We start from the raw sequence: 144,179 nt of genomic DNA, 5'->3' as shown, positions 1-144,179 counted from the left end.
AAGAGAATTCATGTAATTAATGGAGGATAAACTATTGTGGGGGGACATTCTAGCATTGAATCAATACATTGGTATCTGCCATGGTGTGTGAGTATGACTGCTCAGTCGATTTTAAAATGGGATATTACAAAATAGCAGGCACTTTAGAGAAAATTTAGGTGTACAGCTGCAAGAGAAAAAGGATGGTTAGGAGTCAGGGGCCTGACCTGATTGGCACCTCCACTGTCAAAAATTTAGCCAACCTCAAAATTATTTTGAGAGCTTTTTTCAAGGGGAAAAAAAAAAAAAATCAAAGAAAAACCAGTGGCCTCTACAAATGTTCACTTTCGTGATTAGAATGGGCTTCTCCCAGTGCCCTGTGCTGATCCATCTGCAATCCCACATATAACGGTGGCTGTTCAAAGCTTAAACCTTACACCAGAGATTTCTTAAAATCCCCAATCTCAAAAAAAAAAAAACAGACAAAAAGAGGAAAAAATGTAGAAGGCTGAAGCCAAAAGCTGACCTGCACTGAAAAGTTTGAGCTTCTTTTTAAGGTATCTGAAAATGGGTATGGAAAAAATTACAGCAAAAAACTATTTGACTTTTTCATCCGAGTCAAAGATCATATACACACATAGTTGCAAATCTCTCTTGCCTGTGCTGATGGAAATCTTTAGAGAACTTTAATTTAGCTGCTGTTAACAATCCTGCTACAACTGAGTCAAGTGCAAAGTGCCTTGTAAATAATAGAGCTGTTTATAACCTGAAGGGCAAATCCAAATCCTGTTTAATTTCCTTACAGTTACTGGTCATAAAGCAGTCGTTTCAAGAATAGAAGCATGATGTGCAAACATAGCAAACCTCTCGCTTTTATCATCCCGTCAGAGCAAACCCATCCTCTTTTCTAGCTTTGCTACCATGTTTGGAAGAGAGAGAAAATTTCATTTCTAGTGATGCAGATGAGCTCCAGACAATCCAGAGATCCCTGGCCTGAACAACAAGAAGTCTCAGGTTTTACAGCTGATTTGGTTTAGGATTTTTTGGTGTTGAAGCCCCTGAACAGAACCTTTGCTAATAGGAAAGGCATCACAGCAGCACCGGTGGCACCGGAGCTCTGCCGGCACTCGAGAGCAGGAGAACCCAAGGGACAGAAGTCAATGCTTTCTTGACTATTTTTTGCTAAAAATAAGTGGCTTGTACACATTCACAGAGATCCAAGCCTAGCTGTGAATGATTCATGCCCATGGAAAGGGGCCAGGTTTGCAGGATGGATGCGTGAGGTCGTTGCAATGAGCTCATGAGCTGCACTTCTCATATGGAAGGGTGAAAATGTGCTCTGGAAAATGGGTGGAAATACTTTGGTACCATTTTAACTCTGAGAGACCAAGGATGTTTGACAGTATAATCTCACCTCTTGTGGGGCTTTTATAGCCAGGCTTAACACAAGCCTAGAAAACAAGACTGAAGTGGAAAATAGAACAGAATAGACCCTTCTTTACTGAGAATGTATCCTGCAAACAAACTTCAGACAGCTCACAGAAATCTTATTAAAAAAGCTAAAACCAGAGAAAATTTTGGCCAGATTAGGGCTGTGGATGCTCTCTGTATCTAAAATAAATCCATTCACGTCATCTGGCTCTGTCGTTGTTAAGGGTTCTTAAAACACCTCACCCATTTGCCAATTTATGGGTCATCGTTTTGAGAGCCAAACTTGTAACTTTTATTTTAGCTCAAGGAACTGATATTTTTTCTCAGTGGAGATATTGCTGAATTATCTGATCTGTGATTAGATCTGCAACCAGTGAAGGAAAGCAAAACATTGAAATGATGATGAAGGTTTGGTTAAAGATGACAAAGTTAATTTGAAATCCCTTTCATTCCTGAGGTAAACTTTCAGAAGTACTTCTGGAGGGAGGATCATTTTCTTGCACGTTTGTTATGATCTTCGTTTCCTATCTTCCTTCCTTGATCTTCCTTTTTTAAGGCTTAATCCTTAAGCCTAAATGGATTGGATTAAGAACAAATTTTCAGTTTTTGAAAATATTTTAAGTTTGCCATACAGAGAAGCAAACTGGAAAGAAAATTATCTGTAGGAGATAAAATATAATTTTCAGGTCTTGTTTTCCATGCTGCCTGTGACTAAACCATATCCAGGTATCCCATGTGATGCCCCTGCAAGGATGGCTGTGGGGGTTATTTAATCAATGATGGTACTGAAAAATAGAAAGCGTAGCAAGAAAGAAAAACGAGCTGTGAAAAGAAGATGGAATTACCTGCACAAGTATGTACTTCAAAGTTTACCTCAGCAGAAAAGGCTGTTGCTAATTTGTTATTAATAGGGCTTTTGCATGTAGTTCGTGCTTTTACGGTGACGGAAGGTATCCGTCTCCTTCTTGGAAACATGTGTTTTATTTCCAGAACTTCCAAACTGCCTGGACAACAGCACGTGTAGGGGGGAAAATTCATGGAATCACAGAATGGTTTGGGTTGGAAGGGACCTTAGAGGGAGCCAACCAAGTTGTTGCACTTTCTCATTCCTAAATCCTATATACAACCTTTCTCTCCAGGAGGAGGAACTATCAATACAACAGACTAAAATGCCATTGTTGACTAGCACATAATGTTGATTTGAGTGCACGTATTGGCACCTTTGGAGTGATTAGAAAAACTCCAAAGAAACCAGACCACAACAAATTATAGATGAGAATTACACTTAGTACATCCAATACGTGATGCACTTCTTTCTGTGTAATGATCTGCAGATGTCTGCTTGTAATGCAGGTTAAATACAAATTTGGGACATCCTAACTGTTTACTCCTTGCGTTCAAGCTGTTTGCAATTTGTAAATAATGTACAGTACAACTGTGCTGTGTAAAATCCAGACCCCTGCAAGCATGGCTGCTGAACCTCAATAGATGTTCATCACCCAGATCCTGTTAATTCATGAAAGCAGCCTGAAATGTGTTTGAATAAAACCCTGCGCTCTGCAGAGACATTTATATCACCTCAGTCGATGTGAGAAGGATGACAGGACTAGTAGTAGCGAACCCAAACAACATGCATCAGTGTTTGACAGCTCCTCTGTTAGCTCAGGTCACACATGCAGCCCTGGCTCAGGCAGTATTTCAAAGGAATGCTGCTGGAAAGCCATGGCTCCCTTCTGTCCAGACCCATTAGTGGCAGAGACTCCCAGACACGGAGACAGAGCCCCCGGCCAGCCAAGGTGCAGCCGGTGACCCTGGCCGTGCTCAGACCCTGCTCTGTGCCCTCCTCCCGGGCAGGAACAGCAGCAGCTTGCTCTGTGCTCTGGGAAACCCTGGGGACAGAATCACAGAACGGGCTGGCTTGGAAGGAACCTTAAGAATCCTCGAGTTCCAAACCCCCTTCCCGACAAATACCGACACCTTCTGCTAGTCCAGGTTGCTCCAGTCCCCACGGACACTTCCACTGCCCCCACAGTAAAGAATTTCTTAATACCCCCAATCTAAACCTGCTCTCTTTCAGCTTAAAGACATTCCCCCTTGTCCTGTCACCAGGATGCTGCCTGCCTTTTTAAAACATGCAGAGTTCTTTTGTAAGGTACCAGCATCCCTTCAGGATGCCTTAAAGCAGAGTGATTAGAAGGGATAATCACATCACAGAGTTTGCAGAAGAACTGATGTCTTCAACCGAGCTGTGCTGGAGAAACTTAGAAATAGGGCCATAACAATGTTTTATACTGTACTTATTTTTATGATCCCTGCATAACATATTGGAAGCAGCTGTGACATTTTTGAACACAGGGAAAATGTGATGGACCTATTTATTAAAGGGGGTTAAGAGCCCCAGGTGGTCTGGAGATTTAAAGACCAGGAAATACCAGAGACAAATGAGAAAACAGGGTGATCCAAGCCGTACCAGTTGAAACAGATTTTGATGATAAAGCACAGTTATACATCTTACAATCTGGGATGGATATGTCATGGCAGGGACAGCATTACTGAACAGTTTTAAGGATGATAATTACATGGTCCTTTTTCCAGAGATTATGTGCCCTCACAAAACAGATTCACCCAGTCCTACACGCTGCTGGAAAACATGCAATTCTTAAAAATTACAGAAATACCCAGGATTTTTATGCCCCACAGTTATAAAGTCATAATAATTCATAGACTTCATGTGAGAGTGTTTCCTCGCCTGAAATTGAGCCCTGCAGTGTCTCAGCACATTCAGATCAACACAAAAACATGGAGCCAGGTTCTGCCTTCACAAAATGCACGGGTGTTGATGCTCAGAACAGAAAATGAGGCTTTCCTCTTTCTATCAATCATATTCAATGGGAAACACACATAGAAGTGAGAGGCTTTAAAAATGCCTTAGTCCATCCTGCGTCTGTAGCTCATCTTGTTCTGGAAGCTTATGGTCTTTGCCACATTGCTGGACTTTATCCAGCCTGATAACACAGTTCCATCATTTAAACTTATTTCTCAGAGAACTGTCTAGCAAGACAACTGTGAATGCCTGCAGAGAACTTAGAGATAATCTCCACATATTTGGGCTGAAACAAAGCTGGGTGAAAACTGTTGCAAACCCTATAGATATTAAGTGGTTTCAGAGCTCGTTTTGCAGTGCCATGGCACTGCAGCACTGAATTTTATGCTGCTTATTCTCCACTGAGCTCAGTCAAGGGCTGTGGGTCAGTACCAAGAGAAGGACAAACTGAAGGCATTGGGAACTCTGCCACTCGCTCCAATGGGGCCACGATTCCACTGCAAACATCTTCTCTGCCTACACACGCATAATGATGCCTCATTCCCAGGCTGTAGCCTGCCTGGAGGGTAGATCTCCTTGTTTGTTTGCCAACATGCTCAGAGCAGCATCACCTACACAAGTTTTCATTAGGTGGGTCAGCAGTGGGCCATTTTCACTCCCAGGTGCATTAGGTATCAGTGGAAGGTGTCACTTGGACTGTCCAGCTGGTTACTCACATTTGTGCCCTCTGGAGATGGCAATTCCTGGTTTGGAGCTGACAAATGAAGCCTTGTAACAGTGCAGTGAGTGTGCTCAAAATTCAGGACATCCATTTGACCATGAAAACACAGGTTTCATGCCCAAGTCAGGACGAGAAGCAGAATACCTGAAATTGCAAGTCCCTGACTTTGTGAAATCCTGGGAGAAAATCCCTATCTTGCAAACAAAGACAACAGCCCAGTAGTGGTGAGGGAACAACTATAAGAACTATGTGCTTCTGTTAGTCAGACTTGGATATCTTCTCTTGGTCTCAACATAAAAACACAGGTTCCTCTCATTTTTGACCATTCAGTACTATGGAGATAAGATCAATGATACTACAGCCTCTGGCAAGAAAAAAACAACAAACAAGGAAACTTTCCTAATTGCTCCATAGGCTTGTGTAGTATATATCTGCATCATACCTGCTGCAGAAAAATGAGAGATCAGAGCTACAAGAAATATAATTTACAGATCCAAAGTTCTGCCACCAGAGCCTGGGGTAGGCAAGGCCAGTTGTGCAGACTGGGTTGAGTGCTAAGCTAAATTTAAATGTTTCCCAGGAGACTAGAATGACATGTGGAAGGTTCAGTAATATTATCTATTATTTAACAATGTGTTTTCATTCTGGACATCGTTCCTTTGGGATGTGTACTCCTGGCTGGTTACAGAGATTGCAGCTGGACGCTGCCACTTCAAAATATCTGTGCACTTTGAGCCAGTAAAAATGCAATCATCCAAAGAGGCTCTTGTATGATATTAGGAATGTAAGCCATGACTTAGGTTTCCAGGCCAACACAACCAAAAATACCATGTAACAGTCACAGAGGAAAATGATGAACATTCCCAATCGCTTAACTTTATTTGCCTTTAAGGGTTAGGGACATAAACCAGATTAAAACAAAAAGTAAGCAAAGGCCACAGGATGGTTTATTGAAAATATGAAGCAGTATTTTCTAAGAGGGTTTTTTTGTGTTTCAGGAGAGTTATGAGAAGTCAGGGCCCTTTGCCCACTCACAGCTATTTGCATCAGCTGTTAACCAATTCATCTGCAGTTCCCAAATAAACTGCAGCTAAATATGGATCAAAAGTTTTTGTCTGCTTTGAAACAGCCATCCTGGGTGCTTGGTCTCTTACTGAACCTATCAGTTAGAATCCTAATTGTTTTATGCCTTCTGGTTTACGTCTGAAAGTAAACAACCACTGTTTACCTCTAGAAAATTACAAGTTTATAGCGGAAAAATATTATTCTCCCTTACATCTATGAATATCTACATCCTCAAAACTAGTGGTAAACTGAAAGAAAATGATGGCTTTTTCTTTGACCTCCAAGGTCTTGGGTCAGGGCAGGTTTTTGCCTCAGATCCGTTTGACTGTAAATACTTGCACATCCCAACAGCTCACAGGGCAGAAAATACATTTAAGGTAAACTTGCATTCTGGGGCCAGACAACCTGAAAATACTCAGTCTTTTATTTTGTGACTGTCATTGGTAACTGTAGAAGATTCCTACAATAATAGGGTACTGTCCTCTCCTTATAATCTGATAATTTATGGTACAATTGCAATAGTCAGTAATGTGGTGTCTTTCTGTGCAGTTTAACACCTGACAAAACAGCTTCAAGAGCTGCTTTGGATCTAAATCCAAAATAAACAACACAGGCTGCCATTTAATGCTTAGAAACATTTACACCACAAACATTAACAATGAAGTCCTTTCACTCGCCTTTGGACATCGTTAAGAAAAAAAACCAGGACCATTTTGGTGTTCCTGAAAGTGACAGAAATAATATGCAATTTAAGACACCCATTCAAGATTGGTCTTTCTATTCAATGATTTTTTTGAGGGGTCAGTTTTCATGATTATCATCTTCTTTTGGAGCAGCAGTTTGGAACATTGGCTTTTGATCATCTTTCTATAATATTTTCCTTTTAATTACCTCTCCCAGTTTCATTGTCTCAATATCTAGAAATCTATTACAAGCAGGTGAAAAATGCAAAATAATTTGCATTGTAATCTTAATTTTTCTCCAGATTTCTGCTTCTCTACCACAAATTGATTGTCAGTTCTCACAATATCTTCCAAATATTTTCCATTTTCAACTCTTGAACCAGAGTTCCTCCATTAATAGATCATTTCTTCTGCTCAAGCCTCTGAAATATAACTTGTACTAATAGGTAAGAGGGCCCCAAGATATAATTCTCTTTGCTGACTGATTAAATGCCACTCCCAAAATTTTTTCTTGATACAATAAATTATTATGAACCCAATCTTTGTTTCACACAATTATTATGCAGTATTTGCTTTGAAATTCAGCCATTTATCTCCTTAAACTGAGGTGCCAAGGAAAGGGATTCCTACAGGAGAGGGATTCGGGCATAGCCAGAGATGTCTAATCTAAAAGCCAAGCTCATTAAGTATCATTCAGTTCCGACTTTGACAAATTTTAAGCTATTTAGCAGTGGAATTAATTCAACCTCTGAAATACCAACCCTTTTAGAAGTTCACCACCTGTCAGGCTACCTCTGAACAGGGGCTGGAGTGGAAGCAGCACGGGTTAAAGCAGCTTAACCAACAGAAGGGCAAATAATAACCAGCAGGTTTTATTTCTATAAACACAGATTGGTGCCAACCGGTGACTTCACGTCTATGGAAAAGTTTAAATACTCTTGTCTAAGTTAAGCCTTGGAGATTTCATTTGAAGTGATGTTTTCTAAAACACTCAGTAGGGCAACCGGAGCTGTGCCACGAGTGGGGTAAAAAGTGCTGAGTAGAAGCAAGAGGAGAATGCTGACCATCTTGAGCAAGGACAAGGCTGGTCTCTCTGAGCCTGAGGGGTGGTGTGATTTCCCAGTCACCCATGTGGAGAGCCTGGCCTCCTGCCCAGCTGGAGGAGTGCTGGGGGCAGGTGTTTGGGGAGCTCCAGCTAAAAAGCCTGAAATCCCCCCTTTGTGTTGGTATCCTAACTCCAGGTGTCAGTCCAGAGCCTCTGATTTGTTTCAGTGGTTTTATCTATCAGACCAACCCTGGCAGAGACGCTCTCAGCATTATGAATCTCCCACTGCAGATTCCATGGAAATTACAGGTGTGTTAAGGATCTGCTTGGCTCCCTGCCTGCTTCATATAGGCTTGGAGGGCTCAAAATCACAGGATCACAGGAAGGGGAAAGCTGGCAGGAGCCACTGGAGATCATCTAGTCCAAGCTACCTACTCGAGCAGGATCCCCTAGAGCACCCCTGTCACTCAGGACTGTGTCCAGCTGCCTCTGGGATATGTCCAGACAAGGAGACTCCACATTCTGGCCAACCTGCTCCAGTGCTCGGCCACCTGCGCACCAAAGAAATGCTTCCTCATGCTCGGCTGGAACTTCCCATGCATCAGTTTCTGCCCCTTGCCTCTCATCCTGTTGCTCAGCAGCACCAAGAAGAGCCTGGCTCCATCCTCTTGACCTCCTCCCTTCAAATACTTGTACACTTTGAAGACCCACAGCTCCAGGACAGGCAGCAAAACTCCCTTCCCCTAAGGCCCTGCTGCCTTTCATGCAGAATTCCAAAATGTTTGAGTTTTGGTTTGGGTTGGAGCAGCACCAAAATGATCAGACTCGAAATCCCCCACAAAAGAGGATTGTGTTTCCTGGTTCCATCCAAGATCAACAGCTGGGAGTCAGCCGTGGTTGCCTGGGACGTTCGCTGGTGGATTCACCCGGGCCGAGAGCTGATTCTGAGGGACAGCCCCAAGAAAGACAGGCCAGGAATGAAGGTGCCTTTTTAACCTTTTTTTTTTTTTTTTTTCTTCTTTCTTCTTTTTTTAAATAAATTACCCTTCCCAGTAAGAAAAACACATTACTTAAGCAAAAGAGCTCCATATCAGCTCCTGAGTCTGCCCTGCCAATGCAGCCAGAGCGCAAAATTCAAGAACTACAGTTCATTCCCACATACCCTCCCCCAGAACATCCTCCCACAAATCTGAATGCATTCAAACTAGGAATGCAATTCAGGCAAAATAAAATTTCTTGGTATCTGTTCCACTCTCAGTAAGAGAGGTTAATACTCCTTTCCCCCAAGCTATTTTATCCTCTAAGCTTCTTATCACCTTCTGCACCATCCACAATATGAAGACACAGTTTTTGTGCATTTCTAAAGTTTGCCACTGCCAATGCTGTCAGGAGATCACATTATGACAGGGATGAATTTATTTTATTTTTTTTTTTCAAATCCTAAGGTAGGAAGTACTGAAATAATATAGAAAAAGGTGCTGTACAGTCATAGCTACTGTCCCCATTTTTAGAAGAGTTTTATAAAATAATAAAGGAAGCACATTTAAAGACATCTATACTCAAACATTCTTGAGAGTTCTTTTCAGAAGAGAAAATTCAGTTCTCAGGAAACAGTTATGACTTTATTGCATGCAGAAGTAAATGTGAAATTCTCTTCTTTTAGTACTTTTTTTTTTCTCATTATAATATCTTCTCTTTAGCATCCCTTTTAAATTAGACAGAGCTATTGTTCATAATTTGTGTCAAGGAAGGAAGGACTTTTTTGGGGCTTTAAATTTTATTTTTTTTTTAAATAAAAGAAACTGCAAAATGGAGCCCTCAAATGCCCAGAGCCATGCAAGAAGTGCATGACAGCACATGCCCATCCACGATAGCCACGGATTCCTTACACAGATATGCACCAACAGAGCGAGACTCAATTATGCAACAGCTTCTCCTGGCACTGAAGGAGTCAGCCAGACCTGCTTCTTAGAAATCTCAGGCTCACAGCCAGCTTAATGAGACCTGCAGGATGCAAGAGGGAGAAAGGTAGAGCAGTAGGGAAAAGGTAGCCACAGGAAAAAAGGGTAGAGCTCCACTCCAGCTTTAGGAGTAGCAGCAGCATTGGAACCTGCCATGTCCTTTCTCCAAATGATGAAAACCAAACGTTTTTACTTTTGCAGTCCATTTTGTCACTGAAAACTGAAACTGAACAAATCCCTGTCCTTGACTGTAGAATCAGAATTAAGATGTAAATGCAAGGAACAGTTCAAACTGAAGATACTAGTGTGATGTGGAGAAATGTGCTGCCCACACAGTGAATCCAGGTTAAGATTGACAAATTGGAGGCAGATCTGCATATGGGAACCAAACTAAAGCCCTGGATAGAAATTCCTCCAGGGCTGGATATGAAGTAAATTGTGGATGAGGACCTATGTCCTGTGTTTTAGGCCCATGAGAATGTCACTGTTTTCATGAATAGGGTATTAGGCCATCAGTAATTTGCTTTTTCCATGCCTTTCCCCCCAAAAGACCCCTTCCCTCCCTAAGGTAACCCTCCAAGAAGTTGCCTCAGGTGCTTTATGCTCAGCTTCCACCTCTGTACTGGCAAGCAGGGCTCAGAGGCATCCTTCTTGCTGGTATGCACATTTCCTGCTGGCAGCATCACCAGGAGACAGCTCTCCTGTGCCAAGGAACTCTGTGCTGTCACTAAGGTTCACCAGTTTAGTGGCATCCTTTCATGTTCATGGTCTGCATCCACCAGGGAAGAAGCCATGCCACCTTTGCAATCTATCCCTGCCACCTGATCCTGGGCTATGACAAATGCAAACCTGACCTCTTTAGTTTGCTTTTGGGTTGAAAACAAAGGTTATCACAGAAATTAAAGCTGAGAGATGTACTTGCAATATTCTGACAAAGTGAAAATACCCTAATTATCCCTATGATTTATACAAGAATTGGAGGACGTGGTGGGCTGCAGCCTAAAATTCTTGTCCAGTGGAACAAATATTTCTGCAAAAAGAAGGTCATGGCAGTTTCTCCAAATGATGGAGCTCTGTAGATAACTTTCCAGTTTTACTTCTGCACTATAAGAATTGCCTGACACAGACTGAATCAACTTTGGAGGCGGGTTTCGTGATAAGGGCAGTTTTCAGAAGAAATTATCTTCTCTGCTCAGCAAAGCAGCAGACGGGTCAGGTTCCTCCTGAAGCCAGAACAAACAACAAATCCAGCTCCCAGAGTCTGGGAAAATGAATTATCCCTTCTCCGAGGTGGAACTGCTTCCATTGCACTGGCAGCAGATATTTTGTACAACTACAAGGCAATTTTAATGGGAAAAAACGGGATATAAGCTTAGGAATTAGCAGCGTCGCTATTACTTCTCTCTCCCTTGGCATGGAACCTGTCCCAAGTGTGGCCATCCTCCTCGAAGGGGTGGAGGATTGGTCCTGGAAGAGCTCCCTGCTGTCCCTAGGAAAAGCAGCCTGGAGCTGCCAGCTCTCCTTGCCCTGTCCCTCCCTGGGGGGCCCTGGATGGAGCCCGCAGGCGCCTTCTCCAAGGGCGGCTGCTGCGTGTGGCACCGGCTTTACGTGGCGTTTCCTCGGCTGCAGAAGGCTCCGCACTTGGCTGGGGTGAGGCACTGAACCTGACACATCTGGAGAAACGTTTGTTATTTGCCATGGTGATGCAGTTCTGCTGCTGACACTCCAAAAAACCCGCTTAATTTCTATTCCCTCTGTCTGCACCAGTGACAGTGGCCCTGGGCCTCGCCACACAGCCCTACTGTCACTGGCAGGAGTGACAGGCTCCTCCACCCAGGGAAAGGATCTTGGCCAGACTTTCTACATCACAGAAACCCTTTCTATTTTCTGCTTGTACACTCCATAAATTTTTTTAATTTTTTTGCATAAAGGTTTGAAGTCCTGCCCTCATTTATTTTTCAAAGGAACACCTAAACGAGTGTATTTGAAGGACATTTTAGAGCTAGACAGGTAGAAACAAACTACAAATGAAAAATATAAGGTACTGTAAATAAATGTGAAATACATAAATAAATACAGAATGCATTTGTACTTCACTGATCTCAAAAAGGGGAAAAAACATCTCCCATATCTGAAAGACCCCATGTATGAAATGGCACCGTGTCTAATTTGGCTTTCATATATGAAAACATTTGTCATTTCCCATAATAAACCATAATTTCTGAAGTCTTAAAGCTGCCAAGATCACAAAGTGAGAGTACTTACTGGGTATAATTCAGTGTGAGTTAGCAGGATATTTGCTGTGAACATGTTTTCTGAGCTGCAGGTTGTGTATTGCAGTGTTTGCCTTTCAAATGTTGACTTTGAGCTCCTGAAGAAAAGCTACCATTGCTGAGGTATTACAGTCAGACCCTTATTAATCAGTTGGCAATGTTCCCTCTTCCAAAAAACAAGGATCCACTTCATTCCAGGAGTTCAGCCTTCAGATCAATACAACCAGGATGTGAGCAATGAGTGCTAAAGCCTTCCTCCTACTGCACAGGCTGCAAGGGTATACTGAAACACCTATCAGAAGGGGATTGATACAAAAGCATGATGAAAGGTTTCCTCATTTCCACTCAGGAATAACAATCCATAAATAATGGATGTCATTACAACAAATGCAAAGCCATTAGAGGGGTTTATAGTTGTCTTTAGTAGAGATCATTAGCGTGTGATTTTTCAGTCTAGGAAAATGAGAAGTGAAGAACTAAACCTGGGTAATTAAAAATGCTGAGAGACTGAAAATTTGTGCATAAGTTATTCTCTTTCTCTCCATCAGGTGGCTGGGGTTTGCTTATTTGTTTTGACTAACAGGTAATATAAACCACAGAAATGTCAGACTTGCCCGCCCAGTTTTTCCATTCAGAAGATTCCTTCTGCATTTCTGCCTTGCCCCGTGGAAGGCACACCCCAAAAAACAGCACCAAGGAGGGAAAGCCACAGTGTGAAACCTGCCAGACTCCAGGCACTGAAAAGGGAAAATGTTAAACACATTGTGGTTCCAAAGAAGTAACATTCTTAATGCTGAGGAATGATTAAGAAATATAGAATTCCAACAATGGCACTGAAAAAAAAAAAAAGTTAATGGTACAATTTTATGTGCATTAAATTTTTTTGTACATAACATATATATATTATGTAAATGTACAATTTTGTTTTTGATGAAAATACAGGATTTTTTAAAATAAAAATGAAACCTAAGTGTGTTTTGTCCAGTCCCAAGAATACAGCATGTTTGTTGCTTTGATAATTTCCAGATTACTCTGTAAACTTTGAATTCTGCCTGAGAGAATAATTGGCAAAATTCAAAGCTCAGCTGGAGACCAGGCCAAATTCTCTTTTACTCTGAATTCTCAGATGTCCATTTTGCCTATATTGAGACTACAGAGGGTAATGCAGCTATTTGTTGTGAGGTTTTGCAACAAAAAAAACCCAACCAGAAGTCATTTGTCTTCCAGGAATGCAGTCATTTTGCCAGACTCATCACTAAATGTTAAGTTCACCCCTGATCTATCAGGGATAAGGGGTACCACGTTAAAACATGTTAATGGGGATATCTAAGTACAATAGAAATGAAGATCTCTGAAAAAAAATGTCAACAATGTTCAAACATTTTAGTGAGAACACTCAAATTTTTGTCATTATGTTGACCAACCATTTTCACAAGGTCCTGCAGCTGGTTTTAATGCAGCAGAGGAGATTCACTCTGCAGCGTTCACATCTCAATATAACACCGGGTTTGTTGCAGTTCAGTTTGGAATTGAGCCATGGAATAAGACTTTTTTCACCTTCTTAGGCTCTGTCTCAGCTGCAATTACGTCACATTAACACCTTTAAGAGCAGAAGTCACAAATGCTCTTTCTGTCTTGGGAACCAGCTATACGTGGAGCCTGATCTAACAATCTCCTGCCGGGGGTTGGCTGGAGCCTGGATCATGTTCAGACCCATCTGAGCAGGTGTGGGTGGAATCACCAGCACACTGAGAAATTAAGCAATGAATGGTCCTGTTTGCTCTGTGCTGCTCTGTTTTCCACTTGACAAAAGTGCATGCCTGGCCAAACGGGGTGCTCCTAAGAGGAGAAAGTGGCTTTAATTCTGACAATAAAATTCAGTGGTTTTAGGTGGTTGGTGGGCAGAAGGACAGGTTTCTCCTGATTGAAAAATTACTTCAGACCTGTATCTTCCCAAACTTCTGTCTCTCTGCTTCAGACTTATTATATTATGACCATATTCTGGTTATAATAAGTACAATATAAGTAGTTTATCTGAAATTATCACTCCCTGCTGTTACTCTGGATCTGTAAGGGGTCTGCTACTCCTTAAACATAAAAAAGCAGACTATTGGTTAATTTATTTCATGTAAATTATCTGAAATGTGCATGCTATTTCTGCATCAGAAAGTAATTTCAGGCTGCTCAGATGAAGGAAAATCTGTTTGTTATTCACAAACCCTTGCTGCACAGCATAGGAAAATATTTTTTTCAGTGCATAGTCAGTTCCCAAGCTGTTTGCTCCAGATATTCTCCCTTCATGCCACGTGGACACTGATGTTGGGCAGTATTTTTGTGCTTCCTGGCTGAATGCAGAATAACAGCTCAACAAATGGTGGATGGTATTGCTGCCAGTTATTTCTCTTCCAAAACTCCAGTGGTGTAGGCATTCCTAGCAGCAGGCATGTGGTGGAGCTGAACCTCTCCTTGGGCTGAGACGAGGGACCAGGAATACCTGCTTTTGCAGTAATTGACTGGCTCTAAGCTGTTAGGTGTACTTGCACTGTAAGGCAGAAATTATAGCTGAGGAAAGAGTGTCAGGTATTGCTAACTCATCCAGCTATTTTTACCCCATTAGTACCCTTCCTCTGTACTAAACTCTTTTTAAGCCAGCTCTTGACAGCGAGAGTTTTTTGTTTCTTTGATGAGCCGGAGGTTAGACCGGCAGTATTTCTGTTTTCTGCCCCATCAGCACACGTGGAAAGAGCTGCCCTGTGTTTTTTCTCCATACCTCTCCTCCAGGAGCAGGGGCACAGTCTGTGCCTGCTGACACTGACGTTCAAAGATGATCTCTGAAATTTGAACATCTTTGAAATCTTTTGAAATCTTTGAAATCTTTACTGTGGTACAATGCACAAAAATCATAGAATCACCACTGGATGGTTTGGGTTGCAAAGAACCTTCAAGATCACCTAAATGCAAACCCCCTGCCTTCAATTTCTCCTCCCTGGAAGAGGACCCAGTGAGAAAGGGAAGTGCTTGAGAGGCAGAGCTCTGTACATCAGGCTGGCTGAGGGGTTTTAGATGGAGCTGCGTTACTACTGCCACACATCTGCCTTTTCTTGGATCCTGGTGGACATATGGAAAACTGCTGAGAGGATGGAGAGCCTGAGGGGAGCAGAAAACATGGCAGCTTTCACAGTGACCTCACAGTTTGCCACATGAGGAGACAGGGATGAGCAATGGCATTCCTAGGGGATGGACAGGAGTCTTGGATTTGGCTACGGCAACGTGCGAAGCACAGCTCAAGGGCTCAGCACAGAAATGATGTGAGGAGACAGGGAAAGCTTGCCCAGAGCACTGAGGGGAGCTGGAGGAGAGCTCCAGATTAAACCCTTGCCAAAGTAGCAATTAACGCACCGCCATTCATTCTCCTCTAAGCTCGGCAGTGCCATTGGCGGAGGCGTCTGTGTTTTACTGGCCCTGAGCCGCGCTCACCTGTGTCTGGAGCTGCCCCACAAGTGAGGGGCAGCATTTGTAACACCACCCAGAGAGTGCCTGTGAGGCTGCACAGGCACAGTGACTGCCCACGGGTGGTGCAAATCCCCTGCCACTCACCGTGCCAGCCATTCCATCCGAAAAAAACGCAGATAAAGTCTTGGGCCTCTTCCTCAGGCGCATTTCGATCCTCTGCCAAGGAGTTACCTGTAAGTCCTATGCTCTATTATTTTTTAATTACTCTCAGGATAACCTGAGGCCCTGCCTCCTTTCTGACTTTTTTTAATGATTCCCCTTTCCTTGAAGATTGTAACCCTCCAGCTGCCTTAAGTGTTTTGGCCTATTTCTATTCCTTCCTGAATCTGCCATAAAATCCAGCACAGCTCCAAGGCACTCAGGTAGACCCAGCTCTACGAGGCAGCTGCCAAGTGGTATATCCTAAAAATGAACATTAAAAAAATCCCCCAACACAACAAAACAAAAAAAAAACCCACTTTAGACCTCCTTTAGGAATCCAGTTGAACCTTGAAGAATGGGTTCAGTGTCTTGTCTGATTTTCTGCTTCAGGCAAAAATCTGCAGGACCTTCTGTGATGATCAGGGTTAGTGCTGGAGTAAAATTAATTTCCATACGACAAATTGTGGTTAGTTTCTGCTCTGCGTGCGCATGTAGGAGGTTATTTACAATTCTCAAGGCACACTGTTGACTGCATTATATTTTGAGGTTGCTTAGTCCAGACACTCTCGCTGCTGTTACCCCTGTCCTCTATAACTTCTGATAAAAGCAAACACAACGTAAATTCACATGTGCTCGTTGATCACATAGTCTGCTTAGGCTTTTCAGTGTGCATTTTTGCCCTTTAACACAAAAAGAATATGCTGAAGTTTCCAAGCCCAGTTTTTTAATGATACCTGTAATCAGATGAATGCATTTAATGTGAGCCCATATCCTTTCAGAAATAAGAGAGTTTCTGACTTTCTAAAGTTTCTCACCTTGTGACCTCAGAAAACACTTCAGTTTCTCTGACAGGAACCCTAAGTCATAACAGCATATTTCCACAGCACAACACAGTTCCCACTACTGAACTCTCTCAATATTTCCTGGCCAGGAGGGATTAAGAAGCAGTGAAAAAAACCTATTTTTACAGGTTTGGTTGTCTGGCACTTTCACTATTTGCTTAAGCTGGCAATTTATGAGAAAGAAGTCTCCCTCTCTCTCTCACTTACACCGCCTCAAACAGTGTTACTCCCACCATCCCACACTATGAAAAATTCGTGCATTTTTAGGGCAGGAGAACTGTACCCATTTAAAACCCTAAACACAAGTTGATATGGACATCATAATATAACTGCACTGAAACTAAGCCCTTTTTCCTGAGGCACCCCCTTTAAGCCCCTCAGGCCATTGGGAACTCATCAAAGATCGTGAGGAATAATGCCACTCTTCCCAAGTTTTTTCACCCTGGAGAGTCCAGAAACCCTGCTCTGCATCAGGAAGACATCAGCACTTGAGGAAGCAAGTGCTAACCTCTTGTGAGCTCTTACTGCAGCAGAGCTGTGGGTAAGAAGCATGGATGGAGAGAGAAGAAAGCTCCCCAGGACTTTCCATCCCCTTGCGAGCTCTGAAGGGGCTGGTTGGTTTTATATTTGTTTTGTTTCTGCAGGAACAGACTGCAAATATCCATGGAGACAACATCAGAATGCCTGGAAACCCTAACAAAGATGACCATTTTGTCTAGCTCTGAAAAAAACAGATGTTTATTAAAATGTCAGCCAAGTGACTTATGTGTCACTGACTCTGAGGGCAGCACAGCAGTCCTGCAATGTTGAAAAAGCAATAATAATGAAAAATGGTCACTCATCACTATTGAATGGTAACTGGCATCCTTACCAAAATGACCATTTCTGCTGCAGTCCAAGCAGTGTGGAGGTTGCTGGTATGTCCATGGCCTGAGACTCCTATTTATTTCCAGTATTTAGATCCATAGGTCAAACCAGTTATTTGGAAATTGATACAGGCTACTTTATAGTTCTGACATTTCTATTTCTCCAGTGGATTGCATTAAAGGTTATTGACCTCTCTAGGGCTGAGTAAGCCCACAGAGAATGTGTTCTGAGGGACTTCAGCACTAAAAACTGTAATATTTCTTCACTTTAATAACACTTAACAGATAATTCCAATTACTGGTTGCTTTTGGAGTTCCATACAGAGGGAGAAAGGGATTTACATTTACAGCTCAATTCCCAGCATGCTTTACAACATAGGCAATGTCTATTATTTATTATGTGTCCTTCTTTCTCTCCCTGCGCTTGGGTAGATTGATGCTATTTGATCAATTGCAGATCTGCAGCCTGACACCATAAATTTCAACCACTCTGGCTTTGTCCAAATGTCACAGAAGGGCTGGGAGTGCTCCCTGGCCCGTGAAGAATCAATGTTTAAGCCGTAGCTGTGTGATGATGTGTTTACACAAACAAGACTAAACAAGAACACACCAGACAACTCAGTCCCCTGACTTCAAGAGATGCAAACACTCTGCTTCATGAATTATTTCTTGTGGATGAAATGCATGTATATGGTCTGGAGAGCAGATGGGGAGAGCATGTACAGAAGTAGCTTTCTCTGTGGAAATCAGAGAGGAGAAGCAGCAGGTAGGGAGCCCCGCTGCCACAACATCCTGTGGGAGGAGTGTGCCTCATGAGAGAGATTATATCAGTTATAAAAGACTTCAAACTTCCCAGATTTGAGCTGAAGTGGCTGGATTCCCAGCAGTGTATTGGCTGTTAATTCCAGACAGTTTCTCTGAATGGTTCTCATGTTTCATTATAGATGCAATCATAATGATGCAGCTTCCACCTGTAAATTATCTGGAAATCAATACTCCTATTGAGAAAGTTAATACACCTATTTTTAACTGAAACAAAGGGAAAACAATCTCAAAGTGCTTTTGAGAAGTTCCTAAGCACTGCTCCATTAATCCTGCCCTGGACACAGCAATTGGGAAGATCAGTGAATTAAGTGTGGCTTTTCACAGGCAATGAAGTTTATACTTCAGTACTTTACTCCCATGACTCAGTGATGTGAATTTGGTAAGGAACCTCAATAAACAAGAGCACAACAAATATTGTTTTATACTTGGGAGGAGCAGATCAGTGGTTACTGAAAGATAAATATATCCAGATGTGTTTATCAGTTGTTCACTTGAGTATTCAAGCATAAATAACTAACTTGCTTTAAGTTGCACGTCTGACTTGTGCCAGGAATGCCCCTGGCAAACGAAGGAACTTTAACAGTTTTGGAATGGCCATGGGAGATTGCATCTGCTTATGTTGAATGTCCAAATGGATACACAAAATTGTTTTAATTTTGCTTTTGTGTTCTCATCAGTCAGCATCTAAACCCAAGGGAAAACCCTGCCAGACAGGATTCCTTCCTCCCTCCCTCCTGGAATATTGAAGTGGATGCTGAGAGAGGCCATCTCCGTCACAGTGACCAACTGCGGAGAAGGATTCACAGCTGTCATTTCATTTCAGGGTTAAATGCATCTCTTCAGTCTGGAATGAGGTTTCCAAGTGTCTTTGAAAGATGGACTGCAAGCAAAAACTTTCATCTTGGCCTTTCCTGATCAATCTTCTCTCAATTTCCCTCTCAGCTAGCTGACTCTTCCCACGTGTGGTAGGCCGCATGTGGGGACTTACCTACCCCAGGGATGGGCCCTTCTATGTGTTCCTGATATGTTGCATCCCTGAGCCTGATTTATAGACCACGTGAATTTAAAAGCTTCTTTTTTTTGTGTGTGTGAATCGAACCCCCTTTTTTGTGTGTGAATCAAAACTTGTGTCAAAGTTTCTTGGTAAAACCACCAGTGGTAACATAAATGCTGTGTGAATCTGGGCCCGGAGTGCGGCTGCTCAAAGTTTCCGTGTTTTATTTGAGTCACTAAGCTCCTAATACCCTTCATGGGTGTCAAGGCACTATTCCTGCAGCATGTGTTGTTTTCTTTTGGAAAAAACTCAGCGTGAGATCCCTCAGAAATCAATATAAACTTTCTGAGTAGGATGGACAACACCTACCCAGCTAATCTTGATTTAATCTCTACTCAGGGGACAGAACTGCTGCTCCTTCTTGTCTCTGTTTGGCCTGAATTAAGCACATCTGATTCACTCCTAAGCTCCTTCATCAGCTTTAGAATATGGATGAGTAAAACCAAAACATACATTTTTTAAACCCCATTTCAGATTCACATAAATAAGCAAAAGCTTAACCATAGGGAATCATGCTGTGAAAAAAGTGAATCTCAATCTCCTCATTATTTTATGTGATTTAAAATCTAAGAACAACTTCAAAAATTTCTTACAAAAGAGGAGCACTTGTTTATCTAAGTATTCAGATATATCTCATACCTAAAATGAAATTGCATTAGTCTGAATGGAGAATTGCACTTACAAAACCTACATTTAGAAGGGAATTTATGGTGTTTAGATTAAAATTTGCTTTAAGGCTCAGTGGCAGTGATTTTGTTCCCAGATCTTAAAAAAAAAAAACCTAACCCAAACTAATGTAAATTTATTTAATTTCTGAAAACTGTGTTTTGGTAAGGAGGTGCACGATAATGCCATCGGAGGATGGAAATGAAGTTGCCTGGGTTCAGCAATTGCTCACTTCAGTGGTATGTTTTGATTCCTTTTGAATTTGTCCTTGACACAAATATTCAGGATCTGCAAATGTTTCTTTTGGGGGTGGGGAGGAACTACAGCCTGATATTTATATAAATATTCAATTCTTAAGAATAACTTCTAAAATAAAATATTCCCTTATAAGTAAAAGTTTCAAATTAGGAAAAGCTACAAACTCATGGACGCACACTTTCCATTTTAGCAACTTGATCTGTGGATTTTAGTTCAATTTGGATCAGCTTTTCAATCCCCCAAATAATGCAAACTTGATTTTCAGACAGTTCCCTGGCCCTTAAGTTTGCTAAATGTTGCACTGTGCTCTCTTAACTGCTACGTGCAACACCATGCCAGCAAAAACAATAGCTGTATTTATGAAATACATTATTGTCGCTTCCAGCCCACAATTCAGAGACTTCATGGCTGGAATCTAAATTATGTGCCAGCATGCACTCAGTTGTTATTAATCCACAGCTGGAAACGCGAGCCAGCCCTTAGTATGATATAAATTCTTCTTTGTGAACTGGTGAACTACTTCTGTAGATAGAAATTACCCCAATAATTTGCCAATTCACAGATTCCCTTCAGCAAATGAGCACTGATGAATTGCTTAGTCTTAGAGCTTATCAAGGTTACTTCAGGTGAGTTTTCACCAGAATGTGGCCTCCCAATTTCTTCCCAGTTTCCTTTTTTTTGTTTGGTTTTTTTTTGTTTCTTTCTCTGTGTAATAATTAACCTCTCGGTGCTGTGTTGTCTTCCAAAACCTCCTGACACTTGCTAGAAAACGAATCTCGGCCTGCCTTGCAGGTGACAACATTCTATTCACTCACATGTGGGTCGCACTGGTTTTCTTTCTTCCAAGATTGTGACTACAAAAGCCATCCTGTTCAGAAAGCCGTGGTTCCCCCAGGGAATGACAGCTTTCTGGCACGAGCCAGCACCATTCAGAAAGCGATCCTTGCTCACTTAAAGTGGTGCTGAATGAGTTCCACTGGGCAAAAAAGATGTTATGGGAATGAGAGGATGATTATGAAGCCCAAGTGATCTTTATCAACTCAAGATCTTACAGAAATACCATAGAAAAATTTAGTCTTAGAGTGAATTTGGCCAACCCTCCCTCCCTCATCTCCATATAAACACAAAATCCAAGCCCTTGGAAGGCTTCTGAGCTGCCCCAGGACCCCACACCCCTCCTCTTTGGGAGCCATCAAAACAAAGCATTCCCTCCCAGCCCCGTAGTCTTACACAGCCCAGTGAGGATGGTGATTGCTCAAGTCTGCAAACCCATTTCAGAAGCAGCACCAGCACACTTTGATGCCACTAGAAGACCATCATTATACTCTGCATCACCAGGAGAACTGTCTAAGAAAAAGCCGCAAAGTCCTGCCGCCTCCCAGATCTACCACGGCCGCGGTTCACATCAAGAAAACCAAATTCCCTGAGCGTTGCTAATGACTGCTTTCTTTTTCCATCTCCTTATCATTATGGTAGAAATCTCCCTAAGAAAGCCTCAAGCTTGGTGAATGGCAAACTTAATTGGATGTGCCTGGCTCAATATTTCTATTTTTGATAGCCTAATTAGAGTGGGCAAAAGACAAACCACTTTTATATTCAGATGGCTTTGCAGACTGCAGTGTTTTTCTTTTATTTATCAAAATCATATGTGTCTATTTTAAGCTCTTCATCCAAAAATATTATGTCCTGGAATCTGACAGAAGCTTCCTGAAGAAAATACAGAAATGGTAATTCAAGAATTTAGGTCATTTATAATCAACGATTCAAAGCAAGATGCTGGAGACAGCTGAAACAATAGGATAAGTTCTGAGGAGAAGGGCAGGAAATAGTATTCCTGCTCAGATTTCAATGGAGCCACACAATGATGCTTCTAGGTGTGTGCCCATAAAAAAGATGGTGTGCAGGAAATTTAGCACCCTCCTCTCCCTAAACCACCACACACATGCAATGTCCTCTTCTCCTGATTAACAAGAAATTTTTCAGGCTAATCTGTCCATAAAGACGGCAACAGATATTCTTACTCCAACCTTCCCTGATCTGGGACAGAAAGGTGCCACTCCAATATGTTACTGAAATCTTCATCCCATTACATGAAAACCAACTGCAGACCACAAGCAGATTCTGCCTTGCTGTTTCCTGAGGGTCTTTTCAGCCTATTGTAATTAGAGAATTTACTATTCTGACTAATCCTTCAGTTTGTGAATATTTGCCATTTTTTTGTCCAGGTAGGGCAAAAATACACAGGGAATGTTTGGTTTTTTTACCTATTTCTCTCAACTGGGCCATCACTTTAAAAGTGGGGGGATGTATTATGAAAAAAAAAAGGAATTTGACCCTGAAATTAATTTGCATTGGGATGTCATGTCTAATTTTAAAATGGTTTATCCAAAAAGTGAGGAGTTAAAGAGCCTACATATGGGGTTTTTTTAAGGAACCATATCTCCTGCAGATCAACAGAAAACTGAGTCTGTGAGGTTTCTTTTCTTTACAGTCGATAATTACATTTAAAACAAGAACACTGGCAAAAAACCCACACCTTCAGCTTTTTTACAAAAAAATGTTTTACAGAACATCTCAGATCATTTGCATTTCCCCTGAAAAGTACAGTGATGTCTCAAACACCAGCAGCAAAGGCTGGATGTCTCCTTTTTATCTCGTGTACATGTGGTACCTCCAGCTGCTGCCCGAGGAACAAAGGGTGAGAGAGGGTGAGAGATCTGGGGCTGCGCTTTTGCCTTCCCCTGTCAGATTAATTCATACTTAGATACAACTGACACCTCTTCAGATCTGATTTTACATCATTTGCCTATGGAGCAAGCTAATATAATAGATAATTAACATGAGAGAATATGGATTAATTAATTTTTTATTTTGTGAAGTCCTTGGTCTCTAAAAAGCATTTTTGTATCTGACTGATGATTTTGTGAAAATAAAAATAAGAGGACTGGACATATTTAATGAGCCCAAAATTATTTTACTCCAGCAAAAGCATACATTTGAGACATTGGTAATAAAAAATACTGTCCACGCCTGCTTTTTAATGCTTAGTTTGCCTTTAAAATATTTTGGGTGAAATTCTGTATCATCACACCCAGAGTGAGCCTGGAAAAGGATCAGGAATTTTTAAAAGGCTGTAATAAAATGTGATAGTATTCTTGGATGGGAAATATTAGACAGATGGAAGGAATCCTACTAATGCCCAACAATGCATCAAGCAATGTAATTACATGCTGTAGCCAGGATCCAGTTACTAATGCTTTGCAAGGCACAAAGGTATATGGAATCAACTATTTTTACAGCTGTCATAAAACTCCATTCCTGCTAATATTCCTCTAGCTCTCCTATGTGTATTGCCATAAGCAAAAAATCTGGATGCTAGCAAAGAAAAATCAGGAATTACGGCAGGACAAAGTCCATTTTAAACCCACAGCAGAACAGATAGCATTGTTCCAGCATGGGATGGTATTTACAGAAACCACATGACCTAACCCAATAAACTCTGTTTACCAACTTAGAAACAAGTTCTTTGAAGTTTGGGGTTAATACAAGCACATCTTAAAAGCTGTGAGCAGTTTTATTCCTAGCAAAGCAGCATAATGCCAGCAGAAACCCCACAGTTGTCACCATAAACACGTGTCACAGCGTGCTGCCAAGCTAGTGCCTCCCTGAGTTTGGAGGAAAAGCCGAATTCTCAAATTCTTTCCCAGTTTCTTTTCTCACTGTGCACCACACAGACCTAACCCGTAGGTGTGTATGCACGTATCTCTGCGAAGCTCCATATCTGTGCTGTTTGGAGTAGAAATAATTGGCATTTTCCACCGAGGCTGTGCCAAGGGCTGTACTCCACTGGGCCAGGGATGGAGCCTGCAGTTGGCCACAGGGGTGCTGCTGACACATGGCAAGCCCCAAACCATTCAGAGAGACAGCATTTGTCAGGAATAATACTCGGTGCACACAGCCAGGAAGATTGGAACCAGATTCAGGGCTCATGTGCTGGAAAAAATAACTGTGATTGTGGAAAAACTACTCTTGCAGGCTCCATGGCTGACTCCAGATTACAGATATGGATTTGCTGTGCACAAACCCCCAGCTCTGGGATTGCTCATTTATGGAAATGAAGTGTGGAGCTGGCTTTTTAACTAGTTGTACCTCCACAAGTGAATGAAAGCTCCCTACAGCTGCAACTCTTTAGCAAAGTGCATGGAATTATAATTGCTCGAGTTTTTTCATCTTTTTATCTATCACGTATATAAATGACTTATAAAGAATATTTTCTCCTGCAGTTCTCTTTAACTTACAATTTAATTTTATTAATTGACTTAACGAAATATCTGCTTCATATATGGGGAAGCCAGGGAAGAGATTAGAAGCTGGAGGCTCTGCAGTCTTCTCTGCACATGGTAGTATTGTTTTCTGGAAGATTTCACATTCTTACTTTAATAGCTTTTCCATTAAGTTCAGTCTTGCTACAGTTAAGTTATAAATTGATACTTGCCAGAGTCACAGTTACTGCCTATCTGAGATACATAATGATTCAGTAATTTAACAAATCGTCAAAAACCACATGTATTATTAGCTTCTAACAATTATTGTAGCCTTCCCACAACGCTCTCATAATTCCATTCAAAGGGATACAAACAATACTGTCTAATGACTGTTGTGAAAGAGGCCATGGAACTTGCTCAGGTAGTTTTTCTTGGCCACTACTCAGGAAAAGCTCAGGTTCAGAGGTGAACAAGAGTCATTCCTACCTTTATTATTTAAAATGTATCCTCATTGGCATTGTCTGCCAGCTTATTTACACAACAGTTTTTCCTGATTCATGCTTTGCCTCCCTGGATTGCTGGAGCCCTCACTTTGATCAGCACAGAAGACACAATGGATGGGATTGCCTTAGATACCGAGAGGAAGCACCCGAGTCCTTCAGGTTCCTCCTCACACTGAGCTCCAGCAATACTTTATTTAATCATCTTCTAATCGAAGCCATGCAGCATTTGTTCCCTTTCAAGAGGAGGGAGGATGTCAGCTAATTATATGCTTCATACCAGGATGGGAGCGATTAGGTAATTATGTATCTCCAATAGCAGAATCTTCTAGAGGAGCTGTTTCTTGTGGGGGTACTTTATCTCTTTTCCCTTTCTTCTCAGAGGTTTTTTTCTCGGTGGAAATATATCCCTGGGCTTTTCTTTACCAGGATATTGCCACTGGAAAGTTGTATTTTACAGCTATCAAGGAGAAATTAAGTACAAACAGAAACACTAGGGAAGTATTATAGCAGAAGATCACATATGATGATAAAGCAGTAGCACTTTTGCATATATAGTACAAAGCACAGCCTACACTAATGCAAACGCCAAGCACAGCAATTTCCATTATCCTTCAGGCATATTCATCACAGATTTTTTTTTTTTTTGGCCCTAGAATTAGCTTGGAGAGTAACAAAAATCAGAGGTTTTAAGTCGATTTCATTTGCTGAGATTAAAGCAGAAAGATTAAATGAACAGCAAACAGTGCCAAAATTGAAGTTTGGATATCAACATTGTCATTCTTGCAAACTTTTCCAGAGCTATAAATCTTCCACATTTTGCTCAAGGATTTTCTTTTTTGCTTTTTTTTTTTTTTTTCCCCCAGTGACTTGATGAAAGGTAGCAGCACTTTATGGATATTATAAGTGGTGCAAAATGATTGGTAGCCTTGGGAATTCTCCCCGCTTGGAACGACATTTAAAATCTATGAAATTTAATTAAAAATACATATATCATAATTGCTGTGCCTAGTTCTCTTCAGCGCTCTGCTGTCCCATCTGAAACCATCCCATTTTCCATTTTTCCTGCACAATGGCTCTGAGCTGGCTGGCATGAACTGTTATGACTCTATCAAAAGCAGAGGCTGCAGTGTCAGAGCTTTTTCCGTCTGCTAAACCAAGGCACAAGCAATTTAGCAATTTAGCCTGACACAGTACACTGTAACCATTAAGCCACTGACCAGGAGTCCCATCAGAGATGCTCGATTTGTATAATCCTGAAGATAGCTGAAGCTTTAAGGATTTAAACCAGTTTCCTAGCAGGCCAGAAAGCCCCCTTGAAGCATGTTTATAAATGTTTTATTTTTTCATCTGGCACTTATGCAGCTCACATTCCCTGCCCAGGGCAGGGGGGAGAGAAGGAGGGGTGTGTGTGTGGAACTGGATGATGTTTAAGGTCCTTTCTAACCCAAAACATTCTATGGTTCTGTTTTAGAACCCTACAAATAAAAATGTTCTCAGAAAAAGAGTGTGGTTTTCCACAAGTCTGTATCTCCATGATGAGGATGAGCTTGTTTTGGAGAAAGCATTGTGATATTATCCCTTCTCTCTCCATCCAAGGAATACTGTGTGCACATTAGAGAGTGTAATGTTGAACAGCATTGATAAAGCTGAAAGCCTTGCCTGGATTTTGGTTTCCACACCATAAATCTCACGTCTTACCTTGTTCTCCACCCAGAAACCTAGTGACAGCAAATGTAATCCCTTTTATTTGATTGCTGTGAAATCTCCTGCTCTTGTCAGAATCACTGATAATCCTCACGGACGGAACAAGCCCGTGGTTGCGACAGAAATGGAAATATCGCTTTGATATCCTCTTTTTCACACTGGCTGGGTGAGAACTTGTCCATTCCTTGGCATCTGGACGGGATGCCCTCTGCAGATCCTCCTCCTCCTCGTCTTCCACTCTTTAACTTTCCTCCCTGTAAGACAAGAGCCACAATTACTGCCCTCCTCTGTGGTTTGTGTGGAAATCCACCGATGCTGTTCCCGCCGCTCTCAGAACCTCTTTAAAGCTGGAAGTACATTCTAATTTAGCTCAATTTGAAAAGTGGTTTTTTTTTTTTTTTTTTTTATTAATAAAAGAACCTTTACTTTTTGTTTTTAAGCAGCCCTTTCAAATTCATATTTTATGAGCTCCTTTAGCTTACATTGGCAGAGCTATTGTCTCTCTTTCTTAGCAAGTCTTGAAGTAGTAAAGATATTAGTTAAGTATTACAAACTAACTAATTAGGCCTTCAATTATCATTAAAATTGTTTTTTTAACAGCTATCTGCTGATATGAAAACCTTTTGATCCTATAAAAGGGCTTGAAGTATCACAGTGTTCAAAACAAAGATTAGGTTACTATTATATTAAATGTCTCTATTTATATAGAAACTATTTCTGTCTAAACATCACAGAGGAGATTGTATTATCACAAGCAATTATTTCAGAAATAATTAAAAGGCTTTTTCTCCTTCAAACTGAAATTTGAGCCCAGCTACAATCAAAACACTTCCCAGTTTTGTTTTTGTTACATCAGCACAACCTTAAGAAGTCACCTTTAAGGAGACAATCTAGAGAATACCTTGATATATTTAATATATTTAAAAAGAAGGTTATTTTCTCAAGGAAAAAAAAACCCAACAAAACCCTAGGAGGCTTTTACAGGCTTCTAAACAACTTAACAAGGAGGAGGTCGCCTGGATTTTAAAAATACTCTGCTGAAGGTTGATTGCCTTTTTTTTAAAAAAAAAAATACCACAACAAAAAAAAGAAAAAAACCCAACCCCCCCCAAAATCAAACAAAAACAAAACACCAAACAAAAACAAACAAACAAACAAACAAAAAACTAAACAAAAAAGCCCCCAAAAAACAACATCAAACTGGCTGCCTTAATTACAGTCTGTAGCAGCATCTCTTCAAATTAAAGGTTATTGTCAAACACTCTGCAAGACAATGCTAAACCAAATGGAAAGATATAAAAATACATCCCAGGGTTTATGCAGCAGAGAGCTGGAGGCAACAGGCCTTGTTTTATGGTGAATTAAAAAAAAAAGGCATTGTTCTCATTAACACTCATTGTGTCTGAATGGAGCCAGCAATTGCCCCAGGGTCTATATAATTAGCTTTAACACTTGCTTTAATAAAAGAAGGATACAGGAGAATGTGAACCATCATTTTCTGCAGGTCTTAAGTACTCAAGGAACCTCTGCTAGGTTCCCTCTGCTAGGAAGAAAAACACTTTTGTGCCTCTAACTAAAATAATAACAACAATAATAGCAACCATAATATCATTAGCAACCGGGTTTGGTCTAGCAGTGACATTTGTGTCTGTCTGTCTGCCCAAAAGCTGGAGGTGAGGAATGAAGAAGCACCAGCAGGGAGATAGAGAGGCACCTTATCAGTTCTGGGAAGGCAGCACAGCAACCCCCTGCCCCCAGGATGAGGCTACAGAGCATCTCAGGATGAGGCTACAGAGCATCTCAGGAGAAAGCTTTCACTCACAAGGCAGGGGGAGAACAGGAGGACAAACGTAAAAAGGGATTAAAGAGACAGAAAAGGAGCATTTCCTGCACCCTTCATTCCTTCATACAGCATTGCAGTCATGCTGTATGCCAAAAATATCTTCTAATCCACTGAGAGAGACCCCCAAGAAGCAGCACAGGCATCCAGCTGAGACTCAGATGCCTTTGCCTGCAGAATTAGATGTATTTTTAAGGGCTCCCGTCATGCACAGATCTGGTGTGACTCTGCTTAACTTGTGAAATCTGATCTCAGCAGTAGGTGATACGACTTTAGGCAGAGTTGTGGCTCTAAGAAAGAGAGAAATTATTGTAGTGCAGTAAATGACAGCACCAGAAGCTCTGTACAACATGACTTTCAGTCTGATTAAAGCTGCCTTAGATGCCAAATTTATATGATCTTCTACCACACTCATTAACTGTTCGGAGGCTGGTACTGATGGAGGTTTTAAAACAAAAGAATGTAACTCCTGAACCATGGAGATTGAGATCACACAGCAGCTACTTCATCTCCTGTAGTCAGCTGCAAACAGTTTGCTGTGATTAAAATAAACATAATTATCCATTCTTATAGGGGAACAAAGGCATGATTTCTGTCCTTATAAATCAAGTCAGCGCAGTTCACCATAATATTTTCCTACAAACAGACATTACCTTTCTTTTCCTCACCACTGATGGCTCCAACTGCACCAATCTAAAGTCAACTCTAGTGAAGCTACTCTAGGTGTAAAGGAAATCTGGTTATACTTGAGGATCATAAACCTGATGTGTTTTCTGGGCAATTTGAGGTGAAAAGAACCACAGGATGGTGTGGGTTGGAAAGGGCCAACCCCCCTGCAAGGGGCAGGAACATCCCCAGTTAGGTCAGCTTGCTCAGGGCCGTATCTAACCAGACTTTGAATTTTTCCAGGGATGAGGCCTCCACCACCCCTTTGGGCAACCTGTTTTCACCATCCTCATGCCAAGAAACTCTCCCTCATGTATGTATGACCTCCCCCTTGTAGCTTTGCTCCTGGACGGGGCCTCGGGCTTTGTAATCCCTGTTGGGATTGTTGGACACACCAGGTTCTACGTGTTTTTATGACCATGAACCCGACTCCCCTCAGCCTGACCAAAAGTACTCCAAAAATAGGAACTAATGTGTTCTGCAAAAGCACACATGCCTCATTTTGTTTATTCTCAGCAGAAGCTCTGAAAAGTGACACCCCGGCAGATACGACACCCGTGCTCAGGTTTTAGGCCCACAGGGCGCTTGGAATGATTAAATCAAGGCAAAAATACACCAGAGGAGGAAAGGAGTTTCCTCCCCCACGCTCTCTGGTGCCATCTCACCTGCTTTTAAGCCTCACCACTGCTCCCCACAAAGCCAAGTGGTGTCTGTGCCTCTTGCCATGGCCCTGATGGACGGCAGCCAGAGGAAAGCCAGGAAACAACGAGAGGCTGGAATATGCTTGCTCACACTTCCTAGGGATTTTGTCAAATAGAACAAGCCAAAAGCAGGCAAAAAACCTACACTTTGGAAAACCTGGTGCATGGTAGATTTACAAGCTCATACAGTGAAGAGGCTAAATTAAAGCTGGGTGAAAATTAAACTTTTTGTGTTTAAAGACTTCAGGCTCAACATCTGAAAGCCACCTTGACCCAGAGATCTTAAGGGGAGGAAACTACATTCGAATCAGCTAAAAAATGCTGCCTGCTCATCTCAAGCCCCCCATTTTTATGCCTGCCTTCCGCAAGTTTTACTTTAAAAATTTGAAGTAACAAAATCACAGAAGAAAACGCTTCAGTGATTTCAAACTTCGCAGAAAAGAGCTGATTCTGAGTCTTCTTTCCACAGCAGAGTTTCAATTTAGGTGAATTGCTGCTATTTTCATATAGATAGCAATGTATAATAAAAAATAAATGTATATATTATGTATATAATTATGTATGTAATTGCTATAAAAGACAGCAGTACCCTCATCTTTGCTTGTCCCAAATGCCTCCTCAGAGCAGCTAAAAGAGGAGCATTTTGTAGTTTGGAGGTAAAGATAGAGGGAAGGAAGCCACGCAGAGCTTTGCACTCTGCATTTTGCAGGCAATGATGTGGAAGGGAGGATGGATGAGTCCTGTGGAGAGCGCCAGCCACTGCACTGGCTGCTCACAGAGCTAATGGGGAACATGTTCAGAAACCAGCTTGCACCACAACAAAGAAATTAATCACAATTTGTTGGCACGAGCCTGAAAACAATTTCTCTGGGTCTGTAATGACTGCATTTGTATTGGGCTCCGAGTCTCAACAGCATTTATAGTTATCAAAATACCGTACTATAAACATCATTTCACGGGGCCAAACTTCCACAGCATGTAAGGTCCTTGAAAAGAGAGTGTGTATATGGATATGTTTTAAATCTACATTGCAATTTGCCAGCACAGTCTCCAGTGTCTTGTGGTTATGAAAGTCTGCGAAGCCAGTGGAGGAAGAATGGCATAAATATGGCACGGGGCAAATACTCAAGGTTTTTCCCTGTCACCATGCCACAGGATTGGGATACAGCACAAGTTTAGCACAGTGCCACAGCTGGGACTAACTCATGGCTACAGCCAAAGCATATTTAATCTCTTAGACATAAACATCTTTTATTCTCCTTGAACCCAGCTTGAGCACAGGACTGGTCCAAGGGCAAAAAAAAAAGGATAGTGGCAAGAAAGCCTGCAATCAGTTTTTCATCTGTCCCCTAGGATGAAAGAGGAATATGTGAGTCATTTTCTTGTACAATGGCAAAGCTTGAATCCCTCTGCGTCTGGTTAATGCCAGGGACTGGCCAAAGCGTATTCCGCTGTGATTTGTCACAGATTAAATGCAATCACAGACGTTTCTGGAAGTATTTTTTCAAGGGTTTTGAACTCGGCAATAAAACGCTGCTCTCTCAGTGGAATTTCAGCTACAGAGCTCCTACACTAACGCCTAGCAATAAAGTGATCAATAAGTGATAAATGACTGACATTCTGCTCCTACCCACTGAACAATGGAATGCTGAAGGACAGTGACTGTTGTTCCCGTGGGATTTACTTTATTTTCTGTGCCTTTTCAGACTCACGCCTTGAGTCTTTTTACACTAATGTTTCATAAGCTGCTATTGAAGCAATAAAAACAGAGATAGGGAAAACATTTGGGAGTTAAGCCTGCATTTTCACACACGATATTGCATTGTTCTTTCTGAGACGCTGCAGTCTGCTGGGAGGAAAGGGACTCAGGGTTGCTTTTCTTTCGTTTTATTTAACTAATTTTTAAAAGCAGTATGGAAATTCTTGCTGTGTGAAGTAGCTTTCCCTTTTTAGTCAGCCGTTCCTAAAGATCCTTCGCCCACTGCCAGATGAAATAGTAACAGCGAGTGAAGCAGCATTTATTCCATCATGCTCCGTTTGGATTACCTTAAACTCAAGCAATTCTCACTATACAGCAAACTTCAGTCTGAATGGTTATTTGGGGATTAAAGTGGTTGTGGAAAACGAGCAGAGACGTTGTTTTGAACCTGGTGCTGGTGGGGAAACCCAGCCAAGGAGGGAAGGAAGCGGGGATGGGCACCTTGCTGATCGCAGCGCCGGGGCTGGGCAGAGACAGGCGGGGTCTCTCCTCTGGGTCCTGTCTCTGGGGATGCTCTGCCGGCTTCAAGCCCCTTCTCCTGCCCGCTCAGTGCTCAGTGCACCCCGCAGGAGCAGGCACGGGTCAGGAAAAGCCAGCTCTGCCTTGGGGCCAGCAAACCTGCCGTGTGGATGCTCCCACGCACATCCCGCAGCGCTAGCGTTTGAGGGAGTGTACCTGGAGACTCCCTGATTAATCTCAGCTAACAGAGGGTGAGCTGTGTCATAAACTGGCGGCATTTCATGTTTGGAGAGGGATTGAAGCTCTCTGAACAGCCCTCGGCTTGTTCCCGGGGGAGCCAAGCCTGCTGGCAGCCGCCAGTCCGGGTGGTGCCTGGAATTCATCCCCATGGAAGCCGCCGTGCTCCAGCCCTGCATGCAGCGACCACACCGCAGCCCCAGCAGGGCTGCACACAGCCGGCTATCGCTGGTCTTAATTGCACAACACGCTTAGGCAAACGTCCCCGGAATGGAAGAAACACGCTGAAATAGCCTTATGTAATTTCAGGCTGATGAATGCACGGATTAAAGTCCTCCTCCGAAGGCTACGGCAGCGCCCTGATAGCCAAACAAAGCCCTCCCACCAGCTGTTCCCAAGCAGGGGACAGCCCAGGCTACATTAGGAGGAGGATGAAGACATTTTGTCGCTAACTCGGTCTTCAGATCACACCTAACTTTCCAGGGCCCCTTCTGTCAGTCTCAGCACCCTCTTGGGCCGATGAGCTCCCATACCTCACATCCCATGCTATATCCACCCCGAGGACTGCCGTGCTGCTGTGGCTCTTGCCATGCCCCCGTGCTCTGCACTGACAGCCAAAAAATGATTCCCCGGTGTGTTTCTGAAGGTTTTGATTCCCAGTCTCTCATGTGTTACTGAGGGGCAGCTCTCTGGCTAGCCCGTGCTGCTCGCCATGCAGCCGGGGGCTCAAACAAGGCATTCCACTCTTCCCCCTGGGATGGAACAAACACACGTGTACAGACCAAGCCTCTTTTCCACATCTGTCTGTCCATCTCCACGCTCAGCACCACCCTGCCCCCTAATAATTAGGATGCCTAAATGAGGACAGAGCAGATTTAACTGAGCCTGGATTTTCCATGTGAGGCACGGTGCCCACAAACCTAGCGGTCCTGCCAGAGTGGGAAAACTGGAGGAGCCAAGGAATATTTCCACCATGGTGCTACCTTGGTTGTGGAAACCTGTTTTGTTTCTGAAGAAGCAGATTAGGAGTGTGGGGAATATCAAGTTTAAAGCAACTGACGCTACTTGGCAACTTCTAGTCACTGTCCCTGTGATCTGTGAAAATCCCAGAGTTAAATGAAAACAGATTGAAAAGGCAAACACAGTCATTATTTCTGCAGGGAAAGTGCTTTATCCTGGGGATACGGCTTGGCAAACTGGGAGCTTAGGAAATACAGGAGGGAGTACATCTGCTAGAGTAATTTTCCTTTTCACCTGGTTCCCGCCGTGCTGCACAGCGGCACTGCCGAGCAGCGCCATGGAAATACGCTCCTGCACCTGTGCTCCCCTTTGTGCCCGCTGTTCATCTGGAAAACACTCGTTTTTGAGAGCGTGCATTCCCTATTACCAGCATCTTTGGCTTTGGCTAAGAGCTGGAGAGGCGGTGAATCAATATTCAAGTTTGTTCCTGCTGCTAATAAGGGAAGAGTAACTCTGATGTTCCTGGGATTGTCTTGTCTCTATGCAAAAAAGGTCAACCAACTTCCCCACATGGTTCTGGGGCACAGAAATGCTCCTTCCAGTTTGTTGCAAAACAGGTTTTCAGCAGATGTGAGGAAATCCTTATGCTTCAAATAGTATCTTCACTTTCTGCATTGTATAATGCTCATATGAACTGCTCCACATTTATTCCAGACCAAATTCTTTTGGACATTTAGTGGTATAAATCCACTCACTGCTTTAAACTTGTGTTCAGTAGCTGATTGTCCAGTGGTTTTACCCTTAAAGAACAAGTATTATTTATAAACTACAGTGCACTTTTTCTATCTCAGCCACTTGTTCCTGGCTTAGTTAACACTGACTGACATAGAAAATATTAATGATCAATACTCCGGGTTTGGAAATCCCTGAACCACAAACAGCTAGAGAACATTCTGGGGAAAAATCACTGAAAATTTACCCTGCTGTTGTACTTTTCTATTCCTATCTGATATTGGTCATTGCTAATGACAGATTGCAGGGCTGGATGAATTTCTGGTGTGTCCTGAAATGGCTGTTCTTAAATCCATCATCCCATCCTGGCAAAGAGGAAAGACTTACCCTTTTTAGAAAATAGGCTGCATGTAAATGAGCCAGCAGTGTGAGCCAAAAAGCACTTTAGTATCAATTTAGGCACAGATTTTGCTACCTCTCAGGTGAAGGGAACCACACTCTTCAAATATTACTGTGGAAGCGGAACGTAAATGCTGAAGTCACGACCCCATGTAAATGACAATGTCCCTGAATAATTCTGTTCATTAATTTCACATGTTAAAAAAAGTAATTAGCAGAAGCATTTCAAAACCAACCCCATCCAGTGCTCTTGTGGGAAATCTCAGCAGAGCACAAGTAGAGTGAATTAACCACGGTGTCACCAGGGCCAACACTGCAACAGAGTCGGAGCGAATGCGCTTATGCCTCATTCCCGGTCTGCAGTGAACAGCTCCGGCAGCCAAATGAGGACTCTTAATTATGCACCCTCTAATCATCTCAAGATTCGCTTTAGCAGTAAAGTTTTTAGACGTGGCAAAGAGTGAGCTGCATTTTGAAGACTTCAGAGATGACATAAACCTTTCCTCCCTGCTTTCTTCTCATGCGGCTAAACCTCGTACATCACCGGTCCAGGTGCTTTTTTGCTTCTGCTTGTTTGGAGAAGGCCAGCTGGAAGGGAAAGCATGCAACTTGGTCCTATCCAGCTTCTGAAACACTTCTCTGCTTTCAGCACTGTGCCTGTAAAAGGATCTTATCTCTCCATGAATACCCTCAAATGACAGCCTTCAGAAACAGGCATCCCCATTAATTCGTCAGCAGGCTGACAGCTAACCAAGGCACAGGGGAGACGTGAGATGTTAGCAGAGACACAAACATTCAGATTGCTTTATCTCCCGCTCAGTCCAGAGCGTTACATTAGCAGAAAACTGGCACTGGGACACAAAGGCTTGGATGCATGCTCAGTACTGCCTCTCACAAAGCTCTCACCTGTCAATGAGGCTCCTGGATAAGCCTGGGCTTTTTCTATTTTTCTTTTCTAATTTTTTTTCTATTTTTTTTTTTTTTTTGAAAGCTCTGATTGCAGGAGGAAAAATGAGCATAACTCCAGAGAGAGCTTGGCAAGCTCTCCCCTGTGCCATGAGGTGGTCCCTGGCCCAACTCTGCAGGAATCTGCTGGCGGAGCAGCCTCCAGAGCGGAGCTGACTCCTCTCCCACAGCTCCAGCAGCCAGCCAGGAGCTGGCAGCTCCCAGCTGCATGGACAGCCCCCAGAGAGCTGCACTGCAAATGCACAAAAAGCAACTAAAAAAAGCAACTGAAAAAAACAAAAAAAAAACCAACAGGAGATGAGTTAATGGCAGACAACAGGTTATTCAAGGAGGCAGAATTGCCTAGTGCTGGGAGAGGCCCAGGGGCTTTTCCTGACGTTGTTTTGAGCCTGTTCAGCAACTGACAGAGCAAATGTATCTTCATCTCCTGTATTTCTCCTGAGTTTTCTGTGAAGTGCTTTGGGATTTACTGGTGAATAGTAACACCTTTCGTGAGAGCAGCACGAAAAAACAGCAACAGAACTATCACAATATTGTTAAAGCTGGAGCAAGATGGGAATGTTTTGTTCTTGGGGAAAACACAATGGTGAACTGGATAGCCAGCATCATAGAAAATGACAGAATAAATCATAATAAAGGCCCACTCTTGTCATTTATGGATAAAGTCTCTCTACGAGATTGCCTAATGTTCACCACGACACAACAAGACCACAATAGCTCTGCTCACAGCCTTAACTCTTAAGAGAAGAAAACTTTATTACTTATCTTGATATTTCAAAACAACTTTTTTCCCTAGGAGATGCAGGCTTAAAAGCTGTTACATCAAAAAAGATTTTGGGGGAAGTAAAAAACCAAAACCAACAACCAGACCCCAGTGCCTTATTCTGTCCCTGCAACCAGCAAATTACATTTTAATTCTAAAGGTCAACCTGTTTATATTATCTACATATACATTTGGGGACTTCTTTATCAAAATGCCAACTAGATTTCTAAGTCCCATACCCTGTTTCTGTGACTCTTTGTGGCACAAAAGGATTAGGATTTAGATCAAGGCCAAACTCTCACTGCTGTCTCTCCAAGGGCCTCCAACCGAAAGGCTGTAGTTTACTGTGCCAACCCATCTCAGCTTTCTTTTGGAAAATACATCTAATGCACAAGCCAAATTGTTGCAGAGATCTCACATCTCACAGAAGATGTGAAGCATTATTTAATGTCATTGTGCATACTCCATAGAATGAGAGATTTAAAACGGGTGTTGTATAATTTTATTTAGATTTTATTACAGTGCTTATCTGAAGAAAATGTCCGTCTCTGGAACGTAATAGAACTTATTCAAAGATGAATTCAGTGAAAATTCTTTGCTTCAATGAAAAATAGCCACTGAATTAATGCATCTCATACTTTGTTATTTCAGACGGAGAACTTAACAAAAGAGGGTCAATAGTTGCTGTGAGAGACAACAGAAATCCACAGAAAACAAGTCAGCAGATAATGACAATTTTGCCATTAACCTAATTTTAGGAACCAGTCGAGCCACGTGTGCCAGCTGCTGGAGTCTGTGTGGACCAGAATACCTGAAACATCATTTGCAGAAGGCACAAACTCCTCCTTCACACTCAAAAACCCTCTGCAGGGAAATGATGGTGGCTCTATGATCTGAAGGAGTGAGAAAAGATCACAGGGCAAAAGGGTATTATTGCCAGAAAACTTTTCTCCCCTACCTTTCCTAATAACACATTCAAGAAAAAATGAGTAGCCACCATCATTAAGAGAGCTTTTGCTTAAGCTGAAAATACTACAGAGAAACACTCACCAAGACAGTAATTAACAAAATCCATTTGAACTTGTAAAGAACTTACAGCAACCGAAATAGTGAATTTATTTGCCCTCATGGTATTTACAGTATATAATGGTCATTTTAAACAGAAGGACATGCAGCAAATCTTATCCTGCAAATGCTCAAAGCCACAGGAAACAATGCCAGGGTCTGAGGTTTGCTAGACTGGGCTGCTTACTGGGAACACACATAACGCTTCATTTAGTACTACATGAAAGTTAATCAAGTTTAATAACCTTTTCCTGAAATGTTCCAGGAAATGAGGTAGAAAAATTAAAACAGTTAGATGTCTGCTGAAAAGCAAATATATTTATTATGCACTTTAATATACACAGGGATTTTCGCTTAATATAATACAAGGAATAAAATAAAAATTTTACAATGTGAAATTCATTCAATGTACATTAAAGGCTATTTACAACCCACTCCAGGAAAAAGCAGTCTATCTGCAAACCAAGTTAACTGAGGAGTTCAGATGGGGAATATTAAGCATAACAGACATTTGCATAGCAGAGGAACTGAGGAGGGAAAACACCTTTCTAGTTTTAAAGAAACGGTAATGTTTTCAATACTGATCACAGAGAAGACAAAAATGCATCAATTGTGCCTCGGTATCTCCTAATGCATTTCTCTCCAGATGAGTTTTTCCACATGCACACAGTATTGATATCTGTGTCCACAAAACAGTCTTTTTCCCCAGCTCTCCCATCAAGAATTTTGGATGTCTTGTGGAGATGACCTTGGAAGGACCAGCAAAATGGGATGAAGAGAAACAGGATTCCTGTTTTATCTGGGCTTTTTGGGTGGTGAGAACTGCTGCCCTGGCAGAAGGAGCTGTGCTGAGTCACAGCTACACCCCCTCTGCTCACACCACTCCATTTACAGATGGGAAAGGGCAGAGCAGAGGGAACAACCAGGGAACAGCAACTTTGCTTGGCACAAAAACCCCTCACAAATGGTGATGCTAAAAATCACACGCAACAGCAGTGTTGGAATTACACAGACCTTCTGAGAAAATAGATGATTTAAAGCAATTCATGCCCTATTCCAAAGGGATATTCAAAATATTCAAAAGTTTCAGAATTGTCACTCTGAAAACATTTCTTACAGGTCTACTGTCTGCTGATTTGGAGAGAGGGTTTCCCCAGTGACTGTTTCAAATGTAAATATTATTCACACAAAACCCACCAGACTATCTGTAAGTTGCGGCCCCTTGTGAAATTTGCCATATTTTTACGTCCTCTGTCCACAAGGTGCAATTAATAACAACACAATAAAATTAAATAAATATAATCCCAATGACAGTCAAGGTCAGTAGAAAAAATGTTGGCATTCAGGGATCCCTTTCCACAGAACAAAACATACACCTAATAACTAAGAAAAGCCATATTCTTGCACAGTATTGCAAATGTACTATACTTGAGGTTTGGAATAAGTTTGCTGAGAACATTTTGGTACTTTTTTTTTTCTAAACCACTAACCCTCTTAAGCCCATTCTGCCAGATTCCTGCTATGTTTATTTTATAATTGTCCCACGGGGACAAGAAATTCAATACATGAAACATCCAGAATAATCCATACTGCCGTGTGTCAGCTTCTAACATCTAATTTTACTATATGCTGAATGCCTGACTAGAAAAGATTCTTTTTTTTACATTTAGGAAAAAGCAAGTAAGAATGGAGGTGCAAGATTTCCCCCCCCAAAAAAAAAAAAAAAAAGTATTCTGATGACAGTTGATCATAATAACCAGACATAGAGCCTTCAGTGCCTCAGAATATGCACTACATCTACATCCAGGGGCCGTTCATCAAAGTTTAAGGATCTACTTAATCATCTATGAAAAATAACCTCAGCTCTCTATCATCTTATTTCTGGAATGATCAGAATTGGAGTATGAAAAAGATGAAATCCAAGCCTTTAGAAGAAATACTTGCATACAAAAATAGGCTTATTTTCTAAAGAGCAAGGCTGTGTAATGGTGAAGAGTAGAATACAGCTCGCATTTGTAGGAGAAAATGAACCCACTCGTTTCATTTTTTCACTTGCAGAACTGTGCAAGTAAGATGTGCACATTCAAAGGAAAAACTCACACTGCTCACTTTCACAACAATGGCCTTGACTTTGCTCTCTTTCACACAAGTGAAATATTTCTGCTGTAGGAGCGGGAAGCCAGCTTTCCATTACCCACTCTCCCGACTGCTGATTAACCGTGCTCCAGGTACAGAGACACGCTGGCTCTACCTAATCCCCGTGAAGCAGTAACCACATTCATACAAGTTTGTGCTTTAAGGAGTTACTGTCTCAGGACAGGACTAACTCTGTAATCTCTGTACTCCCCAGGCAACGCTGTTGCTGTGCTTTTCCACTGCATTCTCGCTGCATATTCTCTCAGCCTCGCTCACAAAGGGTCTGCATTTTCCACGGTTTGCTCTACTGACATTCCCAAACATAGTCCTTTACCTTGGAAAAGAGAAAGAGCTGTTTCTAATGTATAGAGATATACAAGAAAGCAGGATCAGACCTTTTAGCACCTCAGACATACCCATATTAGTTACCTCATTACCGTAGCAGTAACAGAGGCTATTGAAGACCAAGTGTCCAAAATTTGCCTATTGCTCTCAGTGGTCCCAGTCTGACATCCAGATTTGGTGCTGTAGTACCAGAGAGTACATTTTTGCCTCTTAAAAAATCCAAAAGACACTGCAGGTGGTTGCAGTCCGACTTCTTTGCCACCACTGAACAGCAATTACACAGACAGAACAGACAAGCACAGTATTTATAAAATACTGTTATACAAGACTCGTAATTCTGGAGGGAACCTTTTGAAGTACACGGGGAACTGACAATACATGACAACAATGCAAATGTGACAAACTCGTTGCTTAGTTTCTTTAGCCACAGAAAAATAAATACAAAAAGCACTGCCTTTTCCATAACACAGTTCACTGTGGCACATGCACCTCTACCAAGCGATCTGGAATAGGAAATCAGAATTCCTGGTTCTTACCATTTTCAGCTGTGGTCAGGGAAATACAGCATGTATCTTTCTGCAATTAAAAAAAGTGCTCATTCTGTGTATTAAATACAAAGTACACAAAATAAAATTTCGAAGCACAGAGGGTTATACTGAGAAGGCAGCCTGAAAATGTAGGCACGTTACAGTAATTAAGGTAACTGTACTGTAGGAATCACATTCTTGAATTTCTAGGTGGACTAAACAAGCATTGTTTGCTTTCATCCCAGCCAGCTGATAAATCATCGGGAGCAGAAGCGCTTCTGTTCACAGCATCATGGAATTGGCCTGGAAGTATAAAACAAAAACATTAAGCTTTGAAATAGTCTGTAACACAAACAGGACTGTCAGAAATGGAGCTGCATCATCCCTAATCAAAGTCAAAAGCACACAACACCAACCTGATGAGGAAAAGCGTTTCCTGGCTAAGCCCAGTCCTGTGATTGATTCCCTGTGCTCTCTGCCATCCCAAGCAGCTACAAGGTCCCCACAACAGGAGAGCTTCCTGGACAGGCTGGGAAGCAGCAGCCAGGAAGCAAAGCCATTCCTGTGGTGCTCCCATGGAGTATTTCTGATGTGACCCCCCACAGGTGACTCATTTCTCCACCAGTCAGGGAAATTACCATTTTTTCTGCTTGAGATTTAGCAAAAGAGGAGGTAAATTACAGCCTGTGCCAAGCAATTCATAATCCACACACAACTGTTCTAAACTCCCATCTTTAAAGTGACGCTCTGGAAGTGTTAAGAGGAAAGCAGAAGGAACCATTTGGTTACCCACACCTCATTTTTTTAGCCATTTGCAAAACCAAGAACTTCACTGAGAGAAACCCTGAATTTTCAGTAACACACCATTTGTTCCAGATTTAGCAAAGCCAAAATTTAGTATTAGATGTGGAATGTTCAGATTTCTTTATATGCTGTTTTAAAAATCAAGGAAGATGGAAAAATTCACCAAACCCAGTCTTTTGATGACAGGTCAGGTCAAATGAACACATGCTACGTCAGAACCATGCAATGGATTTGTAATAAAGTATAACATGAAAGCAAAGTGATGAACATCAGGTGCAGGCACATAAGAGTTAGGAAATACAATCTTTAATTATACGTTTTAAAGTTTTATGGAAGCAGGAAAAAATTACAAATAAATTCTAATCCTGTTTGGGCATGATGCACTACTGTGGGAATCTGAAGTCCTTGTAACATTTTACGAACATTTAAGGACTTTTCTCTCTCAGCTGACATTCCTCTCTATGCCTGCTCCTGCTGTCCTGCCCCACAACTCATCTGACCCTTTGGTAAAATTTGCATTTTACAAAGGTGCAGGCTCTAGTGCAGATATTTTTGAAACACTTTATTGTTTCAAACATTTTAATTTAACCAAAATGCCAACCTAACAGGGTCCTGCACAATGTTCTATCGCTCTGCAATTCTCCAGAGACCTCAGCTACATCTACAGATGTATTCCGTTAAAATTGATTTCCAGGACATTTTGGGAAATGTTTATGTGTTTCTGACAGCTGAAAACCTTCCATGTGTGGATTCTGCACCACCTGCAACTGTCCTAGAAACACTGTGTCTTTGATGACCTGCAGCAAAACTGAGTCAGAACTGGCAAGAACATTCTTGTTCTAAGGAGCAGCAGCCTGAGCTCTCCGAAATGCCGCATTCATGCACAAAAAAATGTTTTCAAAAATAAGCAAGCAAGCAGTAAGAGGTGGGCACACTTTTCATAAAGATGCTGCTTCTCTGAAATTCCAATAGGAAACATACTAACACATTCCAAATACCCTAAAAAACATACACCTCAACAGGAAGAGGGAGAAAAATAGAACTATTTTAGCTGACTCACTGAAAATTCATGTCTGAAAAAGAGACCTGTAATTACTTTTCCAGCTTAAAATTCAGTATTGAAGAGGAGGTGAGATCACTAAATGACCTCCACTGATTAAGAACAACAGAATGGTCAGAAAGTTGGTACCACTATATAGATTATAATCTTGCACTGAGAAAAGCCACCTCTTTTATAGGAGGATTACCTCTACAGCAACAAAAACATAAAATTGAAGCTTTAGAATAGTATTTTATACTTATGCTTCATCCTTGAAATCCACATTCAGAAAAGCGATTGCCTATAATTTATAAGAACCCTCAGAAACTTTCTGAGGAGCACCTTTGTAAATAATGAAATACAGACTATATCTGAAAATGCCATGAACAGAAATTCTCATCTGTCCTTATGTTTGAAAATGGAATTCCACATCAGTGCTACGTGAAACTAATTGATCAAAGACAGTGGGGCACAATTTGAGCAACTGAATTCAACAGACAACATGACAGTAATCTAGCTCCTCTAAGGTCGGTGCTTTGAGCCGACAGCAAAGGAAATACTTGCCAGGTTAAGACTTTAACATCCATCACATAAGCAATTATGATGGTAAGCAATAACAAAATCTAATTTTAGCACATTTTAAATGCAATGCAGGTGTTTGGTTGCTTTGTGACTGGGTAAGTTACCTTTTACAATGGTGTTTCCTTCTTGTAGTTGAAGCTTGGGTCGCTACCTTCAATCTGAAGTTTTAAGGCTTGCTTAAGGCTGAGTTCCGTCTCTGCGGGGGGATAGCCTTCCAACACATCCTGATGCCCTCTGTCCTGCACTGTTCGTGGGACAGAAACCCTGCCGAGAAAAACCTGATTGCTCTGAAGATGGTAATTTGGATTTGTCATAATGCCATTTCTCTTCTTCTGCTCCCCACTCTGTTGGTGAATCAGGAACTGCTGCTGAGATCGACCAACTTCTTGCTGAGCTGGAGGGACCAAAATTTTGCACTGTGGCTCCGGTGGCATTGATTTGAGTGGCATGCTCGTGCCAGATTTGGCAATGGGCACTCGTTTATCAAACTGAGTCATTTCATACTCTAGCACTTTGGGTTGGGAGGAACTACTCTGCTTTATTTTTTTCCCAGCTGACCCAGACTTGCTGGAGTTGTCTGTTTTGCCCCCTTTGTTCGCTTTCGTTGATTTCAAACTAGGTTTTACTTGGCTCCATTCAAACTCGCTACTCGGTGAATTATGATTTTGACTTAGGGAATGAGTTGTGGAAGAAGGGGAAACAATGGACTGCCTGCTTCTGCTGCGTGGCAGGGAATGCTGCTGGATTTGCTCCGTGAACGACAGGCTGTGGAAACTATCAATGGGCACCGTCTGAGCGGTGGCTGTCGAGGACGTGGTGCGGAGAGAAGAATTCTTGGAGCTTTTCAGGGAGTTATTTGACAAAGATGACTTCTGACGGTCAACCGTGGAATCCGGAGACTCCGAAGGAGAACTGAAGGCGTGTGCAGGCCCATTGGATAATCCCCGCATTCCAGGCTGCATGTCTCCTCCAGTACTCCCTGAACTATTGGACTTCATGGTTAAGGACTGCATTTTAGAGGAGACTGATTGTAAGGGTTTCTGCTCCATTGTGTGGACTGGAGACGGAGTGCAACCATTCAGAGTCGACGCACCGTATTTTTCCAGTAATTTAATAATCTGGGAGTGTCCATTTTTGGCTGCAACCCGCATAGCAGTGCGCCCAAATTGGTCAGCGTGATTTGGATCAGCACCATGCTCCAGTAATATCTGGACAACGTCAATGTGCCCCTCTTGGGCTGCAATGCAGAGTCCAGTAGCACCTTGATTACAAGTGTGGTCAACCAGAGCACCATGCTCGATGAGAAGCTGCACGACCTTCACGTGGCCTTGCCATGCAGCAGACTGCAAAGCGGATCTCTTCTCGTTATCTGCAGCGTTCACATCAGCGTGGTACGTTATCAGCACCTGCACCATCTCCAAGTGGCCCTGCCAGCAGGAAACATGGAGTGCTGTTCTTCCTTCAGCATCGCTTGCTTCGACGTTTGCACCGTTTTCTAAAAAATACTCAGCCATTGTAAGCTGGTTTTCTAATGCTAGGATGTAAAGCGTCGGCCGCCCATCAGCGTCTTTGTAGTTCACATCTGCTCCGTGGCTGAGCAGTAGCTCAACTATATCTCTGTGACCTTCTAAGGCAGCAACCCGGAGAGCATTTCTCCCATCGTAGCCTCTCTGATCAATGTTGGATTTATTTTCCAGTAACATCTGCACACAATCATAGTGACCTTCCTGCGCGGCTAATATGAAAGGTATCCGTCCATCGTTATCGATTTCATTCGTTCTAGCACCTTGTTCTATAAGAGCTTCGCAGATCAACCTGTGACCTTCAAAAGCTGCCATGTGCAAAGGTGTCCAGCCTGCATCATCTCTGTGATTTTCATCTAGCCCCCTGTCCAGCAGAGTCCGTACTACTTCAACGTTGCCCTGTGCAGATGCAATGCTCAGGACTGTTCTACCTTCGCTGTCGATGCTGTCAACAGCTGCACCCCAAAACAAGAGAGTATTCACGACTGAAGCATGGCCCATGGAGGCTGCTGCCAGAAGCGGCGTCCGGCCGTTGTTGTCCGTGTGGTCAACATCAGCTCCCCCTTCCAGAAGCAGATCAACCACGTCCACGTGTCCTTCATAGGCGGCTACCAGCAGTGGAGTCATGCCATCCTTGTCACAGTGGTCGACTTCAGCCCCGCGGTCGATCAGGAGGCTGACCACCGAGGCGTGTCCCTTACTGGCCGGCACACAGAGCGCAGCCACGGACAGCGCCGTCCTCCCGTCCACGTCCTCGTGGTTCACCTCTGCACCGTGGTCCAGCAGGTGCTCCACGATCTCTTTGTGCCCCATGTACGCAGCCGCGATCAGAGCCGTCCTGCCCTCGTTGTCAGCTTTGTTAACTTCAGCCCCGTGCTGGAGCAGATTCAGCACAATATCTTCATGCCCTCCCCACGCCGCCGCTCTCAGCGCCGTCCGGCTGTCAGCGTCCGCGCAGTCCACTTTGACGCCGGCGTAGAGGAGCGTGGACACCACCTCCGTGTGCCCCCCCCACGCCGCCGACCGCAGCGCCGTCCAGCCGTCGTGGTCCGTGTGGTTGACGTTGGCCCCGCAGCCGATGAGGCAGTTGACCACCTTGGTGTGCCCCTGCCGAGAAGCCAAGGTCAGCGCTGTTTGCCCGTGGGTGTCTTCGATCTCCAGATCCGCCCCCCTCGACACCAGCAGGTTGACCACGTCGAGGTTGCCGCTGTACGCCGCGTTGGCCAGGAGCGTTCTCCCGTTGGAATCGCACTGGTTTACGGATGCCCCGTTGTCCAACAAGGTGCGGATGGAGTCCTCCCTCTCCAGGGCCTGCCGGACGATGCAAGACGTGCGGTCATCTTCGCTGTTGACGTGAGCACCGGCCTTTACCAGCAGCTGTAACACCTCTTGCTCTTTAGGAATTAAGGTTGACAGGGAGTCTTTGACAGGTGTGCCGTTCCATATCATCCACAAAGCCAGCTCTGAAGTCTCCAACTGTAAATTAGAATTAATGAGATGCAATGCAAACTCTTGAGCTTCTAACGGCGTTAAGTCCTTTGCCCGGCAGGTGTAACTCATGGCCAGCATTCTGTGTCCCTCTGCGGCGTTACACAAGTATTTCTGTGTACAGTGCTTTACATCCAGCAGCCACTCTGCAAAACTGTAATGAAACAAGATTTTTGTATTTCCAAGGCCATCGATAAGGACTTTGGACAGGACATCCAATTTGCGTTGGAAGTCTTCCATCGACAGCGTCATGTTTTTGGTCCACACCGCGTGATACAATTCTGTGGTGGTCAAGGGCCTGCAGGCTGCAAGAATTACATTAAGGATGGGCTGGACCTTTGCAAACTGTTTTCTCACAAAAAGTCTCTGACAGAGCCAAAGGTAGAGGCCATTTAATGTTCCTGGAATATCACGGATCTCCCGTAACATGATGAAATTCTCCACAACTCCATCTAGGACACGTTCCAGATACAAAAAGCAACCGCTGCTTTTGATGTGAAGCTGATTCAGCATTTCTGCCGTTTCTTTTGTGAGGTGTTGTCTCAGGGCTTCTTCCTGGTCCAAACGATGCAGAATATATTGCTGCACGTCTTTCACAATGTAAGCCTTTCGGAGGTCGTCCAGACTTATTTTTCGAAAACCTGTTGAGAGGGGAGAAAGTTGTAATTACTTCTGATCCAGTTCTGCTTAACTCAGTGTTGAGAGAAGAGTCAATGAAAGCCAAGACATTTTTGGGTGGGGAACACCTACAATGAAATATTTTGCCCTGTAAACACAGTGAATAGAAATTAATTATAATAGCAGAAACCTTTGATAATTAGATGCACTATTACCATCATCTACTATAAGAAAAAATATGTGCTATTAACAAAAATTATTGAAAATCGCTCTGAATTTGACATTGTGCATCTGCCTTGGACCATACTAAACACCTAAGCAAAACATCAAAACTGCAACCAAAATAAGATTATTAAGTATTATTATATTATTAAAGGAATAATCCCTTCTCCAATGTGGTTAACAATGGAATTCTAAGTAATTTTCAGCTACTTAGATTAAGACAATTATAATGCTTATTTAATTACAGAAGAGGGTATTTGCACCTGCTGCATATGCATGATTAAATGTATATAAATCACTAACTTGACAACCACAGTTTCTTCCAAAAGCTTTTATGACACAGCAGAGACACTCAAAAATTAGTTTTAAACATCTTTAGACCTCTGTGCCTCGAAAATTACCTACTTTTTGCAAATGAGGACTGTGTTCTAGCTTAACACCCTGGTTCTCTGGTAGGTGACTCATTGTATAAAGACTTAAATTCTCTCACATGATCTCACTGTTTTTCCAGCTTGTTTGCTCTTCAGAGGAGAAAGGGACATTATTTCATACACGCAGACTGCGTCCATCCCCTCCCCACTCAAGGAAAGGGACACCGTTCCCAGCAGCACATGCGAGGAAGTTCCCTGCGCCGCCTTAGCGGCCGTAAGAGTCTCAGGAATGGGGCTGAACCACGGCACAGCCGTGTGGATACACAGCTGCCTCTGCCATTTCAAACATTTGCTCTGGTAGGGCCAAGGTAAGCACTTGATGAGGACCTACCCTCTCTGATTAATGACACACATTGCATTGTTTGAACGCTGCTCTTGCGGAAGTTACAGGAAAACCACAGAGGTCACGGAGGCAGCAGCTTCAGTGACTCTGTTTCAGGCCAGAACTGCACCTCACTTCTCCAGGGACAGGTTGTGATCCCTCCCTTATAGCCAGGTCAGCTAGTCTGCTCTTCAAAGCTAAGTAACAAAACTCTAAATTACACTGAAGGAAAAGCAACCATAGATCTACGTGTTCAATTCAATTCTGGCCCCATCTCCATGGAAAAAAAATCATTTTAAATGAGCCTCTGAAGGATGTTGCTTCTAGATCTGTGTTTTTATTGTATTTAAACAATACTCTGTGGATCAAACTGCTCAGTCTGTGAGGTTGTTCTGACAACAAATTCAGGCTGGTAACAGAGCTGTGGTTTTTGCTCCCTGGTGGCTTCAGCAGAGGTTCTGAATGTCCCATTAAGTCATTCAGTTAATTGTTTAGTCTACATGAACACTATTCAAACAGGACAGATGAGAACAGAGAGGCCAACTTTGGAAGTGTTACGAAAATACTTTGCTTTCCTTAGTAGTTATGGAAGCACTACAAACAGGACTGAACCAATAGAACACCTAAAACAAAATCATGCTTCTCCACAAAATGAGATAATGGGAGAGGACACTTTTGCTCAGTCAGTTCAGAGGATAAGACTACAAAAGCAAGACTGACTACTACTTGAAGATTTTTGACAGAGAAGGCCAGGAGGAAGAAAATAATCTTTCTCCATTCCAGAGGCCTTTTTTTTTTTTTTTTTCTGTAAAAAGAAACACAGGAATAGCTTTATCCACCATAATGTGCCACAAATTCAAGTGATGTCCTAACCTGACCTGTTGGATGGCATAACTTATTGCTTTACTATGTACTTTATTAAAATATTCTGTATGTAACTCTGAGAAGCCCTTAATTCTTGCATATAACCCAAATAAAAAACTTTGCTGAGTAAGAGCAGATAATGCCCTGTGATTCTGCAGATCCCAAGCTCCCACTTGAAGTGAAAAGCTGTTTCTAGGTCAGGATCCTTCAGAAGATACAGAAATGAAAAAATAACAGCAAAGCCAGGTCATTGCTTGGTGCATGGACCCAGAGTCACACGCATACAAGGAGCTGTAATTAGAGACAAGTGTCCCTTTGCCTGGCTCATGTCTGCAGAGGGAACAGCTCTGCTTTGCTCAGTCTGGAGCAAATACAACCACCCTGCTCACTCACCTTCCTTTGAACTGCCCTGCTTCGCCTCACACAGATCTGTCCTCGTCCCTTGGCTGAACGAGAACAGGCAGGGAGCTCTGCAAACTCATTCTCTACATCTTTAGACCTAAATGACCCTGCTCATAAAATCCCCAACCTCTCCCATTAATCCCACATCCTTCCTTCCGATATATACCTGCAAATGTAAGCCGTTTTTATTTTTACATCGCTCAAGTGTTTTTTCAGCAGTGGATTTAATTTCCCTGCCACGAGAAAACCCCCGACGGACTGGCACAACACCAATCCTGAGATTTCAGCTGATGCTCAGTGTTGCCTGACTAATGATTACACTTCACCTCCCCTGACTCCCAGCCTTCACAGGAAAACTTGCAGTGATAGCTGTTTAAGCGCCTCTGTCTCAGTCTCGAGGCTTCAAAAACAGAAAACTCTTGCTTGTCTTGCAAGAGTACTTCGAAAAAACATTTTCATTTTTGCTTCTCAAAATGGGTGGGAAAGTGAACATGATCATTTTGGATGTGATAACAAAAAACCCCAAACAAGCACTCCAAATAAAAAAGTAAAAAAGGAAGGTTTTGTGTGTTAGGCATTTTTTTTCCTGATTAAATGAGGTATCAGCACCCAGAGAAGCTGTGGATGCTCCATTCCTGGAAGTGTTCAAGGCCAGGTTGGATGGGACTTTAAATAACCTGGGACAGTAGAAGCTGTCCCTGCCCATGGCAGGGGGTTGGAATTAGATGGTATTTAAGCTCTCTTCCAACACAAAACATACTAAGATGCTCAGATTATGTTGTTCCATACTAGAGCTGCAAATATTACCCTGATCTGCTCTTACCTGAGATACACCAAATATCTAAGCTCTTCAGAAAAGTAAGTAAATTTGAGAGGGCTTCAGAGCAGTTTTAAACCATTTGATTGGCTACATGTTTATGGAAGCCAAAAATTGCTTTTTTTTCTTTTTTTGCAGTATTTCCATACATTCCTTGTTAATGAGATCCTGTATATTGTGTCTGAAAATAAGCTTGAATAGCAAGAAGAACACAACACTCATACAGACCTTCACACATCCCAGGGATGAAACATCCTTTAAGGGCTGGGATTAACAAACTGCCATTGTAACAGAATTTTGGACATAAACAGGATGTTAATTTTAACCACAGCATCAGGCCATACTATAATAAGCAAATAATTCAAAAGAAGCCTGATAGATAGAAATGAATTTTTTAAAGTCTGAATTTTTTGTTGCTAGTTTGAAGAAGGAAAACAAAGCTATGTTTTTTTTCCTCCAAATATCTGCTTAAATGAAGTCATTTTACATTTCCAAACAAAGCTCCTGCAAACTTGTTTTTCAACCCTGCCCCATACAATAAGTCACTTTCATGGACAAGAAGCACCAAAATACTAAGAGAAAGCTCATTTTGTTTCAGATGTATTCCCATGAACTACTTAAGCTCAGCAAAACAGAAGTTACAGTAGACAGAACTTGCAGTCCCACGACCCTGCTTCTTGCATTGTTAAAATTTTTCTTACAACACATCACTTCCAACCCAATGGGAGCTCCAATATGGATTGTTCTAATTTATTACATTCTGGCAGTTCTGTAAACAAATCTGTTCCAAATGTATTCCTTGGCAAGACCTAGGGTCATTCAAAAGGGGAAAAAAAAAGTATCTTGGTTATAAATACTTTTATAGCATGTCAACTTTTTCATACTTTTAATAGTAAAAAAGCTATTAACTAGCAAGTTTCAATACTTAAAAATATCCTTCCACTTTTATATCTTTAAATGGATTTACATAAGCACATAACAGAAATTTCAAGTACATTTTAATGTATTTAACTGAATTGTTAGGTTTAGAGTAATCCAAATTATTACAAAGATGGCAGTAATTTGGCATTATTAATTTATGCTGCTGATCTAAACACGTATTGAATTAGGCACTTCTGTGGGCATTTATGCACACCTGCTCAAAAAGAATAACTTATCCAGCAGAGTAAAGGGCACCTGGAGACCCAGGCAGCACACTTAGCTTTTAGTGCATTTGCAGTATATTGTGCATTACAAATTTATCTGCCTCTTTTGCAGGTGCTACGAGACACTGAGGCTGCTCTCGCTGGTCCGTGTCACTGCACAGAAGTTGATTTAATTACATCTACAGGTAATAGTCCATTTAAAACAATTTAGTCTTTCCTCTTTAATTACAAGGCAATTAAATTCCAAATTCACACACAACTTTTTACAAGGAAATATGAAATTCCCTAGTGCAATGATTTCAAAGTGGTAATGAAAAGAAAGGACACAGTAATTAAGAGCTCTCTATATATTTCCCAAGCATTCTAAATAATTTTTCTTTCCAAACCCCAAACCTAAGCAAGAAATAAGCTTTTTCAAATCTTCAATATTATAACAGTAAATTTTACAGCCACATAAATATAGAGTTTATCTTTTATAGTAAGCATCCAACTCCCATGAAGACTTCAAAGAAACATGAAATTACCCAAATAAATTCAAACCTACTATGAAAAATTAGAGGGCAACTTTTATTTTTAATTTTGGAAGCAATCTCTCCTGAAGTAGTCTCATGTAATTTATTTTCTGGAATGGCAGAAAGGTTCAGCTCCAAATCTGGCAACTGATTTCATTTGGGGAATAGAACTACTTGGGTAGCTCCAACCAACAAACTGAGGCTTCTGAGAGAAGCTGCATTGTGACTTTTTAGTGTATTCCTCTAAGATTTTTGCATTTTTGCTTATTTTTAAATTTTTTTTGAAAAGCTGTAAGGTAAACAACCCTCCACATCTATTCAGACCAGTAAACAGTAGAAACATGAGAAAGACATGTTCCCGAGATTTCCAATCAAGAACGAATTCCCATAAATATCAACTCCCAAAAGTTCCTGTCTGTCTGGGACTGAATGACAAATAAAAGGATATGTGAGAAATGGAAGACATTGTCACATTCAAGTGGGTGAATGGAACTTGAGCTGCCTCTGAGGCTGAAGGGAACCCTTTCACCTCCACTTCTGATATTTTATTGAATTTTGCAGTATTTTTCTGGTATTTGCCATTAACCTCATGAGAACTCCGGCTCCCTGAGATGTGACATCTGCACAGTTGTGCTGCACTGCTGCACTCATGCTTGAGAAGGAATTCCTCAGAAAAATGTCAGTGTTTAACTGAGGGGTATAATCAAGCCAGATGTCACAGATACTTGATTTATGTGTCTAGCAAAAGAAGAAATTAGGTAAATGCCTATTAAAAAAAGCCTTTTAAAACCATTTGTACTTATGCACTTTTGCCTATTTACCTTTATGCTGCTAATAAGAAATTAGCTGCTGCTCACTCCAATTTATCTATGTAAAATTGCCTGATTTTAAAATACCTCAAGTTTTCCAATTAATATGAGGGATTTTTCAAGACAGGGAATTAGTTTTGTAAGCACGACTCCTGTGCTTTCAAGATTTAGTCTCATTTTAGAAGAAGCATTAGAATTAGCCCATTAGCTAAAAGTGAAAAAAAATATAAAACTATGTTCTGTGCCACTTTCATGCTGGAAAGGCTGTGTTGATGTAGCTGCTTGAGTGCCCATACTTGGAGCCAAATGATAACAAATGATGATGTGGGAGACAACGTGGATAACCATGGGTGCAAGAGAGAACTGTTAAATTTAGGGGAAGAGGATTAGGAAAAGCAAGCAGGCATCAATGTGGCAGTTGGTGAGAGAGCACATGAAGAGAAGGCAGTTATCTGTCCCTCTCCTTTTGTAACTCATTTGGCATTTGCTCACTGTGGAGGGTGACCGCAGACTCAGCCAGGCATCATCTCACATTTGGTTCATATTTTTGAGGTTGTCTCTGTAGCCACAAGAGGCAAAACTTTTTTTTTTTTCTTCTCTTTTTTTTTAAATTAATGAAAGCTGAGAATCTCAGTAAGGGGAAAAAATCTGTAGCACATTGTGCTACTACAGGATCTGGGAATACAGAAGGGCCCAGAGCACAAGCTGCAGCAGATGCAGGCACAGCTATTCAGTTTTCATAAATAAGTTGACACCAGAAGTGAAAGAACAAAGAGGATCAGAACAAACACCCCTCCTCCTTTTCTCATTCTTAAGAGTGCTAGGGATGATTATTCACCACTGGCAGCATCAGGATGACAGTGGGTGAGAAAGACTGGACTCTCTCTTCCATGTCATCACTATTTTCGGCTCAGGAGCTGCTTGCACCACTCCCATCTGTACTGCACACCCAAAAAAGAGCATCATCAGGACAAGGCCACTGCAGCAAGCCTGCTTCCAGTCATTGGGTACACTCTGCTGAAATGAGAGCTAAACCTATTTGTCAGACAGATCTGGAGGAAGTTTTCACTGCATGAAAATTTTAAGTGAAAACAGATACAAAGTTACTGGGAACAAATGAATATTGGTTAATGTGTATTTCATACCATACTCCAAAACTTTTTTACCAGAAAAAACTACAGATGGGATACATTTTCTTAATCAATCCTAAAGGGATCCCAATCTCTCTTATGCAGTTACAGTGCAACTGATTTTTATTTGGCCCAAATACTTGTTGATTTTCAATTCTGCCTGCCCACCAACTACATTAAAAAAAAAAAAAATTGACTCAGCTAAAAATAAACATTCAAATACCACAAAGGAGGAGAATAGTTTGCCCCAGTAGAAGACTTAATGTCAGTCAGTCCTTTGCAGGCCAGAACCCAAAAAGAAATACATATTATTTGAGGTTTTACAACACCAAGTTGCATAGTTTCTGAAGTTAACAGAAGCTTCAGCCATGCTCCTCCTATCCTCACTACACCTTCTGCAACCCTGAATATTGGCTGGAACATCCTCCAACAGTGTATTAAATGGGCAGCCATCACATTGGCTGTAATGTCACATTTTCCTTTCATAGTGGCTAAACCACAACTTCCTCCGAACAGACCCTAAAATTTCCCCTCAATTTGTATCCAATTCTTTCTTTGCTCTACCTTTTCCACAATAAAGATGAGATTATAGTATCACACATCAATTTCCTTTATGCTATTCATCAAGTCATACTCTCTGGAAATGAAAAATTAACTCACTGGAATTAAATTTATTTTAAAGGCATATCCATTACTTCTGCTGATTTTCCCTGTCAGGAATCCCATCTGGAAATATACTTAGAAGACAACAGCAATTTTTTAGGGCTAGTCTGAAACACTGTATGATTCAATGGAAAGGAAATAGGACTGTTGTGAGAAAGTCTTGTCTGTTTTTTTGGCAATAATAACATATCTAATCAGCCAAATTTTGACAAAACTATTCCCATATGAATGCCTGAAGGAACCTACAAAGTTTCTTTTAGTGAAGCTACCCTGAAGTTTCTTTTAGTTGCCACATACTCTCAAATACCAGTCTTCATGTCTGCCACTGATTAATACAGTGCTTCATTCCAAAATGCAATTATCCCATTGACCTTCTGCCACTGTGGAAACGAGCAAGCCTATGGGTCTAAGTTCTATAATCACATTTTTGTCCTAATTGTGTCCTTAATACACACAGGCTTTATACACAGGCCTGGAATCCAGTCCACATATTGCCTTTTATTGAATTTCAGAGAACTTCCAGTAACAATGTCATTACAGTGAAGAAATGTTCTCATGACACAGTAAAGCCTGGATGAAGAAGCTGTAAAATTTTTTTTTTTTACTGTGCAAACTTTGCCAAAAGCAGAGTCCAAGAATCCACATCTACATTGTTCCTCTCTCCAATTTCACCTTCAGAGATTATTACCCACTTTCTGCAAACATGGGGAGAGATTTTATTGGGAGATGAAAGGAAAGCCTTCTGAGGTTGTAAGGAATGGGTGTATGCAGCTGAAATACTTCTGCACTTACACATCACCTATGCTGTTTGAAGCTTTATAAAATGAGCAAAGCAAGAGGAAAACTGAAAACACTGAAGAGAACACAGATGCTTTGCAAAGATAAAATTTAACCCTAAAATGCTTGGCTGATTTAAGCTTTCCATAGTCCTTGGGAAACAGGGTGTTTTTTAGAATTACTACTTTTGCTATTGTCATTTTTCAGAACTAAGCATGCAGGAGTGCTTTCCACCATCCCCAGGGCCTGGCACATACAACATCCTAGGTACAGGTCCCAAACAATTCCCGTATTCTGTGCTCACCTGTAAACATTTTTGTAACAGCTTTACTCTGCTTGCGGGCAGAACACAGCAGGAGCAGCCAGGGAGGGAAGAACTCGAAGTGGCTGGCTAAAATCTCTGCTATTGTCCCAGATAAACTTGTGGAAGTCTGTTCACCCTCAGAAACATTACAGCCCTCGTCCACTGAATCCACCAGCATGAAGAGGCTCTGCTGAGGGGGCTTCATTCCCAAGAGAGGGAGCAGAATGCACCTGGGAAGGAACATGACACAAAATCAGTATTTTAAATGCATTCAACAATACACTGACTGTCATAGGATGAAGCTAGGATCAACTTAAAACACAAAGTTACTTTTTAAAAATAGTTACCATGGAAAATATTGAAGTAGACTAAACTAAAAGAAACACTTTGAGCAGGTAGTGGTGTGGTTCCTGTTTAGGCACCATTACTTTTCCATGAACTTCTAATTTATAACAATTTAAATTATGTAACAGTGTTCAAGGCTAGTTAGAAGACTTGGGAAAAACGTTGCTCCACTAAGAAACTACTTGGCCTAAAGTTTAAGAACTTCACTACTGTTGTCTCTGCCAAAGCTGTTGCTATCGCTTACCAGAAACTAATAGTGAACAACAGCTGGTGGTGAAAGAAGGATCTAAAAGACATATGAAATATCAAAGCTCAAAGAGTTCAAGTCTGAATGAATAACACTATTACAAAGAACAGAATTTCTGCCATACCTTCACAAATAAAATGCAAATTAGTAGCAGACTGAGGCATTCGGTAGTGACTTTGATGTATTAGCTTTTATTTATGTTGAAGTTGCCAAGCTCCTGTTACTGGGAAAGGATCATCTGCATCCTTGGGATGCAGCTCTAACACCACATCTGATTGTGTGGCTAAAAATTTCAAATTTGCATCTATTCTTGCTCTTTTTAGCAGGTGGTTCTTAAAAATATACCTAACTGCATCTACATGCATCTTTAAATAGCACTGCATAACCATCATGCATCTATTCAGTATTTCCACATTACACTACTGGTTTTTGGGAAACTTCATAGTGACTTAGGCCTCTAAGTTTCACTGACTAAATTATCTTTAAATACACTTGGCAAGTAAACTTTGACTTTACAGGAAAATGAAACGAGGTGAGAAAAATACATATCTGACAGTTTACTCTCTTGTAAATTTGCTGTTTGCACAGGTCCAGAAGGCATGCCCATTGTAATTATTTTTTGTTTTACTCAAGACCATAATAACTTTTTTTCATTTATTTTACTGAACAAATTTACCTTCAGAAGACTTTGGTCAACACATTATCACCTACCAAGCATTCAAATGGGAATATAGGAAAATCGTGCCTGTTAATGCAAGAATTTAACCCACTTCAGAAAGGATTCATAAGCCTTGTTAGGGGGAGGTTCGTTATTTTTTGATTTTTTGAGTGAGGAAAAAAAGCAAAATGGAATAAGTGGTGCACTTTTGATGTCTGACAGTAATAGCAGAACTTAGAAAAACAGACTAGGGTGAAATTTCTTCAGAGGTATAAAAAAGGAAGTACAGAATACTTGTGATCTGAAAGTATTCAGTATGACATGGATTTTAAAACATGGCCTTCACCCTTTTTTTTCCAGAAGCACAAGACTTCTGGAACTCTTTGGCAGTTCCTCAGCTAGGTACTCCTTCAGAGGATGCCTGACGTACAACTGGAATCACTGCTCACTAAGCTGGGAAGTTAAGCAGCTACCAATTTACAGAACAGGAAATTAAAGTAGCCATGAGGTTAAAATTACTTTCCCAAGTGATGCCAATCCCACAATGAAAGGAGGCGGTTGGAAATGACCACATTTTCCATCCCTTCCCCCACCACAATGCTGCCTTGCCCCCTCAGCTATTTGTGTCAAGGCATTTTTCCTGCAACATTTCTTACCCTATCAAAACTAATTTTCTTCTCACATAGTTCTATGTATGAAATTACTTTTTGAGAATGAATGTTACTATGAGATATGAAGAAATGGTAATGGTTATCTTAAATTAAAAATCTCCCTTATAATCTATGTGACCCTAACAAAATACTTCAGGAGCATCCAGAAGCATTCTCGTGTCAGTTTTTACCTGTTGGGAACACCACCAAGAAAAGCGAGCAGTCATGTCTGGGAACGATTCCCAAATCACTCTGCCTCCAAACAGGGCTGGAAGCAGATGGCTAAGGAATAATGTAAGCACTGGCCAAGCACTAGAAGACCAAATTTTACCAGTATTCTCAGCAGTCACAGCTTCCAGGGATTTTCTGAGATTCAGTCTTTGCAGTTAGCATCCCTTAACTGACCACATTTCCACAGGTTTGTCCAAGTCTTGTATGAACCGGTTAAACCACATGAGTGCTCTGGCATCCACAAGAGCGAGGCTGTCTGCAGCTGAGCTACACACTGCATGAAATAACCCTGCCTTTTGTAGTTTAAAAACCAAAATGTCCTTGTTCCATATGACAGCCTTCAACTTCTGACTGCAAGGGGCAGCGAGTGGTAATGTCATATTCCCACTACCTATGCCATTTGTACCACAGCCTCTCTGAGCTTTTTTCCCAGGCAGACTAGTCCTAGCACATTGAAGCTGCTCCACAAACTGCTGTTCCACAGCCCATTGTCTGTCTCCCTGTGCTCTGCTTCTTTCCACTTCACAATACTTGTATTTCTGAATACTAACATAATTTAAATTCCACTAGGAAAAATATATGCACATAAGAAATGAGGCACAATGACTTCTCCCAGCCTACAGCAATATTAATGAAAGTGTGGCATTAACAAGATATTGATCATGCTTTCTCTTTAAGTGCCCTTTGAAACCATTTGATAAAATTCTGTTCTTCCGAGACACTTTACATCACGAGTTCAGAGCCAATGCCAAGGAACATAATAGTGAAACTTTTCTGGAAGTGCTGAGCTAATTTGCCAGAAGTCACATTATGTGACAGCCAGGGGACCAGCCCCAGACAGCATGGGGTTATGAAAGGCAGGTCCTACCTGACCAACCTGATCTCCTTCTATCACAGGGTGACCTCCTCAGGGGATGAGGGGAAGGCTGTGGATGTTGTTTACCTAGGCTTCAGTAAAGCTTCTGTGCCAGTGTCTCCCACATCATCCTCCTGGCCAAACTGGCTGGAAGGTGGAGTCTGAAGAGAGGTGGGGAAGGGAGTTAAACCCAGCTGGGGGCAGATCACAAGTGGTATTGCCTGGACTCAGTATCTGGGCTGGCTCTGTTTCGTATCTTCATTGCTGATCTGAACGGGGGCACCGAGGGAATCCTCACTAAGTCAGTCTCTTCTCCCAAGACACGGTTTAGTGGTGGACTTGGCAGTGCTGGGTCGATGATCTCGAAGGTCTTTTCCAACCTACACCATCCAGTGAGTCTGTGTTTGCCTCCATAACATGACTTAGTAATTCCACTCCCCTACCATTTCTTGATTACACAGGAAAATAACATAAATCAACACGGAATTAACAATGTCTTTTAAAGCACTTCCCTCAAGGGTGATTCATCTACAGATTGTTGTAACAGATTGCTTAATTGCAGAGTGCCTCTCAAAAGATTGGAAATTGATTCTCTTTACCTTCTGAAAGGGTAACAGCTTTATCTTTACAACTTTTATATTTAATACAGATATAAAAGTGCTTATCATTAACAACAACCAAGTTAACTAGTCAGTAAAAATACAAAATCTCTAGAGAAAACAGCACAATTAGGTATTTTAAATGATGGAATTCATTTTAATGGCAATCTAATGACTTACTTACGCAGAGCAAAGATGTTTTACATGCTCTGCAGCAAATAAGAATTCCTCAGAACAATGAGCCATCCCACAGAATTCTTCAGGATTGCTACTGAGTTGACTGAACCCATGCAAACATGATCTTCCACACATGGAAGGAATACATACAGGCTATGCTGAAGTTCTGCTTATGGCTGGCCTTGAGATTTTTAGATCAGATCCTCAAAAACACAAGGGCACAACAGAACAGAGTAGAAAGATGGGAGCATTTTCCACAAAGGCTGGAAAGAGTCACAGTGGAGTGCACTTATTAAAAAAAAATAAAAAAAAAGGAATAAAGCAAACACATTGCCAAATAGCAATTAATTAGGGGCAAAATAAATCATAATGTGTTTCTCATATTTGACTGTCTCTGGTGTATTCAAAATTCAGCTATGTCACACTTAAATTGGGGAGTGTAGTGTCCTAAAATGAGCTCCAATTTCTCTACCCAGCTGCCAGCATTCACTACTGACAAACACACAGAACAAGAGTACAAAAATCATCTCCTAAGCAGCCAGAAGCAGCAGGGAAAAAAACCAAAAAAACCCAAGGGAAAACAGAACCACTACCCCTGATTTGTCAGACTCCAAGTGCTGCTGCTTTTAGCAAAGCATCACACACTTCAAATTTCATGACGGAAATGGCATATTTGGAAATCTGCTGTTCTGCTACTACAGAGCTCTTACCTTTCTTCATCCACACTGTGTAACAATGCATTAATAAACTGCTGAGATTATATCTCAGTATTTCCAATTTGTATTCCCGACAAGCACCATCCCAGAGATCTGCATCAGGATTTCACAAACCCTGTTCTTTCCAAATAAAGTTAGAAAGAAGCTGACAACGTCCCTATTCCACATAATGTCTCCTCCTGCTTTCCCCCACGTTTCTACACCAGATTCCTTGAGGATGTTCAGGAATATTTGTCATATTCCTAAACCCTGCATATTATCAGGAATACACCTGTATATATATTGGATTGGTGTCTTTGTGTATATGTATTTATATATAAAGAGTTTAACAATACCTAGTGTGCAACAAAGTAATTCTCAAAGCACTCATCTCAATCTTCAGAAAAGCAAACAAGCATCTTCCTTCTTGTAAGTGGTTTACAACATGACATATCACAGCCCTTTACAATGTGATTTTTAAGACACTTATTTCCCTTTATGTTGTATTGGCAAATACAGAAAATGAAGTGCACAGTGAGACTGTAAAGAAGCCAACTATATTTACATAATGTTGTAGTAATTTTTGCCAGCAACATAAGAAGCAGTGGGATTTTTGCCTAAAAATCACGCGCTGAGACCTAAGAAAAATCCTAACCACTAAGGGGGAAACCTGATGCTGCTGCCTCTTGCAGCTCTGAATCAGATGTAGCAGAAGCTCTGCTGTCCCCAGCCCACTGCTGGGGAACATGCAGAGAAGGAGAAGGCTCTGTGGGACAGTTAAGGGCTGGAAGAGCTGAATGCCAGGGAAAGAGGAATAAATTATGTTGGACAGAAACTACAGAGGGGAGCTCAGGCCATTGCAGGACAGAGGTACCATACCAAGGGCACAAATCTATTTTCACTACTTCTACTGCTCATGGAGTAAACATCAAGAGCCTCTACATGCTTAAGAACAGAAAGCAAAATGCTAAACTTCAGGTATTTTTTAATCATCTCTTCTTGAAAAATTCTCACAAGTGACAGCAAACACCAGAGCTTGCTTCTCATATGCTTCCAGACACATGTTCATTTGTATATTGTAGTAATGCAGGGGTTGGTTAGTAGGGAGCATAATCCATTAAAGCTGTCTGTCCCCACCACCCCCAGTTCTCAATTTGCATTTAAAAGCATGGAGCCAGCGAAGATAAAGCTGTTAAAGACTGTTACAAGCTTCGGCAAAGACACACTTACACCAATAGCTGCATTTTTCTCTTTTGTTTTCCAAACTGCATTTGGGGCACAGGTCGCAATAAAAAAAGAATAGGTGAATTTAACTTCCAATAAAATTGACAATTCCTGCTGTTCAGCTGATGAAATATTACCCTCTTTCCAAGAACTTTTAGCAGCTGTAGTCACACAGAAAGAAAAACCAGAGCATCTTAACAAATTGCTTGTAGCACTGTTTGTAGAGGAGTGAATTTTATTTTGTCCTGTGACAAGGCATTTACATCTTATGGATGACTTACAGTAAACAGTTTATTTACCTGCCTTATAATGCATTCTGGCTAATGTTTAAAAGGGAAATTAATGATCAAATCAATAGCTGCTTTCTGTATATCACCACTCCAATTCTCGGCACTATATACATGTGGAATAACAGGCCTTTCCTTCTTACTAATTGCCCAGCTGCTCATACTGGTAATAACATCCAGAAAAACAGACACATGGGAGCCTTAAGTAACTGAGAATATTTATGAAATACGAGAGCTGTGAAGCACAGAACGATTCCACACTTGAAAAAAGCTGCAAAATATAACCTATAAGGCAAAAGTGAAGTGACCCAGTTGGATGTGTGCACACCTGTGTACACACTGATGGATCAGATCTGGTTATCGAGGTACTTGTTCTGTACTTTCTCAACAAGATAAAAGTGCACTGCAGCTGATTATGACTTTCTGACTAAGTTATACTGGAATTAAGGCACAATCCTGGGCTACAGTATAATACAGATTATTGTTTCTAGTAAATTACTTATTTGCAGGCTGCACAGGAAGACAAAGTGGCTCTAACAATTCTACCCAACCATGGTTAATCTTATGAAAGATGGGGCAGAAAACAGAAGAGAAACAAAACAAAACAAAACCCACCCTGAGAATTACCTATTGGGAAAGCTTTAGGTGAAGTACACAGATGTAAATCAAGGGTCTGGCCTTTTCAGAAGTGGTGAATTAGAAACAGCAGGCAAGTCTTGTGCAACTCAATACCTGATTTTGCAATGTCTTGTAGCAACCTGGATTTTATCTGCAATTGTAAGGCAGACTTGCAGCCCCACCAGGAGAGCACAAAAGCCAGCTCTAGGGCATCAGGCCAGACAAAAGCAGAGTTTATGGTGGAACCAGCGCCACTGGTCCCGCAGAAACAGGCCATGCTGGACCCTGGGTATTGATTAGAGCCCTCCTACCGTCTCACACAAATACAGAGGTGATTTCTGGCTACAAAGCACCCCCAGTGGATCTACTTGTGGATTTACTTGAAACCTCGGAAAAGAGAAGCCTTAAGAACAAATATTTTGGTGTAGTGGTGGACTACCCAGAACAGTTTGCAAACAACTTGGCTATTATAAAGGACAGACAACTGTGGCTGGAAATCATTCACAACTGCTACCAGGAGCTGGCTGGCTGTATTTTAAATGGAATATACTCACCGTATATGCTAACATATAAAATCTATGTGTTTATATGTATATAAAAAAATCTGCATCCACAAAGATAAAGAGGGTACACAAGCCAATGAAAAGATTTTCCCCAAACATGTAACATAAAAACAAAGGCAACGTATTCTACACAAACTCTCACAGTTCTGTTTTATAGTCATGGAGAGGTCACCCAATCCACTTTCCCACCTACAGCAGGATTAACTCTGTATCTGTCATCCCTGAGATACAAGCCTAGGCATTCCTGAAGATTTCCACCAATCAGTACTGTCTCCCTAAGCAATCCATTCCAGTGCTTCCATGTTCTTGAAACTGGGAAGTTTTTTCCTTCCCTTCGTGTGTCTAACCTGTCTTGCTTTCCTGCTATTCAAACCTCATACTCCCTAGTAAAAAAATAGAAACTCCTATAATTTCTGCCCCACAGATGACACTAGGGTCATTACAAGGAAGCCAGTAGTACCCAAAATTTATAACCATTTTTCTCCAGTCAGCTGATAGAATTAAGGAACAGGCTGAAAAGAAAAAAACCACAGAACAGGCCCCTATGAAAAAAAACATGTTGTGCTGTCTCAGTTTGAAAGTGGAATACTGATAATTAAGTACAGTTACTAAACTCTCATTCCATGTAGCCAAATATAGTTCTACCTTGCACATGGCCTGTTTGCACCAGTCTCATGCAAGAAAAGCCTTCCTGCAGTCGAGATGGCATTTACGGTTATCCCTTATCCACATGTCCTGTGACTCTTCCAAACAGACATTAGATTAAATTTATCAAAACTAAACCATGTCATACCATGTAAGTTGCTTCTCACCTCTTTGTTATCTCCCAGATGCTTGCAAATAGTTTGTCTGACTATTTCTTCTGGCACTTTTCATCTTGACTGACACATTTCTAATTCCCCATGCCTTTTATTTCCCTTCTTAAATCAAGGCACTAAATACACAATTTTTCTCTCAGCTCTGAATTTTCAGCAATCCTGATAAAGATAACTTGCCCTTTGAAGACAATCAGTAACAGTTGTACTCTATGTTTGGTATCTCTTTGAGTTTTTTGGCCTGAGCTATGCTTTTTTTTTGATCTTACCTATTTCTTGCTACTTTTAATTGTGCTAGCTGACTGCAAAATGACTGTTTTTAAAGAGAGGACAATGTACATGAGCACTGAAATTTTAGCTTTCCTACTGCTATGAGTTTTTTCATCCCAAGGAATAGCAGACCAACACTTGGTGGATATTGTCTTTTTTCTGCTAACGTACGTGGAGTTGTAAAATACACCTCAGGAAACGTGATCAACGCACCTTGAACTTGCAGTCTTGCCCTCAATTTTACATTACTCTTTCACTTTCACATTTAGAGCTGCTCTACTTTCTTTCTGACACCTTCCTGCTAGAGTTTAATATGTGACCAACAAGGAGCTCAGTTTCACTGAACTAGACATTTAATACAGTGCTCTGAGACCTCAGTACTCTTCCCAGCCAATTCCTGTCTTTCATTATACTTGTCTTCATCAGATCTTACTCGCAAATCCTCTGAGATGGTGAACATCCCCATCTTTTAGTCTGTCTTTCTTCCTCCTCCCCTTCTGAGCAAAGAATCATAGAATCATTCAGGGTGGAAGAGACTTTTGAGTCCAACCATTAACCCACCACATGCATTTAAGATCACTTCATAATCACTATATCCAAAAGATTTCTTTCATTTCCTCAGCTGATTTCTTCCAATGTGACTGAAGCTAATTTATGTCTCCCCACTAGCTATTCTGTCCTCTGTGACATCAGAAGTAGATTGGCAGCAGTAGAAGTAGACTCCTGCTTCTATCATGCCTCCCAGCTGATGTTTATCTCCCATTTGTTATTCAAATTTTTAACCGTGCAGACATTATCATCCAAGTTCTATGCCATGGATAATGCCACTTGTTATCTTAAAGAAGCTTTGTTTACTTTAGCTTGCTGCTTTGGTAGGGAAAAGCACATGTAATTTTACAAAAGACACAGTTTTGAGGTGTTTTTTGAGGTTTCTTAGTTACCAAGAACTCTACTTGGACAAAGCAGGTACGCTCAGACACACAAGATGGGCTGATAGGTACTTGGTAGGTAGTTTGATTTACAGTCCATGAAAGATCAGGCTCACCAACAAACCTTGAAATAGAAATCTCACATGTAGGGCTATCACCACACATGATGTATGCATTTTATTCAGATTTTCCAGTGGCTTAAATTTCTTTACTTCATTCTGGAACTACAAGCAAGCACATTATGTACAAAACAAGCTGCTTTTTTTAAACACATACCTGTTATACAAGTTATCCTGATAGATCTTTTAGAGCACTGAACTCAATCTTGACTGTACACTAAAATTTCCAGTTTTGCTTGTTCACCCCTTACCTTTTTTCCATTACTACAAAGACACCTAAGGCATTTGATTACTCCCTGACTTATCTACTTGTCTGTCCCATGACCTACATGACTAATGCTACTTCCCCTCCTCCTCTATCCCCAGTTTTTGAGCTGTTGTCTAAGTTGCTGCTATTTAGATTTATTCCTGGAATTTGTAATCTACCAGGTTTTGCTTTAAACCTCTTAGGGTCAAAAATCAATGTTTTTCTTTCTATGAAGCATCAGTTAAGTTCTCAATGGTATTTTTTTCTGCAAATCCATCTCTCTCTTTTTTAAAAAATAGTAGGTGTCAAAGAACATACCCTTTACATCAAATGCATGAGATGAAAGCATCAAATTAGACTCACTGAAAACTATCATTAGCAGAAATTAGAAAATTGCCTACACTGGACCTTATTTTCCATATATGTAAAGTCAGGATAACAACTTACTTTGCAAATATTCAAAAGCCTGTGGCTGGAATGCAATGTGTAAGAGTGGGGCACCAAAATAAGAAAATGAACAAGATTATATATGCAACAGAATGTATTAAAATCACAAGGTTATTTTTCAATCATTTATGAAATCAAAGGTACAGGAAGTGAAATATACATACACATACACACACATACATTCAGTATCTTCAGTATCACCTGATACCCTAGTCATAGCAAAACTAACATTTCTTTGTTAAACAAAAATGTAACTTCTATAAGCTGTGCTATGTGGACCCATTAGTGCACAACAGAGTTGAAATTCTTGTAGCTTTACATGCATTTGAATTTGTAGGTATTATTCTACATTTTGGAGATAGACAAAAGTCCCTTTCTTTTTTCTGTTTCTATTTATGCAGTGTATAAACACAACTGAAGGAACAGATATTTCTTTCCAGCTATATGATTGTATTTGCTGGCATGAGAGAAATGCTAAGCACAAAAAGAAACCTAAAAACTCCCAGATGAGACAGGTAGAAAACTGCACTGAATAAATTCAATTGTGTGGCTGTCATCAGGCTATATGCTAGTTTACTATGTTCTATTATTCCATGACCATAAAACAGAATTCAGTAGATTAATACATACAATAAAAGAGCCACTAACCTTACTGCAGTTCAGTCTGACAATCCCCAAATTAATTAGATTTTCCCTACGCATTCCAGAGGGGAAAAAACCAACATTACTGATTGGAAAGTAGGAAGAAGAGCTGCAGTGGATGTTTCAGCAGTAAGCTACTCCTTCAGAACAGGGGGCTCTTGAACTGTGCCAGCCTGGAAGAACCAGGCTAAACAACAACAGACATTTTAAAATCTTGATCATTCCTTCATCACGTTGTTCCACACTTGCCTGTGTCATGTCTTGCACACTGTCATAAAGCACCCCACACTTCTACTGCAGAACTGATTGCAGGACTATTTGTCCAACCTCATTTTGTGAAAATCCTCTGTACAAATACCAGATGAAAAGCTGTTGAGAATTTACCTTCCTAGTCAAGCACACTCAAGACCACTTTGCTACTCTGTTTGTGTTACCACATACCTTTATCCATCTTATTTTCCAACTTAGTAAAATGGACTATCCTAATGTTTACTTCAGTGTCTCAGCTGAAGAGGCAACAGATGGAACAGCCTTCCTGTGTCCCATTCAAAATTACTCTCCCCTACTCCCCAAGGTACAATTCACAGCATATGTTCCTCATGTATCACTTTGGGGCCTTACCAGTTACCTTGTGGTTTGGGTTTTTTCATCCCCAGCCCCAAGCAGATACAGTTTCTCTGTTTTGCCTGTAAATCTCCAATTGATGCTTTCCGCATTGTTGCCATAATTAACTCTCAAAATGTTGAGATTTAGGTTACACTAAGATGTTGCCTCTTTGTATAGAGCATGATTTGGAGTAATATTTCTCAAAAACAAGTCTCAAAAAACACTTTCAGGTTAGCACTGTTTGGGCCTGAATCTATAATCTTACAGCACTGATGCATTTAGCTTTGGAACTGATTTTGTAGCCTCATATTTATTAGCCTTTGCTACAGCAGAACAAGTGACATAAACTACATCTTCCTCCCCTCCAATTATTTGTGTACAAATTGTTTGATGTGAATGAAACCCACAATTTAAAATAAAAGAAAATACAAGCAAAAAAAATTATAGAAACACAGAATGATTTGGTGTTGTGCTGTTGGCTGCTGAAGTTTTCATCATTTAGATTTTGAACATTTAGGGTAATCCAAAGACCTATAGGACAGAACTTCTCTTTTCATGGATCAGCCTCACTTTACCTACAAACAAGAGCTTTTTTCTAACGTCCTAATGAACTCTGCTCCAGGAAAGCGTGGAAAAAGGATGGACAGCTTAGTGTATCATGCAGGAGAGCTGATGTACTTAAACCAAGACTTGTTAATTAACTGCTCTAAGACAGAGATCATGCTGTAACCCCATTTTTAACAGTTTTTTCTTCTGAGGTTCTGAGGTTCTGCCTGTTATTGTCATCTCTACACTGCTGGTACTTTCCTTAACTGACCTAGAACTTCTGAACAGTGCTCTTCTCTCTTCCAGGACAACTCCATGATGCTGCAAATAATCTTAAATAAGTTGCTGCCAGGGCCCCTTCCATCTCCCATGTTCTAAGACACCACAGATCTGTAGCACACAACTTGCATCTTGCACAGCCAGGTGTCCACCTCTCCTCCTTCACACAAGCACTACCAGCTCTTATTAGGACCTGACAAAGGAAAAAACCCAAGGAAAAGACACTGCTGGTGGTCTGTGGACTTAAAGTCCACTCACATATGATCCTTTATTCCATCCTTCCTTTCACTCCCATCAATTTAAGCAGCAGCATCCGCAACTGAGCCCAAAAGTCTGATGTCCTTCTACCTGCATGGTCCTCACTTTGTGTGAAGGTGTCTGCAAACATTTGACAGAGAAGGAATTTGTTTGTCCCTTTTACTTATATAAATTTCCCCATTAAGTGAATTGCCTTCTATTCATGATCTCATTTTCAGTTCTTTTTTCTTGCTATCTTATTACATTTTGATGTCAATAAGCAGACCAGGAACCTACCCACCTCCGTTCTTTCTGGCACCTCCTCTGCAGTACCTTTGAACACCTCTGTACAACTCCACCCTTGGGTTAATGTAATTATTTTCTTGCCTTTTTGCCTGATTATTTATTTTTCAGCAGTCATTCTTCAATCACAAAGTGTCTTTGCATTAACCATTGAAAACACTGCAGCTCCTGGACAAAGACAGAAGATTTCTCACCATTCCCAGTGTATTGTGTATACCACATGCAAGAAGCTGAAATCTCTTCAAGTCATTGCTTTCAGAAGGCAGTATTTCAATACTATCTTCACCCAGTATATATGACACACTACATCCCTTCTACTTCACAATCCACCAAATCCTTTTCATTTTTTCACTGAAGAAAAAGAAGAAAGGAAAAGAAACCTAAACCCTGGCACAAGCTATGAGCATGTGCATAGAAAACTGAAGGGAAGGGAAATAATTAACAAGTAAGAATTGCTATGAAGGTCCATCTAACTAAACAGCTTATAGGAAAACCTGTAAGGTTTAAGTCTGAGCCACATTGATTAAAGCCAAAATGTTAATGCCTATAGAAGTAGAAGACAAAAAGGTCTATGTAAGTTGTCATTATTAAAATGCCTCGGGGAAACTTTCTTATGGTAATTTAATCTGAAAAGGTTAAAACCTTAAACGGTATTATGTTCAGTCTGTAGGCTGTGCTTCCATACAATGAAAGAGGAACATACAGCTTGCTCTTGCAGAAACACTGACTGCTGCTATGTGACCCGTTAACTCCACAGATTTAAGGGAAAAGCCTAAAGAGAAACATGCCACAAAGTACTTAAGCTTCAGGCAATGCTCAACACTTCTAATGGTCTGGAGAACAGCAGAACACAGAGTTTCTTATGAAACTCAGCATCAGTTAAAACTCTAAAGGCCTAGTTACATATAAATACTGAGAAGCTCCAGCAGAGTCAAGATGCTCTCACAAGAGCAAATTCAAGATGCTCTCACAAAAGCAAATTTACCCTCTGCAACAGGCTGAGTTGGCAGATTCTTTTTAACCTCTTGTGGCATGCTCTTACAGAAATCGTTTCTCATCTCACTCATCAACTGGTATGATTTTCAGCTGGTATCTTGGCTCCATCATTTTTGAATATTAAATAAATCACAGATAAACAAAACAACTTGATTTTAACTCTAATGAGATCATTTTTAGCTGAAAACTTAAACGAAAAGGAGAATTTAATCTTTTATCAGATCAAGCTCTTCTGGGCTAGTGTCCAACTAGCTTCAGGATTCTAGTCAAGCATAAGTGAAAGATGTAGGAATGGACAAAAATCTGGGAAAGTACAAAGCAGAATGTTGCCTATTTACACATCTACAACATTGGTAAGAAAAATTCCCTTTAGAAACTGAACCCTTTTATTTAGGTAAGGGATTTTTTAATGCCACATTCTAAGGTGTGACCTGTGAGGACATACTAACAAAATGAATTATTTAATTTCAGGTTGAGATGACAGAGAATAAAGCTGTATTCAAAGATGTAAAAGGCTGTCCCAAAAAGGAATAAGAGATTTTTTTCTCCATGTCTCTGGAGAACACCCTAAGTAGTAAAAAACTTAGATTACAGCAAGAAAAAAATCAACTCAGGGTAACATATGGCTTTTTTTTTTCTGGAAGAACTGTGAAGCATAAAAGCAGATGAAGCCAGAATCTTCAATTACTTCTGTCTGGTGAAGGAGATGCTGGACTTGATTTTTCTGAGCTCCCCTTCCAACCTTCTCAAGGTTCAAATCAGTCAACTGCACATTTGAACTTGCATGTGGTAAATGTGTAACAAACATACTGGAGATTTAACAACTTTCCTCTTTAAAAGGTCTTGTAAATTAATTTATGATGCATTCAGATCCTTCTTTGCATGAAAAAGGATACAGTTAATCCTTGCCTCTGTTTCTACCACTTACAGCTCTATGAAATTAAGAGAGTTGGACAAAATCTATATATTCACACCGTTCTTGCAACCACTGGAGAGCTACAGCTCCCAAGATTGTACTGAAGCTCTGGAAGCAGAGGGGAAGGCTCTGTAGCAGCCCTTTCCAGAATAAAGTAGATTAGAGAAAAAGAGGTAGATCACTCCCAGACAGTCTGAGACCTGGGTGAGAAAATCCAAGTCGTTTATCATCTATGGAAGATTAATACTGAATTACTAATGTCTTCTGGAGAAAATTGATACAAATGCCTGCAGCTTTTGGGTTTCCAGTAGCCCACGCTCAGGTATTTTAACTGTCTCCAGTGTGCTGCCTCTCAGCTTATCACAGCAGTCTCAGAACCTGGGTGATGCAAGCTGCAGTGGAAACACACACAGTGGTTAATTCACTAGCAAGGAAAACTCCCAAGTTTGTAGGGTGCAATATCAAAATCCATTATAGTCAGGATACTCCTAATTCATCTCAAATTCACACCAAAATGAACTCAAATTTTTGCAATTAAGAATAAGCTACACCAAGCCAGCAAAAAGCTCACTAGCTAATTGTTCAATAAAGCCTACACATTCCATTATAATTTTAATTATATTACTGACTTCAAAGATGGTACAAGGAGTTCTAAAAATGAACAGCTTCACACTTCATCTGTTATCGTTTACAACTCAATGTCTAAATCTTTTCCTTCATCTAAGCAGGGAAAATGCATTTCAGTACTGCAGATTGAAAGTCCCTGGACAAATGTCACAGGAAGTTTGCTGAACAAACCACTGTTTTTCTACACTGTCAGACAAAGAAGCCAGAACTTGAAATAAAACTTGTTGCCCTGTATCATTTAGATAGTACTAAAAACTCTATGACCTACAATTTGCAACTTTCTGATGATACATGGGAGGGAAGAAAAAGGTAAATAACTTAGGAACACAGAAAGGCAATACAGGTGAAAGGCTGGGGGAAGGAAATGCTTGTTAGTACTGGCTGACACTCAGAGGTTTTTCCTCCAAATTCTGCCCTTTATGAGGTTTCCAATACATTGCCAAAGACAAAACACCAGAGGCTCAATCCTCTGGAGTTCTCCAAGCAGGCAGAAGGAACTTTACATATATAACAGCAATTGGCACAACCTGCTGCACTTTAACGCTGTCCAAGGGTGTGACTCACACAACTCATACAAGGACTTCAAATTTAATCAACATAAACCCCTGCTTCAAACTTGCAGTCAGCAGAGAACCTCACATGACCTCTCACACCTCTTATACTCAAGTCTACAGGTATTTGCATATTCTAGAGAACTATAAGACTGTTTGGCTTTTTACATCACTCAGCATTATTGGTCACGTTGAACTACACGGCAAGCGTGTTGTGCACACAGAGATCAGGAGTTAGAAACACAAGAAAGGTTGTGATAGTCAGGGAATCTGCAAAAGGAGCCACTGAATTTAGCACCAGCTAATGCACAGAATGCATAGAATCTGGTGTACTTTCTGGAAAAAAAAAATACAAAAAATACTTAAGCTCTGGGGTACAGCTTCCCTATTCATTTTTGGTAGAGGAGGTAACATCAGCTTGAGATAACTTCTGTGAAACTCAAAGAGTAATAGATTTGTTCAGCAGCTCTTTCTGGTTTAGTTTTGTGGCTTTATTTCTTTTAAATTTCTGGGGGTTTTGGGTCTCTACTGATAAGTGACATCTACTTGCATGGGAATGCAACTTTAGCAGTGCAGTAAGTGGAAATCTGAATTCACAGCTTCCTTAATTTTCCTGATAAAAATCACTTAGATCTTCTTACATCAAAGTAATTGTATGAGAAATACTTTAGTAATAAAATGTTAGGATACTTCACAAGGAAAAAACACTTGGACATCATTGACCCAAATTCAGTATGTGAGAGATAAGGATGTGAAAAGTGTCACAAGATTTGAAGTTCCCTGCAAAGATACTCAGAAGCTGGAAATAAACTCCACCTCTGAGTGAGAGCGAAGCAGCTCTACCTGCACCAGCCTGCTGGGAGACGTGGAAATTCACCATTTTTTTGTGATTTATTAATTGCAGTAACACACCCAAGCAAAATTCAAAATTCGGTTTAAGTTTGTGCCAGACCAACACACACTAAAGGTGAGTTCGGTGGAAGTTTAAAAACATGGTGTTATTTGACATGTTCCACCTCTGAATTCTCTGTCCCAGAAGCTTTGGCCTTGAGTATCTTTCAAACTCAAGAGCAACTGCTGCAAAACAAATCAACTCTGCAGGGTAAACTATGCCCACACTTCTAGTGACAGACATTTTCTGGGCTGTGAATGAAACAAGCTCTGCCTCCCACCAGAAATCCCAACTTCAGTACAACACATGGGAATTACATGCCTTTCCCTACTGTCGGAAGGTGTTTAATGTCATCTCCTCTGTCTGAAAAACATAAACCAGGACCATAAGGGAAATGCCTTTCTACAGCCTAGTTTACACAAATTTCAGCATTATCCACAGTTTATGTCAGAGTTCCTCTATGCCCTCATGGCCTTGGATAAGTGGTATCTGCCTGTATTTCTATTAAATCACTGGAAGAATAAACTTGCTGCAGCAAAACAAAAAAAAACAGACTTAGAGATAGCATTGAAAAATTTGGGTTACTGAGCATTTAACTTTTCTGTATCAATAGGGAGGAAGAGCCTAATAGACATTTTGAATTAAGTTCTTTGTTTATCACATCATTTCCTAACTTCTGGTGTCTGTAACATCTTTTCCTTGGCTTCTGCTTTACTTTCACTGAAAATTTGAGTGCAAGGAATCCACACTCTCCCTCACATTTTAAGCTGCTTTCTGCTCCAGCACTGAGTGCCTGATAAGAAAAGTGCTGTAAGTAGCTGTTCTTTCTCTCAGCTGTCAGTGCACCAACAAATGCTAAATAGATTTGTATAATTCAGCCCTTCCGGTTCTTCAAAACTGCAAGATCTGACACTTAAAGAATTTTTAGGGCATTTAAAGTTTATAAATGCGTAAGAAGTTCTGAAGATGAGACATTAAACAGCAAGAGAAATGTCTTAACTCTGGGGCCATTACTTGCATATGTATCACTGTGACCATCAGGACTGTTGGAAATCTATTTAAGAAACATCCTTCAGGAAAACATGTCACTATTTTAACTAACAAACTTCATATTGTTTATAAACTGGCATGTTACAACACTTTAGGAAGATTTTCTTTCTCAGTATTTCCAGGACAATTAGCACAAAAATAGAGTGATATCATCTTGTTTAACACTTATGAAGAGAAGTCTTTCCATTTTAGGCCATGAATACATGGCTGGGTCTGGAGCAGCTGTGAAAAGCAGAGCAAAAATTTGACAATGCCTTTAAAGAAAAATGTTTCTCCTCGTCTAGTGAATAAACTAAAATAAGGCAAAAATCGATGGAGCACTGAGACAAGCACTTTGTGCTTCTTCAGTGCCTTTACACAACGAGAGATGCAATCATCTGACTGGTAAGTCTTCCTAGAACTCATTTCACATTACAACAACTTTCACTTGACATAAACCATAAACACACCGGAGCAGAGGATTGAAGTGCTCAGTGGCAAGTCTTTGAAACCACGGAACATCCTAAATTATAATTTTGCTAAAATTCCTTGCACGGTTTACACACTAGCAAAGGCTCAATTAAACAAACAAAAGATTGAGGAGTCTGATGGTGGGCAGGGGGTTGCCAAGTGCCTCTTGTTTGTGGACAGAGATTGTATCACTCAGCAGAACAAGCTCGTGGTGCCGCTGTCAACAGCCACCTCCTGGTCCCCTGCCACAGTGCTGAAAACTTATATTCCCAGCACAGCACCTTGTCTCCAACACCTCATCTCCCTTAAATCTGAAACAGGAGAATGAAGACCATCCACCACAGCTGCTTTTGAGAGCAGGAGATCAGCATAAGCAGGAGCAAGGGAATACATGAAGGGCGAAAAGAAAAATTTTGACTGAAGCTGTTGCACCACCCCTTAAGTATTTTTAGTGTAATATTAGGAGTTCACAATCACTGCTGCAAAATTTGAGAAGGAAAATACTATTGCCAGATGTTGTGTCTATTTTATATTTCCAGTACAAAACCAAGAACCTGTATATTGACCTACTCAAAACAGCCCATCATTAAACCCTATCTTCATAAAAATCAGTCTAAACAAATTATCTTTTACATTTTATATTTCTAGGTTGCATTTTTGTCCAAAGACATTTACCTATTTCCTGTTCTGTGCAGTAAGACACTTACTTTTAGAACAGAGGAAGGATTCCAGCTCTTACTGAGAACTTGCCTGTACTAAATTAGAAAGATTTCCCTGTAATAGACTTTTAAACATAAACAAGCTCTTACCAGATTAATCCACTTTCATGATTTTAAAAGACTGCCTGAAGCTAGATGGCCAGTCTGCTATTCCGTTTATAGACACTTAATTGCACCCAGTTTTTATTCATTAGAATTTAAGAGGGCTTAATACCTCTGAAATTAGGACCCTAATAGCTGTGAGAAGTTGCATATTCCCTTAGCAGCAAACAAAAAAATCCAGAGCCAGTCTCGGTTTAGACTGTTTGTTTTAAGACACTACACCGAGAACAATGTAGACAGGCATCCTGTTTATTCAGCAGGCAAGGACATAAAGCCATCAGAACTAGAAGGCTCTTTTACACCACCATGACAATGAGAGCAAGCACTACGGTTCAACCTCAGTACTTGTCTCCACAATCTTAGTACTCAGGAAAGAAAAAAAAATAAAATAGAGGAGAGTCATTTTATACTGGAAACAGACAATAAACCCTCAAGTACCACAAAAAATTACACTGTTACAAAGTACCAAAAACCTTCAGCTTAACCAATATTCCAGAGAAGTTTTATACTGGCAACACATTAAAGCTCTCTTGATGAAGCCTTATCCCTAATGAATTTTCCTTCATTGTGACCCAAAGGAATAAAGCCCAATAGACACACAGGCTGTGCTAAGACTGTACATTGTTCCAAGTATATCCATGGATATACACTGCCATATACATTTAATATATCCTTTCAAATATCCTTATCCTCATGGAAACAGAATTATCAGTGACATACTCAGGAGACTGTGGTTTGTTAGGGAACACCAATAAAAAAAATCTGTTTGTTTTCCATTCAGTTTAGATAGCTCTTAAGGGGCCGTCTTGATCAATTTCTGATCCCCTCAACACTTCGAAATACTTACAGAAGAAGTAGCCATAAAGATTTGACACAATCTGTGGATACTGTGAGAAGTAACATAAGGAGTTAATTGACATTTTCCTACCACATATTTTTAGACAAACATAAAACTGATGTGCTGGATCAGACCCAGAGGTCCATTAGCCCAGTTTCCTCTTAGACAGAGCATGTTATTGGAAGCTTTTCCAAGGGTCCTGTAAGGTCTGTTTTGGGTCTGTGAAGCACAACTGCCCTACCTTTATGGCACGTGGGAGACCATGGACTAGATATTTTCCGCTCTGAAGTCAATTACTTTCAAGTCTTTCCAAAATACTCAGTTACATCTGAGGGTACTAATATACAAATGTAAATAAATTCACTATTAATAATAAACTTTGTTTTAAAAGTAAATATTTATTTATGTCAGCTATAACGACAAAGTTAGATTTTTCCATGGTAAGTCTGCACGCTCTGACAGAGACAACAAGCCATTAAACAAACATGTTTTAAACTATCTGCATCTTAGGCTCACTGGAAGGAAGACCTAAATGGCAGATTTTTTTTCTTGTTTGTTTTATTTTGGGTTTGTTTTCAATAGGGTTGGGTTGTTTTTAATTTGTTTTTACCTTTTAAACGCTTCAGCAGGGTTCCTCTCACATTCCCCGGGCTGCAAGAGACTTTGAATAGCAGGATCTCTTAGTTTGTCCTCATATCCCTGGATCAGTCCACTGCGGCATATCTGTGTGACTAAACCTCTGATAAAGCCTCCAACACAGAGCGTGTCGGAGTCCTGGGCCCTGCAGAAATGGAAGGCCAGGGCCTGCCGATGTAAGCCTCTTTGTAGGTTTGCAGGTGAGCTTGGCCACAGTAACTCAGTGCAGAGGGCTGTCTTCCCACTACCGGGCCCTCCTACCAACAATACACCCCAGGCAGCTCCTTTCCCAGAGACACCACCGGTGTTATTCCCAGGATTCGCTACAAGAGATGGTTTGTTGGCAGCACTGCCGCTGCAGCTTGCTTTCTCCTGGAGGCAGTGCTGAAGCTTGTGGAAAACCCACTCCCTACAGTAAAACTGTTTTCCCTGCAGCAAGCTGGTTTGAGCCATTTTATAAAGCTTCTTCTCTCGGATGTGTCATAAGCTGCGGCACATCTTCGACATCCCAGGAGCAGGGAGACACGCGTTCATCCGGCACAGGACGATCTCGTGCGCAAAACTTGACAAGAGGCGACAGCAACCAGTCACCCTTCCTCGTAAAACTCAGCAGCCTCTCCTCTGCAGGAAGGGTGTCACTCCATCTGGGCGCTGTGCTGGGACCAGCATGGCACAATCACAGCTCAGCTGACATCGTGCAGCGGTGGCTGGGACCAGCCCTCGGCAAGACCTCTGGTGTGGCTCACAAGTTCATGCAGCTCCATGGCTGCATCTGTGGTTCAGGCAGCTGTGTGTGTTCCCAGTGTACAGGGGAGACAATACATCTGGAAAAGCTGAGGGAAAGCCAACTTTGCAGTGTATACTGAATGCCTTTCAACTCTAGGCATTAATCTCTCTGGATATACATACAGAAAAAGCTGTCCATAATAAAATGTTCCTTCTGGGAATTTCATTAAAAAAGTGATTTCTCTTCAGAGTACTATATACACACACCACAAACGTGGCAAGTACCACCGACTAAAGCAGCCAGTCTGGACAGTGAGTTTTGCAGACTTCATACATCTGGGAGAGCGTCCGAGAAGTGCTTCATGTTACGGTTTCTTATGCAGGCGATGGGGGTAAAAAAAAAAAATGTTTACGGGTTCTTATTTCAATACATTCGTAGTGTCTTCTTCAGGGACTTGCATCTTACTGAACCTGTTCTCAGGTATCTCAATCGCAAGATGTCAGAAGAGACAACATCTTCCCCTAGAGCTCTGAAATAAAGGAGACAGCACTTTTAACCCTACATGCAAGTCACAATTCAGTCAGCTGCAAACACAGACAACAAAGACCAAAGTCAAGGGCTTGTATTTTTGCTAACACTGTGAAATTAATCGAGAGAGCCGTTTTAAAGGAAATTTGCCGTTACGAGGTGCGATCAGCCACACGCAAAAAACCCAACAATAAACAATGAGCAGATATGACAGCGGCTTCAAAACCACAGCAAGTCTTGCATTTTCTCCCGAGGAGAACTGAATACATCCTTTCATCCCAGAAACATTCCTCCTAGCGAGGCTTCATCACCGAACCCTCTCCTCACCCCATTTTCCTCCTGCCGGCTGCGGGCGTTTTCGGGAGTTTGTGTGGCAGGGCAGCGCTGCTCCCCGCACGCTTCTTTGTTCGCGGCAGCGGCGCCCGGCAGCCCCGGGGTCACGGCGTGACACCCCGCGCCCCCGCCCCGTGCCCTCCGCGGCACCCCCGAGCCACCGCCTGGGCTCCAGCCCCGCGCCCCGCCAGCCCGGGCAGCGCCGCGCAGGCACGGCTCGGGAGCGGCTCGGCAGCGCGACCACCTCCCTCCGGGGAAAGCCCCGAGCAGCTGGGGAGCGCTCCAGCCCTTCGCTCTGCCTCTGGCCCCCCGGCGCGGCGCCACACGCCCTGTGCCCGCCGCCGCGCACACAGCCGGCTCCGCACGGGGAGCCGGGCACCCGCTCCGCGCCCGGCGGGGACGCTCCAGCCCCGGGGCCGGTGTCAGCCCCGCCCGGGCAGGGGCCTCCTCCCGCCGCTCGCTCACCTCCGTCGCCGCCTCGGCGCGGCGGCTGCTCCAGACGGCTCCTCTCGCCGCTGCCCGCGCCCCTCCTCTTCCTCCGCCCGGCCCCTGGGCTCCCGCCCCCGGGCGCCGCCGTGCCAGGGCCGCGGCCACCCCGCTCCGCGGCTGCCTCAGCCCGCCCGGTGCTCTCCCTGCTCGGCGCCTCCCTCGCTCCCCGCTCCGCCCGCCCCGGCCCCGCCTCGGCCCGCCCCCCTTCCCCTCCGGCGGCGGGGACATCTGGGGCGAAGTAGTGCGGGGCGGAGGGAGACGGGCGGTGCCCCTCGCCGCCGCCCCGGGCTTTGTCCCGGCCCCGGGGCCGCCCTCCGTCCCGCCCGCTCCCGCGGCGCCTCCCGGCGCGGCCCTGCAGGGGGCGGCCGCGCCTCCCGCCGCGGGCCTGAGGCGCCGTCCCGGCCCCGCTCCGCGGCCGCCAAACTTGAGGGGGAAAGGTCCTGGCTGGAGGCGAGCCCTTCCTCCCGCGGGGCTGACACGGGCCCTCGCCTTAACACCTTACTTGAGTCGTCTTTCTGAACCAAGCACAGAGCTCCGAGCTTGATTTTTTCGTTGCCTTTTGTCCTTGTGCCCCGAACTGGCCCGTTTCAGACAGAACTCCTACTGACTGCCCCGACAGCTTCCCCAGAACGGAGCCCAAATTCTGAACCTTTTCCACCTTCCCCACCTTGCATACTGGGGATACACAGATCCGAAAATAATGTTTGCAGAACCGTGAGAGCTCCAAGGGGCGTCCCACATCCCTCCCCTTAGACCACGTTAAAGTGACCCTTGAGCTTTACAGTTTGTGGATGCCTACAAACCCTTGGAACCAGGCACCTTTTAATATGGAAGAAACGAGGGTGGAACTTCCTCCAGGAAAACTTGGATATGGAAGAAAACAAGGTGGATCTTGCTCTAGGACACCTTTACGAGGGCCTTGTCAAGTCCCTTCCACCCATGACGACACAGCAGCCTCTCTCCTCCTTTATTTTATCTGTGACAGAGCAAGGGAAGGATTTTCATTGAAATTTGCTCCCCTTGCAGCTGGCTGCATTAGTTATGATAAGGGACTTTTCCACCAAGGATCAAGGTCTTTATGGCTGCTAAATAATTCCTTCATTTTAGCGCGTCTCTGTATGGTTTTGTACGCCAGGTAATTACAGCATTGTGGTGTACACACTGAATATATCCATAGGATACAGCAGAGTGATTTAGGGCCCTTCAAGGAGCGTCCCGGGGTTCTCTGCAGGAGCAAAATGAAAAATTAAATAAATTCGGTTGGTGTACTGAGGAGCTTAGAAAAACAAGTCTGTCTGCTTCAGAAAACCAGTAGAACAAGTTTGAAGAACCTTTGGAAGCAGTGAATTACAAATTCACAGAGCAATTGGGAGTGGGAGAGAAACAGAAATAAGATTAGTTGTAAGAAAATATTGTGTGGTTGTTTTGTTTTGGGTGTTTTTAAGCTTTCTGACTTGGTTGGGTTTTTTTAACCCTACACTTTAGACAAGTAATCTTCTCTTAGGTTTGTTGGTTTTTTTTTTTTTATTTTTTATTTCCCAGCTGCACCACCCTTCTATTTCGAAATGTTGTGGAAACTCAAGACTTCCAAAACTAATGCTAATACACGTTCAAGAGACTTTGAACTGTAAAATACTTTCATTTTTTCTTTTTTTTTTTTTTTCCTTTTAACAGTAAAGGAATAGAGACAGACAATGGTTGGAGTGATGGGATTGCAGCTCTAGTCTGTTGTACAGGCTAGAGGAAAAACAGAAGCTGACAGAGAGAAAAATAAGTTAAAAAATCCACAAGAAAGAATTGCAGATTTAACACCTTAAGAAGCAGATCTTGAGATCCTGGCACAAGCATTAGACTGGTAGGTGACCCAAGGGGAGGAAAAAAGTGAAATTGGATAATGATGAGATGCAGGGGAAAGTTCAACTTCTGCTTTTCTGATGACCAAGACACAAATGAAAACCCAGTTTTGATTAAAAGGTGCTGTCAGATTTCACAGCATCCAATGTGAATATAGTGAAGCAGGTGGAATAACAGCATGGTTTGCTAAAATCAGATATTTAAGTGTATGTATGATGGAGTTATAGATAATAACTGTGAAAATACTTAACCTTTCCATGCTAATGCATAAATCCTAAAACAGATGACAATAATTTGACATAAAATTATTAGTCCCTTGAAACTACCTGGTGGGAACTGCATCTGAGCTAAGTTTCCCTTCAGGATATCACTCCTACAGCTGACACCAGGAGTATGAAACACTTGCTGGAATTACAAAGGAAAGAAGGAGAGGGGAACAGGAGTTAGAAAAAAATGTGGCAGGCAGGCCTAAAGTATAATTAGGCAAAATCTTGCGAAGTCCAAAGCATGACCTTTCAAAAACTTTTTAAGCTAAAGGTGAATGGCCTTGCACTGACCTCCCCCTCAAATTACTTCTAAGAAGCAACGACATATAAACACTTTCAGTGGTAAATCCTTTTTTTTTTTTTGGAAAAAAAGAAAAGATCCTAAAAATAAGTTTTAAGGGTTAAAAACCCAAGGTTGTCACGAAGAGGCGCAGCTGCGATCTTTCATCTGTACACAAGAAGCTAAGACCCTAAAGTCAACCTTCAAAAGCAAGGGAGGCATTTTGTTATCAAGATTATTTGCATAGTACCTCCCTATAGCGAACGTGACAGCTCAGATGACATCATCCTAGTGAATTATTATAGCTAAGGGTCAGATATTTCTGATACAATTGTGCAATGTTGTAGTTAATGAGACAGTATCAGGATAAGAACCAAACCTTATTTTTGTGGTTTTGTATAACTCAGTTTGACACAGATAGCAAACAAGGCATGATTTAATTGGCTGCAACCTTGCAGGCTACAAGGTTGACAGATAACGCCTAAAAGAAGATGAAATGGAGCAAAATTTCCTATCTGAAAAAAAAAAACCCCACACCTCAAAAAGGCTCTATACTTTTTGTTTCAATGGTCTGAAGCTGTGGGAACCTTCCTAGTTAATCTGAGCCACACCAAGGCACCCGATTTTAAATGATAGAATATTTGTATTGTGCATGATTTTAGGTAGGGTTTTGTGTTTAGCCAGTTAAGGCTAAAGAACGGAGAAACTTCTAGTGAAAAGACTGCACAAAAAGTTGTAACATCCAGAAGTCTGCAGTAACACTGGAAAAACCTGTGGGGGTGGGTTAAGCAGAAATATTTTATGCTTTCCAAATGATTTGCCACATCTTTTACCGAGTATTGGGAAAGACTGCTATGTACTTTTCAATTATTTCAACAGTTTCAGTATGATGCTATTTGGATGTGAAAGCAGGCAGCCCTGACGGACGAGAGAGAACATAATGGATCTCAACGAGAAAGGCAGCGTGAGGCAGATCCTTGAAGTCATCAAAATCTGAGCCATCCTGTATGTACACAAACCTGGGTTTGCTTTGTGTGTGGTTTGGAGGGAGCTGCTGTTTCCACTTTGCCTCTGGGGTGCTTGGTGCATGACTCAGCCCTTGCGGGTCCGTGGTTGGGGTGCACGCACGTCCCAGCCAGCTCGGAGCCTCATAGGGAGCGGGGCTGCAAATCCTTGTGAGCTCGTCATGTCTTGGGTAGAGACATGGGCAGGCAGTGATTCACATCCCGAAATAAATGTTTTGCAAGGGTGGGCCTGAGGCGTGATTATCTGCTTAAACACGGAGTAGTCATTTTAACAACTTTTGTAACTTTGGAGTTACTGATTTTCACGCATCATTGTCTTTTAATTCAGATACTTTCATTCTCTGACAGGTAAAATTATTGAGGCTGATGGTAAATAAAGATAGTGCAGACTTAGGATAACATAAGAATATAAACATTAAGAAAAAATTACACTTTCCCAAGCTAGTAGTGGAAATCTTATCACATGAAGTATTCAGGCAAAAGCATTCCTCTGATACTGATGTTTCAGGTCTTAGTCCTAAAATCTGTCTAGGCTGAGATGCACCTTAATCTTGGGACTCTCAGTATCATATAAGATGCCTCCACAAAACCAACCTAGAAGTCCTGTTTGTGAGTGGCCAGTGTCAGGCCTAGGACCCACAGCCAGTCTCTGATCCACTCTGATCATCCATTGCCCCAGGTCAGGATCCCTCAGCTCCTAAATGGTGCTACAGGGGATGGATGTCAGAGGTCTCAGAAAGGGCTGGTTAGTTCTTATTCACAATTATTAGATCCTTCACAGTCAGCTGGTCACTTAGTCACTGTACTTGGGAATGGACTCCAGGAGGATGTGCTTCCTGAGCTCCTCAGGAACTGAGTCGAGGCTAACCATCTTGTTCCTTCTTGTGTTTTTTAAAGAGGAACATAATGCAGGTTGGTTTTGTTGTGTTTTTTTTTTTTTCTTCTTCTTTCTCTACTTATCAGGGACTTGCACTCACAATTTCGATTTTCAATAGATGCAGGCAGTAGTGTTCTTTTACATAAGAATATAGCCGGGAAGCATAATAGCTCCTTTCAGCTCTTTCCTTGCCCTTCCTCATTACCAGGTAATTTGGGTAGGAGTACTATCTATCCCATCTATTGAAACTGGAGCTCTGTGAACAAAGGATGCAAGAATGATTAAGTTGAAGCAAAATTAAACAAAAGATCTGGGATAGGATCATGTGGTGGCTGGAACACTTGGCCAGGAGAGGAGGGAGCTCTATTCGAATTCTCCCTGAAAGGGAAATAGTTCCCACTTCCAGTCTGATAGCATTCATTTCTAGGTCATTACAGAGCCGCCACCACAACATAATCTAGTTGCATTTTGGTAGAGAAATGGCTATTGTGCTTTGGGTTAGAAAAGGCAATTCTCAGTTCCTTGATACACAAGGGCCAGGGTCTGTCCTGTAGCCACAGAAAAGAGGAAGCAGGAGGTTTGCACACACATACCCTCATCTTCTGTACAAATACATGTGTGAATACCCAGCAGCGGTGGATGTTAGTTTTGCAGCTTAATAAGGGAGTTAAGATACACTCAAAAGACCTGCTGTCCATGCCTAGAAAATATAATTTGTATCACATGTAATTTTAACTCTGCTTATATCTACTACTGTGTGTTACTATCATCCTGTTGGTACAATTGCTCCTCGCTGCTACGGTGTCAAGGAAAACACTCTGTCAGATGACTGTTTAAAATAGAGGATCAGGCTAAATGCTCTGAATTCCTTCAGGAGCAGCTCTTTTTCTTGCTCAGTGCTGATGTGAGAGCACCGTCCTCCCAATGTAGTGCTGGGATTGCACACTAAATTTAATCGATAGGCTTGGAGGCACTTTTCATGCCTCGAGCAAAACCCAGGCATTGGCTGTAAAGATTTGATGCAGCATCTTTTATATATATATATGTGTAATATTTATACACACACAAATATGCATCTTCACAGAACTTGGAAGATATGAATCTTCTGATTAATAGTTGATGCTCAGTCTCTGATACTTACTGGGCAAGGGTTTAGCTGGCTGTCTGCAAAATGCATCACAACTTTTAGCCAACTACAAAAAACCCAAAAAATCCCAAGCAACTTGTTTTAGTATCCAAGAAATGCACATTGGTGTAGTGCTCTGGAAGACTGCAGTCTGTCCAGCCTGTGTCATTCTAATTTCAAATATTTCTGTGTGTATAGGAATATGAATCTGCTTCAGTTTCCTCCTACCTTGAAGTAACATGTTACCCAATATTTGTGCAATATGAATTGTGGTATAACGTCACCGTTCCACTTAATAACAGTTGACAATGCACAAGGCCAGCCAAAATTAACACTAAAGCAATGATATTCTTGAAAACAGGTGCTGCAGTTGATAAGTTGTCCTGTTGGATGAAAATATAATTGTCTGTTCCTTGGGAAGGGAAGAATTTAGATGCTGTTAACGTGCTGGCATGTAAATGTTTGTGGAGTAGAAAGAAAAAATTCCATAGCAGTAAGTCAAAAGAGAAAACTAAATCATGAAAGTGACTTTTTATACAAATTGTTCCAGAAGTATATTCAGTAACATTCTCAGACCAGGCATGAAAGAAATCGTTACATTCTTAGGCATGTGATTCTTATGTGAATATTCAAAACAACTACAATAACTAAAGTTGTTATGCTGGCACAAGATTCTGTATAAACCTAGACAAACCTAACAAAATATTTGCTTTATACGACACATGAATAAGCTGTGAACTTTGGGAAAATTTGTGTACAAATAACATAAGTAAATACATTTATATATATATGTATTTCTCAAATAATCAAAGTGTTTTTGTCAGTCTGTGTTGCAGGCAATGTCTGAGCACTTGTCCTGACCTGCTCTGTGATCTTGAGCAACTCATGTCACCTTACCTGTTTCTATTTCTCCATCAGTACAATAAAAATAGTAAATCTTTCCTATCTCCTTTCTTATGCCTGGTCAAATGGCAAGCTAAAGTAAGGTTTGCCAAAATATTTTGTACCACTTCAGTAACACAAGAAAGGCATAAACTTGCTCCAACCAGCTGAGGTTGACTGATGTGTTATTGAATCAGCATAAACTCTTCAGGCTAAACCAGAAGTAATAAATAACCAAAATACTTTTTGCTGTATAAGCTCTTACAAACTTCTGCCCTAAGCCTCTAGTAGCTCAAAAGCTCTTATGTGAGAAGGCACACTGTGATACTATAATGAGTCATTTTAAGGCATTTTCTCTCCATCTAGTTTACCCTGGCTCAAGAGTTCCACGTTATTTGTGAATTCGTGCGTTTTAAACATTACACTGCAATCCTTTGGCAGGCAGGCTGCCCAGGTTGGTTAGCACTGACTGCTGTCCTTCTTCTCAGTTTGTGGGGACTCTGCAAATCATCTCTTCAGAAGTGAGAAAACTGCAGGATTTAATTTCATCCGTCCTTTTAAACAAACTTCACCCACACAGCCTGTTTCCTGTGAAGCCAGGGCAGCGTTCTACCTCCCATCGCTTTACCTGTAAGGGTGCTACATCTGTCAAATGCAAATTTGGGGTTATCTATAAGCTCAGCTTCCAGACTTAGCAGCACTTTGGAAAATAATATGGAATGCAATCATGCCCATCTTTGTTCCTTAGCGTGGGGTGTGCTCAAAATAGCAAATATACATCCTCCTTTCTTACAAAGAGACTTAAGGAACACAGAGCACCTGCATTTGCTCAGTGGGAGCACTGGAGGAGCCAGGAGCAGAAAGAGCAGGTTCAGAGCTGTCCTGGTGTCCCTTGCTGGCAAAATTCCTCAGGGAACAGCTCTGGCCTTTGCCCCTTCAAAACTGTTTCATCACCTTCCACTGCTCCACCAAGGTCTAGTTGAATAGTCATACCCATTGCCTGCAGAATTATTTTTGTGCTCACAAAGTTAGTAAATACAAGTAATCAGCATAGTCCTAAAAATAAATTTGGAATATTTTTTTTTTTCCAGGCTGAGGCCACTAAACTCTTGTAGACACTCAGAAAATAAAATTATTCGTGACAAATTGTAATCAACAGGGATAAATATAAAAGATTTCTTAATCTGTTTCACTGCATCTATGAAACCACTTGATTAGTCCCCTTCTAACACATTTCTAAACACAGATGAGACACAGTGAGATGAGAAATTTTTGGAGCATATTTTGGATAAGTTTGCTTAGATTAATTGCAGATCTTCTGAATCTAGAAGAGGCAGCTAAAATATATCCTTAGAAATGTCCCATTAGACTTTGAAAATAGAATGCGAAAGACAAATTAATGTTGATTGAAAAACAGCATGTGCATTTTGTGTGGAAGTGAATTTAGTTTGGTCATTAGTGTCGTTTGATAAGCAGAATTTCATTCCCTTCCCCTAAATAAGAAACTTGCTCTGTTTTTCATCATCCAGACTGTTTGTTCTAATGGATTTTAGGAATCCAAAAAAAAAATTCCTTTTGAAGGGAATGAAAAGGAAAGAATCAAATTATGTTTCCTCATGCAACACAGCAAAATAACTCAAAACTTTAGACACATACTTGCACCAATGCAACTACCTTTTCCACTTGCTATTTTCCCACATGAAAAAGAAAAATCAGAGGTTTATGGAGTAAAATTGAAGTTGGTGTGCCATAATAGGAAAACCAGTTATTTCTACACTTACCAAACACATAAGCCGTGTGATTTACTGACACTTCAGAAGGTAAAGGTAGCTCAAGAAAGATTCAGAGAGTACATAAAATTGATTCAGGGCAGATACAAAGTTTGGATATTTGTTGGCTGTTCCTGTGAAATGTCATAAGCCACTACAACTCAAAATAGTAGTAGCAATACCAAGAACAGCAACAGCTTCCACTAAGTTCCTGTTTTTCAGTAATTGACCAAAAATTGCCCTGAACTGACAGATGCAGACTTTTCCAAAGGAGCTTGGATTTCAGTAGCATTTAGTTTGGCCCAGTCATTTTCAGGGAACCTGGAAAACAAACATGATGATTGCTTTGAAAGGGCTCTTCATCAGCACTGAGTGTGATGGTGCATTCCTGATCTCCTTCCACTCAACTTGCATTACCCAGCACCCTTCTCTGCCTTTTCTGTATGGCGTTAGCGCACGCTGGAAATCCAAACTGAAGCCAAAATCTAGGACACAAGATCAAAGGGTTTGGGTACTGGCTGTTTCCATGCGTGTGTCATCTTCATAAAATCCTGTTAACGCTCTTATGATGCAGAGGATTGAAATGGAACCTGGGAGAGGAGGTAAAGGCCTGGCTGAGGCAGCAGTGAGTTTATGAGATTGTTTTACGGAGTACACTGCCCAAAAGGATTAAAGGATATTTAGATGTAGAGCAATACACATCTTCTTATTTTAGCTTTCACTTGGAAACAAGTGTCATAAAAATGTCTAAAAAATACAAATGGAGTTGAGGTTAAAAGAGTACAAATCATGAATTTGATGGTACTGTTCCTCTGGAAAAAAACATAATCTATTGTTGAAATGCTGTATTCAGCTAAACAAATTTACCAGTTAGACCCATTCACAGATTTATTCATTTAGGTTGGAAAAGGCCTTTAAGATCATGGAGTCCAATCATTACTCACTTCCTTATAGGTGAGATCCTGAACCTGCAAGAAGACTGGAAAAAAAGCCCAAAGTCCATTTTGCTGCATAGTCATAAGCAGCAGAAAAAAAGCCAAAGATAAATTGTCAGCAAGGCTCTACTCAGTCTTGGCAAAAATCACTCCAGTATTTTAGTGCTGAATACGCTTGGAAACATTAAGAGGTGGCACACAGGACCTTGAAGCTGAGGATTTAGCAGAGGGGAAAAAAAAAAAAAAAAAGGAAGGATTTAAATGGATTAAGGGGGTAATGGAACCCAGGCAGAAGGAGGTGGAGATAACTTTAGCTGCCTTGTAAATGAGAAGAGGCAGAGATGATAAATGAAGTTCTGAAGCCTCCACAGATTAAATTATCTGGGTGGGAGTCAGGTGTGAATTGCTGGAGAAGTGCAAGGACTAAATGGATTTTTGTGTTTGCTGGTGCAGGTTAAGTTTCCCTTCAGGTGACACAGTCAGTGGTGGAAATGCTTGAAGCTGTGTCTCATATTATCCAAGGCCTGGGGAATAATTCTCAGTGTGAGAAGGAACCTTTAGTGTCTCACTAGAGACTCAGTGAAGTGAGACAGAAGGGCAGCACAAAAATCAACCTTGACAAACGTAGGAAAAAGTCATTAGTCACCATGGAAAAGACAATCTCACTATAAAGGAGAGGATTGAAAGTAGTCTGAAAATAACTGAGGAAGCTGCCTGTACAGCAGATAGACATGCACTAGAAATCAGTGTGTATCCATGACATCAACAGCTTTTCAATCTTATTGCAGAGAGCCTCATTTTAAAATACTTTTGCCTCTGTTTCCTGGTTAATTTGTGTTTCTCAAGGGGTAAGAATCCATTTGGTGCCTGGGACTCCGCTATCATATCTGCTGTGTTTTTCTGCAGCTTTTAGCAGCTATTTATTCTCTTCCCCTTTCACCCCTAATCACTATTACTCTTACAGTAAATCAAACCAAACTGATTCAAGTCAGGTTTATCAGAAGTTCCATCAGGTTTTGTCAGAAAAATAGAAAATAAACTCAGTGATTTCCTAATTAAGAATGATAAATTATGGTCCTATATGAAGCCACTATATTAACTATCCACGTTAAGACACTCATTGATGCCATTGCCATAATAAGAAAATAATAATTTCCCTCCTTTGACAAGTGTTCCAGATCTCAGAAATCCCTGAAAGTCAAGTAGATGCCTTTAAGGAGAGTCAATAGCTGAATGTCTGTTTCCAAGGAATTTTAGACTTGTCTGTGTTTTCTCTTGCACTGTATTCACAGCATTAAATTCAGTGGAAGAGGATTAAGTATTTTACTACTAATTCAGCATCTTATTACTGGAGGTAATAGCATTCATGTGTATCAACAGCTTTATAATCCTATTGACATAAACCAAAGTCAGATGTGAGCGGTACACAGGGATGGAAGTTGTCCAAGCAAGGCTCCATCCTCCCATCAATATTTTCTTTCACTAGTTTCACACTTGCATTTTTCTCCTTGTTTGAGCCTGGGCTGGTTATGTTCATCAGTGTTTTGCCTTCCCAGCAGAGGTTACCACCATTAAATCCCCGAGCAGCTCGTTAAGGAGCTTGCGTGATTCTTCCGAACCTTCCTTGAGATCCACCCACGCCACGAAAACTAATCCCCTCCCAGTGAAATCAAATTATATTTAATCTGGAAATTTAATTATGCCACGGCAATAGGTATTTCTTGAGCGCTATAGATTAGGCGGATTAATCAGATGCGCGGGAGGTAGGCGGTTGGTATTAGTAAGGCAAAATTTGTTTGCACTATATGTGCAGACAGTTCTGAAACTGTCAGCCAAAGCAGAAAGAAAGGATTTGCCTTGGTGCTGTTAATGAGAAGTAGATTAGTAGAAGCTGTGGAGTTAAAACAAAACTAAACGAGCCACCACTTTAAGCCAAGCAGTGGAGTGCAGAAACAGTGTTCATTTTTAATAAATACACGTCACTGGCTGCTGACTGACAGCTTCAATGTTATCTCACTATAAATATATAATAATTAGTTGGGTAATTTGGCTTTGTGAGGAACATTATTAACTCTATTAGAATTACAATCAACTCAGGAAATCAGATTCCTAAATACTCGGAATCCAATGCCTGCTTTTATACACAGCTTTTGGGCGGCAGCAGGGATGACGAGCACAAGCAGAGTTAGGAAAATGCAACACAAGTGTTTCAGAAACCCAGACTTTTCCTTAGCTTATGGCCGAACAGGAAGTGTTTCCAGCTCCAAGATGGGACAAAACCCCAGTATAAACTCATTCCCTGTCCAGGATGCGGCATGAAGCGGGAGCTGGCTCCAGGCGCCGCAGGGAGAGCGCAGCGGCAGCAGCCCTCGTGGGTACGGAGTCAGAGCTGTGTGTGTGTGTATATAATTAAATTCATGTTCTGATTATGGAGCCAGATGACTCCAACACGTGTTGCTGCTGTTCCTGGGAGCACAGAAAATTTGGACCACACCAGTTGCCACAAAAATATGTAGTGGCTGTCATCATGCTGGTTTGTAAGCAAGGCACATTGTCACCTCTAGGAAAACCTACTTCATTAATAATAACATCAATGTGACATTTCCATTTAATCCTAATGACTTCTTAATTATTAATTACTGTCACTACAGAAGCAAAATCCCAGGGAAAGTGGGATCTTAGTCATATCATTCTTCACAGTTGCCAGGTATTTTTGGATTACTTTATTCAGGAAGAAAAAAAAGAAAAAAGATTCAGTCATTTCTGCTGAGAAACAGTCATCATTAATATAGAAAAACTGAAGGAGTCACTGAAGATTCTTCTGCCAGCCTTAAAAAAATAGAATTATAAACACAATTTCCTTTAAAAAATGTTATGACTGTTCAGTTTGTTCAGATCACACCTTGAAGTTGTCAGTGTGTTGAGCACACACATTAGATAATGTTGTTCAACTTTGGACTAAATCCTGCTGAGGTAATAATTAGGCATGATCCTCATTGTCAGTGATTTGCAAATTTATATTCTATTACTAATAGCATCCATGCTAATTTAAATCTGCATTCTCCTATTTAGGCTTTTGGTACTTCAAATATTTCATTTAAATTAGTGAAATGAAACCAATTTTTTGTTTTAATCAAGTGTTTTTTCTCAGATTATTTGAACTGTGCTCATTGCAATTAGGAAAAGTCCCATTTAGCAAGTCAAGGGAGAAAAATCCAAATAGTCTTCCACATAGTATAATTTTTTAGAGTTAGTTTTTCAAAATTATGGGATACCTTGAGAGGAAGGATTTCTGATGCATTTCAAATGTGTCAATATTTACATCCATTATTGGCTTTGCTCTTTTTGCTGCATTAAACAGATTCTATATTTAGAGGAGAAGGTGAAGGAGGCTGACTCCCTGTATTTTTCCCCACACTGAAGAAATGAGCCAATTACAGAGGACAAAGATAAAAGTGGATGAAAAATGGATTAAACTACACATATTGCACTCAGTGAGGGGAACCTGGTAATATATAAATGCCATAAATGCTATTTTTTAATAAAGGTTTCATATTAAAATTGGTTTTTTTCAGACCTCTTTATGGAGGTGGCTTGGAAGAACAGCAGCATTAGCCTGAGGTAACCTTCACCTAAGTCTCAAACTTCTACTGATGTATTTTAGATGTACCTTTGTGCCAGAGGAAGGCATCTAAATACAGACATTTAGCACATGCTTATCTACCCCACAGAGGTCTGTCTGCCTCTGAGAACCCAAGTTATTCAAGGAAGAATATCATGGATTACTTGGACACCTATTAAAAATTTGATCTTTAAAGCTGAATTGCTTTCCTTTAGGTATTCAGTGCATGCAACCATTCAGATTTATACATAATAAATATATTCATGTGGAAAACCCACTTTAAGTCTTCATTGAAATGTAGAGCTCTTTAAAGCATCACTTAATATCAAATTTGTTTTGTCATGGTCTATTTATAACACAAATAGGCGAACTTTATAAACTGCTTGGTAAAGAAAAAAAGATTACTAACCAGCAAATCTTTGGATAAGAATGAGCACCCCTTCATATACCCACATCAGCTTTTTGAAATTGAGAAACGTTTCTGCAGCAGCACTCAGCAGCGCACCTTTGTTAAACAGGTGCTGATAAATGCACTTATCTGTGGAAAATGCTATGGGTATGCCCTGCAGCAAGGCAGGACATGGCAGTGCAGCGTTAAAAACAAGGACTTCTGCAAGAAACACGAGACTAGAAATGCTGTGACTGCTGTTGAGGGTCTAGAGAAGTGTTTTGAGGAGTTACAGAGACCCAGAAGTGCAGCAACATCTGGAAAAATGGGGTTTATTGCATGTCACACATGTCCAGCCAAGAGCAGTGTACCAAGGCTACAGATGTATTGAGGCTCTTCAGAGTCAGAAAATTGTCAGGGTAGAAAAGTTAGGAAGCCTTGATAGGGAAAGGTGAAGTCTATGCTCTAGGACATGAGCTGAATAGGAAAACTTTGCTCTAAAGGTAAAAACCCAGTGGTTAGTAGTAAAAAACCAAGTCTCAGAATGGGAGAATTTAATTACAATGCCAACTGTACGCTCTGTAGAGTTCTGGGAGGTGGAAGACAGTATGGCAAAAAGGAGGGCAGTGTAGGCTTTAATTAAACACAGAGCACAGAGCTGGCCCTCTAAATCAATCATTATTTCTTGGAGGTAAGGACAAGTGCAGAGCAGTGTAAACGTGTGAAGAGAATTTTGGGTAACAGCCCTGCAGATTTCTCAGAGGAAAATGCTCTGACAGATGCCGAGTGGGACTACTTCTCCTTATGCTGAACCCAAAGGCAACAAAAAAATTAAAATTACTTCATGGCATCCAAGGAAAGTGTAAAAGAAATCTTGATGTGTAAGGCTTGGAGTTTATTTTTGCCCCAGGTTTCGAGGTATTGGAAAGAAAACAGACTGATAAGTCTGATTCAGGTAAAATTGAAGACATCACTTTGCATGGAGAGGAAACCATTCTGAATTCCTCAAAGACTGATTCTCTTGGTCATCTTGCACACTTAACCACAATTAAAACACTCTTGATACGGTTCAACCATGCCAACATCCATAAACATGAGCAGTAACATGCTTCCTGGACTTCAGGCAAGGACCTTAGTCCAGTGCCTATAGAGGGAAGTGGTCTGGAATACCAATCTGCCAGAGGATGAGAAAGTCTGCTCACCATCCTTATGCAAGAATCATGTCTGAGCAGAGTTCCTGGTGATCAACCAGCACCGGGGCTTTGCAAGAGAGCTGACAGCAAGCATTTATTTTTATTTTTAAACTCTGAGACAGCAGGTTCTCGGCCATGACATCTGTAAATGCCTGTCATTTAAATGGTGGGAAGGGGAGCACCATGAAGGCTTTTTACTTGCCAGTCAAGGCTTTTGCATCTCCCTGTCTTTTGAAGTTACATTTCCAGTCAATGCTTGCAGGAACCTTGTCCTAGCATAATGTGACAACACCACAATCAGAAGTAGCCAGCGGCCCGGAACTTGAGGACACCAACCGTGACAGGAACAGGCTTTGGGTGGGGAGGCAGATGAGACTGAGACATGACAAAATAGTTCTGCTGATGACAGCAGGAGACTGGACGGATCCTGTGAGATAGCCACACAGCTCTTAGATTTAGGATTTGTGAGAGGCTGTAGAAATGAGAATGACACTGACCTTCAGTGAATCCAACAGAAGTAGGCCAAAAACGTGCAAGATTTCAAATCCACTGTGACAGGAAGACAATCTTTGTACCTCCTTCTAGGTCTTGTGAAGGAGCAGCTTCACCTGTGAACACTTGCAGCATGAGTTTTCTCAGACAGCTCTCTCTGTCCCTCTGGCATTAAAGCTGACTGCTGCTTTCTGAACAGATCAGAGGAAATCAGAGGGACAAAACTGTTATTTATCCACATCCCTATTTCAGTCAGGAAAGGTTACAAAAATGTGTCCATTTAAAATCTTGCCAGCTCTGCGCAAATTTATGGTCATTTGTGAACATGAAGTACTCTAAGCATGTAAAGTGCTCAGACACATTTTTAAAAAATTGATCTGTTTGTAGTAAAATGAGCCTTTTGTTTCTCACTGACATGAGTCCCATCCCATGCAAGTAGCTGTGTCCAAGAAAAAAAAGAGAAAAATTAAATTTTTATCCATAGGTAAGAAGGTATCTTCTATATTTAGGGTTTTCTATGTACAATCTGACATGGGATAGTTGTATGGCAATATTTGCTCACAATTTCTTTGGTGGCTCGTGTGTCTGGTTGGCTGCTCAGTGTTGATGTGCATATTTTGTTTCTGGAAAGAAGGAATTATCTGACTGGACATAGATCTAGGTTTGGAAGACTCCACATTTTCCAACAAAGCATTCTACAACCCATTTAATGGAGGAAAAAAAATATATGGGAAACCAGTCAGCTACTTCTAGGACATGCTAAAGTCTTTTTACTGAGGGAAAAGACCTTGAGTCAAACATCTGGAAACAAATCACTGACAACATTCCTGCAGCTTTGAAGCAAAATGCGTAGTCAGGATGGAAGGCAGGGGAGAAAAACGAAACCTCAGGATGAGTTTCCCTCTTGCAGTCATCAAAACCTCGTGCATTTAATTTGTCCCAGTTGCTTTGGCCTGCCCCAGCAGTGAGAGGAGCCCACGCTGAGGAATCCCCCACGACTGGAGACAGCCCCAGATAACATCACATCTCAGTTACAATGACAGATCTGCCAGCTCTGCATTTCTACTCATCTGATGGCACAGATATTCTCTGCCACAAACATTTTCCATTCTCTTGGATGAAGTATTCTCTTTCAAGCCTGTTTTCACTGTAGGGAACAGAGCTGGAATGCAAAGACACCACCTCTGGCTTTGAGCTGTAGCTGGGGTGTGTTTGGTTGCTCTGAAGAAGCACAGACCTACTTGTCTTTAGCAAATGTGGAGTTTAAATACTTTTCTAAACACAGTTCTTTTCAAGACAACTAGCAAACATGGGCGGTCTCCAGTCCCAATGTAAATAAAAAGCAAAACATACTTCCCAGTTTGACTAAATAAAGTAACTGAAGCTAAAACTAAAGACACAGAATTCTGGAATATCAGACCATCATCCATAGAAGACCAGTAGAAATATTTAAAAGAACATTCGTTCAGGAATTGCTTCGTTTTCTCCATTTGAAAATGAAAATGCTAGATAACCCATCTACTATGAAATAATGTGCTAATGTGACTTACTGCCTTATCAGGGGTTCCTAAGATAAATATCCTTAGATCTTGACCTTTCCAAGATTTGAAGACCATACTTAAATCTTCTGATTACTTTTCTCCTCCAGAGGAACTGAATCCCCTTGCTATGGTGCAGCATGTGAATTAAGCCTCTCTTATAACTATTACATTTCTAAACCCATCATTAGACATGGCAGATTTTTTTTTTTCAAATAAAATTGCAAAACTTTAATTCTAAGAAGTGTGTCATTATGTGAAATGCAGTGGTGAGATGAGCTTGCTAAATCATTTTAAATATGTCAGCTGCCATAAATATGTCAGGCTTTACTGGTGTGGCCATACCCAGCAGTTTTTAAGGTGTAAAGGATGGGTAAAGACTAATTTCTGCCAAGGAAAAGCTCCTTTCTTCCTAAGGAAAATCCCTAAGTGAGTAGGAATTCATAGAAACAATTACACCTGTCTGCCTTTACCCTCAAGTAACATGGGACAAAAGAGTATTTTGCAGAAGTTTTGTTACATTTAACTGAATAATTTTAAATGCCTTTTCTTTCCATTTATTTTAATGTCTACAACCTTCATTTCTAACAGCCTGGGTTTTATGAGTTAACGTGCAGGGACAGGTGATTTAATGCTATTATATGGTACAAATCCCTTTTCCAGGATGAAAGGAATCCCCAGAGAATAATGGAAAATTCCCTTCTTCCTTTCCATTTGTCCTGTCTGTCCCTGCAACAAGATAAAGTTTCATTTTTCAAAAGCATCTCTGAGAATACCTATGAACATGCAAGAAATTAATTAGTATTGCACACCGATAAATGCTTTAAGAATTTGGTATTTTCAGTACTGGAGTGCTTTTATAACTTCCTGTGGCATACTAGAAGGTCCACTGGAAAAGTAATTCAGGGAAAGTGTTTTGGGATTCAAAAAACCCCCCAGAGAATGGATTTCCTTCTCTATCTACAAAAAACAAGTCTGGAACATGACTAAGGCACTTAAAGTTTGATTTTTAATAATCTTTCTGGCAATAAATTGCATTATATTCTACAGGTGGTTCCATTAAAGTGCAGTAAGTATTTTATAGTCAGTTGTAAGAATGAGTCATTAGGCCTTATCCCTACCTCAAACTTAAGAGTTAATGGAGAAAAAGGATATTAAATATGAGAATTTGAAGGGTCACAAGAAAAACAAAAGTAACCAAAAAGTTTGTTTTTTTCACTGACACATATATAATAATAATTAATATAACAAAAATTCAGATGTACCAGTGTGGATGGCTCACGTGAAAGGACCAAATTAAACATCTGTTACAATATACTTGTCACATTTGGTCAGTTAATATGCCAAACAAAATGTTCATATTTCTAAACTCAGAATTTTAAAGAAGTTCTTATTTTACAAGTTGAAATTTTGGTGTCAATAATAAATTAAGAGCGACGCAATATTTCAAGCTGTGCTGTGGTAATCTGCAGGAGCACATCAAAAGTGCAGTGAAGATACTTGAACATTTCTTTTGAAACAACAGTACAAGGAAAAAAAAAACCCCAAAAAAACCAAAACCCAAAATCTCCCCCAAAAAACCCCAAAAACCAAAGGCATGCCAAAAAAAGAAAAAATCCAGAAGGAGCTAAATGGTTTGCATTTTTGCATCCTGTTGAGAAACTGCCTGACAAATCACATTCCCAATCCATTTTCAAATAATCCCTAGAAGGGTTAGAAGGGTTAATCCATAGAAGTTGTATCCTGTACATGATATAAACCAGATGCAGGTATATTACTGACTTATTTCAAAAGAATTGGGTTTTTCACCTTATCTAACATTTTCTAAACATTAAATAGAATTTAAAAGATATGACTGAATCTGGAGTACAACTGGCAAAATTTCCTTTACTTTTTAATTACCTGCTTGGTCTGGTGTTTCTGTGAGTTCCAGCAGATACTTTGTGCTCTTCCATTTTCAGAACTGCCTGGCTGAAATATCAATGATTAGGCTCTTTTTAAGCAAATATTTGCTCTGTAGCAAAGTTACTGTCTTCGGGACACAAGGACTATTCCTCACTGAAATTACTACCTTTTGATTTAAAAAAATTTGCTCATGCACCTCCAAAAAACAAAACAAAACAAAGCAAAACAAAAACACCAAAACTAAATCCCCAAAACCCTCATGAAAAATTGCCACAGTAATTTTTCAAAAGCCTTCTTTGGAAGGTTGAAGGGTCCTTAAAACCCCCGGTGTGCCCTGCCAGATGCTGGGAAGGACAAGGAGCCCTTGGGCTGCTGCAGCTCCTCCTGCTCAAAGGAGAGGCAGCCCTTCCCTGAAAGCATCGAGTCCCCTCTTTCCTGACAGGAATATTCCCAGCAGGAAGCCATGCCATCAGATGAAGACAGGCTGGTTCGGTAGGTCCTCTGTGTTCAGGCATCTCAGCGCTCGTTTCTCGCTCTCCCAGTTTCCCCCCTTCCCCTGGTCTCCCCTATGTTCCTGCAGTGTTTTTTGGTGTTTTTTTTGGGTGCAGGGGCAGCTTTTGGGTGCCTGGGTGCTGGTGGGAGGCACAGCTGGCTCCATAACTGTGCCTGCATCACAGGAGTCACCTCCTGCGTACTCTCTGCGCTTCCAGATTCCTTTGATTTGCTTTCCTTGGATTCAAATTGGAAGCAGCGTTCTGGCATACCAGGCAGGAGGGAAGATCTTCCCGGGTAAGGACTGGTGGCAAAGTGCAGTCATTCTATCCAAAACATGTGAGGAATGAGGTAATATGGGCTATTCCTCCCACTCCCCGCTGGATTTCAACAGAAGTGCAGCCAGCAGAAGGCATTGATCTCAAGCTGCAGTCCTCTTGGAAGGTACTCCAAAGAGCGGGAAGTTCATTTACAGAAGAATTAAAGCCTGTTTCAAACCTCAGCGCTTTCTAGTCCAAGCTCTTTTGGCAGCTTTTTCTTCCTAGAGTCACACAACCAAAATACTTCTCCCTGAAGGATGCAGAGGGAGACACTAATTACATATTTTTTCCTTTAGTTTTACCATCTATTGAAACACAATGATTTACCACAGGCATGGGCGCACTAGAAAGCAAATAAAATTGGTGTCCACTGGTTCACCTCCTGAGGAGCAGGGAACAAGCCAAGCCATGACTGAAAGTTTTATGGCAGGAATACACAGTTTTGACATTCCACTTACTAGAAAATCCAGGTCAGTGACAAATGATCACTTGTCACCCTGCTTCACCATTTACAGCAAGCAATAGGGCAGCTTTCAAAGTCTTGTTTTAAGTACTGAGCATCCCCTATGTGCCCTTTAGTCCGTGTGACATGATTATAGAATCATGGTTTGGGTTGGAAGGCACCCTGAAGCCCATCTCATTCCAAACCCCTGCCATGGGCAGGGACACCTTGCACTAGACCAGGTTGCTCAGAGTCCCATCCAACCTGGCCTTGAACACTTCCAGGAATGGGGCAGCCACAGCTTCTCTGTGCCAGGCCCTCACACCCTCACAGGGAAGAATTTCTCCCTAATCTCTAAACTAACCTTACCCTCTTCATCTTAAGGCCATTCCCTCTAGTCCTATCAATCCATACCCTGGTAGGAAGTCCCTTTCTTGCTCTCTTGTAGCCCCTTCAGGTACGGGAAGGTGCCCTAAGGTCACCTGAAAGCCATCTCCTGTCCAGGTGAACACTGCCATCTCTCCCAGCCTGTCCTCACACAGGAGGTGCTGCACGCCCTGTCACCTTCAGGATCTGCTCTGGACCCCCTCCAACGAATCCAAATCCAAATCCAAAACTGCTCTTCATTTCTCCACTTCAGAGGGGACAAACATTGCCAGGAGGGTTAAAAAGGTGCTTTCACTCAAGCGTAGAACCCCAAGAAATGCTGAGTGTTGAGCAGCAGGACTGCTGCAGCAGTGAGTGTGCAGCACAGCAACCCAGCCTCTAAAGTTCTTTTTGATCACATACACACCCTCTCTTACCCCTGTACAGCACTGAATCAGCTCCCCTGCATGAAAGAGTTCAGCCTCTGTTTACAGAAACAGTGTCCCAAAATTTTATGAGATCCATCTTTAATACTCGTGCTTTCAAAACCACAAAATATTTTAATTTCTAAATCTTTGTGGCTCCTTTTCAGAAAGTGTTCCTGATGATGTCCCATTGATTGTGTTTCGTGTTAGGAACATCTTGAAAGAAAACAGAATTTGCCATAGACTTTCTGCATGCATTTGTCTTTGTACTAATCAACCATCTGCACCCACAATCTAGATATTTTCTCTCTCAAATTCTTTTTTCATGTCTTATGGTCTATTCAGATGAGCAAATGATGACATTCACCTCTGAATCTTGCTTCTTTTCTAGGAGACCTAGCAAAGCATTTTACCTACATAAGGTTTTAAATAATTCTTGGTTTGATTCACCAGTTCATGACATCCGTAGATCATTACTTCATAAAGCAATTTATGGCAATAAGATGTTCTCCATTAGCAAACACGAGTCAAAGGAAAACAAAACACACACAGAATGAAAAAGATCTTAAAGCTACATGTTTTCCAGATAGAAGATGGGAAGATCTCCAGTGGAATCTTGATTTAATTCAAGCACCAGAGACTGCACGATTTGGGCTGCTATTTCTCCCTTTCATATAAAGTAAAGCCTTTAACCTGACCTTGGGAAAAAAAAAAACAAGAAAACATCTAAAGAGGCTTTTGTCCCGTAGAACACAAAAACCAATATTTCCTATGCTGTGATTATTTTTCTCATTAGTCAGTCTTGCCTTTAAAAATAATAAACAAAGCCATAACTTTTCCTTTGATGCTTTGGAGTGAGAAAAGTAATGATATCAACAACAATTTGATAATGTACTAGTCAACATTAGTCTTTATGTGGTTTGAATTTGCCTTCAGCACACTCCACGTTGCAAAGAGTCACTACAAGGAACTTCAGAGTTCATGCAGTGTATGGATTCCAGAAGTCTCTCCCTCATGCCAGTAAAAAAATGGAATTTTTTCCAGAGAAGCAAGTGGCAAATGGCTGTTCCCTTAGAAGACCTGTAGGGTTCCAAGTGGAAAGGTTGGACTAGGATTTATCTCCTTGAACATCAGGGGAACTTTGATAGGAGCTTGTTTAAAAGGTCTTTTTTAAGAAGCTACCCTAATTTAGGAAGTCAGGCATGAGATCCTCATAAAACCAAATACTCTTTGAGCTGAAATTGTGTATGGAACAAGCAAAGCCATATTAAAACTATTCAGAGACAGCAACTTACACAGTCAGCGTGTAGGACTCCTCTGCTATCTACATAACGTTTAATTTTGTCATATCTTCAACAATCCTTTCTGGAATCCTTAACCTGTGAAGCCTTGCAAGCTGATTGTGTGCAAGTAGAAGAAAGGAAAAGGAATTCTGTGTGCTTCAGATGTGTTGCCCTTCTGAAATACCTCTCAGTATTACAGTGGGAGTACATCAGGACCTGGAGTTTGCCTGGATTTATGGAATATCAGGTCTTCAATCCAAACACAAAGTACCACCACTTCCCCAGCCAATTTCAACCTGGTTTTCCTTGTGCTATTATTGTTTTTTGCTCTCTCCTGTGTATCTGCTCTGGCCTATCCAGGAGGAAAACCTGAGAAACAAACCAAATTTCCACTGAGCTGCTCATCAGCCCCAGGTGTGTGGGGAGCCACAGAAAGGAGGGCAAAAAGCTGCACCTGTAATATGGATTGGGTGTCCCCAGCCTTTTTTGTGCCACACAGTTTCTCCAAGACAGTCCCATACATTCTTTTTTTTTGCCTCTTCAAAATGATTCTGGACTTTTCTGACTGTTTGCTTCCAGAGAGTGGCTTGACCCATAGCAAAGGTGTTCTGTGATCTTGAAAGGTGTAAGGCAGTTCAACATGGAAGAGATTACTTTATTTATTGTTATTTGTTTATTTATCACCAGTCTCTAGAAAAGCCTCTGTGTGGTGCCATGGCTTGAGTGGAGGTACTCTTTGCCTTTGGCAAAATGTAAGGAAATTCCCTTTCAAACTTGCCACAGGTCTAAGTATCCCTCTTAAAATTGTCAGTAATTGAATTTTATTGCACAGCAGAAATGCTCTCATTCTCTATCTGTTTACTGTATTGTAATTAAACTCCATGAAAGATACCAAAAAATGGCAAGCTTGAATTTAAGTGGATTAAATGATGGATGTATTCACACAAAACCTCCAAACTTGTACATTTTCTTAAACAAGATGCTTGCTGTCTCTATAATCTTTGGGGGGTTTTTTGCTTCTTGTTTTGGTAGTGGCTGTTTATGTAGCAACGCTAACAGACACTTGATCATTCTTCTGATTTTAATTACTCCTGACATATTTTGTTTAAAATTCCACACTGCTGTTGTAAGACAGTTTTACTGTAGACACTGCTTAGTGATATTTCTCCCTGATGAAAACATCACAGTTAGGGGGCCCTTAAGGTCAAATATTTCCTGCTGCAGCTCTGGAAGTTCAGGAACTTCCCACCACATTTATTAGTGTTTTGTTTTCAGATAAACTTCCCACAGAAGAAAAAAAATACAGGCCTTAAAATTTAACTCATGATATGTTGTCAGACAAATCTTAAGGGATACTTTAATTAGGAAACTTGGCAGTTTCATCTTATAATTTTCTTACTTGCTAGTGGAAGGCATATTCTTTTTTAGGTTAATTTATTTCCATAGCCCAATTTCCTTTCTGGCTTCAGAGGACCACAGGATAAAATAGCCTGCAGCTGGAAAAGGCGATGTGAGTTATTGAATCCGGTATTCTATTACAAATAATCCCATCATCGGGATCTTCCATCCCCTTAGGTGTGTTTGTGGGCAGATGCTAGAGAGCAGAAAGGGACAGTTTTGTCCCTTTGTTGGGTCTACAGTGTGAAATATTTCAAGTTTCTCAGTGTTCTCAAACGTCTTGAGGACACCTGGAACCTTTCATTTCGTCTCAAGGTCCTCTGAGGATGCTTTGCTGTATTTATAATACAGGAAAAACTTTCCTGGTAAAGGAGCTCATTGCTTCTGCTTTCTGAGGCAAATCTGTTTTCTTTTCACTGGACATTCTGCGTTAAATATATTTTATGTTTTGTAGATATCCACCACAGTCACTCAGACACAGCTTAGAGTGTGAGGTGAGGAACATTCTTTATTCTTCAGCCTGGAGGAAGAAGAAAATAGTGGGACAGACGATGGGGCAACGAAGGCTGAAGGCACACACACATCAGGAAGAGAAAAAGGCTGGAGTCTGGTCTCTGCTTCCAATATGCCTTTTACATTAAAAAATAAAATAAAAATAAAATCCCTTTGCTTAGAGGGATACATATTTTTGGATAGATAAGACAGCTAGATATCCTATCTCACAGCTATTTCATCCTTATAGTCTGTCATTGAGAATGATATTTGTTCCCCTGGATCTTCATCCCCTTGAAAGGCAGGTCCCTCAGCCAAGCCGTCATTTAGGACCTGTCTAAAGCTGTTTGAAGTCCCTATGTAAAGAGAAATGTCCAGGGGACATGCATTTCACTGAGGATAGACAATTATCTTTGCATGTGAAGAAAATCCTTTGGAGGCACATCCCCCTGCATGGCTTTTTGTTTGCTGTTTTGAGCTCGGAAAAGCGAGACGTCAGTCGGGATTTCAGTGCCATCTGATGGGTCACCTCTCTGGGGACTGATGGAATCTCAGCTATTCCTCTGCACTTCCCTTTTAGAAGTTCTCACTTTCCTTTCTTTTATCAATTTCCCTGCCTCTCAAGATGTATTTCAAAGCAATTTCCTAGCAGCATGACATCTTTTATGGAATGTACGCTGATCTTCAGCAGGTTCCTGCTACACTCAGAAGAGGCTGACACATCTCAGCTGGATTTGCAGCCTGGCCTAGATAATGATATTCTGTATAAAAATATGTTTTCTCGTGGCTCATTTGTCTGTTCACGTTTGGGTAAGCAAGGTTATTTTCAGCTGAGGTTATGCAAAAAATATTGTGATGAGAAATGCAATTTAGAAACAATGTCTTCACACTGGCGGCATTATCTATTAGAAGTCCACTCTGAATCTCATTTTTCTTGAGTATACTCAGATGATTCAAATAATTAAAAAGCTTAGCATAACTTGAACTTCTGCATAGAAGAAGACTGGAGTAAATTCTATCAATCCAATTGGGGATCAGAAACAGTGTTTTATGGTGAAAGTTGTAATTTTGAATAAATATAGAAAAGCATTGTTTGGATATTCCTGAATCAATATTAGAAGCATAGCTTTATGCATAAACAAAAGTTTTTAATAAAACAATAGCAATAATGATGATGATGATGATGATAATAATGAGTCCAATACTAAGGGACTTCCATTTGCTAGCATAATTGCAGTACTTATGTTTACACACAGTAATTTAAGGATGCAAAATTCTCACAGAAAGCTTCAGAGGACAATTTAGTGGTGGTAGGGCTAGTTCCTAGAAAAATATTGGATACAGTTACCAATTGATAATTATAAAGGCAGAAACAGTGGAACAGTGTCATCAGTACTTAATGACTTCTGAACACATGGTACCAAATCAGAAAGTCCCAGGATTTTAGGTTGGCTCACTATGGCAAGAAATAATTGGATGAAGCTAGAGAAAGAATGAGTCAGAGCAGTGAGTAAGAAAAGCTTACCAACAATAAAGTTTTGTAAGCACTGAAATAGGTGGTCTGGGGAGAGATGTAGTTCCTGCCACTCAGTGTCTTGAAGATGAGGTTGCATAAACATCCAGTGTAATGAATGTGAACCTAATTAAGCTTCCTCAGAGGAACAGAGTGGCCTGAGAAACACCTCTCACTCAAACAACTCAAATGGAGTTGTTTTCTACCTGTAATGTTTATCTCCAGAGCTGAATCCAGATTTGCACCATGGTTTAAAGATATTCAGACATATTAGGACAGGTGTCACCTGTGAGAAAGATGGGATTTTCCATGTAAGGGTCTGAATTTAGGTAGCTCTAAATTCTGGCCTGACCATCAGCAATCTCGGTAGTAAAAGCAATTTCAGTATTAAAAGAGAAAATGTCTATTAAGTTGGTTAAAACTCGCTTGAGTTAGTTTGCATTTGAGGTTCTCTGTTCTACTCACTCTCATGAGCTGATCAAAGGTACATGTTGCTTTGAATTTACCCATGAAATATGAGTCCTCAACTGGAAAGTTTGGAATTAGCCAAAATACGTGTGGTTGAAGGCACCTTTGAGTTCAGTTCAAAGCGAAAATTCAAGGAAAGGCCAGGTGATTTCTGACATGAGTTGGTAAGCTCCAGCTGCAAAGTGAACTGGAAAGGAATCTAGGTGTGAAGCCCAGTGTTCAGGCAGAAATCCCAGTGGGTTGAGCAGGAGTACTGCTGCAGAGTGTGCATGCAGAGAATAAGGCCGGCTCCCTAACTTCCCTTTTGGTATTCCTCCCATGGCCAGAAAGCACACACACAATACATGCAGGTGATTAATGAGTTGAAACTAATTAAAATGTGCCTGAATTTCCACCCAAGCACTGTGTCCACTTCTCTATTCCAGAGAGACAACTCATCCAACCAGCTAACCCCAAACTTGCTAAAGCTCCCCGCTTGTTAGAAAGTGAGATTTGGGGTCTTTTCTTAGTTAATAAACTGTGGAGGCTACAGTAAGGGTAACTACTACTGAAATCTGCTGAATTCTCTCCCAAAGGGGAGTGGTGAATTATGTGGAGTAAAGCAAACAAAGGATAGATAGACTGCTGTGGAAGCAGCAGCCATCCCTGGGTGGGGTGGGTTTCCCAAAACAGCTCCGAGGTGGAGCGGGAGCCTGCCGCAAAACACCCACCCAGCTCCGTGACCTGCTGCACCTCACCTAATTGTGTTTTTGATAACAAGCTGGAGATATAATTAGAAGTGTAAGAGCAATGAAAGAGATTGTAGGTTTGTTTCACACCTTCTGATAAATGGGAGAATAATTAGATCCAGGATACTGTCGCGTAGCATGCTGTGTGGCTGATTCCAGAAGCATGGCTTTAGAGGGAAGTGGGACTGTCTGAATGACTCTGGAAAATTGTGTTCAATCCCCAGGCACTTGGAAACATAATTTCATTTTTATGTAAGAAATTTTAGCAATAACTGTGCAGAATTTTTACCCATTTGGGGAATTATGCCATTTCTGCTTGGTGTAGAAATATGAGTGCTTTGGTATGTTTAAAGGAAAAAATAGTGGGCTGCAAAAAATGTCAGTAGCTTTGGTCATTCTGATGTTATAAAAAGGCAAGTCTTAAATATTCAAATCAATGAATATTTGTTGAGTTTTCAAAGTGAAGAGTCACACCAAATACCTGTCTGAAAATATCTTGGAGACCAGTTCTTATGGAGTGATCCTGATTTTGCTGTTGCATTTGACTACGCTTCACTACACAGCAGGGTAGCTTTGTGGGTCAAACAAATCTGCAGCTCAGAGACTTCTTACTTAAATCTACAGACTGGGAATGAGCTGCCATTTCTCCTGGGAGAAGGAGACTGGCAAAGATATTTCACTTTTTTTTTTTTTTTTTCTTTCATAGCTAAAGGCTGCTCATGATAGCTTTGGAGATCACTGTCACCTTGGTCACAATGGGTCTGGCTGTGAAAATACCTGTGAAATTACTCCCTGAAATTTGGAGGTAATGGTTGCTTGTGCAGCGGTCCTGTGATGGAAAAAATAAATAAGGGGTAAAAAAAAAAAAAAGGAGAAAAGAAAGGGAAAAATTTGCTAAGCCCACGCATCCCTAGCTATGAACACCCTGCTGCAAAGTCAGGGTGACTTGTCCAGGGACTGTGGCAATTTGCAGAATTAGAATATCCAGTCCCTGATCAGCTGAATTATACTGACAAAAGCTGCCTAGATACCGATATGCAATAATCCTTTTCAGCATGGAGATTTAACCAGAAATGACAGCTTTCAAATGCTTATAGCATCATTATCTCTGCCCAGAAATAATCTTGGGGAAAATAACACATGAATCTCTACCAGAGGCAGTTGGAAGCAAGAAACTTGAAAAGCAATTTCACATTGCTAAATTCTACAGAATAATGCTTTGCCATACATTGTGCACTGTGTATGACCTGCACATGTTGCATATGCAGCAGATACACTGGTCACAAGCAAACCTCCTCCTGTTTCCTGCTACATCAATAAAAGAGATGGGAAGAACAGACAGGCTACTATAAACAAGCATTCTCTCAGGGAGCATAAGAATGACTTATTTGATGGAAGACTACCATAGAATCTATCATTTAATATAAATTATGACTCAAATGTGGTTTTTTGTCTTGTTCAGGTCAATCCCATTCCATTTTTATACATTTTACTGGGTCTCTGAGCATCTCTAGCAGAATGTGATCACGTGGCATGATAAAATTAAGGGCAACAAATCTGCTGTGCCTTATAGCATCTCACGTATGGTATTGACAAATTCATCCACCTCAGAAATGAATAATTTATCATCATTTGTACTTTTCTGTGCTTCATCATAGCATTCAAAAGGATCAGGGATCAGGCAGAGGTGTCAGGATTGCTCTTGGTGCTGAGCAGGACAGACCCCAGCTGACAGAAAGCCTGTGCACAGCACCAGTCCTCTCCTTGCTCCCTGCAGTGTCTGAGATAATTCCCTGTGTGCCAGCAGGGATTTCCAGGATGGAGCCTGGAAGTGGCTAAGCCATACAGCAGAGTGATGGGCAGAAAGAGAGGAGGAAGAAAAGAGTTCTTTAGGGAAGAAGCTTCAAAGGGTAAAGCTGTTGACCCTCAACTGAGCATTGCACCTACTTCTTGAACTCTCCTGCCACACTGGGAGTTTACTCCATGACACTGTAGGCACAGCCTTTCCATCATGAGCTTATACAATTTTTTACACATTCAGAATTGCTCATAGAACCCTCAGAACTCTTTCTGCTCTGCTCAGCCAGAGATAGTTTTGACTATGGTGGCTCTATGGATGGCAGCGAGACATGGGAACTTGCAATAGCCAAGTGTCTACTCCAAAAATCATGTATTAACTCTTCTAGTCGTGTTTTCAGCTCACATGCTCTTTCCACCTCTTTATTTTCACGGGATATCCGCAGTACAGCTCTTATCTCCAAAGAGGGGGTTAGCAGGCAGGCTTACACAGTTTAAACCTTGCACTCAGCAATTCTTTAGGATCACTTCTCTAGTGAAATATGAGCACAGGTTCCCTTTTCTTTTTATGTTGCTGGCTTCTGTGGGAAAGTATAGCATTTTATTGGGGAGATTAATGCCTCGGGACACTGTATACAAGAACTCAGGCTGACAGATATTTAAATGCATTAACAGAAAAATAGGTTCAAAAATACTGCCAAGCATAGGCTTTGTTCTATAATACCCCTGCATTGCATATATTATTTTTATTATGTTCCTGGCCTGAATTCCAGAAGAGCCCTGCTCCTTGAGTTACATTAACACTCTGTACCTCCATCTATACCTTTGCATCCATCGATCCTTTATGACCATGATCCAAAGAGCAATCAGGGAACCAGTGATTTGATGAGATCACTCATCCCAGCCCTAAAATTCCTAACAGATCTAAATATAGGACAAGGATTCATACAAAAGAAACCAAATGAGCAACATTTCCTGCTCTCCCTATCAATTATGCTGCACATTTCTGGATGCCTGCCATAAATATTTCATGTTGGCTTCTGATTTCCAATCCTGTTCTCACCTGGCAGAGCCAAAAAATAAATGCCCATAACTAAATATATATTATACATTTATGAAAGCATCTTTATCAAGGTTAAGAAACTGGCTGAATATATTAGAAGATGCCTCACCATGTCCCTTGAGTGAAGCTGATGTCATCTTATTTTAGTAGTTGGGTTTAAATTTGACACTTAGTGTCTTGGAAGAAGCTTTTTTTTTTATTGTTTTCATTCACTAATGGCAATAGATAATTTAGGAACAGAGAGGCTGCCATGCAGAATCAGCACATCAAACTGCAGCCAGATACTTGAGAATGTGGAGAAAACATCTCAGAGGGATCATGAGTGTCTGAGAGGCTCTTGTCTTAGTCATTTTGCTATTGGAGATAGCCATAAACTTTGAAGTACTTACCTTTTTTTACAATGCTGTTTAAAAAAACCCAACAAACCTCCCAAAATAACTCTGGTATCAAATATTCCAATATTTGTTTAACTTATGTCCCTATGAATCCACCTTGCCAGATTCGACTTTCCAATGTATTTTTTAATGAAATCTGAATTCTCTGCTTTCCATTTTCATAAATCATCATAACTTTGAATAATCACAGGAAAAAAAAAAAGTAGAAGTTTCTCATATGCTTCTTTACTTATGACTCCTTGCTTCAAATATTTCTATTATTGTATCCAGTGCTGTGAAACTTTTTGAGGGAAATAGCCCCAATATTTTAAAGTAATTTAAAATGAGAGGTTTTTCCATCCCATTGACCATTCTTATTACCCCTCTCTCAGCATCTTTCATCTGCAATATCTTTTCTGAAACAAACTAATGAATATTCTGCCCATTTTTTGTAGCTGAAGCAGTACCCTGAATTCTGATACTATTTTTCCCTGTGTACTTTGTCATCTGATCCACTTGTTAAATTAATTCACTTTTGGATGGTATAGAGGAAGAAAGGGATACTACTGCATCATTAAACACAGCTGCAGGGTTATTGCCAGGTCCCTTTCTTAAACTGAGGCTTTTGGACCTCAGCAAGTAAACAGTTCCCTCTGGCACTGAACTTTGTCACTTCTCATGTCATAACTTTCCATCATCAGTGAGCAGCCTTGCTCTGCTGCTCACTTTCCTTTCAGGTGATTAGGAAATACATTAAGCATTTAATCTAACACAGAGCCTTGTAGTACTTTTAAAAAGTAAACCTAAACCACTACTCAATTTCCTACCTTGCTTCTGATTCATCAGAATGTTCTGACTTTAATGTGGTAAATGCTCCAGGACAAGAATTCCTTGGTAAGCTCGTGCCTATAGAGTCATCCAGGTTTTGTTTTGTGAATGACTTGATTTTTTCCAGTTTGAATCTTCTGATAAAAAGTGAGCTGACTTTTTCCTTGCAAAGGCCATTGTGTTAACTCACTTCTGCTACAATACCAGACAACTTCATATTCTGATTATAAGTAACATTTTGACCAGATTTTCAAACGTAGAGAGGTCAGGGTATCAGGTGTCCCATGCTAATTCTTTTGCCGACCTCTCAATCGCTGTTTTAAACATCAGCTGTCCACAAGTCCTCCAAACCTGGGGTTGTTTTTAATGAGAGATCACGTATCTTTGCAAGCAGCTCACCATTTTTGTTTCTGAACTCCTTCAGGAGTCATGAATGTATGACATCTGGGTATCCAGAGTGATAGCAGGAGACAGCTTGGGAAAATAAAAATGAGCCTTGTCTATAAATCAGCCTGGCAAGGTGCCACCATGTCAGTAGTTCTTGGAAGGCTTCTGGAAACCTTGCAGTTCAAATTTTTCTTACCCCAGCCAGGCAGTCACAGCTGCTAAACTGGGCTTTATTCTGTAATCTGATAATATGTGCATTATTAAAATCTAAATTTTAGAAATATTCATTATCGGATCTATGAACAGGCACATATGTAAAGAAAAAGAGAAAATAAGGGGAGGAACATATTTTATACATTTGTACATCTCCATTTCTTTAATAGTGGTTTTTGTTTGTTTTTTTTTCTGAGAGCTAATGTGTGGTTTTTTATCCTTGAAGTAGAAATGAAAATTTTAGCTTTGAATGTTTCTGGGAGAAAGATTTTATTCTTCAAGAAGAAGAAAAGGACAAAAAGTCCCTGTCAAACAGCACATATTTTGGCTCATCTTAGTAGTGCTAGATGCTCAGTTTGAGAAAGTCTTTCTGTTTAGAGACATTTTTTTTTTAAACAGAGGGTGGTTATAAGATCACAACACAAACACAACTGTGCCCTGTGCATTGTTTTGTACATTAGCAACAAAGCAAGAATTTTTTCCCCATTCACTAAAGACACGTGGTTGATTTTTCTCCCCCCAAGATTTCTTGTATTCAGTGCCAGAGTTTCAAAGAGCTGAAGCTGTTTTTATCTCTTTTCTCCTCCTGCTTCATTGCAGGCTGTGGGGTGTGGGGTGACTGAGGAACCTCCTGGTCCTGGCTGGGGTCAGATTTGAAGAGAGGAGTAGCAGTGCCATTTCCTCAGCGAGCTCCTGATGACACTTTCAGCCCAGAAGTATTGTGGTTTTGTGGCTCTCTGTGCACCTCAGGGCTCCCTGGGTGCCTTTTGAAGCTCCCAGAGGACTCTGAGTGACATCAGGAGCCCAGAAGACCCGAAAGGGGATAGTTAGAGTGCAAGCCTATGAGGAATCTAGATTTTAAACACACACTAGGCAGTGTGTGTTTAAAAATAAAGAAAAAATAGACAAGAATAGTATGTGCATGGAAAGCACGGTGAAAAACCACCCAAGGCTGCAGAAGTGTGCCTAAAGAAAAGCTATGGCTATCCCATCCCTGGGAATGTTCAAGGCTGGATGTGGCTCTGAGGAACCTGGGATAGTGAAAGGTGTCCCTGCCCATGGCAGAGGGGTGGAACTAAATGATCTTTGATGTCCCTTCCACCCCAAACCATCCTGTGCTTCTGTGATAAAGATACACTCTGTGCAAGGCAGTCCAAACATTAAAAGCAATTCCTGAATGAACGGGTTACAATTTTTCACATTTTTTTTCCCTAGTGGAAAATGATATTTCCATTTGAAATTTCCATTATTTTTATCAAACTACTATTTTATTCTCAGAAATACTGCCAGATAGAAACTGGATACTCACTTTGAGTGCCCTCAGTGCTGAATGAAAGAAGAGAGATCATTGTTTCAGCTGCCTTGTTCTTCAGGACAAATGAAACATTGAAATATTAAAATTTCCTGAGGCTAACAAGTTTTAATTTCACCCTTTTTACACAGGAAGCAGATAGATGTGGTCAAGCAGATGTCTGCAGGCACGCATGGTGTGATCATGTGGTGATTAGAAAGTCATATTTTTCTCCTGTTTCCAGGGCTGAATTTCACACATTCAGAGCTCCAAGAGCTCCCAGTTTAATACAGGATCATAAAATCATGGAATGGCTTGGATTGGAAAGGACCTTAAAGACCATCTTCCTCCAATCCTCCTGCCATGGGGGAAAACCTTCCACTAGATCAGCTTGCTCAAACCCCCATCGAAGCCTGGCCTTGAGTATCCCACAGATTATTTATCCTGTAGATTATTTCATAGTTGCTATTCCTCTTGAGACAGGGGATTGACTCCCAAGTAAGCCATTGCAATGGTTCCCTTCAGAGGGAATTTTTGGCCAAGCATCTGCACTTGATCTGTAAATTCTCAGTCTTTGGCTGAGGACATCTGATGGGATGCATTCAGGGGGTGCGTTTGGAAAGACGGAATGCGGCACACAATGAGGACCAGGCTGCAGCCTGAGGCTTTGGTGTCAAAAAATATTGCAGTTTGTCCAGCAAGGTCAGTTCAAGGCTGAGTTTGAGTGCTCTCTACACTCAGATATTTAATTTAAACAAAGCTGCTCTAAAGCCCTGCGTTTCAGAACAGAAATCAAAAGTTAGGAGATGAAGACCTTTGGGGTTTTGGCGCTCTGCAGTAAAGGCTGTGGAGTGTTTAGACAGAGGATTTTTTTTTTACCAGAGTCCAAGAAACTAAATCATGGATAACAGATTGAAATGGGCAGGGAGATCTGCTGTCCTTCTGAATTAGAACTAATATTAATGATTGCAATTAATTACCCCTAAGAAAATGGCTTTATTTCTGCTAAAGCTTGAACTGGGTGAGTTATAAGAGACTCTCCCAACACCTTCTGAAATGCTCTTCTTCTTGAGTGACCACAGAGCTTGTTTCTGCCTGTCACACTGAGAAAAATCCAAGGTGTTCTTGTTCTTTTCTTTAAATCACCCATCCCATACCCACTCTGGGCTCAGGTGCACAGTATTTTTCAGAGTAAAATCACTAAAAAGACAAGCAAAATGGATGATTTTGATGCTGGGACACTTTGGTGACACTGCAAATCTCTTGGGTGGGATTTGAGAGCTTGGTAGCAAGCAGTATATTCAGGCTTGTCAAATGGGAGTTACAGCTAAGCAGGCAAAAAATAAAAATGAAAGAAAGATGAAAAGATGGGGAAAAGAATGGGAGATTTCTCCCAATACAGAGAAGCAATTGACCCCAAGGAAGATTTGCCATGATTTTCAGAAAGCACGAAGGAATGTGAGGGGGAAATCTGCACTGCCCTGACTGGAGACAAAGGGACCTTATATTTGGGGATGCTGATTCCCCACGTTTCCCAGAAAATCAACACCCATTAAATTGTCTCTGACTGAACAAGCTCCTCTTGAGGAAGCTGAAATGATTTCTTGCTTGGGATAGCCTTGCCCTGGGTAATTTTCTCATGGAGCACAAACCCCCTTGCGATGTTCATCTGAGCTGAGCCTTCATCCCCTAAGCGTGCAGCCAGTTCCTTAACCATGGACTGTCCTTCCTGCCCACCATAAAGCAGTTCACTGCAGGAAATCAAAGCCAAGTTCAGTTCTTTCCCCCTTTTTTTATTCCAGAGTGCCCAAAGTGTTGCTACACAGCTGCATAAAACTTAAATTTGACCCTTGGCTGCTTTTGTCCTGTCACCACGGAGCCACAGGACTGAAGAGTTCCTTCTCAACTCGGCCACAGCATAGTGGAAACCAAAGAGTGAGAAAATGTGGGGATGCTTTAAATAGGGTGTGCTTGCATTTTTAGGGATGGGTTCTCTCCTGGTAAGAGCAAACAGAATCTCAGGGCATCATTGCTTTCTGTTTGTCTTGTCTGTGGTGCCCTGGAGCTACCTATAAAGTTTTCAGTTTTGAAATTAAATGGTGCTTAAAGTGATGTGAAAAGACATGACTCATAAAAGGATGGATGTGTCTGTAGAAAAAGAGTCTTTCCAGAGTATTTAATCATTTCTGTGGAGTGGCTCCCCAGTATCCATTGGACTGGGGAGTTCTGCAGGACAGAGCTGACAAAAATCTGTTAATGACTTTTGCACTGAAGCTGGGGCACAGAGCTGTGAAACCAAGGAGCAGGATCAGAACTCTCCGTGAAGTAAAGTGAGGGTGTTCCACATTTCACATCTTCTCAGGATTGTTCTGCTGCTTCCAGTGGAAAGGAAGTAAAGAAATATGAAAAGGTCCTGGCAAAAGGAGCTTGTCCCTTGAGTTTACCCTGTAAAAACAAAACCAGGGATTTTATTTCATTATTATCACTTTTACTTAATCGAAATATTTCAACGGAAAACATTAAATCAATTTGATAAAATAATAACTATTAAAAATTATTTTAATAATTAATAGTAACTGTTTAAGAAGAGGTTTGATTTTTGCTGAGCTGGGGATACAAGCCTGAGGTGATGGATGCACGTCCTTGTTGCGAGGGGGGTTTGCTTTTTGTTCCTGGAGCTGTTCTGCAGTTGTTAGCAGTTAACAAGTCCATTAGAGGTGCCTTGGAGAGTGCAGTCGACAGACACTTCTATGGGGTTATGAATGCATGCAGTGTCTGAACATGCTCCTTGGCTCCTACATAATAAACCTGAGGAAAAATAAAAGCCCTGTGTTGCTATAGTAACCTATATTGATATAAAAAAAAAGTGTGGATGGTTTCCTTTGTGGGTGACAGATGCAGGACACTGGTAGCTTAGCCTTTGTCACAGCGCCTGGCTGTGCATGTGTCACACTGTGTGTTTCTGTCAGCAGTACTTCACATTTAAAAACCAAATATTTTAGTGCAACGTGGCTGGATTCTGCTTTTTTTTAGGGTTTTTGAGTTCACATAACTCAAAGCACTGTTTGGGAAAAAAAAAAAAGGAAACAAAACACAGTTTAGACTTACCCATGGCAACTGAAGCTGGCATAAATATATGTCTATTTTTAAATCACAATACTATGCAGCTCTGCAACATATGCTCATCTGCTTGGACACAGTAATAACCATCCAGGCATTGCAACTGTCCTTTAACTCCTCCTTAGCCAAATAATCCATGAGGGGGTGTACAGTTTCCCCATGAGGCTGTAGAAATGAGAGGGACAGCAGGAGAGGGAGCTGCACCTGCTCCATCGAAATGTTAAATAAAAGCACTGAAAAAGGGGGGTTTAGAGGTGATCCACGAGAGGGAAGATGCTGTGAGCACAAGTCCTTCGTTACATTCACTGCTTGGAGTGGTGCCTCAGAGCCAGTGCTTGGTTTCTTTGCTGCTTTTAGGTCAACATGCTCCATCCAATGCTTAGGACACCACTGAGCTCCTGGAAAAATAACCATTTTGAACTGCACCAAAATATGAGTTTGGGGTGCTTGCTTTTTTTTTTTTTTGCATGGTGAGGAGGGATGAAGGAAAGAGAAGAGAGTGATTAAACCCATTGCTCTGGGAGCTTTATCCTCCTGGGCCAACAACATTTTTCAGAAGCAGTGAGAAAGTGGAGTGTAATGCTAAAATTTGCTTTGTCAGTGGCCAGCAGTCACTGTGGCAGGCAACAATTGATGCTGTGTTGTGCAGGATAGAGGTCTAACCATGTTTAACTGTGGAAGAAGTGGAGAATAAAAGGAAAGTAAACTCCAGAAACCTTGAAATGTGTGTGAGAGGAAGCCCAGTAATTCAACCAGAGTAGTTAGTGCCAGAAATGGTGTCAAAGCAGTCATCTAGAATTAGGGGAGGCAGAAATGTTCAGTAATGTGAGATATGACTTGATTGTAGCTTCCAGCTATCCTCCAGCTCATGGCATTCCTTCCTGCTGTCACAGCATCCTTGTTTCCAGGTAAGGATACTGAGCAGAGTTCCCTTTACTGATAGGAAGCAAACAACAGAGGTGCTTGGCTTTTTCAAATTAACTTTATGGATAAGCTGTGCTGCGTTTGTGTTCTTGGTGTTCTTGGTTCTTTCTTTTTTTTTTTTTTTTTTTTTTGACAGTCAAAACTCAAGAAGAAAAAAATAAAGGAAGGGAGTTCAGAGAGAAAACCACAATAGAAGGAAAAGGTAAATAAATAATAGTTCTGCTTAATTTAAGGCCCTGACTTTTTATTATTTTGACATAGCACACCCAGTATTCCACATCAGAGAGCTTTTTATGGACCTTTTCTGGGGTAGCTGCTGCAGTGAATATAACATGGAGCCAAAGGAAGGTTTTAAACAGGAATTATTTCTTCTTTTTTGTGGTTTTGTTTTGAAATCTCTTTTGATTTTAACACTGTTTTCCTACTTATATTGTTTTCTGCTTTGTTTTTCCAGCAAATAGCACGAGACACCTTCTTGTCACAGCAAAGACATTGGATGCATTTTCTTTTCAAAGCATAAAAATAAAAGAGGAAAGAAACGTGTAGAACTGAATTATAATCAAACAGCATCCTCTTTAACTAGCATGTTAGGTCATAATACAGATATTATTTTAAGTAATTAAAATTCCTGCCATTTCCAATGTCAGCTTCAATTAAACTCAGAGGAACACAGAAAGTACAACTTTGTTATGCTATAGCATAGACATTTGCATTACAAATTTTGCTTTATAGTCAAGCACACACGACAAAAATTATTACTGTTGTTTATATATGCTATGAAAAACAGTAATCCTCTTTTTCAAACACTTTGGAATTGTTTCTCCCCTTAAAGGGACACAATGAAGTCTTAGTGCTCTGTATTTAAGACAGCCCAGGCAAAAATAAGACCTTGTTCATATAAATTCATGAATGTTTAGCTTGGTGTACATGAGCATACCCATAGGGTCTGAAGAAACTACTCATGAATGTAAAAATAACCATGGGTGGATGAGTTTATAGGACAGGTCCTTGCCATTAAGATAAATTAAGTAATAAAAAAAGGTTGGTCAAAGAAGTTCTTGTTAAAATCTCCTCAATCCAAATGAAAGAAGCGGGAATGAAATTAAAAATAGATTATGTTTTTAAAGAAGAATAAAGAATTGATTATTATACTGATGGAAATATATGTGAGTGCACATATAACTATAGATTTAATTCTAACCTAAGTCAAGTAAATGACTATATAATAAAAAGTGTAACGCTGAAGAAAGTTCAGAATTAATATTGACCGTATACCTATGCTATGAAAACCCCCAAACCAGAGTAGAATTCATTCTGTATAGTTAAGAAGGCAAAATATAGTTTGTCTTCACAGGTGCTGAAGCAGCAGTCTGTTTTATATACCAATACAAAGAAAATTGATAGAAGGAGGGGGAAGCATTGCTTTTATATCACAATCATTTTCAATAATTGCTGTAATTTTCTGGCTGCCTTGCAAACGCCAATTGAAATCTGTACAGCACATGAAACATAATGGAAGATAATTGGAAATGCACTGCATATCATAATCATTGTTCAAGTTATAAAATTACACGGACAAGTCTATATTTCACTGTAGCGTGTAATCTATCAAATGGCAGACAGGCTGCATAATGCAGGTGACTGGGAGTCTTTTTGGGGAATTGTTGAATAACTGAGTGCTTCTGTACAGCAGCAGCCTTTTCACAGCACCCTTCATTGCTGCTGTGGCTGAAGGGTTTTATGCATTGCAGAAAATTTGCTGAGCAGTTTGAATCCCAGGGAGCACAAGGTAGGTCTGAATGACACTGATGAAGAGGTTAATATGTGGCTTATTCCCAGCTCTTATGTAAGAGCTCTTACTTCAGCAAGCTCCTAGAATAATCTGACTTTTATTTCCTGAGCCAGGCAGTGAACTGCATCTCACTCATCGCTCCAGTGTAGCCAGTGATATTTCCCCTTTGCTTAAATGTCTTGCTGCTCTGAATAAATGAAACTTTGCCATGCTTACTGTTTCCCATCAAATACAGAAAAAAATAATATTAAAAAAAATACATCTAAATAATGGATTCTGCATTGTCTATTCTATATTCTAATCCTCTATTGTTAAGTGACTGTGAAACTTGGTATGTGGTAAAGGCAACCACCTGCACATCATGGAAAGCCAAGGTATGGATGCCCAACATGAAACTGCGATTTTTGGCAATGACTGCTATTTTTGGTGCTCATATCAAAATTTAGATGACAAATGAGACAAAATTCCCTCATTCACAGGCAAAAATATTGAGCCCTGCCACATGAAATATCATGCTTTGGCCCGTTCCCAAACACCAAGCTTGTAAAAAATTATTCTCAGGTAGTTTAAAGTTACTGTGGGGTAGTGGGTTTCTGAAAAATGAGGATTTTTAATACTCAAAAGAACAGAATTTGCTGAGTCATTTTCTCTAAAGGGGGTAGGGATTTTTTTTTTTTCCAATTCCCATTTTTGGCAGCCTGTTTCTGCTGCAGACATCATAATTGCCTGAAATGGAGTGCCAAAAAAGAGGCTGATGGGAGAATCTCAAGACAGCAAATAATTAGCTCAAAACAAGGCAAGAGTTCCCACACCAATAAAAGTTGCTCATTCTGTTGGAATTACAGAAAACTGTATCATTTTCTTGCTGTTGGTGAATCAATGGTGCTATTAATTGTTGTGCTGTTAATTGAACAACTGTAATTGTACAGTCACTGCTGCAGTTTCTTCCCACACAAATTAGTTTTAAAACAGTTTGCCTTGAGGTGAACTCACTGGTACCACTTCATTTTATTCAGCTGGACATGGAAACCATAATTTTGGCTGGCATCTGGTGAAATTTGAAGCCTCCATGGTTTCATTAGTTTCTCAAAAAGATAAAGCTAATGAAAAGCATATTTTCCAGCAGTCCAAACTCTGTCAGGAATTAGAAAAAACACTACTGGGAGCTTTGCCTTTTCATATTTTAGAAGCTAAAAAATGCCCTTGACTTTAAAACCAAATAGGAGTCGTTACTTTATGAGGTTATGGGGCAGACTCTCATAATTGAATCGAGCAGAAACAGAAATCATCTGGCAGAGAAGGTTTAGGCTTCCCTGTCTCTAATTCCTGAGCAGCAGCCTGAAATGAGGGCAGCCCCAGGGATGTGCTGGATTGGTGTGGATGTGGTGCCTGGGGACGTGGCTCAGCGCTGGGCTTGGCACTGCTGGGTTATCAGCTGGACTCCACCCTAGAGCTCTTCTCCAGCCTAAATGGTTCCGTGATGCCATATCAGGCAAAGACAAGAGCATCCTCCCCCCAGTGTCCCCCCAGTGTTCCCTGATGTTTTCTGCACTGATGTGCAGTGGTTGCTGTGCTGCCAGATGCCCTGCAACACCTCCTGACAGGAAAGAGAGCACGGCAATTCCCGAACTCCTGGGGCACAGAAATTAATTTGGACTCATTGAATCACATCTTGCTCGAGCATTTGTCCATCCAGGAGGTGGGTCTTGCCTCTTCCACAATCCCTAATGCCAAAACAGAAGCCATCTATTGATTTCAGCAGGGGCCAAAAGACATGTTCATTTTCAAAATCCCTCTTTAGTACGAGGATTGTCCTTGGCGTCAAATCAAAGGGAGTGGTGCCTGTGGAGCAGCTTCCTCCTGTGGACTGGCAATGGATAAACCTGCCCAGACCAATTGCTGAGTGAGATCTTCCCCAGCCTGATGCTCTGAGGAACCCCTGGTGCAGCAGCCAGCAATTCATCCTGCTCACAAAGAAGCAGATGTTTAGCAAAATAATTTGTGGTAAGGCTTGTTTTAGCACAGAGGCAAAGAACCCAGAGGCAAAGGGCTTTGGTAGGAGAGCTAATGCTCTTTCAGTGTGTTGGAGCAGCATCTGGAACATCCTCTGCTGTATCTGGTCTTTGTGGAAGGTGCCAGGCTGGTAAAATTTAATCTGTATGGCTTTATAAAAATTTGTACAGGCTGAGCAATTCCTTCAGCTCTGAGCTTCAGCCCTGAACAGACAGGCATCTTCAGGGTGACAAAACTGCTTGGTGCCACCGCTTTCTTTCTCCCCTGGAAATGTCCCTTATTAACATTATCCATTCTGGGTGGATTTTTTTATTTTTAAAAAATTTATTATGCCATTGTGAATACACAGAGACACCTTTTCTGGATGCATAATAACATACAGCAAGGCCAAATGATAGCAGAATGTCATTGCATGTGATGAAGCAGTGGCACACAATCTTGCAGACAGCATTAAAATTTCAGTCATGTCCTGTCACTGAAAAAAAAAACCAGAGAAGAATTTAAACAGATCCAGAAATGAGCATGATTAAAGACACAGGGGTCTTCTATGTTAGAAGTAATTTAAAATATTAATATTAATTACATTTGGAGAAGAGAAGAAATATAAACCAAAGGATGATATCAAAAAAGTGAGTCATGAACTCCTATTTTGCTTAATAGAAAACAATTAAATTTAAGAATTAATTTAGAAGAGATATGGGAAGTATTTCTTTTTAGGTTTTCAGACTGTAGCATATCACTCCAATGTATGTAAATATCCTAGCAGAGTTAAATGAATTATCTTTGATTTGATGCAGAATGAATGTTGTTTTTACATTAGCTGGGTTAAAAAAATATTCCTCAAGTCACCAATCACCATCTTTCACACACAGAGATTGTTTTCCAAAGTAAAAAAAAAAAATAAATAAAATACAAACCACCAGAAACAAAAATAAGGCAATGATAAAAAAGGCCAGCAAACACCTCCTAACTCCCTCCTTGCAAAGTTCTTCTATTTTTTATGGCTTGGGATATATTGGGATATATAGTATATTCCAGGTGGAAGAGAAAAATTGGTGTATTCATTTCAGTGCCTTAACCTTGCAGTGAAACCTGCATTCTAGGGAACCAGTTCTGACCAGGATGAGACAAATGGGAGTTTTACCTGGGCATAAGGGAAAGGAGTAAGACCCAGTTGGGAACTGTGTGTAAAATACAAAATAACCCCCATATATTGCCTCTTGTTGGCAGCTGCCAGCCATGGTCACAGGGAAAGCCAGAGAAGGTGAATGGGCATTTTCTTTTTTAGCCAGTTTAGGTGTTGGGTTAGAAAACGCACTGGCATGCCATTTGTAGGAAAACTAGCTCAATGACATGTTCCATAATAAAATAAGATTTTCTTCCCCTTGATTCTAAAAACCAAATGCAGAAACTGAATTTATTTTGCAGCAACGTCTCTAAGGAGTGTCTTTATAGTTGCATATAGGCCATGCAAAACTTAGGGAGTGGAATACTCCAGATAGTGCAGTGGAATATATTTAGGACTAGCAAACTGAATTTTCCCCAATTTATCTGTGCAGAAACAAGCATTTCCTATTGGGAAACTTTAGTAGAACACAGAAAGTGCCCAGAAGGGATTGTGCCTTGGAGAGGCTTAAAATGGGCACAAACAGAAAATAAAAAGGCACTGAGAGAGCAACAGGCACAACCCTCCAGTGCTGGGGCACGGAGTCCACAAGCTAAAAGTTCTGTTCTGCCTCACATTGCCTTGAATTATTCTCTGCTGTGTTTTTTGCCTGGCTTTTGCCTTGTGCTGAGCTCCATTTTCATCAACTGCCTTCTATGACAGGAATTTTTAACTACAAACTACTGGGATTGTCATGGGGTTTCTTCTTTTTAGGGGTCTATTACTCCATGTCATTTTGAAATGACCAACTTTTTCATCCCCCTGAATCCTCTTCCTTTTCTGACTCCCATTCATTTCTGCATCTTTTATGACCTCATTACTATTTATATTTCAAAGCATATTAAATCTAGATCCCACATGAGAAAAAATTAGAAAAGACAAGTCACCCTTAAGTCTGTCCAGATGAAGAAATTCACAGAAACTAATACTACATAGAAATGGTTTGTTGCTTAGAAATTAGTGCTCTGTCCATACTGATTTCTTTGATGTTATTCATAGCCTTGTTAGGAATCAGGATTTTAAACAAAAACACAATTATGGTTTATTTTCACTTCAGTGTTTCCCATTTATGGGATCATTGCTTCAGAACTTAGAGTGCTTCCATAGGAATAATTAAATCCTCCTGAGCAAAAAGGGTGTCTGATGGCCATCTACTTGCTTTTCTCACATCAGGAGTGTCTGGAGTCTGGGATGGCCTCTGGGATAATTCTGGACTTATTTTAAGAGTAGTAATGGTAGAGGTTGAGCTGTAACCCCTTCTCTCTGGCTGCTTCCCTCCACTGGAGCAGAGCTGAGATAATGTAGGAAAGGCTCATCTGTCCAGGGGATTCCTCCTTGTTGGTCATTTCCTTAGGAAACTGGAGTCTGCTGGAGTTTCAGGTTTACAAAGCTATGGAAGGAAAAAAAAATATCAGCTATTGAAACCTGAGCATACTTTAGCTGAAAAATAATAACTTTTCTCTGCAAGAGATTTAAGTAGTTTCCTTTCTTTTATTTAATAAAAATTAGAAATTTTCTTCCTTTCAAGTAGATAGGTAGTAGATAGCACAATTGCTTGTGCTCTTCAAGAGACTGAAGTGCCTCATCCAGGAGAAATGGAGATAATCCTTAAAATCCACGCTGAAACTTTGTTTTTCTTGTCAAGGTCTGTTTTAATCCAGACCAGTTTCCTCATCCAACTGAGTGGCCACCACAAATGCCTGTGCTAATAAATGCTAATTCACCTCAGAAATGAGAGCCAGGGGGAGGGAACTACTTCATTCAGAAGCATTTGTTTTGCTCTTATTTTAAAAGTGCTGTATTTATAAGGCATTGTGGTTTTCATGCCGTACACCACTGGTTGGTAATTTTTACCGTGGAGTGGCCTGAAATTAGGAAGTTGTCTGTACAACTGTTTTGTTTGACAGTAAGAACGGGAATTACCAGAGATGAGCAAGTAATTCAGGAGATAAGCATCTTTAATTAGTCTTGTCTGTGTGTTAACAGATAACCTGTAAATTAATATTCGCAGTTGTCTATCACGATCTTTTCATCAATAGATGGCTCGTGAACAAATCTACTGTGAGTATTTGCTTCTTTACAGCCTGGCTAATACTTGAGTTATGTAATTGTGATAATCTAAAGTTAGACTTTTTCCCGTGGTCTAGTCTGGATATTAATTAATTTTTTTTATCATAAGCGTTTGGGAAGAAAAGCCCGTTGGGAGGATAATCTCTAGGGAACGGTAGCTGGAAAGAAAGGAATAGCAGATGTTTCTGTTATCAAAAGCTGTTTTATGGCAGATAGGAAGATGGATGAATAGGTTGATGGATCAACTTTGATTGAACTCAGAGAAATACACAGCTTCTAGTGGAAATTTTTAGGAAACGCTTACACCACCAGTAAGTTTTGGATTCTCCTCTGTCTTACTCCTTTCCACAAGAAAGTTGTTAAATTGCATGATAGAAAGCACACAAAGCAGGGAAAGGGACACCATTTATGTCTTAACTTCTCTGGGTGAATTGCTTGCCAGACTCCAGTTGGTAGCATTTTCCAGGGACATCTGGGGCTTTGAAATTATGTTCAGATGACATGATCCTGGTTACGTTTTTCGTCTCTCCACACACACAGAAAGTAAACATAAGCAGGTGGTTTTGATGCCACTTATTCAAATTAGCATCTGAATTTTTGAACAGCCTCTTTATCAGAGTTTGAAGATGTGGGGAGTCGTGTTCTCTTTTTATTCTCTGCAAACATTTTGTAAAGCATCTTTGATTCTGTGAGTTGTCATCCCAATCAGCGGTATGAAGCAAATGAGTCTGTTTTGGAGCTGAGAAATAAATGCTCTGTGGCTTGTCTTTCTTAGTAAACCACCTCTTCTTCTTGGAAATGTTTATGCTCTTGTAGAACTGAACTGAAGAGTTCTGTTCTAAGAGTTCTGTAACTAAGAGACTGAAATGTGAAGTACAGGAATTTCTGTTATTTGTATTAAATCAAGATTTTATTCATAGTCTCACAATAATATTCTTTTATATATAATTGCTGCTGTGGTTTTCTTAGTAAGATATCTGTCCTAGCCTTCATTTTGTGTTATTCTTGATATGACATCTCTCATTAGATATTATTTTACTGGCATTAAAGAGAACACTACTCTGAATTCTGAAGCTGCTCCCTTTGTCACAGTCCCTCTTGTAATATTAATGGCAGTTAAAAATAACTGGCTCTGTTTTTATTTTTTTTCTCTGTTTCCTCTGCCTTGCCTCCTGTGTGTTCTGGCTGCATTTTTATTTGTGTCTCTGACAGGCTGTATAGGTCTCCTATAGCGATGAATTCACCAACCAAATCTTCCTCTCTTTCAGATAAAAACAGTTCACTGCTGAGTGCGTGGTGGAGATTTTGCTTTCATTATTTATGAAAACAATCATGCTGGTGTTTTTCACTGTCTTCTCTCTGGTAAAAGGGCAATTTTGTACTTACAAGTTCAGAATAAGCTTTAGTAAATTGAGGTTGAGGCAGAGCAAGTCTCCTTTGCTTTGTTAGGAAATCTGGGCAGGGGAGATTTTCTAGTGGCCAGAGAATGATGTCCCAGACTATCTACACAAGCATTTCTAGATCTCAGACTGAGCATAGGATGTGTCAGAAATGTCCTCCTGTCCAGACTGGGATTAGGACCCGAAAAAGATGTCATCCCCTGTCACGGGTTGGGAACCAACATAAAATTCCACAGCTTCTCCTGAGCAGTCAGAGTTCAACATTTCTCTGAGTCACCTCCAGGAACACTTCCATAACTGCCAAGGTGCTAGTTAGTGACACATAAACAAATTGACAGCAAGACTCTGCCTCACAAGCCTTACAGTTCACAGAATACTAGCAGTGTCCCCAGAGAATGTATGAGATACATGTGAATGAGGGGTGTGAGGCACTGGAACAGGCTGCCCAGAGAAGCTCAGGATGCTCCATCCCTGGAAGTGTTCAAGGCCAGGCTGGATGGGGCTTTGAGCAGCCTGGTCCAGTGGAAGGTGTCCCTGCCCATGGCAGGGGGGTGGAATGAGATGGTCTTTAAGATCCCTTCCAACCCAAACCATTCCATGGTTCCATAATGTGTTTCTGAATACAGAAATGAAATGCTGAAGTCACTGTTGCAGGCCTAGCTATAAAATGCCACTCTCCAGGAGTTTTTGGGAAGGAGGGCATGTATCAGCTATGGACAGAGCTGTATTGTGACAGGACCGGTGCAGTTCATCAACTTTCGGCTGCTTGAACTCCAGAGCGGCTCAAATAATAGCCAGAGGATTCACTATTCCAATTTGCACAATGCCCTTGGAGTCCTTCTGCAGTTCCTATTTCTAAAACCTCATCATTTTTTTTTTTTTTTTGTGGCTATGCATTACTGAAGGAAGATAATATATTTAGAAACGACGTCGACTTCATTCCGCTGCTTCAGCCGATACCGGATGGCCTTGGTGCGCATCCCTAATCGACAGCTGCAGATATCTGCAAAACTACTTGTCTGTTTCATTTTGCTCCTCCAGACCAAAGCCTGGAGCCGAATATTCCCCTCAGATATTTCCCTTCCTCACTTAAAACACCCTTCCTATGATTTTTCTGCAGCGAGAATGTTTTAATTGATCTCCTGGAGCCCTCGCTTCCCGCCGCAGCGAAGGCAGCCCTCGGTGGCACGGGCAGTTCATTAAGCCCTTTAATTCTGCCTGCTCTCGTGCTGCCTCACACAGCCTCACACTGCCATTTTTAATGGCAATAATCAGCACTGAGGCAACCTGAAAGGGGAGGGGGAAGGGCAAGCTAAGGTCTGACACCGGTGACAGAAGACAAGATCGAATATAAATAGATGTGAACCACAGTTGTGGCATTACTGTCAGAGAGAGAAGTGTGCCATTTTTTTGTTGTTGTTGCAGAAGAAGATCCATCTGCACACATGGAGTCAATTCATAGTAGGTACAAACCCCCTTCTGGACAGGAAAAGAAAAAAAAAAAAAAAAGAAAAAAGCTGTTTCTCTATTGTCCAGGTGTGGTCTTCATATTAGTTATAAATCATATGAATACTGCATACATCTGTATGTGTGTATACAGCTATAAATGCAAATATATATATATATAAACTCATACAACACACACATTTACATTGTATAAATTCCTTAATGTGTATAAACTCCTTAATATATATAAACTCCTTAATATATATAAACCTCCTAATCCTATGCACTACAGAAAATTTATGTCACTTGGAGATGGAAACACCCAAACCCTTCTGGCGACACAGACAGCAGCTGAAAAAGACCATGCTGCAATTAAAATGGGGTGGTCTCCTAAAGGGAAACTTTATTAATCTTCTGCAGAGGCTGAATGTATAAACATTAAGCAGAGAGAGGGAAAATGCTCTGCGTGCTGAAGTAGCTCAAGTTTATATGAGAAATTTTAATTAGACAGCAAATCCAATGTTTCAGTAGGCTGCAATTGCAATTTTAGAATTTTCTTGCTTCAGCAATTCCAAATTTAGCCCTCAAGACATCCACTTTCTCTATAATAAGCCGATGTTGAAAGTTAACAATGAATACATGTAGTAAAGCCACAGAGCAGCTAGGAATAGAGCTGTTAGCGTTCCACCAAGGCACTCCAAACCTTTCTTGCATCATGGTATAGCTGGGAGGGGTGGGGGCACAGGGGAGGGCTGAGGAACCACCATTTGGGCAATCTGTGTATTACAGAGCTGGGAGCCCTTCAGCAAGGGCAGCTCTGACTGCTTGATCATCGATGTTTTAATGCACTGCTATAAATTCTTATGCCTTGAACTCCAGAAGAGCCCTTGTTACTGCACACAAAATAAACCCCAAGCAAGCACAGAGTCACAGAAATTATGTTCTACCAACAGCAAGGGATCAGGTCTGTGTGAGCTCGTAGCCAGCCCCACCTGCAGCCCCATGGAGCCTGCTCTGCACACCTGGGCAGCACCAAGACGCTGCAGGAGCTCTGCCAGGGCCAGCTGAGTCTCTCTCTGACAAGGGGATGAACCCACGGGAGGCTCTGAGCCAGCCTCTGCGTCCATCCTCCCTTCTTCATGGAAAGGTGCAGAGGCAAAGGACGTAGATGAAGCTTCTGTGTAGCCCCATAAGCCTTGGTCATATTTTTTTCTCCGGGAATCGGTGTTTTTGGCACAATTTAAGGCAGCCCAGCTATATTTTGAAGGGCAATAAAGTGCTAAGCCAGCTCACAGCCTGCTCCTGTCTCTGCATCCTGAGATATTGATGCTGGGGGATGAGACAATGGGGCTTGGGGAGGTGTTCTCATTCCCAGTTTCCCCAGAAGCTCTGTTCAAAAAAAAGAAGCATATTTGCCAAAAGATAGGTTATGCAAAATTGGCAAGATGTTTGTCATTTTGTAAAGTTGCAAATGCAATTAGTAGCTCATTTTCATAAGAGGTGATTTACAGCAAAGAAATGATGCTACATCAAAAGTCTTTGAAGGTTTCACTTTTGTGCATTTCTAAAAAAGTGCACTTGTGTCTGATGAGTCCCCTTTTCAAGAGCAGATGACAAGTGAGAACTTTAACAGCAAAGTTTATGCCTAAATGCTTTTTTTTTTGGGCCATAATTAGCATTACTCCTTCAGTCTGGATCTCCTGTGGATGGATGGATGGATGGATGGATGGATGGATGGATGGATGGATGGATGGATGGATGGATGGAGGAGACTACTCCTAGTCTGGCTCCTTGGTTGTGCAGGGAAAAGGACTGATCCCTCTGGAATGCTCAGTAGCAGCCTGGGCACAGCCCCTCCGGTGTGGTGGACTAGGCCTGGTAAAGGATGTGAGGAAAAGAAAAAAGCGCCAGACAGGTGTTCTAGAAGCTGTTTGATAATTTGGGTTTGTTAACACTGTGATGCCACAGGTCCCTTGCTTTTTCCAGGTCATGCCCAGCTGTCTGTGCTAGATGGGGTAACTCCTACACACCTGCACCTACCAGGGGCTGGGGGAGAAAGACAGTGAACCAAGGAGACAACACCTTCCATGCAGCTATCACACTGCTGCTGCACCTTTCTGCCTCCTTTCAAGACAATAAATGTTCCTGCAGCAGCAGTCTGCCTTTCTGCTTGCCCACATCAATGCCACATTTAACTTACATTGCTCTCAATGTGGTGTTTCATCTTAATGAGCTCTTTTCCCTCCTAGCCTTTCCTAGCCTTTCTTTTATGCTTTAGGGGAGAAGTGGTTTTGAACCATTCCCATTTCTGCCCATGACCACGGGCTGTCAGTGTCTGTTGTAGCTCAGGTGAGGTGGGACAAGGTGGGTTTAAAGCCAGCCCAGCTGTCATGGGACATTTCAGCCTCAAAGTCACCTGGAAGATGTGGAGCAGCAGAGCAACAGGCAGTGTGTACAAGAGGAATGAAGGAAGAACCAAGCTAAAAACAGCACATGCCTTGTGAAACCATGAAGTGTGATCACACCTAGGATACCCTGATCTCATGGGCACCAACTCTGCTCATGGAGGAGAGGGGTTTAAAATACACCATTGACCAGGATGCTGTGTGGCTTCTGCAACATCCTGGCTGTCACTTGATAGACTGTACATTGCATGCTGATTGCATTTTGATGTGATGTGCTGAGCTCTGTGGGGCTTTCTCTCATCTAAACCTGCAGAAGATCAGGATAACCCAGCAATGTACACACTGGTGAGTTATTTTTGAGGAGGACCATGATTTGTGTGATCCATCTCCCCACCCCAGACAAAGAACTAGGAAAGGCTAACACAGCAGTGTGACTGTATGGCAAGGAAATAATTTTAATGCTTTGGTTGCACAGAATGAGAATGATGGATGAATTCTGGTTAAACAGGATTGCCTTTTCATCTCCAATGGCACGTGTAGTGTTCTGTGTAGTTTGAAACAGTTCAATTGTGGCTTTTTTCCTCTTTGACTCAAAGCACATCTGAACTAAAATAATAGTAATAAAAAAGAGCTGAATGAAATTTTAAAAGCTTGCTTAATGAGACAATTCCTGTCAGAGGCTCCCCGAGCCTTCATCTTCTCCCCTGTGTATGAGTTGGAGTGCTAATATTTCTGTAACCTTGCCCCTGGTTGCTGAGGCTCCGGTGCAGCTTTGAATTCACTGCAGCGAAATGAATGTGCTTACAGGGATGTAAAAAAGCCATTAATACCCAGCCAGGTCAGTAGGGTATTTACACACTGCACTCAGTTTTACTTTGGAGACCATCCAGGAAAGGTTTTGGGCTGAAGAAGTATCTGTCTGGGTAAGGAAGTGCAGAGGAGCAGGGCATGGTTCTGTCTCGGGATAACGCTGCAGTGCAGCTCTGCGGAGCTCCCTGTAAGCTCCTGTTTGGCCATGCACTCCTTATCCCATCACAGTGCACATATGCAAGAGGCACAGGCAGGGACATGCCCTGGCACTCTCCTAAATTTAGAGTTTGGCAGATGTTTAAACTCTCTTCTGCACACTGAACTATATTTAGAAGGTGTGGCTCTGATAGCAAATCATTTTCCCTCTTTTTTTCCTGCGTTTAGACCTTTTGAGACATATTTATACTTTGGTCTGTACTACCTATTGCCTAAACACAAGGAGATATACTGCTTTTATGGTGGTTTTTTATAGCAAACTAAATCTTCAGATATGGAACTGCAACTGCTGTTGTAGCTTAGATTTATCACCGAGATTTTCTCTTGGTGTTTGATCCATTAATCCATCGCTAAGACCCAACAGCTTTTGACTTTGAATTTCCTGGTAATGTAGCTTAGGTATAGGCTGTTTTTCTCCATACTGCTCCTCATGGGCTAATAGCACACAAGGTTTCACAGCCAAAGCCCATCCCTGATCCATGCTTTCCTTGAGTGCCAGAGGTTTTTATTTACTTGACCAGGTTACAGCAGGAAGTGTTTAGGTCGCTGAGAAGAGAGTACAGGGACCATCCTTAAGTCATTCCCAGCAACAGATTCTGGTGCCTCTTGTTGCAAGTCCAGTCCCCTCTTGGAATCACAGAATTGTTGAGGTCAGAAAAGACTTCTAAGATCATTGACTGCAATTCTTAAACCATCACTTCCAAGTCCACAACATGCTTTTTCCTTCCCCATAGCCTGAGCTGTTTCTTCTGCTTAAATATGAAGGCTGAAACCTGATGCTTCAGCAGGTTTTGAATAAAGTATTGCATGATGATGATGATGATGATGATGATGATAATAATAATAATAATAATAATAATAATAATAATACTAATAAAGTAACCACAGATGTATTTTGTGGATATATTAAAACAGTGTTTTGTTTAGTTTCATTGTTTAGGCTGAGTTGCAGGGCCACCTTTACGTCTTTAACCTCACCTAAAAGCCATCAGGGAAACTTGGCTCACATCTATCACCCTGGTACTCCTTACAAGATCTGCTCTTCTTATGAAGACAGGTTTCCACAACCAGTGGGAAAGTCTGTGCATGCCAGAGGAGTGCTGGGCATGGTTCTGAGGAGCTCCTACCCCACACACTGGGAAGGAGATCTCCAGGTCCCCTCCATAAACCAGGGGAGCCTGCTCAGCCAGGCTCTGATTCCTCCTCTAAGCTCCAGGAGAATGAGCTGGGGTGGTTCTGCCTGGTGTGGAAATTCTCCTTTGCCTCTCTCTTCTCTCTGGGATTATCTCATCAGGAATAACAAAGAGGAGAGTGCCAGGAGGCTGCTGTTCCATGGTTCGGGCATGTCGCGCAGTCTTGTGCCTCGGGTACCTGCAAAGGGTGCCAAGCCCTTACTAATGTTCATCTCAGATCGAGTGCTGTTGGCATAAAATAGCTGATTAAAAGGATTCCTCACTTCTTCCTCCTCCAGCATTTCATTCCCTGAGGAAAGGAGTCTGTATTGATACATGACTCAATGGGAAAAGCGACTATTCTTTTCCACAGGTACCTAAAAACGTTTGGTTCATTTTTCTCCTCCCATTTTCCTTCTCCTCCCAGCTCCCAGGCTGTGTGGAGCCACGCACCAGCTGGAACTCTTATCAGCTTCCATGGGGATCCAGATGCCCTTTAAACAGAGGTTGGATTATTCACAACTCACAGCAGAGGAGGGAAATTTAATACAGCAAACAGATCAGGCTGGAAATCTGTGAAAAGCTGATTTGTCTTCCTTTTTCCCCGGCTGTCACTAGTCCATCTTCCTCCCTCGCTTTCTGTTGCTCACAGAAAAGATGGCCACATGGGAGGTGCCTGCTTTGGAGGATGTTATGGAAAAGTTCTGGAGGATAAATACCAGGCATAGATGTAATCTTACTGTGTTTTGAGCTTGGGCAAAGCCTCAGTCATTTGCACGGGAGGAACAGCATCTGTGGGCTCTGTCAGAGCATTTTCTTGTGCCTAGGAGTGCCCAAAGTGTTCTGGTCCCAGTCTCTCGTGAGTGCTGCCCAGGAAACACAAATACACCCACGTGTCCTCAGGCTGTGACACAACAGGAGGTTCCCTTCCTTACAGCTGGTGTGGGGAATGCTTTTCCCGAGCCACACATGTCCTTTTACAGGGAGGAAAGGCTTGTGAGGGGGAATGGGAGCAGAAACAGCACCTGGGCTTGCTTTGAGAGCGCCTCCCACCCTGTGCCAGGGCTCTCCCCTCAGCACTGCAGCTGGCAGAGAGGTAGGACACTCAGTGCCTGGTTGCCCCCTCAGCTCTCCCCAGTCCCACCAGCACCAGAAACCCGCTCCAGCTGAGCTGCCACCCCTCCTTGCTTTTGGGGAGATGCCTTTGATGAGGCGGAGGGAGCACAGGCTTCGCCCTTGCTACTGGAAAGCTGCAGCTGAGGGTGGTCCAGAGGGCAGCCTCACATGTTCCAGGGAGGCAATGAAGGATTTATTTCCTTCTGTATCTAGCTCAGAATTTTCATGACTAATAAATTAAATGAATACTTCCAAAAAATAAAAAATTTAAAAAAAAATCTCTGGCTCACAGGGCTCTGAAAAAGAATCACATAATCTTTCAAATTTTTTTTCCCCTAGCCAGTTATTCAGATAGCACCCAATAAAAAATGCAAAGCTGGATTGGTATGAGAGGTGGGAAAAGTTTTAGCTTAGAATAACAGAATTAAACAATCAAAACACAGTAAAAGATACATTCCTGGAGTGCAATTACATTATGCCAAATGCAGACATGGTCATATATATTTGACACCTATAGCAGTTTGGAATTGTCTGATCCTGTAATATTTCTGAGATGATTAGCTGCAGCTCAGTTTTGTGCACTGCACAGCAACCTGAGCCCAGTTGCTAGCCATGAACTCCTGGGTGCCAGCTGTGTGTTTATTTTCACAAGGAATGTACAACTGAATAATCAAAGCGGTCAAGGAAAATCTGAAGATGGAAAAGGTCACCAGAATTCCAGTTTTAGTCAGCAATAAAGTTGTCATCTTTAAGGTCTTTTCTCCTTAAAATAAAGGAGAAAGGGAAAAGAAAAATAGGTAGGATAGTTTATACCTTGCAGATTTACTTTTACAGGGTGTTTCCAAATTCAGGGGGGAAAACCTCCAAACCCTGCATGGGTTTTCAGTTCTTCAAAGACTTAAGTCCTGATACCACAAAACAGATAGACCTTGGACAGAAATTAAACTGAATGAAATTAAATACCCATGTATACTAAATGAAATGAATTAAGAACTCTGAATTTTACTTAGATTCAAAACCTGAAATGCTGAAACTCATCTATCATGGCTTTAAAAAGTTGGTCTGTATAAATTTTGTTGTGTGCCTTTTCAGTGTTGTTTCAGACTTTTTTTTGTGTGTGTTCAGTCTTTGCTTTACTAGGTTCAAAGAACATTGCTTGAAGCAATGGTTTGTACTTTAAAATTCTGTGTTAAAATTGTTCCTCCAGTATTAGATGTCGTCTCAACGTGCTTATATTTGTGTTCTGTATATTGAGAGATTGTACCTCTAGATACACTCAATTGTGACTCCCCAAAAACAATGTATTTCCCTGGAAAGTGCCTGTCATGAAATGATTTCCCAAAAGTGGCTGCTTTCCATGCAGAAGATTTATGCAGGCTGATAACTTGTTTGACACAGGCTGTCAGAGCCCTACCAAATGTTTAGTTACTACTGAGCTCTGCTGAGATGGATGCTGTGAGCTGGAGGCAAAAGCTCCTTTGCAATCATCCCTGTCTTCCAGGAGACAGGCAAAAGGCACAGAGAGCTCTGGAATGGGCCAGGAGATATTCTTCTGTTAAAAATATTTCTCAGGAAACGTGGAGATGATGCCATCATTTCTGCAGGAACGCCTCTTATCCTGTGAGAACACATCTTATCCTGACGCTTCCCAAAACTTTTCCAGAGCTCCTGTTGGGGAAGTGAAGGTGAATGAGAGTGATAAGTAAGGAGTCTGCTGACAGATGGAAGCAGTAAGTACCTAGCAGAGGTACTTACAGAGGAAAAACCCAGGTTTGGGCTGTGGGAGCAGAAGGGTGGCGTCTCCTTCTGCTTTTTGGCCCGTAGGCATTTATCGCCCTTCGGTCAGATTTCCATGCTCCGCCTCCCAAGGGTGGGACTCCATCGGCTTACCTTAAATTATTACTGGTTTAGACATTGTTATGTTTTTGGAGACCCTCCAAATTCAGCCTAAACCACTGAGTTTTACATGGCTCCCACTCAAACCCATTAATTGGCATTGGTTCAGCTGAAACTTGGTCAAAGCTTGACATCAGCTTAGCATATATTTGTGAATTTTCAAAATGATGAGTGCTGGGTGACACATGTCCTCATCATTTCCATTACTTCCTAATGGTAGGTCTGCAACAAGCCAAATCTGATGTGTCTAAGATAAAATAAATTCATTAAGCCAATTTTCATTTGCATTTTGTCAGACTGTGGTATTGATCTGCATTTTAAGACACAAGAACATTGTGCCTATGTTCCAGGAGTGTTTATTGACCAAATACAGGTCAGCAGATGCTTAGCAAGCAGCTTTTGCCTTTTGTAATTTTTTTTTTTCCCAATGAAAAAGGTTCAATCACTTAGAGTATTACAGAAATAATGTCAGTAAGCTATACATGAGACTTCAGAGCTCCACAGGACAAGAACATTTGACAAAAAGAAAGAAAAATGTGCCCATTTAAAAAAAGGGAAGTGAAGCAGCTGGAAAGTACCTGAGGAGTTTGCATTCTTGATTCCTCTTGGACTATTTGTCTCAACATGAAATATCATACCCATCATGAAATGCGTAACATGAAGAAATGCAATGGCAGATCAACATCCCTGGATATTTGGAGGATTCCACTGTATTGGTCATTCAGTGTGTTGCAAATCTATAAATCTATTCAACCTATTATTAACCTTTTCCTTCCCATCTTCCTTTTTCCCCCCAGATCTAGCATCAAAGACAGGTCAAGAATTTTGCAGGTGGGGTTATAAAATTAATGTGAAGCTTTAATCTAGAATGTAAGGTGTGGAAACATGCTTTTAATATGTGTGTGTGGAGACTGTTTTTATCAGGGGAAGTATTCCTCTGCCCTGGGGTTTTTGTTTGTTGCTTCAGCTGAAGAAAATGAGGCTGTTAATTTTGAAAGCTTTAAATGACAGCCCAAGTTGATGAGGAAAAACTTGCTGCTGCTAACCATTCACCCACAGAATTTAATAATGCAAATAATTACAGAAATAATACAAAGTGCAAGCAGGCAGCAGCATCTTTGTCAGCTGTTTTTATAAAGAAGCCAGAAACCTTTGAAAGGAGAGCAGCAGAGAGGAGAACAGGCACGCTGGGATAGGGACCTGCTCTGTACCAGCAAGGGATTTAAGAGCTGCTTTTCATCAGTTCATGCCAGCAGCAAGTTTCATCTCCAAAAGCCAAAAATTTGGTTTTCATGCATTTAACTTCTAGCTAGTTGGGGCCTTTAATAGGAGCCTTGTCCCCTTCATGGAGGCTCTGGAGCTTTGAAAAGTTTAGCTTTTGCCATGCCTAATGCTGCTCTGCTTTTATGCTAAACTGAATAAACACAGTCTGTTTTAACGCTCACTTTCCTTCTGCTTAGTGCCTGGCACCCAGTATTAATAAAAGTTTGTTCTGTACAGCTGTGTTTCCCTGGACCCACGAGGGACCACGTGGCCTCTGCATGCTCTGCTTTACTGTCAAGAGACACGGCTGGAGGGGATTTGGACATTACACTCAGCGTATACTAAGTTCAAGTACACTGCTCTTTTCCCATGCTTAGCCAAATAGTTTTCCGTGTAAGAGCTTGGCTCGTGGCTTGGGGAGGATGTGCCTGGCATGCTGGGGGGTGCTGGGGGACAGCTGAGAAACATATGGCTTCAAACCACGATTTTGTGCTTTCCTTATCCCCCAGAATTGCAGGAACTGTGAGTTTAGAGCACCCTCCAGGGCTTCTTTAAATTGCATCCAGCTGCAGTGGCCTCTGATGGGAATAGTCCATCATAGCGGTCAGCAGCGTCAACACCGCTCCCAGCCGCAGCTCCCAAACCCGTGGGCTGGGCTGTGGCCATGCCCAGGGGCTGGAGGCATCATTACTTCTCCAAACATATTGCTGGACCTTGTGCTAGCCCAATAAAAACGCAGACAGGGTCCTGGGAGCGCCCCAGATGAGTGAATCCTGCCAGGTGACACGACAGCGACAGACTGGACCGTGACCGCAGCGCTGTGAGGGGACCTGGCTCCACAAAGGGACTTTAACAGTGTTTACAGCACACTTCAGAATGTGTTCTTAATGGGATTAAGGTCACCCAAGTGACATGGGTATGACAGGAGGCAACACGAAAATCTATGGCCTGGTCTGTCAATAGCAGTGAAATAACATGGGGATTATGCAATTATTTTCAAGAGCAAGTTAACAATCAGAGAGCAGTCACGCATTAAACCATTTATAGACTGGAAATAACAGCTTCTTAACCTACTGTAAACACTGATTTTTATTTTTATTTTTTTTTTACATTTTTTTGCTAAGCTGTTGTAAAACACGAACAGTAACATGCACATTATATGATAGCTCAGGGAAGACATAATAAATGCTAATTTAAACTGAAACAGAGCAAATTGGGCAGGCTTGGGCTGTGGAAGCACCACCATCTAAATCTAGCACAGGGCTTGAACTAAAGATGTTAACAGGCTGAAAGGTCAAACCATCCAACAGCTTCTCACAAGGCTTGTTCGTTATGGAATATGAATTCTCTTATGGAATCTTTTTCCCCTCAGTCCCTTCCTCCCCCAAATCCTGGGAATATTAAGAAATGCACAAAGCAGATGACCTCTGTAGAAAGATGAATGAAGCTATTATAAAGAGATGAGTGTCTGCAGATGGGGAACAGCCATCCTTTTTGTTGCTTCCCCCTCGCTGTAAAGTCTAGGAATGGGATCACGGTCCCATTAGTGTCAGAGTGAAAGTAGCCAGAGAAATGATGGGTCAGGGGATTCACCACTGTCTTATGCGTACCAGAACATGAGAATCTCACTTGGCAAACCCAAGTAGGTCTTTACATTTTTGCTATTCCTGAGCTTGCAGAGGCTCCCATAGCATTTCTCTTCACTGCCCACATCCTTGATGGCAGCTGTTCACAGCAGACCCTGGGCCTGCCCCTGTAATCCCATTCCCTGTTGGTGTGAAGAGCCGAGTCCCTTTTCCCTCAGTCCATGTAGGGCTCTGCTGAAATGCTCATCTCGGGGTTGTGATAGCAGTGGGAGAGACAGAGAAATGACCAACACATTGGGAAGAAAATCTGATAAGCAATCTCATGGAATTGCACCTGTCTCCCCACTCCAGACAGCTTCCCATCCATGCTCTGCCCAGCTTGGAAGGTGCACTTCAAATTTGGCTTCCTGTATCTTAAGGCAAATCCTTGCATTAATCAAAAGGGGAGTGGCTCACTGACTTTCAGGCTCTCCTTCTGCCACTCTCATTTCTTCATAGGATGCTTTTGGAAGTAAATAAATACAAAATAAAGCAAAATGTGAAATTAAGAAAATTAATACCCCCCAAACACTATGTTTCCACCCCAATACTCAAGGATGAGAGCATGCAGCTGATGGGAAATACATGAATGCATGTATTTTCTTTGATCTGCATGTTTCTGTGCCCTTTTTGTGTTTGTGTTTCTCCAGCAAATGGGGTTGGGAACATTCTGACTGTTGGGTTTGGGTTGTTTGTTGGTTTTTGTTTGTTTTTGGTTTTTTTTTTTTTTTTTTTTAATTACACTGCAAACATAACATGAAAGCATTTAGTTTGACACTAGTCGTTCCAGGAATGCCAAATTCAGCTTGGTGCACCTAAATTGCAGGCTTTAAACCTGATGGGCACGACAAGCTCAGATTTAAACCATATTCTTCAATGGCAAACTGAAATGAAAGTGGACTTTAACCCTCCTTTTTGAAATTGCTTATGATTTCAAATACTCTTCCAGAAGAACTTCAAAGTTCTACTTTTGCTGATCAGCCTCATTTTGTGGGGTTTTCCAGAAAATGAAATGAAAGTCAACAATGGTTTCAGAAGAGCCAGACATAGTCTGATTGAAGGTTACTCATGTTGTTTTCTTTCCTTTCCTTGGTTTCTAACTTACCTTGTTTAAAACTTTTTTCTAGGCAATGACCAGCTTTGTGATCCATTGATTCCTGTATCCCTCCCAGCAGTGTTTCAGGGCTCAGGAGGTCTGATCAGTCCTTGCACTTCTCCTTTGAGTGGATCTAGCAGCACACTCAGTACCATCACACCCTCAGTTTTTGTCTGTGCCTGGCAAATCTTCCCACTTCTGAAACACCTCCTTGTGAAAAGGCCAGGACCTGCCAGATTTATGGAGAATCCTGTCTTCCAACTAAAGTTAAAGAGCTGAGGAGGAGTGTCCCAAAACAGAACTCAGGCCAGGACTTGCAGACATTTGTGTTTTCACTCAGCTGGGTGATTTCATCACTGGAATACAAAAGAGTGGGAAGTCTCAAGGATTTTACAGGTGAAAGAACTGAGGCAGGCTGGTAGATGAGTGTGAGGGAGATGTACAGTCTGTCCACACTGACACCACATTCCTGTTTAAAACCCAGAGTAAAGCTGTTTTTGAGGAGAAAGCAACAAAGGTGAAGACCAAGGACGAGACTCAGCACCTCTGTAATGGGTGTGAAGGGTACCACGGGTGGAGGGACTGTTCACAAGGTCATACAGTGATAGGGTGAGGGGTGGAAGAAAATATTTCCTGTGAGGATGGTGAGCACAGGTTGCCAAGAAAAACTGAGGATGTCCCACTTTTGGAAGTGTTCAAGGCCAGGTTGGACGTGCTTGGAGCAACTGGTCTAGTGGAAGGTGTCCCTGCCCTTGGCAGGTGGGTTGGAACAAGATGGTCTTAAGGTCCTTTCCAACCCAAATTGTTCTGTGCATCTATGGCTCTATTCTATTACTGCAGAAATGAAAAGTCACAGAAGGACCAAAGTTTAGATTCTGTCCAGAGAAAGCATCTTTTCTCTCAGAAAGGTGCTCCAAAAATGAAAGTATTCCATAAGCACACTCAGAGATTGGAATCACATGTTCCTTGAAATGAAGAAAGTCACTGGCTGCCTTGACAAGGCTTCCCAGGGAGCAGAAGGTGAAGGAAATGAAAGAGGAAATGCTATTTTAATGTCCCAAATTCGTTTCTATATCCAGTACAAGAATCAGTCACTTGCGTTGTTAAATGCGCTAAAAGTTTCGCTTCTTTTTCTTCGAAAAGGTGACTCATGGAGTTGTGCTGTGCCAAGACAAACTCGTTTATTCCCCTTCACTGAGCATTTTACTTTTCCTGCAGTGTACCCTGCAGGAAACCTGAGAGTTATTGGGACTGTCAGGATTTCTCTGTTAGGACCAATCCATTTCTATTACTTTTTTCTGTAAATTTTAATTGTTACTCCCTTTCCTGTATTACTTGAATAACATGAGCTGTATGGAAATAAAGAGCACAACACTCAGGAAGGAAACACACATGCAGTGAAACAAGAATAAGAGTACCAAGTGATAAAATAAAAATAAAAAAAAAGCTGTAAAATGAGTTTTCAGATCAATGAAATGCTTGTACAGGATGTTGAATTTCATGTTAGAGCATCAGCTAAGTCTTCTCAATCAATAGAAATTTATTTTTCGTTGGGTTAAAAGATATAGCAGAGAAAGGATGGAGCGGTATGAGGTGCAAGTGATAACCAGGCTACTTCATGTAGAAATGTGGCATGCCAGGATGATCATCCATAATTGCCTAACTGGCCATTTCCTGAGGATTATAAACCCAGACTACTGTTTAAATAACATCCCGGTTTCGGCAAAAGAACTGACAGAAATAATAAAATTTATCTCTCCCAGTTAAGTATGACGAATGTCCTCTAGAGAAGGGCTGAGCCTTGTGAAGCTGGTGGGTGTGTGGATTTCCATGTTTTTTTATGATGCCACGGCTGGCTGTTCAATCACCTCCTACGGAACCCGTCGTGCGAGAGGATAAAGAGACTGACAGGAAATAAAGCGGAGCTTGTGCTCTGCTCCAGTTTTAGAAATAAGAACGCTGTATCTATTGGATGGTGAATTCTCACATCTGGATCACTGACCCTCACAGTCCAAGCTGGGATCAATGCTCTGCTTTATAAACTATTATTAGACATTCCCTGGGCTAGGAACAACGATCTCCTTTCTGCCATGCCAGACGAGTGCTCTAATTGCTGGCCCTCGGGGCCAGTCACTTGCCTGCCCGCTTTGAGCCCTGCTGGGGCTTTGCTAAAATGGTTAAATATTCAATAGCTGTAAAGGAGACAGCCCACAGCCTGACCAGCCAGGTAGTCATGGGAGAGATGGGGAAAGGATCAGGGCTGGAAGGGTAAGGAAGTGAGCATGTGTTTTCCCCTGGCTTTTTACAAAAACACAGACTTTGAGAGCTGACTGGGTTCCAGCCCTGCCTGGAATTCTCTAAGCAAGAGAGCCCCCACAAAAATCCCCTTCCTTCTCTGCTAATCAAGTGAGTGCCCAAAGCACTTCTCTGCCTGATTTAGGGCAGCCTGCAGGTCCTGATAGATACCTGGTCAGGTCTGGTGTTCTCCTTGTACAGAAATTCCCTGCTGGGCATGAGAAATCTGTCTGTTTATGCAAAAATAATTGAAATTGCTGTTGCCCACCTTCCCTGAAGATGTACAGGGCATCTTCAATTAACCTTTGTGAATTCTTTACTAATATTTTGTTATGATATAAATATAAGGGGAGGGGGAATGGCATGACTGGATTTCTGCAGCTTTTTGGAGAGTAAATTATTCCAATACACCTGTGTATAGCATGATGCATCGGGCTGCAATTTTTTAGGCTTATAAACATCTATAAATTGGCATGCAGCTATTTACAGCATTTCTGCATGTCCTTTTCCACATTATGTTTTGTTCCAGATTACAGACTGCTGTCTAGTGTCTCTAAGCATATAATTTGTAGCAACAAACACTCAGACATGCATTTATAATAGATGCTGGGAAGAAGCTGGCTTGCTAATCCTGCACTAAAAACCTTAGTTATTTTGTCCAGGATTTCACCCTCAGCAGTGGCTCTCACAATTTCTGCGCCTATCTCAGCTGCTAGATGCTGGATAATATTTTCTTTGTCCTAGTCAGGCTAATATGCATTTAAACCTTTTCAGCCGAGTTTTCTGTGGCCAAGATGTGTACAGACGCCATTCTCAAGTTTCTATAACATTGAAACCCAGAGGAATTTATACCCAAAGCAGTAATGCTGTTTTTGCATCCATAGCAAACTGCTGGGGATGCTGGCATATATAAATCTGGTTAAGCAAAAAGGACCTGCCACAACAATGCCACAGCATTTCTTTCCTGACCAGAAAAAAAATAGTGCTTCAACCTCTGGAATCTATCTCCAGGTAGCAGCAGTGGAGGAAAACCTGAATATTGTCATCCCTGAGTCTGGATTTGAGGTCTCAGATTAGTGAGTATTTAAACCAGCCGTGTTTCAGGGATAACGAGGAATGCCATTTATAATTAGCATTTCACTCCACAGGAAGTGATGAGCAACACACCCAATATTCCCAGGGTTCTGAGGAACTCGTACATTTCAGCCTGGCAAGTCGATATCTCCAACAGATTAAGGAAAAAACATGCCAGCTGGCAATTAGGCTCTGAGCCCTGGTCACAGAAACATCTGCTCTCCTTATCGTGTGCTTCAGTTCTTATGTAACCATGCAAGGCTTTCTCTCTGTTCACGAACCATTCGAGCATATAATAAATAAAAATCAGTGTATTGAAACCTCCTGCATGGCCTGACACCTCCTCAAGAATTTATTGAGTCACTTCAAGTCACTGAAAACTCCTGTGAGATTTAGGAGAAAATAGTGCTTGTGATGCTGTAGGTGGGGATAAAATGACAGCTGATCAAAGCACTAATCCTCTTTTTCATTTAGAATATAATTATCCAAACAGGCAGGGTTGATAAGGGGAAAAAAAAAAAAAGATAAGGGAAACAGAAAATAACTATTTCCAAGTCATACAGTAAAACTGCAATGGTTCTGACTCTGACTTCTGACTCTGTCCAGACTCACCACCCAGCTCTATTCTCCTCCAGATGAGGATACTTGTTTTCTGTGGAAAAGACCTTCAGGATTACAAGAGCACAAGGACATTTAGCAAGCTTCTTGATCAGGGTGTTTGAACACCCAGACCGTGGAACACAACTCTTGACTTATCCATTGCAGCCCACATAGACATGGCTGATAATATAACACAACATATTTCCTGTAAATGCTCTTAAGCACATCCTTATAAAACTGTCTGAAGAACTTGTTCTTCTGTGTACAAAGTTAAAAATCTTTTTTTTAAACATAGTTCAGCTGAACTAAAAAAATATTTTTCATGGTTTCTTGTGGGCCTGAAAAAATAAATTTGTTTTACTCAACTCCCAAAAATTAGATTAAGTTATTGTCTTAAGTTTCTAATACAATTAGTAAGAAATGTATCAGTATGAAAAGTGATGGATGTAATATATGAGTGGATATAAAATAATATTTTACTTCACATAGGCTATGTCAAGGTTAAATCCCTTGATTTTGCTGCTTCATTTCCTCCCTCAAGGTAAATCTGGAATTTGTAATCTCAGGTATTGGCACTGCAGAAAGGAGCATTCCTTTTGAAGCAACTTCTTAGGCAAGCCTTAAAGAACTGGTTCTACCCCTTTTTTGACTGCACCAATCTGGTTGTCCTGTCTCCTCCACCACAGAAATTCCATAATCACTTTGCTTTTTAGACTTTTTTTTTTTCCCTCCCCCCAGCAGTTTCATTATTAGGGCAGGAATAACCAGAAATGAGTAAGACTGTGGAAACAGGCTGCTCTTGTTGTTTTCACACACATGTGTCCCACAGCCCTCCCTCTCCTGGAGTCTGAGCAGCCTTATCATGAAATAGTTGTTAAATGGAGTTAGCAAATCTGACCTAAAACACTCAAAGAAAAAAAATTGATTTATTATTGTCGTCCAGCAGGGCAGTAATTGCAATTTTTCATCATTTACACAAATGCCCGTGAGATCACTCCTAATGGTTTTAGGGTAGCACTTAGGCAGAGTGTAAGCTGTGGGATAAGGATATGGATAACAGCGGAATTTCGGGGAAGATTTAAACAAACCCTTCATGTGGGCTTACAGTTCTGTGGCCTTCGAGGATTTTACCTTCTGCTGACCTCAAACTCATCATCCCAAACTGCAGAGATGTCAGGACATCATCAGTTCTGGTGGCATCAGACTTTTACAAGTACACTCATTGCTAATCACTGAGGGATTAAGTAATTCAGTCAATTCATCCTTGTCCTTGATTTCCATTGGTAATGGATTGAGGCTTTATGGCAATATATGTCTGTCAGAATCAAAAAGTAGTTTAAGTTGGTGTTAGGGTTTTAGGCAGACAAACAGAGAAAACAGGAGGAAAATGAACCCCTGGAAACTGCAAACCTTGTGCTTCACATATTCATATTGTATGAAGTTGTAACTTCATCACCAGAGGCAAAGTGGTATCTCTGTGTGTATGTGTGTGCGTGCTCCATCTGTGTGACCCACAATTAAGTTAATAAATGTAATAGAAATAGCATCAAACAAGTAGAAAAATGCTAAGAATGTCTTTAGTGCTGTGCTGCACTCTTGACTGTTTTCACAATGGCAGAACTCTCATTAATTCTCATTATGTGAGACGAGTTAATGTAATTAACAGTAATGTTGTTGTGTCATGATACCCTAAGGATATATGGAGGCAGTTTGAAAGGAGAGGTGAGAGAATATTTTGAGTGAAGTGATACAGCTGCAAAAACCAGGGAAGCTTTTTTGGCACCCTTCCTCAGGACTGAGGAGATACATCAGCGAAATTGGTCCATTTTTTCTAACCTCCAGAAAGGCTCCTGTGCCCAGAAGTTCTTCTGGGTTTTTTAAAAGCTGCTGTAGCTGGCCTGATGAAAGTTTTTACCTTTCCTGAAAGATTCACCTGACTACACCTGGGCACAACAGATATTGCTGATACACAAGAACAATAAAATAAATATTTCCTGCTCTGAAATCCCCCTTCCTCTATCTTCGCCGTCAGGTACGAGCTGCACCACAACTCCCACCTTATTAAAGAGAGGGGGCTGTAGTAAAAAGAGAACAGGCTCGAGTTTCTATCTGCAGAAGCCCACTCATTTAGATGATGCTGCAGCAGATGTAGCAAATACCTCACGGTAAAAATATTTCCAAACAAGAGATTATCTTTCCTGCCTGTCCATCCTTATGGATATGCGTTCCTTATCTCCTGCTCAGCTGTGAGAGCCTCCTGTGAAAAACAGTTTATGCATTATTCAGGCTTAGTCTACTGATAGAGTAGATTGACCTTGTCTCCTGTGAAAAGAAGCAACTTTTTTCCTTTGTGGTGGCTTGCAGAAGAATAATGGCTGTGATGATAATGAATAGCTTATTCATATTTCAGAAGTGGAATACCGACAGCATGCTAACTAGAGAAGGTCAGGGCACACGGGAATACAGCGCCAACCTCTTAACCTTGAAGAATGATTAAGGAACTTTTGCTTTTGTTAGGAAACTCTAATCAGCCTTGTAATGGAACGCTTGATGTTCTCTTCCTCACGCCATCCCCCTTAGCCTTTCCTAGGTCACAGCTCCTTCCAAGCCTCGCTGCAGTGCAGCTGGCTCCAAGGGCCACGCGCGCTCTCTGGTGATGAAAGAGCCCCCCCCAGACAGCTTAAATATTTGGGAAAGTGAACCAGCCCTAAGAGGGAATAGCTGGGTGGCCCTGGGAAGAGAAAACATCAATAGGAACAGCCAGTAAAAGCTCCTGGTGTGCTGGGCACCAGTTCTGGAGTTCCCAGCATCTCCTTCATCCCTCTTTGTGTGGGCAAGCCCAACCCAGAACCCTTTCCCACCTGTGGAGGACAAGATAATGTGTTATCTCTGGCAACTCACCCCTCCTGAGAGGGATGGACAGCCAGAACCAGTCTCTCTCCAGGATACAACTCTGATTTGCAGACATCAGGGCAGAAATATTGAGATCCATTCAGAGGGAAGACAAAAAGCGATCCAGATCATGACAGAAAAAAGCCATAACAGTGCTTTGGGTTGTTTACTAACTATGACCGCCACAAAAAGTTATTTTCCCTGATATGTGCCTGCAGGTATTACCTTAGTGGCTTATTTAGCTATTTTCACTGAAAGATGTACAAAAATTCATAGAGGACTTTGATTCAACAGAGTCCCATATCTGACTATCTACATAACAATTTCATATTTCCAGTCTGTGGCTGTATCGCTTTCCAAAGCTGAAGCAAATCTTCTATTTTGGAACCATCTGAGCATGAAAACTGTAATTTTTACGCTCTGGGAGGTCTGATCCTACCTCCATTAGAACTGACTGGAAAATTCTGATTTATTTTAGTGTGGGCTGGACTGGGTGCCCGCAAAATGTCTCTGATGCCCTTTTGCATTTTGATGGCTGAAAGTACATGAATGTGGCACGGATTTGAGAGATGATGAAAGATTTATAACACTCAGTCTTCATTCAGTAAAGGAAAGGGACCAGTCTGGAAGTTGTTAGCATGTAAAACCAGGAGCTACAAGCTTGTGAGGGAGAAGTGATTAAGGTACCCATTTCCTACCCTCTGTATGTGTCCTGCCTCTAAATCAGGTGGTGGGAAGGGGGTTGTTGTTGGGGTTTATGATGGGAGTGAGAGCTGGTTAATTCTGTCAATAAGTGAAATAAGTTACCTGTTGGTTGCTGAAAGTGCAGAGGTTAATTAAAATTGTAATTGCTGTGGCCTCAGCAGAGAGGTCACAGCTTTCAATCAAGCGTGTAGGCTGCGGGCTGGTTGCTGATGTCCCTGCTGCTGGCTGGTGTGAACAGGGCACAGAAATTCCTCCCTGGTGGGTCCCTGCAGGGAGTCTCCTGCACAGAGACATGCTGGCTGTTTGAAGCCAGAATTGGAGAGAATTGGTTTCTGACCCACTGTAAAAGGATCGTCATAAAGGGAATAGAGGGGAGGCAGGTCAGCTGGCAAATGCGGTCTTTGCAGCAGGATGTTTGCTCTAGTCAATGCAGAAATGATTTCTCCCCTCTTTGAAGACTGGTGGGTGTGTGTCACCTCAACCCTGGACAGAGTAGAGCAGGAGACAAAGGTGGGGGTACCAGAAACATAGGAAGGTTTGGGTTGGGAGGGACCTTGAAGACCGTCTTATTCCTACACCCTGCCATGGGTGAGAACACCTCCCACTAGAGCAGGTTGCTCAGAGCCCCATCCAGCCTGGCCTTGAACTTAGTGATGAGCTCCCCTTATCACCTGGATCCTGGCTAGATTAGCTGGGTCTTAGGTCTAACCTTCTCAGAAATGAAAATGGTTATGAGAAGTAATCAGACTTTGCTGCCACAGAGGTTATCTATCCATAATGGAAATACTTCTGGCAGAGTTAAGTGAAGAAGTTCAGGTTTTTCCTTTCTGCAGAAAGAAAAAGAAAAAAATTAAAATTTGAGAATCATTTAAAAAGGACAAAAGGGCATTGAAGGAGAAAGGGGAGGTTTTGAGCTGCAGTTTCAAAGTGGCCTGACCCAGGAATAGAGGTTGTTGAGTTTTGTTACTCATGGACAGAAGAAAAAAAAAAAACCTCAGGAGGATACAAAACATTGATTTTCACTTGAAGGGTACAAGGTAGTGCACACAGGTTTGTTGAAAAAAAGAAAAGTCTAAAATTTAGGTGCACAGAAAGCAGCAACCCCTGCAAGTGAAAAGAAGGAAGCATTTTGTAAACTTTAGGTTTGGAAGCAGGGAAATACCACATTAACCTGTGTAACAAGTATAAGCTGGAGTATGGTTTCAATTAAAATTCTGGTTTATGTTAAAAAATATGTTACTCTGCTGGTGTTAAAGAATAAAACATATCCAGTAAAACAGCACTTATTATTTATTGCACTTCTGTAAAACTGATTACTGTTAGGTGGTGAAATTCGATAACAGCTTCACCCTTTGTTACCAGCATATTACAGTTATATTTTATAATTCACTTACTGCCCAGCCAGCAATGAAGTATGTTTTTAGTAGAAAAACCAAAAGCTTGGATGAATGGCTTGGAATGAAACATTCCTCCCTCAATAGGTCGTGAACCTTCCCAAGGTCTAATCACAGCAGAGATTTCCTCAGAAATCCAAGGGGAGAAAGCGGAATCGTGGGACGCAGTTGTGCGATACCCTCCTTCTCTTCCTCCTGCGGAGAAGAAGCAAACCTGGGAGATGCCCACAGGCCTGGTTTGCTGTGCAGATGCTGCAGCACTCACAGGTCACTTACAGCCCCCAAGTGAATGTCAGAGCTTTTGTTTGCATGCAGCGAGCGCCCGGCTTCAGCGGAGCTGCCAAAACCAATCTGCGAGGAGCTGGGGATGCCAGTGACACCCAGCACGGGAGGATGGATACCTGGGCTCTGGTGGCTCCAGGCTCATGGTAGAGACTCCTTCTGAGACTCTCCTGGGCTGGAAACAGGAGCAGGGAACAGCACATTGTCTTTTGTGAGCCATATCACAAAACCTTTCGCCCGGGAGCGACTAAACGAGTCGATATGTTGCTTTTCCCCCTGCCTGCTGAATGCTGGCTCTTCAATATT

General features: G+C 41.4%; 1 protein-coding gene across 1 annotated transcript; it reads right to left on the bottom strand.

Annotated features, from left to right (window-relative positions):
- Window positions 1-37,464: 37,464 nt before the first annotated feature.
- Window positions 37,465-77,172, bottom strand: ANKRD50 (ankyrin repeat domain 50). The gene is made up of 5 exons (XM_086890537.1): window positions 77,047-77,172; window positions 74,968-76,249; window positions 54,627-54,856; window positions 42,704-46,251; window positions 37,465-40,477 (listed from the first exon to the last, which is right to left on the bottom strand). The coding sequence occupies exons 2-4, from the start codon at window positions 75,444-75,446 to the stop codon at window positions 42,707-42,709; spliced, it is 4,254 nt and encodes a 1,417-aa protein (XP_086746663.1). The 5' UTR covers window positions 75,447-76,249; window positions 77,047-77,172; the 3' UTR covers window positions 37,465-40,477; window positions 42,704-42,706.
- Window positions 77,173-144,179: the final 67,007 nt, after the last annotated feature.

Source organism: Cyanistes caeruleus, chromosome 5 (assembly GCF_971803275.1).
Source record: "Cyanistes caeruleus chromosome 5, bCyaCae1.hap1.1, whole genome shotgun sequence".
Lineage (NCBI taxonomy): Eukaryota > Metazoa > Chordata > Aves > Passeriformes > Paridae > Cyanistes > Cyanistes caeruleus.
This window is presented reverse-complemented; position numbering and strand designations above follow the sequence as displayed.

Coding starts and splice junctions, on each gene's coding strand:
- ANKRD50 (XM_086890537.1), bottom strand. CDS start 75,446: ATGGCTCAAACCAGCTTGCTGCAGGGAAAACAGTTTTACTGTAGGGAG. Junction 54,857..74,967: donor CCTGCTGAAGCGTTTAAAAG/GTAAAAACAAAT, acceptor GTTCCTTCCCAG/GTGCATTCTGCTCCCTCTCT. Junction 46,252..54,626: donor TGTTACAAAAATGTTTACAG/GTGAGCACAGAA, acceptor CCCTCTCAACAG/GTTTTCGAAAAATAAGTCTG.